Source organism: Mixophyes fleayi, chromosome 11 (assembly GCF_038048845.1).
Source record: "Mixophyes fleayi isolate aMixFle1 chromosome 11, aMixFle1.hap1, whole genome shotgun sequence".
In the NCBI taxonomy this organism is placed as follows: Eukaryota; Metazoa; Chordata; class Amphibia; order Anura; family Limnodynastidae; genus Mixophyes; species Mixophyes fleayi.
In genome coordinates this window covers 17,215,636-17,359,814 of record NC_134412.1, presented here as the reverse complement: position 1 = coordinate 17,359,814, position 144,179 = coordinate 17,215,636, and the positions used below count along the sequence as shown (strand labels likewise).

General features: G+C 43.2%; 5 protein-coding genes across 9 annotated transcripts in view; 2 read left to right on the top strand and 3 right to left on the bottom strand.

The window, feature by feature from the left end:
* Positions 1–8,651, top strand: part of LOC142107862 (cornifelin homolog A-like) — a 10,207-nt gene extending 1,556 nt beyond the window's left edge. The window contains exons 2-4 of the mRNA XM_075191503.1: positions 876–996; positions 4,332–4,468; positions 6,502–8,651. Of these exons, the coding sequence (XP_075047604.1) occupies positions 876–996; positions 4,332–4,468; positions 6,502–6,591 (348 nt within the window). The 3' untranslated portion in view covers positions 6,592–8,651. The remainder of the gene's footprint in view (positions 1–875; positions 997–4,331; positions 4,469–6,501) is intronic.
* A 19,822-nt stretch (positions 8,652–28,473) lies between these two features.
* Positions 28,474–39,250, top strand: LOC142106774 (cornifelin homolog B-like). Of its 3 annotated transcripts, none has more exons than XM_075189784.1 (5): positions 28,474–28,533; positions 34,229–34,385; positions 36,153–36,284; positions 36,933–37,069; positions 39,025–39,250. In XM_075189784.1, the coding sequence occupies exons 2-5, from the start codon at positions 34,253–34,255 to the stop codon at positions 39,175–39,177; spliced, it is 555 nt and encodes a 184-aa protein (XP_075045885.1). In that variant the 5' UTR covers positions 28,474–28,533; positions 34,229–34,252; the 3' UTR covers positions 39,178–39,250. The 3 variants fall into 3 exon arrangements, with proteins under 3 accessions (XP_075045885.1, XP_075045883.1, XP_075045884.1); XM_075189782.1 differs by lacking the exon at positions 28,474–28,533 and adding an exon at positions 31,985–32,109; XM_075189783.1 differs by lacking the exon at positions 28,474–28,533 and adding an exon at positions 32,586–32,957.
* Positions 39,251–44,614: 5,364 nt separating this feature from the next.
* Positions 44,615–91,257, bottom strand: MEGF8 (multiple EGF like domains 8). Of its 3 annotated transcripts, none has more exons than XM_075190681.1 (43): positions 91,158–91,257; positions 84,001–84,216; positions 82,944–83,107; positions 81,995–82,204; positions 81,201–81,381; positions 79,843–79,931; positions 79,353–79,566; positions 78,713–78,893; positions 77,908–78,056; positions 76,950–77,075; positions 75,534–75,688; positions 75,346–75,453; positions 75,007–75,154; positions 74,768–74,931; positions 74,215–74,409; positions 69,970–70,170; positions 69,504–69,731; positions 69,296–69,414; positions 68,241–68,372; positions 67,656–67,769; positions 66,608–66,850; positions 66,095–66,279; positions 65,760–65,970; positions 65,121–65,319; positions 64,905–65,040; positions 64,178–64,392; positions 62,908–63,018; positions 62,706–62,824; positions 62,406–62,610; positions 62,068–62,239; positions 60,358–60,521; positions 60,053–60,197; positions 57,536–57,767; positions 54,936–55,065; positions 53,599–53,809; positions 53,271–53,485; positions 52,044–52,302; positions 51,192–51,357; positions 50,907–51,099; positions 50,566–50,736; positions 49,716–49,846; positions 48,310–48,442; positions 44,615–46,596 (listed from the first exon to the last, which is right to left on the bottom strand). In XM_075190681.1, the coding sequence occupies exons 2-43, from the start codon at positions 84,185–84,187 to the stop codon at positions 45,358–45,360; spliced, it is 8,250 nt and encodes a 2,749-aa protein (XP_075046782.1). In that variant the 5' UTR covers positions 84,188–84,216; positions 91,158–91,257; the 3' UTR covers positions 44,615–45,357. The 3 variants fall into 3 exon arrangements, with proteins under 3 accessions (XP_075046782.1, XP_075046784.1, XP_075046783.1); XM_075190683.1 differs by having other exon boundaries at positions 52,095–52,302; XM_075190682.1 differs by having other exon boundaries at positions 57,536–57,764.
* A 3,396-nt stretch (positions 91,258–94,653) lies between these two features.
* LOC142107415 (uncharacterized) lies at positions 94,654–97,811 on the bottom strand. Its single transcript, XM_075190846.1, has 3 exons — positions 97,806–97,811; positions 96,504–97,469; positions 94,654–96,439 (listed from the first exon to the last, which is right to left on the bottom strand). The coding sequence occupies exons 1-3, from the start codon at positions 97,809–97,811 to the stop codon at positions 96,317–96,319; spliced, it is 1,095 nt and encodes a 364-aa protein (XP_075046947.1). The 3' UTR covers positions 94,654–96,316.
* TMEM145 (transmembrane protein 145) lies at positions 94,654–134,500 on the bottom strand. The gene is made up of 15 exons (XM_075191050.1): positions 134,129–134,500; positions 112,469–112,543; positions 111,313–111,390; positions 111,146–111,232; positions 110,841–110,942; positions 110,524–110,608; positions 109,819–109,890; positions 106,394–106,462; positions 106,228–106,308; positions 104,232–104,310; positions 102,494–102,587; positions 102,219–102,391; positions 100,991–101,111; positions 99,305–99,496; positions 94,654–98,173 (listed from the first exon to the last, which is right to left on the bottom strand). Exons 1-15 carry the CDS (start codon positions 134,225–134,227, stop codon positions 97,937–97,939), a joined length of 1,644 nt encoding a protein of 547 aa, XP_075047151.1. The 5' UTR covers positions 134,228–134,500; the 3' UTR covers positions 94,654–97,936.
* Between the last annotated feature and the right edge of the window lie 9,679 nt (positions 134,501–144,179).

Below are 144,179 nucleotides of genomic sequence, written 5' to 3'. Positions count from 1 at the left end.
GCCCCCACAATATTTGTTGTCAGACTGTAAGTCATATGTGTACCAGGTTTGGTGTAAATTGTTCCAGACATTCCAGAGTTATGGTCGGTTTCGATGATTTTTAGGTGTTACCCCCCTCGCCACCCCCACCCCGTAATGAATTTCAATTTTAAATTTTTTTAGTTGCCTCCGTCATGTTTTAATACACTCGTATGCAAAATTTCATGATCTTCGCTTGAAAAATGTGGATTTGTATAGAAAGACAGACAGAAGGACAGAAGGACAAATTTTCTCTTTTATATATTAGATATATATATATATATATATATATATATATATATATATATATATCTATATATATATATATATATTTATTTAACCTGCAGCTACAGGGGTCATTGATTTTTAATGTTAAATTAAATTATTTTTTTTATTACACAGCGCAGCATCTGTGGTGTGAGTGGAGGTAACTGTCAATCATTTAAATTCCCCACTATCCACTGTGTTCTTTCTGCAAGTGAATGACCGTTACCTCCACTCAGACCACTGATGCCGCCAATACATTGATTTACGATGGAAGGCATACATAGTGATTGTATTCACAAAGCTCAGTATACATGCACTGCATGCTTTACATTCATCTGACTTGTGTAGTACGATTCTGTCAAAAAATTAATTGCAGAAATTCAGTATTAAACTTTAGGAAACACACTGGATGCACAGTGCCGTGCATCCAGTGTGTTTCCTAAAGTTTAATACTGAATTTCAAGAGTCATTAGGAGTTGCTCCAATGATGTGCTATGATAAATGTAACTTTCACGATTGCTACATGTGTATACTGTGGAGTACTTGTAACAGCCTCCGCCTAAGCTGGATGTAAATGTTTGTTTTTGCAGATCCCGTTGGCTTATCCAGTCTCCGCACAGCCTCAAGTGGTACAAATATATACTACTACCACCCCCACTACAGGTCAATGGAGTTCTGAGCTCACAGACTGTTTTGATGATGTAGGCATCTGTAAGTATGAAACAGAACATTCTGACATGGGACATGTTACATATAGAGGTACACATTGTGACACGTGAACCGTTACATAGCAACATTCTTATGCAGACATACAACCATACTCGCCTACTCTCTTGGGATGTCCGGGAGACTCTCTAATTTTGGAGTTTCCCGGACACCCGTAAGAGTAGGTTTCCCTTCCAGTCCCACCCTCTTCCCTATTGAAGTGTCCGTAGGCAGGGCTTGGTGACACAATTCATGTCACCATAGCCCCGTCACGTGATGCAAACGAATCACAGCATTGCACAGCAGGGGGCACTGTACAACTACTGGTAGCTTTACCGCCAATGGCTCAGCTTAAAAGCATCTAGCGTCAGTTAAGAGAAGTCGGATGAGAGCCAGAGTCTATAATAACTCTGGCTTCCCATCCTTAGAGAGGGCTGCCATATTGCTGGGGACCCGGGACAGGTGAGTGGGAGGTCCTGGGCTCCCCCGGTGTTTAGGAAGGGAGAGTGCTCAGCAAATGCCACGAGGCACCAGTTTTAAATAGCCACTGGAGGGGTAAGAACTGGGAAAGAGTCTACTAGAATTAGAAGGGCCCACAAGAGCCAGAAAAAGGGGGGAGCACAGCTGGTGCAGTGGGAGACAGATTTATGACCCCACCATTGAGGCTGTTTATACCCCTAACTACAAGGAGGCACCAGAAGGGTACTCCCCAGAGCCTAGTGTGCCACCGATATATTGGAAGCCGCTGTGCAGTGGCTGCCATGGCTTCCAGTTCTATGATAGACCGGGGTAGAGCCACAGCAGTTGAAGTCACAATAAAGAACCAGCAGGGGGATCCCCACCTTCAGGGCTACCCCAGAAGTAACATCACCACAGCAGACATAGGTTGGCACTATAGGGAGAAAACCAGCTAGCCGGGGGCAAAAGGGATCACATGTAATTGCAGCTTAGGCCACCAGGGGCACCCTTCACACTACCAAACACACACTCAAACACACACACACAGCCTCCCCGGAGCGGAGGTTTTTAATGTTGGCAAGTATGCATACGTTCCTTTTATGTTGTGCTCTGTAACCTCTACCCCACCTCCCCACTGTATCTATACATGGCATCCTCCCCTATCCCTAGCTGCCTCAATAAGTACACTGCCCTTCTATACTGCAGAAATAATTACTTTACCTTCCTATCAGATATTGGTTTAGTGAGGGGAGAATTTAAGAGGGGCATGTAGAAGAAGGGACCGGCAAAGACCACTCATGGCCGCCTGATCTTAGCAAGCTCCCTAAGGATCAGTTGCATCTGGTTTTTACGGTCATACCATATTAAGACACTACACATGTCACATATGTAACCTTGTTTTATTTATTAATTCAATTAGTTGTCATTATTAGGCAGTGTATAGGCTAAAACACAGCTTGTAGGTGAAAAGACAGTGGCCTGGTTCATCAAGACACGTATCTGCGTTTCGAAAGCAAAATCACTTTGCACATGCCCAGAACCGGGAGATACGTCCGTGAACGCAGCCCTGTCCTCTGCGTCTTCGATCGCAAATGACACTTACAGTCTACGATTTCGGGGGAGTGAACGGATCGAGGAAGGGGCGAGTTGACGTAGTGAATTTACAGTAGGTGAGTGCTAAACTCGAGCGCACGCAGCCACGTTCAATTCAAGCTCTGAACATCTCAAAGTTACTTGTTTTCCTGCCGTATCTCTTGCTCCAGCTACAGGGCTAGACTAATCCCTGTTCAGTAGTGATGACAGTCTCGTATGCATGCTATAACGTGTATGCAATCACAAGCAACTGTATAAATATATTTTATGCTCAATAGACATTAACAACATTTTAATAAGTGCAGCGTCTTGTGCACAACTGCCCCCAATTTCAGCTGCACTCGTATCTTGAGATCCCTGCCTTGAGGAATTCGGGAATACGCAAAGCCTACATACGTGTGCTTAATACTAAACACAGGTTGCGCTCAGAAGAGATGCCTCAGAAGGCCAAAAAATGTCTGGTGTTGTTAAATGAAATTGCTCCTCCACCACCACAGTTTTACCCCAATGACAATTTTGTAAATTTCTGAAAACTCTGCCAACAAATAGCAAATGTCTTTATAGACATGATCTTATACCATAAAGGGTGTTTCACCTTCAAATAACTTTAAGTCATACTTGCCTAGTCTTCAGGAACGGTGGAAATCGTTTTCACGATTACCACTAATTTGACATCGACAAGCCCTACAAAGAAAATCCGAATTTCTGAAAAACACAAAGCTGGAGATCTCCGATTGGATCACCATGCTGACAACAAGTTATTCCGATTGGACAAGTGTTCAGCACTGCAGCTTGATGTCATTGCAATGTCGGATTAAGAGTTTAAACACTTGACCTTAGGGGTCCCCACATTGCAGCTTTAAATTTCTATTGACAGATGTCGCGATGATGTCAAGATGCAGTGCCGAACACTTGTCCAATCGGAATAACTTGCTGTCTGCATGGTGATCCAATCAGAGATATCCAGTGTCGGCTTCAAGGTAAGTCTGTTTGTTTTCCAATCGGTTTTGAAAAAATTCGGATTTAATTTGTAGGGCTTGTCGATGTCGGATTTTTCCTCATCGGTCAAGCGTACCCAACCCTCCAGGAATGTCCATCTAACGCCAGAAATTCCAGGACTCCAGGAAGAGTAGGCCATTCTCCATGATCCCGCCCAATCTCCTATCGAACTGGACTGGTGGGGCCGGTGATGATGTGGTTTGCTGTAAATTGTGTCATTATGGCCCCAACCCCCACTGCTCGATGACTAGAATGTGAAGCTTATATAAGATAGATAGATATGTTGCATAAATAAATAGGTAGATTGATTGATTGATCCAGTGATTTAGTATTTTTGCCTTACAACATTGAGCTTCAATTCCTGACCATGGCCTTATCTGTGTAGAGTTTGTATGTTCTCCCTGTGATTCCGTGGGTTTCTTCCCGGTGATCTGGTTTCCTCTCACACTGTAGAAACATACTAGTAGGTTAATTGACTGCAGACAAAATTAAAGTGTGTGTGTTAGCGAACTTAGACTGTAAGCTCCAATGGGGGCAAGGACTGATGTGAATGATAAATATTTTCTGTACAGCACTGCGGAATTGGCGGCGCTATAGAAATGACGATGATGGATCATTTGCTTTGCTCCTAACTTTAAATTATGCCCAAATAGCTTAAAGTAATTCTCCTACCTCCCTATATTAAAAGCATTAATTGAATTTCTCAGTGATTTGCACAAAATAATTTTGAACAACCCCTTCAAAGCAGAATAGCAACTTGCATTTATGTAAGATATTTTTTCCTCCAACAGGTCTATGTGGGACATTCGTGCCCTGCTGTCTGGCTTGTAGAGTGGCCTCAGACTACGGAGAATGCTGCTGTTTGCCGATAATAGGGGGCGGCCTTCTCGCCTTGCGCACAGGCCTCAGAGAGCGACACCGTATCCCGGTAAGAATTTATTATAACATCACAAATAATTATATCACACTGGTCCTACATAACCACATTACATGAGATGAAATCTCTGCCATGCAGAATCCACCATCCGATGCCAGGTTTATGCATTTAATTAGGTCCTACACAAGCTCATACCAACCATTCCTCGATGACCCCAAAATTTGTTTGTTTGGGTAGACAAAATTTAACTCAAATCCAATCCCGAAATTCCAATTTATCACTACAAACCCCATAACTATTAGATAACTGTCTGGACTACTGTCCACTAAGCAACATCAGATACTAAACTCAATCCTGTAGTCTGTCTACACGGGGTTCTCTTAAATATGTTCTGACCACCTCTCTTCCATATTTTTCGGAACCTGGCGTCCCCGGCTGATATAATTTAATTTCCTGTTTTCCACACCTCTGCCTTTTGGGTTTTTAATGCATTTGACAGAATATATATTTTTAGTAATACACAGTGAGTCCTGCGTCCTTGACAAGGTCGTGTTAACTTTGACTATAATGCTCTTAAAATTTTTGAAAACAAATTCCAGCATGTTCAGAAATGATTTTATTTTTTGATGAGCAAGTAAAATTTGTCGTATTTGTCATGCATGTTAGTTATCGATTCGTCACCAACAAGGACTTCACAGTATCGCGTACTAAACACCCACTAAAACAAATATGTTTGTCTATTGTTTTATTAGGTCTAAATAAAAGTGTTATTGCAAATATGCCATTTAAATGACAGGGCAGGACAAGCTTTTTATAAATGAAGGTCAGGAATAAAAATAAGTATTTTACTGATTCTTCTTCGAATGTCTCTAAGCTACTTTTGTGTTGTAATTTACAAGCGTAGGATTCTTTACCAATATGATGAATTTATAGCCTTGTCTATCAATATCTGAAATATTCAGATCAGATGTTGTTTGGGATGTCTGTACTGTGTTTGGCCACATCCTAAAAAACAAAAATCAAATGACTTTTCATTTGACAAAGCTCATCACAAAACAATATAAAAGTGGAGGGTGTTGACAACTGTACCCTGGTAATGTTTGCCAAGGTGTAGCTGAGTTGGCTTTGGGTAACTGGGATGGTAGAATGACATGGGAGAGTTAGAAGGATCTCACCAGGAAACTGTAGCATTCTAAAGTTATTGTATCTCAGTGTATTCCGTCTTTAGAATGCCATTATTCCCAGCTCGGAAAATCACAGCATTCTAAAATGACCATGTGACACCAACCTAAGACATGAAGCTGCCTCAAGCACTTTCTTAGTGAAAGTTTTTCTAATTAGGCCGCAAGGTTTCATGGAGCGCCTCCTAATGGTGCATTTTTTTGTTTAATTAAAAAACACTAGGGGCTAGATTTACTAAGCTGCGGGTTTGAAAAAGTGGGGATGTTGCCTATAGCAACCAATCAGATTCTAGCTGTCATTTTGTAGAAGGTACTAAATAAATGAAAGCTATAATCTGATTGGTTGCTATAGGCAACATCCCCACTTTTTTCAAACCCGCAGCTTAGTAAATCTAGCCCTAGATGTCTGATACATTAAGGAAAAGAAAGCAGAAATCGTTTTTTCCAGGACAAAATCATGTGACAATGCAAGGGGTGCATATTAGTTTATTGTTTTGCACATAATTAAATACTGATTTTTTATCTAGCACACAAATTTTATTTTTACACTGAAATTTAAAGTTGATCTAGGACATGTCCTACCCCAACTATAAATCTGTCCTCACATTTTAAATTTACCTCCCCCTCCAATGCAACATGGTTTTGTCCAGGTGCAAAGTTACTCATTTTTTTTTTGTTTTACTTTCCTTAATGAATCAGGCCCTATATATTTATTTTTTTAATGGCATGTTTTATGTATAATGTTATTTTGTAGTTGAAAATCAATTGGGGGGAGGGGGGGGGGCAGATCACTATGGGGCCACATGATCCTGTATAACCTACCATACATGTACTGATTAGTCTGTTACCTGTCTCCAAGCAGTCTCTCGCACTCTCTGAGCAGTCTCTTATTGCACATTATAGGGAACTATCTGCAATGACTGCGTGTGTCTCACATTCTGCGGACCCTGCGCTCTGTGCCAGTTGGCGCGGGAACTGAAGGAACGGAAATGAAGAGGCCACTGATTGGACTGTACGACAAGAGGCAACAGACAAGATGAACATATAAATATAATTCTGCATGAATACTGCCAGTTTCTCTATACACAATATAGTGGGTGAGGGTAGAAAGTATCCAGTATTTGTAAATATAGATGTAAAGTTATTCCACGAACCAGTAAAACAAGGTTGCTTGACGGTGGAAAACTACTTTAAATAATACTGTTTGCCAGGGAATTAGCAAGCACCAATTTGATCTAGTTTACCAATGTTTTATAAAACCATTTATGCACAAATAATATGACAACGGTTGGCTCGCCTAAGGGGGCCGACAGGGAAGAAACCAGAGGATTTGCTAGAGGCGCTGTGAGGAGAAATCTTAGACCCTAATATATTTCTAAGTCCATTGGACTTAAAGAAAATCTAGCACCATCGGAGCACCAACTAACTGCTTTATTGCTCGGCTACTTCATCATCCTGAACAGAAAGACAGTCTCGCATTGGCACAAATAAAAAGCTGGATCCAGAACCAAAATGCCAGCCTGTCTCCTCCACCCAGACTTTCCCTGTATTGATCCAGAAGCCATGTTGATCCTTTTTTGGATGGTGAAAAGAACACACTAGAACCATCCTTAAGCTTTGCGCTAAACTCCAGCGATTGGTGGAAGTGAAACCGCTTTCTTTTCATCTCTGGAGGACCTGCACTCCTGGCTGGAACAACGTCCACATAAGTGAATGTTCTCAAAGGTTTCTGCTGTGTTCTCTCCTGAGCGGTATAACAAATAACACAAGACAATGCCCCTAGTGGTGGCAGCGATTATGTAGAGTTACCAGCGGAAAGGTAATTTGCCACCTGCTATTGCTGTCTACACATACCCGATATATGTTTCTGGTTCCTAGTAAAGGCATCTACCAGTTGGAGGGCAGAAGAAGGGAGGAATTGGGTATTGTTTACAGTTTAAATACAAGGTTTCCAGTCACTGTATATATTAGTAATCTATATACTATTATTGCTACTCCTTACATATGTTGGGTTCTGGAACCCTTGTAACTAAATAGTTTTTATCTTTCAGACATCAAGGTAGATCCCTGTTCTTGGACTATCTGTGAGTTAAATCATAAGCTCAATAAGCCTCAATTGTTTAACTATGTCAGGAAGTGACCTCTTGCTGCAATTATGGTTTAGGAGACTCATAGGAAAGGAAATGGCTGCATATCGCAGTGATACATAATGAAAGAACCACTGTCAATCACCATGGGGCTACTCTGGGAGCCCCGGCAAAGTCTTCCCTCCAGCGCAAACTGTTTTTACTGGCGCTGCCAATGAATGAAGGAAGTGCTATCCACAGCTTAATAAGTTGGAGAACTTTGCAGCCCCCATATTAATCTATGGGGACTGCGCTAAGAAACGTTAAGCGGGTTATGGCAGGAGAAATCAAAGAGTTCTTTCTTAATTGTGCGATAGCCATTTTAACGAGAAAACTGCTGTTTCCGCCGTTTTAATGTCTGATCACACTATAATACATAGACCCTTAAGAATTATACGTATGCTAGGGGAATATCCATATTAGTATTTAAATCCATTGATTTTATTCCAATTTCCACAAATATTTTAAAGACCAATATATATTATTGAATTTAGGTAAATATTGAATGTTGGTAAATATGTATAACCTTCTGCAATCCGATATTACACTTATAAATAAAGTATTGTTAAAACTAGCAAGATCTACCTAAAATTATGCGGTGTTAATGCCGTTATAAATACTGAATTCTTACATCACTTATAGATCTGATCTGGAATTACGCTCTGATATGACACTGGGTCTTAAAGTCGAACTCTGTCCCATATAGTATTTCAGATCATCCATCCTTGACTGTATAATTTACACATATATATTGCAGTGTGAAATTAATTATTAATAGTTCACCCTCAATGGCTGAAATTTTCACATGTCGCAGAAATATTAGAAGCAGATACTGGGGGTAAATGTATCAAGCTGTGAGTTTCTGGCGGGTTTGGAAAGTGGAGATGTTGCCTATAGCAACCAATCAGATTCTAGCTGTTATTTTGTAGAATGTACTAAATAAATGATGACTAGAATCTGGTTGCTATAGGCAACATCTCCACTTTTCAAATAATTCTTTGGTGACTCACGATTGTTGTTTTTAATAGATGCCTATCTCATTACATGTCATTATTGGCCTTTAAGATACCTAATTTACGATTGTTGGAGCTGAAATTGCTACAAACATAGAGGTGCTATGTTATTGCAAAATGTAATAAAAGCTAAGTTTAAAAAAGCAAGAAATTCAGCAATGTATCAATCTTTTCAGAATGCAGAGTAGTAAGAAATGAGGGGGCTATATCGGGATGAAAAAGGGTAAGACTCCCAAGGACATGATAGGGAAAATCATACCACCTATATTTCATTGTGACATTTACTATCTGCAAGATCCACCCACAGAGTCTAGAGGAAGTCTAAGGGTTATATTTACTAAACTGACGGTTTGAAAAAGTGGAGATGTTCCCTATAGCAACCAATAAGATTCTATTTATCATTTATTTAGTACAAGCTACAAAACAGCGGCTAGAATCTGATTGGTTGCTATAGGCAACATCTCCACTTTTTCAAACCTGCAGTTTAGTAAATATACCCCTAAAGCTCTTACAACTTGGGTCGCAGCTACTATTAGGTGAACCCAGGCGGTTGCATAGGGCATCAATGTTTAGGGGACATCTAAAACAGTGTATGAGTGTCATATGTTACACAACCAGTGACTTTAATGCACCTGTAGCACTACAGCACGGAGCGCTGGGTACTGACTTATGATGCTGTGTCCCCTCCATGACAGTGTTGGGCTGGTAGTGTGGCGCTCGGCTATGATGTCACAACTAAGCACCACAGTTCCAGTCTGAGCAGCTGAGGATACTTCCCCACCTCCAAGGTAAGAAGTAGTGGGGTTGAGAGCACCGGTTCCGAGTGGGGTGGGGTTCTGTTTCCGAGTCGGGGGTGGGGGACAGAACTTACACCAGCCCTGCATACAACACCGTAAACATCCTATCTGTTTTATCATTTGCAGTTTATCCCTGGGAATAACTTATTTCTAACTCTAAGCAAGCAGGTTAATGTCAGTACAGATGAGTACGCTTTTCAGTATCACATTGGGATAAGTACATTTAAGTGCATTATGTGAAAAATGGAGAAAAAAAAATAATTCTTAATTCTAATTCTACCCAGAGTCCCTCTCATGTAATTAGTGCAATTTGATTATCTTACCACAAAATGTCATTAGCTTCTCCTGCAGATATTGTGAAGCAGAACATGTGCCCATTATGTCCGGCTTAATACAGTCACATGGTCCAGAAACAAGTGTACAGATTTGATTTTATTTAAGATTTTGTTTATTTATCTTTGCAATACTGTGTTATGCTATATTATTATTATTATTATTATTATTATTATTATTATTGTATACCATACATTTCTAAAACAACTTCAAATCTGTGCAATTTCCACCCTTTCCAGCTCATTTAAGTATTTCATTCTATAAAATGAAAACTAGTTTTTGCCGGTCTGGGGTGTCTCAATGCCTATCTCATGTGTAACCTGTAGCAGCAAGGAATGCACGCCCCCCACCCAGGTCACTCCTTAGATTTCCACACTCCGTGACAGACACAGTCTTTAGTAAAAGGTGTCGCTGTCTTTCATTTTTGTGGGGGGTCTAATGGACACAGGTCGTGTGGACTCTTTATCCATTATCCAAATTAGTATTCTGTTTCTGTTTTGCACATAAGTTAAATACTGACTGTTTTTTCATGTAGCACACAAATATCAACTTTAAATTTCAGTGTACAAATAAGCTATCAAGTATTTGTGTGCTACATGAAAAAACAGTCAGTATTTAACTTATGTGCAAAACAGAAAACTAATTTGCACCCCTTGCATTGTAACATAGTTTTGTCCAGGAGACTTAAATAAGAAGTTTCTTAAGTTAAGATCCTTAATGAATCAAGCCCATGGTTATCAATATGAAGGGTCCTCACTCACCCTGTTATAGTGATTTATTTATTTTGTTGGGTTTTTTGAAGAGCAGGTCCTGCTGAATGTGCTAAATAGTGAGCTCTGCAAGCAGGGGTAATAGCAACATCACAGAAAGTAGGTAAAGTCCTGCAAGTCTCCATTTATATACATTAATTCCTTCATAATTACATTAGATAAATAGAAAGGGAAGATACAAAGTGTTAGAGTCCCTTTAAGTCCTGTGTCGTGGATACCTAGGAGAAGCGAAAGACGTATAGATGGAACGTTAATTTAGTTAGATCTAAGAATGAGAACTGAAAGTGCTGTAAACTGTTTAATGATCCTGTAATGATAGAATATGCCGGATGTTACTCATTAATAACTCACTATAAAGGAAATATGGAAAGTTTATTGTATTCTTAAAACAGGAAGAAAACTCCACTTATTTAACCCCTTCAGTCAGGGATGAAACTAGGGTTATGCGAGAGGGGTAACTGCCCAGGGCGCCAAGCTAAATGGGGTGTAGAAAAGTTAATATTTTAAGTTAATTTGGTTAAAGTGGTGGGCAAGGGGGGGTATCAGTTTCCTTTCCTGACCAAGGCTCTCAAATTTATATGTATGGCTCCACCTTAAATGCAAAGAATTCATATACAATTGGTCTCTCTTTATAGAGCTGAGGGACCTCAATGTAACGGACCTATTGGAGCGTACGAGGAGATGGCGGAGGGCAGAGTGTATCTGTCGCTCAGGAAGGTCTGGTCATAGGGGAAGCAATGTGATCTTAAAAAAAATAGAATCCCACCTCTCTCCTGAGCATGGACTACAAGGTCCTCACCAAGGTGCTAGCCAACTGGCTAAAGGCTGCCATTGAATGGAAAATTCACCTGGACCAGTCCTGTGGCATACCATGGAACGGGCGTACCCCAATCATGGGCATGTAGCCCCTGGGCAGTACGCTACTTGGGGTTATTCTGTTCATGTATTAAACTAAGACACCTTAACATTTACATTACAATGCTAATGAATGGCTTTAAGATAGACCCCTCTCTGATTATTTCTGAGAGTCACACAAGGCTGCCAAATTTCACCTATTTTTTACCCGTTTGCTATATAGAGAGTCTCCGTTTGTTCTGAAGACGGAATCCAGAGATCAGAAAATGTCACTGTTTCTGCGTTGACCAAAATTTGTCGGCAGCACTTGTCCACACCTGCAAAGAATCTGTCTTGTAAACCAAAGGTCAACTGCAGGAAGTCAAAGGAGATGTTTCTGGGCAGTCATCTGTAGTCCACCGCGTCCTTTACCATAAGACCAGACTTTATCAAGATCCTGGGAGTCTAGTTCGGAGGGTAATTCTGAAGTTTGGTTCTCACCTTGCCTTATCTAACAAACAACCCTGCTGAACATTTGGCAGGCCACCTATATATGAGCAGGTCACCCTCCCTCCCCACATCTTTGAAAATTATGTATTGAATTTTCTGTAGGTATATAGGTTGGAGTACATCTAGCGATTTAAATGCCAGTTTGTGTACTTAATTCTTTGTTTGTTTTTTTTATGCTTTTTTGCTGATTTTGTTTTTTTTCTTTCCTTCCATCGTTTGGAAAAGCTTATCTGGATAGCATAAACCAGACAACTGAAATTAGCTAAAGCAATTACACATAAAACATAACCAGATTAAATGTGGTCCATTACTGAGGTCACGTATGTCCATTGCATAATTTATAATGCATTTGGAAGTGAAGAGTTCTGTACTCCATTAGCAGACAGACCAGAATACTATGTATCGACTCTCTTCAGCACACATCACATCTCTACACTGATATTTCACATTGTGCTTGATTTATTCCACAGACATATGGGATAATGCATTTCTTATGGTGAATTGTAGGGATATTAGGTTAAAAAGGAGTTATGTGGCCTTATTAAAGCACAACACTATAGGCCGAATGCTTTTATCCTTTTCTCCGAAAACCCAGGGGACTTCTAATATACAAGGCAATACTGAGGCAATGAAATCCGCTCACTATATATAAGGATATTCTTTACAATACTTGTGTATTGTAATAGAATAATGGTAAATACAGATTGAAGTGACTGTTACAATGTGATCTCAGGATGATTAAGAGTAGAAAGTAAGTGCTTTCGCGAGGTATAAGTTTGAGCTTCACGTATAATCAGTTGCATTACATGTGCACAACTTGCGCTGTTATTTTGAGCCACACGCGTTTCACACTTGCAGCCCCCTTGGAAAGGCAGATTTGGTGTCAGTGCAGTTTGGTAAAAGCGTGTTGATGCAAGTTAAAAACGCCACTTTGAGATGGGTCTTACTCATACTTGCCAACTCTCTCTGGAACGTGCGGGAGACTCCTGAATTCTACGTAGGTCTCTCGGACTCCTGGGAGAGAAGGCGAAACTCCCGCATCCAGGAGCCTCCATAAGTGATTCATGGTGAATCGCTTCATTTTGGCCCTGCCCCCCATGACAAAATGACATATTTGCATCATTGTGTTGCCAAAATGACACGATTCGCCGTGCCCCACTCCCTCCGTCCTCACACCCCACCTCCCGGGAATAATAGAAAGTTGGTAAGTATGTACTCTCTTTGGGTTACACATATGTATGAAATACGTTCCTAGCCAAAATTGGCGCCTACATAAGACGAGAGCAGTTTTCTGAGTTAATGATGATTGCTGTTAATATGCTCCGGAGACACCTATATGGTAAAATATGACACATACCTTAAGATGCCTATTACTCAATATACAAGCGAGAAAATATAGGGTCACATACGTATATTTGCACGTATCCTAACAGGTATCTTTTTTTGGCCAACTCTAAATAACTCCCAATGTGTTTTATTCACTCCCTGATTATCTCCTCCTCAGACTTACCACTACAAACCGCAGGGGCGCAGCCAGAGGGGGGAGGGGGGGTTCCTAGTGCCTAGAAACCCCCTCCCAGGCTGGGGCACTGTATGCTTGAGGTCGCTGGACCTTGCTCCTGGGTAGGAGAGAGGATGACAGTCTGACAACTGTCCTAATTCTGGTGGGTCAATACTGAGTTTGTCAGTACTCAGTCAGGACTTTGTCCCCACTGTAGGGACAGTTGGGAGGTATGTCCCGCTTCACACGGCTCTGCTCAAAAAAGGGTGAGTTGCGTGCACCTAACAGTAGTGCACGCAGCATTGCCCGTGTATATGATGGGGATAGGAAGAGTTGGAGAGCCAATCGCTGTCTAATATTATAGCCACTCCCCCACGCAAGCTGGTCACGCCCCATTGGCGGTGTTGTGTGGAAACCTCTCTCTACATATCCTGCGTTTGCTGCTGCAATATTTTCCAATACGTGTCAGGCTGCATAATACTGTCTGTAGTGCTTCAGCTTGTGACACAAACACTCTGAGATGCAGATAACTGGATTACAGACACCTAAAGACAGCTAAATGTCTGTAATAGGATTATGGAGTCACATTAATGAGCATACTTACCTATAAATGCTGCTCCAGATCCTGATATTGGATATGGTACAATTGTCATGTGATTTGGTTACGGAGAGAGAATTTCTTTCTCCCATGCTTCTAACGCTGCGTATTCAATGTCTGCAGATATCATCAGTCTCCTGCTGCTAAAGCTGAATCCTTCATTGTAAGATGGTCCTATATATACACATGAAAGACCCAACTCTGGTTACAATTCCACACACCCAAAAAGTTACAACTGTCTCCCACCCTTAAGATAAACCTAACATATAGTAAATAATATGTTTTATGGGTTTTTTTTTTGTTTTACACTTTGCATTTCATTTTATTCCTCACATTTCTTCAAATCTTTAAACCACTTTGGTATAATTAATTACGCCATTAATTTCTGTGTATTTTTACATTGTCTGGCTTCTTTTTTAAAGAAAAAACAATAAAGAATATTTTTATTGTTATTATAATATGTATTTCATTTTAGACATTAATATTGCCTGACAGCCTATAGAGGAGTACTTATATGAGGAATTCTCTTGTGTTCTTGCAGGGAAGTTGGATCTTTTCTTAATAAGTTGACTCTGGTCCTGTGCGCAATTGTCTTTGGACTTATCAGTTCCTCTCTGATCACGTAGCAGGAGCTGATCTCCTAGAAGTACTCATCATCTATTTATATAGCGCCACTGATTCCGCAGCGCTGTACAGAGAACTCACTCACATCAGTCCCTGCCCCATTGGGGCTTACAGTCTAAATTCCCTAATATACTCACATTTAGAGAGACTAGGGTCAATTCTCAGAAGGGAAGTGATGTACGTGGCCTTGGGTAGAAGGGGTTAATGGAGAAGGGTGATCATGGGGATGATGAAGATGATAATGATAGAAGAGAGTTGATGTAGAATAATGATGATGAAATGGTGTTGAAAGATGATGGTTCAATGGCAGCTGATGAAGGGTTAATGATGGAGGATAAAAGGTTATTGATAGATAAATGTTCAACTTTCAAAAAAAAATAAAACAGATTCTTGGGTCAGCGGAGTAACGAAATGTGTTTTTATAAGATGCCTATTCATAGGATGTACCCTGCCCGACATAGATATTTTGAGAGCAAGTTGCGCAACAGGTGAGACGAGTTTGATCTCTTCTCATGCAGGTGAAGCCTCATCCCTGAGAGAGAGCTCTATAATGGCTGCAAATCTTGTCTGACTACCAGTGATATTGTGCTTTATAACTTAGTACATATAAAAACCCTCCAGTGTGTTATTATGGGCCAATAAAAGGCATCACCACCATCGTAATTAGTGACTTGCCCAGTAATGTGCTGACAGTATTTACATGCCAGGAACATGGACAGTAGTGGTAATGTCAGCAATGTTCCAAACCTCCCATGTTGTTTATGAGAATGGAGACACTTGGGGGTAAATGTATCAAGCTGAGAGTTTTCCGGCGGGTTTGAAAAGCCAATCAGATTCTAGCTATCACTTATTTAGTACATTCTACAAAATGACAGCTAGAATCTGATTGGTTGCTATAGGCAACATCTCCACTTTTCAAACCCGCTGGAAAACTCTCAGCTTGATACATTTGCCCCACTTTGTACACGACCCATGCGCGAGAAGGGGACGTGGCCACTTCACATTGGGGCCTGACATGTACCCCATGTTGTTGTGTCCGGCACTTATGAAGCACTGGGCTGCCCCACCAGCCCCCTTCCTTAAAATCACCCATCAATGCTGCTCACACTTGCAGTTGGTCCGGTTGGCATGGAAGGGGCATCTGTTAGGCCAATGTGGAACAACTGGTGGCCCGTTGGTTGCCAGCGGATGCTGATCCTTCACCTGCGGCCCCCCAGTTGGCTGCTCCCGATCTTATCAGAACGGGGGGCAGCCTTCTTCTGTATCACATGACCTCCTTTGCACAGAGCAGGGAGGTCGCATGGCATACCCGAAGCAGGAGGAGGGGGGGCGCACTGTGATCTCGCCCCTATCTCTGAGCAGCCCCTAGTAAGTCTGGAGGGCCGCACCACAGTTTGTACATTGCCCTTCACTGTGTTAAAGGGACATTTCTCCCAACCATCCTGGAATCAGAACAAGAGTCACAATCAATGTGGCGGCAGGACAGTCTCCTCTAATCGGGACTGTTCAGAGTAAATCGTGACAATTGGGAGTATGATATTCCATCAGTAATACCCAGCAATATGCCATTAGCAGAGTTTATCAGCTAATAGGCTGCCCAGTAAGATGCTCCAACACAGCGAATCTCAGCATCCAAAAGTCTCTGCTCCTCCTGCCACTATCACCCCTCCTCGTGTAGCCCCCAATCTGGGGAGATACACTCTGCGGCCAACCACTAAACCGGGAACAAGCTCCTAAATGCACAATCTCCACCCATTGAAGCTCATTTCAATTTCTTGAACAGCAACATGAAATCTATTGTTTGAATTCGGGCACAAAACGAGGTGTATTCCTGCGGCTAACCAGCATTCAGCTCGGAGCTCCATCTGAAAGAACACAATGCCCCCCCCCCTCCCCCTCCGTCTTGATGCGATACGTCATGCACTTTCCCATACAGACCAAGGCAATAGAGTATGAATGCTTTTATCACATCACTTTCTAAGATATGTTACTAAACATTCTAATAAGGAAAAGTGGAGGTGTTGCCCATAGCAACCTATCAGATTCTATCTATCATTTTTTTTAGGATGTACTAGATAGATGATAGCTAGAACTGGTTGCTATGGGCAACATCTCCACTTTTCCTTTTGAGGAGGCTTAGTAAATGTACCTAGTTACATTCTGATTGGGACAACATGTATATATCAGTATTTTTTATGAATTGTTTTTTACTCTTCTATATTTAGTAATGTGGTTAGTTTATTTTTATAACCTGCTACTGCTGCCAACTAGGAAGATTACTCAATGACTATTGCTGGCCACAAACTCTGTGATATCAGTGATACCAGGCTGTTATCAGACATTAAAATGAACTATAGTCAATAGTTTAAAGAAATTCATTCTAATGTTAGATTATATTTAATTTTACACAACAGTTAAAAAATAGGAAAATGTCTGTATTTACTACAAGGGAATAGAGAGATATTACTGGGCCCCACAGCAAATTATTGATGAGTTCCCCACCCCTCTCTCCCTTCTCTCATGATACTGCCACATGCTAATGACATATTTAACAGCCTCAGTAATACAGAGCAGGTCCCAGATTATAATGAGGACATTACAGGGCTGTAAAAAAAAATTAAACTGTTCTTATTACACATTTGGCTGTGAAGTTTTGCACGTTTTATATCACGATCTTCACGGTGTTAGTGGATTGTCAGATTATAGTATACACCAATTCACACCGGCTGTGTAGTGCGGGCTATTGGTGCTGTAAATACCAACACTGTTTACTCCTACATAATTATTCCAATAATGAACAGAGCGACCCAGAAAAAATAACTACTTACCAGTAAAGAGACACAGAGGAAATCCGATGAGAGGACATCGCGACACTTCCAAATGACGTCAGTTGCGTGCACGAACTATGGTAATATTAATTTTGTTCCTAACCCTAACTAGTAACCCCTAACTCCTAACCCTAACTATCAACCCCTAACCCCTAACCCCTAACTCCTAACCCCTAACGTAACGGTAATTCTTACCTGGGTCCGTGCGTTGCCGCCTTAAAAGCCGAAATGTCCAAGTCGCGCACGCAACTGACGTCATTTGGAAGTGTTGCAATTTCCTGTCATCGGATTTCCTCTGTGTCCCTTTACTGGTAAGTAGTTATTTTTCTATGTCGCTCTGTTCATTATCAGAATAATTATGTAGGAGTAAACAGTGTCGGTAACTCGATTTTAACCATTTACACCATACTCTCTCTTCGAGCAGAGCCGTGTGAAGTGGGGGCAGTGTCCAGCCACCTCAATTATACAGTGCCCCAGGATTGGAGAGGGGTTTCCAGGCACTAGGTAATCCCCCCTCGGTTTGCCTATGTGTGTGTCTACATAGTCTCGCACCTCCCTGCGCTCCCTACGCAATGATGTCATCACTTCACCACCACCCCCCCCCCCCCCCCCCCACCCCCATGCCTGCACTTGCGAATTGGACCTCCTCTCTAGCTTCTCCCGGGAAGGAGGTTAAATGTAGACAAGTATGGTTCACACAGGACGCAAAACAAAGTTAAATGGAGTAAAGTAATATTTGATAGGTGAGGCAAACAACAAATCAGTAAACATTTACAACTGAAAATAATGAAACAAAGAACAATAAAGAAAACAGGGAAAGAATAACATGCGGATAGGGAAGTTTGAAATAGGCAAATTCAAATCTAATGACCAGGATCTAATACGGTCACCAGGAATTTTCAGCATACATAGAAAACTCTGAGGACACTAAGCAATGTAGGTGTGAAAATTCATTATGAATGGTGCTTCTCAGCTAGAAGGGAGGGGATATATACACAAGAAACCTTGTGCCAGCAAGCCATCATTACTAATACACAAGACACTGAGCAACAGCAGTCTGTCACCACCTACAGGCCACATAGTAGACTGTACCATCTGAACAACGAAACACTACACCCCACAAGCAGCCACACACTTATTTATTTATGTGTTTACTTGTGTGTGCAACTTGGAATTTGGCCTTAGGTGATTCCAGCCCCACCCCAACCATATACACAGAATCAACTTTTATTTTATTTTTTTTATTTTACTTTTTAAGTTTTCAGCACCCTGTACTTTATTCAGTGTTAAAAACAGTATTGTTTTATTAATGTTTGTTCCCAATTGTAAAGCGCTACAGAATTTGCTGGCTCTATATAAATAAATGATGATGATGATGATGATGATGATGATGATGATGATGATGATGATGATGATGAATGGGAGGAAGATGTAGGTGGTTGGAGGGAAGTGCAAGCTATGCCCTCCATGGTGCTGACCACGCCCACATTCAGCTAACCACGCCTACACACTACTGGCCACACCTCCAGTAGGTTGGCACTTCTCATAATAGGCCCTTTATAATTTTCAGCCCCAGGCCCACGTGGCCCTTAATCTGGCCCTTCCTCTGTTGATGTACGCGGGTCTAGGTCAGCTCTGTTCTAGCAGACAATACACTGCAAGATGGGTTGGGTATTAAATTTTAGATTACTAAAAAACGACAGTACTTACCACGACTCAAGAATCCCGAAACTCTGATGGCAGACGTGCTGACATTGACGGCTGTTTCTTAAAAGTGAAGGGCAACTAGTTTGACGCATGAAGATCCCGGCTCCCAGAATGACGTCAGTTTCCACTGCGACTGCTTGAATGCGGCTGTTAAAGGGGCGATGCAAGGATGCCCATGACTTACTAAAACGCATTGTACAGCACGCGCTGCACAATGTACAAACCCCACCACAGAGCAGAATGATTTGACACCATTGTTTTAAAGCTCTAATGGTACCTATGTAGAAATATAAGATAATCAGACACCAAAGACTTTTGCAGTAAGAGAAATAGAAGACTCCAGTTGTGGCTGGACTCTCTCCACTGATGGTCAAACAGAGGTTTATTGAGTTCGCTGGGACTTGTAGTTCAGAAACATGGCCCATTCCTGATACAAAGATACTGATTGAAGACAGTGAAAAAAGTCAGACACCTTGCTCAAAGAAAGCAATGGCTCAGCAGGTTAGTAGTCAGGTTCTTTGCTTGCAGTGATAGAGGAGTTTTTGGTTTGAATCCCCTGTCTGGTTTCATTTTAGTAAATTGAATGTTGCAGCAGGCTGACTGAAGACATCGAGAAAAGTATAAGTTAGCTTAGTTAACTAGTAGTGAGGTGCCCACGGACAGTCATAGTACAGGCCCTGCTTTGAATTCCAAGTGACTTCATTGTTAGTACATTTCATGTTGCAACAGGCTTGATGAAGTCCATGAGAAAAGTCTAACCGTCTCAGCAACACATGTTCTGACTTGGTGGCACAGAAGATAGTGAATTGGTTTACAGTTTATATGGCTTCCCTTGTTCGAATCCCCACCCAGCATAACATTTATTGCATCTTTAATTTTGGCTCCAGGCCCCTTGATGGCATTGATATAATTCTCACTGCTGCTTACATCATGTACTAGCTCAGTGGTGTAAGAGCTAGGTGGCTGACTGTGATGTTGGAGGTCCAGGTTTGAATCCCCAGACAGGCTTGATGGACTTTCCTCTACCATCAACTTGCTCAGTGGGTTCTCTCCTTGTAGCAATGATATGTTAATGTAATTGTCTAGCATTATTTAAAGAAATTGGCTGCGCGGTACAAAGTACTAACAGCCAATTTATGAAAAATCAACTCTTTCTTACATTAACTTGCCACAAAGCTACTCTTTTTCTCAGTCAGTTTAGAACCTCACACCTCACACCTCACACCTCACACCTCACACCTCACACCTCACACCTCGATAGACTCTTCTCAATGTCACAAACCAGTCAGGTGCACCAACCAATGTACAAAGGGGATTTGAACCAGGACTTCAGCCAAGTGAGGTGAGCACCTAGCTACTAGTCATCTGAGCCATCACACAATGTGAGGAAGTGGAGAATCTTTTCTCAATGTCTTCAACAAGTTAGGCGTAATATCCAAGGTGCAAAAGCTACAGCTGCAGCTGCAGCTGCTTGTGGGGTTTGAACTAAGACCTCAATCACGTCTGCAAGCAGAGAACCATGTACAAGCCCTCTGAGCCAGCTTAAACTTATATAAGAGATTTCCCTCAGTGTCATAATTCATCCTGGTGCATCAGTCAAGGTAGTTAAAAGAAGTCTGACTCAGGGTTCAAACCAGAGACTCCACCATTAGCCATGAACAAATGAGCTGTACACAAGTCTACAGAGCCACCTTGGTGGTTAGATTTAGGCGGGGAGATTATGATCAATGTCATCAACCAGTCTGGAGCAACATCCAATATACTAACAGAATGCTGTCTGGGTAAACATAAACCAGGACTCTGCTAGTAGAGCACATGGGTACTAGTCCAGTGACCCAGCACAGTATCTTTAGGAGGTAAGACTTTTCTAAATGTCACTAAGCATGTGCAATATCCTAAGTACTAAAATGATATCAACCATCCTGGTGCAACATTCAAATGCCTAAAATGAAACACACCTTGGGACTCAAACCAAGAACTCTTCTATTCTTGTCTGTAGAGCACTGAGCTACTAGTCCTCCAAACCTGCTTGTTTGCTATGCTAGTGCAGAGACTTTTCTTAATTACAACAATGAGCCCAGCTTCTCAATGTCATCAATGAGCCCAGCTTCTCAATGTCATCAATGAGCCCAGCTTCTCAGTGTCATCAATGAGCCCAGCTTCTCAATGTCATCAATGAGCCCAGCTTCTCAATGTCATCAATGAGCCCAGCTTCTCAATGTCATCAATGAGCCTAGCTTCTCAATGTCATCAATGAGCCCAGCTTCTCAGTGTCATCAATGAGCCCAGCTTCTCAATGTCATCAATGAGCCCAGCTTCTCAGTGTCATCAATGAGCCCAGCTTCTCAATGTCATCAATGAGCCCAGCTTCTCAATGTCATCAATGAGCCTAGCTTCTCAGTGTCATCAATGAGCCCAGCTTCTCAATGTCATCAATGAGCCCAGCTTCTCAATGTCATCAATGAGCCTAGCTTCTCAATGTCATCAGAGACTAGTGCAACATCCAAGATACTAAGAGGAAGTTTATCTGCAAAATCAAACCAGAGTATCTACTACTGCCTGCGCTGAGTTGTATATGGAAAACAAGGGTGCCCCAATTATACGGGACCAGCCTGTACAACAAGAGACAAATTCCACACCTTGAACTCTTTTTCATGTTCCTCAAACAATTAATGAACAATTTTTGCAGTGTGACAGGGAGCATTATCCTGCTATAAGAGGCCACTGGCATCAGTGAATACCGTTGCCATGAAGGGGTGTACTTGGTCTGCAACAATGTCTAGGTAGGTGGTACGTGTCAAAGTAATATCCACATGAATGTCATGACCCAAGGTTTCCCAGCAGGACATTGCCCAGAGCATCACACTGCCTCCGCCGGCTTGTCTTCTTCCCATAGTGCATCCTGGTGCCGTCTCTTCCCCAGGTAAATGACACCTTCTTCTTTTGCTCCATGGTTCAGTTCTGGTGCTCACGTGTCAGTTGTAGGCACTATCAGTGATGGACAAGGGTCAACATGGGCACTCTGACTGGTCTACTCCTATGTAGCCCCATAGCTGCAAGCTGCGATGCACTGTGTGTTCTGACACCTTTCTATCATCCCCGGCATTAATGCTTTCAGCACTAAGTTAGTGTTTCACCTTTGTTTGTTTTTTAGTTTAAAACTGGATGAGGGAAGAAGGGGAAGGATTGGGGGGAGTGGGTTTAGATACAGTATGAGACAATATTTCAAAATCTATTTTAACAAAAAATATTGTGTAAGTGTATAATGACATGGCCTGAAATAGCTATAAAACATCTAAGTAAAATGAGGTAGTTTATGTGTCATGAAGGATCCAGTCTTATTGTCTTATTCGATCATGAGGAGGACCAGGAAGCGGCTTCAGGCATGGTCAAAGACATATTTGCAAGACATATACTCATATATAAAAAACTCTGATGAGTTACGGTTTTGTCATTGTATGAGTGGAAGATAACTTATGTCGCACAGTCATTTAAGGGTGAGTGCTCACTGCTGCTACTAATAGCCACAGTGTGGCTAGGAGTAGGTATGAGTGTGGGCTTCTGACAGTATTAAAAACAGATTTACACAACTTCAAGTAAAAAGGAAGATGTATAAAGCTGTCTTCATATTACACTGTATTTTGTAAGGATTATATCTTTATAAATATTGTAAAGCAGTTTTTTATTTTTAAAAGGGCGGGAGACCCCAGCTGCATTGAGATTGGCCACGTGATTTGGCAACAGTGTGACCTACCTGGTTGAAGAGTTCATCTCACTATTAGATGTCACGATCGGCTCAAATGTAACCTTGGGATGACTGCGCTAAATATTATCAACCAACTCCTAATATTGCTATGCTTATGCCCATATGCAGATTTTTATCTATCGTTAACATTCGTCTCCCTCCATACACCAGGGGAGGGAAGGGGGGCAAGCGTACAGTAAGGGTGTGTTTGCATAAATGTGACTTAATTAGTCGTGGACACATACACAGATATGTCTAACAAAAGGAGTATATTTTGCATTAGAGCTGGCAACAAGATAAACAATGGCGATGATTAGCTAACTATGTATTAACCCCTCCAGTTTATAACACTTAAAACATTAGCAGTTACTTGAACGTGTCCTTACTGTGCCTGCCCTACGCTCGCACTCTCCTTGCCTCCCTCTATTCGTCTCTTTAAGTGTAAGGAGTCGTATACACAGAATGTGATTTACACGGCGTACAGAGCCTTTGTTGTGCGCACGCGAGTGAAATTCATATTGTACTCTACACAAATAGACTCTCACCTGACTCTACGCAAGACCCTACATTTGTTGAAACACTTCGCTTATCTTTATTATGATTGGTCTATTCAAAATTAACCGTTGGCTCAATAGGTCAAACTGGCAGTCGTCCTATGAATACGGAACACATCAGAACCAGTCCGTTCTCAAGCAATCCTAATTAACAGTGTGTTCTAAAACAATAACGCCGTTCATCAATAAAAAGGTTCCTGAAAAAAAACCTGACAAAGTTAATCAAGACACAATAGTACATGAAAGCATTTCACAAAACAAGTTAACTGCAGGTCATAAACAGGGCCGTATTAACAATGGGCCTGATGGGGCTGCAGCTCCAGGTCTCTCAACAGAAATAGGCCCATTGGAACTTGAAGTGGCACGGTTATTTGGTCTATTGTGGGACAATTGGTGCGCATGTAAGGGAATCACTACACACGTGGTGATGTCATAATCCAGTGGAACACACTACACTATAAACTTTTTCCTTTATCTTTTTTTCTTTTACTTTTTGTTGAGAGACCTCTGGATCCAACTTCCTTTTTGCATTTTGAAAATACTGAGTAGGTTTATTAAAATGAACATTTGTCAAGTGACTTATGCCCAATCCGATATTACTGGGGGATCCCCAATAATATCAGATTCGGCATAAGTCGCTTGACAAATGAGGGCCTCACAGTGCCCCTAGCCCAGGGGCCTACAATGTCTTAATCCGGCCCTGCCGGGGGGCAAGGCTCAACTCACAGCCTATGAGGAACATTATAGAGAATAAAAAATGCAGGTGGCCCAGTCACCCAGCCCAAGGTAGCCCACTATGGGACCGGCCTGGGGGGCAGATGCTCCCCCTGCCCCCCGGTCCAGCCTGCCCCTGGTACTGCTTCGTACAGAGTTCCGGCACAAGATGATATAGTCATCTGTTAACAAAAATGGTCAATAGCCATTCAGTCAATCACAGGATGATAAACATATTCCTGACCCAGCGGGCTACGGGTGCCAGGTAAATTAACAAATTTGGGATCCCTATATTGGCAACATTGCCACCCAAATGTTCCAAGTATAAGGGACAAGGCTCCCTAAAACCTCCACTATACCAAACTAATAACAAAAATAATAACACACATACACACATATTTAAAATAAACTTAATACTCCACCAAACACTTATTCACTTATTTATTAAATAAAAAAATATATGTTAAAAAAAAAATCTTGAACAAACATGAAGTTTTAAAAAAACAATCCCCATAAAAAAGAGCCGTCCACACTCTACTGTCGACCAATGCAAAATTATTAGAACTCGGAACCCCTGGAACTTCCAGGATTTTCCCACGCTTGTGATTGGCTGCTGGTGGAGGCGAGTCCATCTGATTCAGTGGTGACTAAATGGTGGTGTAAATCATTAAGCTGCTGTGCACCTTTACAGCAGAGTGGGACATTGTGGATATTGTTACACTCCAGTGTCACTATTAAAACTATTACTTATAAACTGTCAGCTCTGCGATCTCTCCATATGCAGTTATATCAGACTGTGAGCCAACGATGTAAATAAAAAGCCGCACTCCAGTCCACTTAGTGGAATGTTTAAGGAAATTCAAGTGCTAATAAGTGTTATTATCTCACACCCCAGAACAAATCACTTATCCTGCTTTATAATAATCTGTGCCGATAAGGCAACAATTATCACATTTTATGGAACGCCTAAGAGCGCGTACGATTGCAAAACAAATATATTTCACACTGTAATAGCCAGATAAGGTCAATTACGAAATATAAAGTGTGTGACTCTCTGTAAAATGATTCAGCGAGCACATTGGTTATAGCTCATAATGGCTGTATGTGGACACAGCTGCTGCAGCACCTCTCTGATATCACAGCTTTTAAAAAACATTATGCATATGCATTTTCAATCTCCCTTATAAAATACACCTCACGTGAATATGAAAGTGACAGAGATCTCTATTGTCAGGTGTATCAGGTGTAGTAAATGTGATTATAATCTACTACTTTGTCTTCAATACACCCTCCTGATATGTTATTTAGCCGAGATCATGGGCATATATTGTAAGAATTGCACGTAACATGCTCTACATGTTTAACATGTCGAAAAACGAGTCCTCTTAGGCAGTTGGTCAACGTTGAAAAATAGAGAAATTTCCAGTGACAAATCATTAAAACCTGACAGTGTACCTGGAAATAGGGGATAATTAGTAGGAGAGGATGTTCTCTGTGATGTCACTTTTTAATGAACTTATTGGCTACCTTCTTAGTGATGTCACCTTTTTTTTAAGGAACTGATTGGCTACCTTCTCTGTGATGTCACCTTTTTTAATGAACTGATTGGCAAAATAAAGAGATTGCAGGACCTAATATGAGGTCTGATTCAATGTCCTTTCAGCCACTAACTTGTCAATAGCAAATTACTATAGTGGAGGGGATGCTTCAGTGATTACAGGCTCTGTAATAAGATCCACTATAGCGAATTATATATGAGTTGTCCCGAGGATTAAAACAGAGGTACTACCCTACTTGTGTAATGCACCATTTAAAAGTTAAACTTGGAAAATACTTTTTTTATGCTATGTCCTGTGTCATAGCTTCCTGTGCTGGTTATGGAGAGATCGGTGCAGCACGGTGGCTAAGTGGTTAACACGTCTGCCTCACAGTGCTAGGGTCATGGGTTCAATTTCCCGACCATGGCCTTATCTGTGTGGAGTTTGTATGTTCTCCCTGTGTTTGCGTGGGTTTCCTCCGGGTGCTCCGGTTTCCTCCCACACTCCAAAAACATACTGGTAGGTTAATTGGCTGCTATCAAAATTGACCCTAGTCTCTCTCTCTCTGTCTCTCTCTGTCTGTGTGTGTGTGTATGTTAGGGAATTTAGACTGTAAGCTCCAATGGGGCAGGGACTGATGTGAATGAGTTCTCTGTACAGCGCTGCGGAATCAGTGGCGCTATATAAATAAATGGTGATGATGATGTCCTGTGTCATAGCTTCCTGTGCTGGTTATGGAGAGATCTAGCCATGGGCCAAATGCTTTTGATGGATAGCAAAAGCAGCAGTGACATCTACAAGTTAAAATGAGATACTGCACACTATCAAATATTACAGTCCCCTGCACACCCTGTTTCAATGGGCCTGACTTGAAAATATATAGGGCACATCTTAATACTATTCCCTCCTCTTAAGCGTAAAGCGGCGCAACTGGGAGATATGTCTTAGTCTGAGAACAGACTGAGACATAAATGTTCCTACGGTGCATGACCTCCACTGTGTGGAACCCTGTCAGTTAATATAATAAAGGTAAAGAATGCCATATGCACAGACAGGATAACTAAGTGCTTCCTCCTACAATGGCTATGAAAAGCTCTACTAATTGATTGATGAAATATTCATTTTACTATAAGCAAAGTACAGATGAACTCATCATAGAGCTATCTCACATACAGACCCCATGCTGATGACATAGTTCTAAGCCAACAGTAAGATGGTTTACAAATATTGACATGCGTAATAAGTTCTTACCCAACATTGTGAGATAAAGACATGCGTAGTACATGGTTTGCTTACACAACAAATAATAAGCATAATTAAATCTGAAGAAAACTATATATAACTATAAGAATGTTAAGGAGCACAAAACAGATTAAGATAAAAAAAAAAGGACTGGTCTGGTATCTAATTCCCACACATAGATAACACTGGGCAGAACATACATTTTGAAAACACACGTGTTCTAGTGGAATTGAGGCCAAACTAAATGTGCGCATTTTAATAAAATAGATAAGAATTATGTATTGAATGTATTTCTAACCAGTTAATTAACCTGCACACTTTATATTACCAAATACTTAACACCATCACCCCCCAAACAACAGAAAGAAAAAAAAATCTGTGAGTGAATAAAATATTTCATTTCAGTTACATGGATTACAAATTCTAAAAACTTCCCAGGTCATGGAATTGCAAAACGTGTGTGGTCACAGGTTACTCCCATATGTTCCGGTTTTCCTTGAGCAGTCGAGATTTTTACTGGAAATCCTTAACTTAGAATGTTCATTGTCAGAGGATGAATCATTCTGTTCCACCCGGACTAGCAGGTTTTATGTAAATTAGTTGCTGGAAATCTTTCGGTGTATTTGCCTTTTAACAGGAAGCTTGGAGTGTTTTTTTTTAATGGGCTGTGTTGATGTTTAAATTACTTCTGGGTTTTTATAATAACAAGCAGAAACATTAGTGTCACGGAATTGCAGAGATGGCCGCTAACCGGTATTGGCGCAACTGAACAGGGAGGCGCGGAGTCTAACGTACCGCCGGTATTCACCAGGGACCCCCCCGCAAGGGAGTTTGGGCTTAGCTGCAGAGGGTATGCAGGTCGCGGTTCTCCAAGACAGTCACCGGTGTAGCGACAGTAGCAGACAGGCGTAGTCAGAGGTCAGAGCCAACCGAGCGGTGCGGTACACAGGGAGGATCCAGAGAGAAGTCAGGTCAAGCCAAATAGTCAAACCAGCAGTGAGGTACCAAAACGAAACACAGGAGAATAGTAACAGGAAGCCGAGTCAGAACCGAAGGACACTGGATCAGAAGTTCAGGAAGCGCTGGAGCAGGAGTGAACTAATACTCTGGCACCAGACATGTGTCAGAGGCTGCTCTATATACCATAAGGTGCATCCTGATTGGGTTAGGGAGACATTGGCGGTCAGACACGCTGACCACCGACAGGTGAGCGGAGATAGCGCCCCGCTGCTAGGCAACAGGACGCGGCTGCCGAGAAGGTGCAGGCGTCTGTCTCCTGCACCAAGTGTCAGTGCAGAGACGGCGCCTGACAATTAGCCTGTGACAGATATGTAACATATGATATGTTTTCAGTATCATAACCATCCTGCAGTGACCCGAGCAACATCACAAGGTACCAAGGGCCCAATTCATGTCCGAACGCAACTTGCACATCTGTGTTTACAAAGAGCATGCAACGTGAGCACAGGTCGGGCTGTATTAAATCCAAGCCTACCTCAAGGTATGTTTCAATTTGAATCTGGGCGTAAGTACGAACTGCCTACATGGTACTTGCCGTACCTAGACACACAGAACTGACTGCAGGATACACACATATGTATGTATAATAATAGTTTCTATGACAAATGCAAAACATTTTTATTTGCTCCCAAAATAAAATAACAATTATTAACAGTATAATCATTTCTGTAAATATTTCTTTTCAAATATTTTTTTAAGATGGATTTATTTTTATATTATTAAATAAAGAAACAATGTATTTTTACAGTACATCATATAGTCGCCTACTGTCGTTCCGTGATAGCTATTGGCGCGCATACGTGTACTTTTTAAATCAATGCCGTGTCAGTCATCACTATCAGTCGCCATTTCCACCTGTCCTGTCCAGGGTGTAAAAGATACGGCTAAAAAAAATATGAGTTGCCACATCTGGGTCGGAAGACTCGGAACGCCCTGATTATACCTTAGTATCCTCCTCCCACCACTGTTCTGCCCCTCAAGACATCTGCAGTTGTAAGTGTCATTTGCGTACATGAATCAGGCCCATACTCTATGAACAAGAAGGAATCTGAAACCGTTTTTAAAATGTCTACAATGGAACAATTTACACTTTAACACCACTTTCTATGGGCTACATTTACTGAACTGCAGGGTTTGAAAAAGTGGAGATGTTGCCTATAGCAACCAATCAGACTCTAGCTGCCATTTATTTAGTGCACTCTACAAAATGACAACTAGAATCTGATTGGTTGCTATAGGCAACATCTCCACTTTTTCAAACCCGCAGTTTAGTAAATATACCCCTATGAGCCTTAGGGAGGAATTGAATACACTCAATTACCGCTCCAAGCAAAAACCAGCGTTGATATTACCGTAGTAACGGTAATTGTGCGTAGCCCTCGTTGTTCTAATGAACAACGCAGGGAATTGAATCCCCCCCTTAGTTTGCTATTTGAACTCACCCTTTTTATCCATTAAAAATGCAGACAGGATCATTTCTTTAAGTTCTTATGTGAAATAAAGATTCAGGTGGTAAAAAATTAATATATAAAGTGCATTCTAAACTAAACCACACGCACTGAAGAGGTAAGAGAAAATGTCCATTTATTCTGTTGTACAGACTTTCCCCTATAGTGTGGAGACAAGACTACATGAGTACATCATATTAATAGAATAATTATTAATGTTGGTCACCGGTGACAGACAGTGACAAATTATTAGTTGAACTACTGGCTGAATGAATAGATTGTAAACTCACACAAGCAAGGCCCTCGGGACCCTCTATCTCACGCTCACAACTTCATCAGCCTCCTATGTACTATTTTTGTGTATACTTTGTTTCACGCATGACTTGTTATACGTACTGTCCAGCACTGGGACACATCCATGATGACGATGGTCAATGTCCATCCATACAGAGCTCAGGCCATGTGAGCGGATATTGATATGGTCATTATCGGGCATCAGTGTCATTTTGTGGCCACACGCACTGTGATATTGTGTGGTCAGCATTATTGTGGTGATTGAATAATTAAAGCACCATTAAACCGAAAGAAATAATTATTGGTAACATTCTTGAGTACACATGTAAATCAAATCTATATACATATATGGGCATTATGGTGAATATACTTTACATTAGTAATTTTGCCCCTATAATCAACAGCCCTTTCTCCATTGTTTTTTACTTGGGGAAAAAAAAGGGGACTGAGTATTACTCAAAAATAAAATAAACTCTGGAACACCCCAAGGCTGGGTCACCTCTATTTACTTGGTGTTCCAGTGGGGGTCAGAAGGGGTCTTGTAGGGAGGGATTGTCATAATTCCACTCTCAAATCTGGGAAACGGGGTTTGACTGTTCCGGAGGTCTCGCAGACGTGAGGCAGGGTTCTGCAGGAGAATTATGTTGTGTTGTCACTCCTCTGGCCCCTGAGTCTAGAGACTGGAGATGTTGCCTATAGCAACCAATCAGATTCTAGCTGTCATTTTATAGAATTTACTAAATAAATGATAACTAGAATCTGATTGGTTGCTATAGGCAACATCTCCACTTTTTCAAGCCCGCAGTTTAGTAACTATACCCCATTGACTCTTTCCAGTAGGCAAAGCACCCAGCGAAGCTCAGTGAGCTCCAGCTGCCAGGACTCTGAATTCAGCTCAAGGTGGAGCTAGACCCCAGGGAAAAAGGCCTGGAAATCAGTCTAGGAGATCCAAAGATAACGTTTACCAAATGGCAATATGGCCGAGAGTGGGCTGAACTCTTCCTGACTCTGGCTGTACATAGGCAGGGTAGCGATCTGCCCCCCTTACCACTACAGTAAATAGAAAGTAAACATAGTATAGTTAAAAGATCAGGCTCATTCTTATGCACAGTAAAGAGATTCAGCCTCGATTGGTGAATGAGGCTGAGGGCTGGTTGACTCCCCCACCAGCCCTGTGTAAAAACGTATAAAAGAAGAGGGGATAGTGGGTAATAATGAGGGTTTTACTTACTGAAGAGTGAGGAAGGGGTGTATTTTGGCAACGTTGCGGTGGAGGCGGCAACATGACTGCAAGAGGATGTGGATGTGAGGAGTGAAGCTGAGGGTGGAGTCAAGAATGACAACATAGCAGCTGGCGTGGGGAACGGAGGAATGATGTTGTTGACCATGAGGAAGATGTGGGGAGGGGGAGTAACATTAGCAGGCGAAAGATAATGAACTTAGATTTGGACATGTTAATTTTGGGAATTGTTGGGTCATCCAAGTGGAGAGGCAGTTGGACACATGGGATAGGAAGACTTTCCTCTAGTGTCCAAACCTTCAAGCGTTCTCTTCAGACAAGCTTATAATATTCCTCAACCACCATCTTAATCTCCCCTATTACCACCCTCTACACAGCTAACAGAAGACAACAACCCTCTGACCAACATTGCCACACACACAGCCCACTCAATACTTTTACCTTTGCATTCTAGCTGGTCCAGTGTGCAAAATGATGTAGCACATGTCCTTGTGTTTTAAACTCCCATTGTCCCATAGATTGTAAGCTTGCAAGCAGGGTTCTCTTACCTCTCTGTCTGCTTGTATTACCCAGTATTGTCTTATTAATGTTTGTTCCCAATTGTAAAGTGCTACGGAATTTGCTGGTGCTATATAAATAAATGTTGATGACGATGGTAGAAAGGAGGGTGAGAGGACAGGGTAGGAAAGATAAATGATCCCAATTCTGAGGGTCTGTCCTGCTGTCCCGACAGCCAGCAGTGTTCTGTGCTATGTATTGCTGAATAAGTGCTGGCAGCAATGGAGAGGTGTCTTCAGGTAGAGGGAGTTGAGAGAGGTCGGATGCTTCAGGACACGCCCTTGGGTGATGCAAGGCCATGTCCTGATGCAGAAAAGTCGAAGATATAGAGGTACTCATGGAAATCTACGATGGCTACTGAAAGGAAGAGGCCATGCCAGCATCCAAGATGGCGACTGAAACCAGTATCCCAGAACAAAGATGGCCACACAAAGGAAGTAGATAAATAGCAGCCACGTGGATGCGGCAACTTACAGAGTAGCATTAGTGTCTGGACCACAGGAACGTACAGAGACATGTGAGTACATGGTATGCAGGCATCTTTGGGGAAGGCAAAACCTACATACAACAATAACAAAAAAAACTTGTTTAAAGTACTATTTCTTTCAAGTGCGGAAATTGATGCCAGCTTTATCTTCCACACTCACATATACAACCGTATTAGTAAAAAATATAAAAAAAAGTGCATAAATGCAAAAACAAAATAAAAACACTTTTTTTTTGTGGTACAATATTAACCCTACCAAACACAAGTATTAAAAATAATCAGTGTGGACATTTTTTAAGGTAATCTGGAGGTCTCCTGTGTGCTACTAAATTGATAAATGCAAGTAAAAGAATATTTCCCACCTCCCAAAAAAATTCTGTGTAGATGTAGCCTTGAGGTACATTCACGGACACTTTCTTAAAGTACTTTGTATAAAAACATGGAGTGCTATGTGCTGAGCAAAGGGTCATTGCTTTATTTAATTAGCACTTGAAACGATGGCAAAGAACAGCACTGAGGTGTGTTGGAAACAGCTGATCGTGTGCAAACATTAGTCCACTTATTTGTATAATTGGCAATAGGAATTACTTACTACATGAAATCCTATAGTAACCCGGTAATAGTTAATCCACAGTTCTCTTAGATGGAGTTCAAGCTACACAGTGATGGTTAATGAATGGTTGCTATGGGTTACTGCACATTAGTAAATCATTCTAAACATCTTTTGTTCAGGGATGAAGGGTGGGAAGCTAATGCCTGTTGCTAATTATCTCTAATTAGTAAAGGAGAACATAGCTTTATATGAGGGACGAGGGCAGCAGCTGCAGGTCAGGCTCTGCTTATGGAAGTGGGTTAGGGATTACAAACCACTAATGCGTGTAAGTATCACACAGGTTAAATCCAGACCGCTTATTACTGAATGCTAGACTCAGGTTTTCAGGCCCTGGGGTCTTATTATAATTGCTCTGTATAGTCACTAGCAAAACACGAAGAAGATAACCTTGTAAAGACTAAAATACAATAGATTGTAAGCTTGCGAGCAGGGCCTTCTCACCTCTTTGTCTGTTTTACCCAGTTTGTTTATTAGTTTACTATGTTTGTCCCCAATTGTAAAGCGCTACGGAATATGTTGGCGGTATATAAATAAATGATGATGATGTTAGTTGTCTACAATGATGGTTTTTTTTTGGGTGTGCACCAGTTAAGAAAAGAGATGTTTGCAAAGTATTTAATCCTCCAGTTCTCTCTGCATGCCCGAAAACAGAGGTGGTATGGATGATATAGAGTCATTGATTGGTGCATGCAAAGGGGAGTTAATAGTACTGGTTAAACAGAGACCTCCCATTCGGAATAATTTATAACACACATTTATACAGTTCTATAGAAAACAAAGTTTTCTAATTTTTAATGCCATAGAAATTATATTGCACAACAAACACTGAGCTTTGCAGGCATATGTGAAGTGTGTGTGTGTGTGTGTGTGTGTATATATATATATGTATGTATATATGTGTGTGTGTGTATATATATATATATATATATATATATATATATATATATATATATATATATATATATAGTATTTTAAGTGACATGTGAATGCAAAATACCTTCTATGCCTTGTAAAATAATGGAGTAGGAGAGAGAGAAAAATAATAAGTCATAGCTACTTCAGTGGTTTGTTCATTTTGACTTTGTTGATGTAACGTGTGGTAAATCACGATGTTCTATTTAACAAAGAAATATTAAAAGAAAATACCTCCTAAGACTACCATTTTTCCAGGGCAGTCCTCTTTCTTCCCACCTGAAATCTTTAATCACAATGTTCAGTTTGATTATCTCCATCCTCTCAATGCAACCATATGAACTGTTGTACCTTATTTTAAAACCAAAATGATATAGGGGTAGATAGATTTTATGTTACGTTAAGTCAAATGAGTGTCCTGGATTTAAATTTTAAAATGATGGGATCCCTGTTTTAGTGGGGGTAACCTGTAAATCCTGGCCTGGTGGCAGAGGGGTTGTTTGATAAGTCGGTTTAGTGCTTTTCATGCTGAGCCACCAAAGACACTCTGATATATCTAATATAGTTATGCATAGGTTTAAAGGGTGCTAGAAGAAGGGTTCTGTAATGTCATTATCTCTACAGATGGGCGCTGATGACTAGATACAAATGCAGGTTCCAGTACTGCATGCTCCACCCGCTGTGCTAGCAGAGATGCCAGCTGCTTTTCCCATGCAGGTTCCAGCAGCTGTGCCAACAGCTGTTCCTGCGCAAGTGCCAACACTGGCACCTACTGTTCCTGGTAAGTTGTCAAATAAAAGAAAATCATTTTCTTTTACTGCTCCCTTATGGATGAAAGAAATAAAGGATAACTCCATTTAAAAGAACCCCCCCCCACCCCTACTTAACCTAGGTGACACTGTAATTAGTGCATGTTCATCAGTGTCTATCTCCTCTCTTCATGCTGTCCACAGTTGCCAAGGCCACCGTACACCCCCCAAAATGTAATATTTGAATTTATATTTGTCCCCTCTTCCATGTGATCAGGGCCGGATTAACCATAGGGCTAACTGGGCTACAGCCCAGGGGCCTATGGCATCCAGGGGGCCCTTGAAAGTGCTCAGCAGCAGTATTGATCGGTCGGGGGAGGGATCGCCCCCGCGCGATCAGTGCTGCTGAGCACTTTTACTGCGGTCCTTCCCCGGCACGCTGTAGACTCCTTACTGAGGAGATCTCGTGAGTCTCGCTCTCACAAGATCTCCTCAGTAAAGAGTGTACAGTGCGCCGGAGGTGGAGGTAAGTGCCGGGGGGGGCACGGGCAGCTCGGATCACGGGGGGGGGGGGGGGGGGGGGAATGGTGTGGGCAGCTCAGATCACGGGGGCGGGGGGGCCCTCACAGGGGAATGGAGGCCCCCTTAGCCCAGGGGCCTCCATTCCCTTAATCCGGCCCTGCATGTGATTGGTCTTCCCTTTGGAGTAATACTAAAGGAAAAGCTTTGTGTTTTGTCACCTCTTCTTGCTGGGTGTGAGATACTGACAGGTCGTATCCTAAGTTCAAATGTCATTAGTAATTAAACATAGAATGTGATGGCAAAAGCAAAGCTACAGACCCATCTCCTCTGCCGTTTTTGTGTTTTGCTGGTAAACATTATGCTTTTCATGCTTTTGGTCAGTAGGGGCACTGTTCTGCTTATCTTAAGTTTCTCTTCAACGGACAGAACCCTTTGGCGAGTGCTTCCCTTCGTGTTATTAAGTGCAATTATGCAGAGAAAGAAGTCTGTGTTTACTCATGCAACGACCACCGGGGCAGTCCATTTGGCTATTATTGGGCCCTCTGTCCTGCAGTGCTGGTGCAACTGTGACCGACACTCCTGCTAGGCTCTTCTGAGTCGGCATATGGCCTTTTTAGAAGGCTTTGATAAGTCTACCCTTAAGTCTTCTCAAAACCCCATTATTGTGACAATTACACCACTGGGGAGGTGCTTTTAATCTCTTGGGACAGCAATCACACCTACGTGTTTAAAGAGGTGTTACACATTGCTGCAAAGGGAGCTTTCAAATCATATATGTAAAACAGGCTTGTTGCACGGTCTGCAAATCTGTCTATCCATCATTAAAAGCTAACAGATAGGCAAGTGTTCTTTGAAGTGGCAGATCCAAGGAGGAGGGACAATCAACCCCCCCAGCAGGACAAGTATATCTTTTAAATTACCAAGAGGCCAATCAAAGGGGATGGGGCCAATTGGGACCAGCCAATCAGAATGAAGGGGGGCATGACTTTGCTAAATCCTCCCCTAAAATTAAAGTCCCCTGGTTCTTTGCCAAACTCTAAAGATCAATAGCGCCCTCTAGCTAGAAAAGCAATGTTCACACGCTAATTCAATTCTGTGTTATCATACCCTGAAGCAGCAGATAAAGTAACATACTTGAATTGTATAAATTGTTCCGCCAGGGTATAAAAATAGAGAAATGTAAATTTGTGTGACAGTTTCGGGGGGGGGGGGGAAGGGGTTTAAATTGCCGTTTGGTTTTCCACCAGGTAATACATAACATTTTTATTTGTGAGCAGTAATTATTGCGCAACCACAACCCCTGCCACAAGTTGTCGTGAATGTACAACCGAGTAACTCTATGCCGATGTCGTTTAGACCCATCACGTGGAGCACCGGACTCTTTCAGTGTTTTGAAGACATCCCAATTTGTAAGTACGCGCCACAGGATGCAGACTCTTCCTATAGGAATTGGTTTCTGTAGACTAAAATATACTGAACCTTTTTAAATGAGGCATATGCAATGAAACCACACTTGTACGTGCCCTGTTTGTCCATCAGTATGGAGGAACTCAATAGTATATGGAAATCTTTATTTTACAGATACCCCTATCTGTTAAAATGGTATATTCAAGTATATAACCCTTATGTATAATAAATGAGTGATGTAAATGAGATTCAACGGAATTTACCTTTGTGGAGAGGATATAACGAGGTATTTACAGAAGTTCCTTTTATTTTTTAGCACAGCCAACACCAGTAAAACTGTGAGGAATTGGTCTCCTCCCCCTTATTTGCATACAGGTGCCACTAGCACTTTGTAGAGTCAACTGACGGAGGAGTAGACTTAAAGATAAGGCTCTCAAAATACATACTCCTAGAACAAATAGTTAGCATAACCCATAGATCATTGTGTCTATACTATGACATTAGGCCATTAATCCCATTAGTGAACATATGTTTGCAATCCTGAATTTTCTGGAGAATAAAAAAAAACCCACTTGTAATGCAATGTACATATATTGTAATGGCTCTTATATGCTTTCTGTAATTCTTCTACCTCCTTCTCTCCACTCCAGGTTTGCTGGGGTGCCTTTGCCCCTTCCTTTTACCCTGCTACTTGTCGTCCCTGTTTGGCGAGGTGTGCTGCCTTGGTATGTTACCCGGCGCTATGTTTGCACTGCGTACCGGTGTGCGAGAACGTTACAGGATCCCGGTGAGTCGCCTTACACAGCGCCATTCAGGCTCCTTATGTTTCAGCTCCTACTAATAGAATTCTGTCTATCATTGGTTTATATCATAAGATGCTTCCGACAGTTAAGTTTCTGTGTGTTGGGCTCTGTATGCTGAGTAAGTTGGTGGTATCCCCCCCGAGAGGCCATGACATTAGCTGAATGTTTCTTGAAAGTAGTGGCTCCATGTGTTTGGTATTATGTAGGGTGGTAGTCAGATACCCCAGTGTCCCGGGGGTATCTGACTTCAGATTATAGGCTAAACAGTAAACTAGGGCATTCCAGTTGCTGCATCTGGTGGGGGGGACTGAAAACAGTATAAAATTATTTTGCAAAATAAGTCGCTACAGAAAGACTAATGGCAAAAACGAAATGGGAAGTTGGGCAGAAAAATGGCGGGTGAGGTTCAATATGGATAAATGGAAAGGTAATGTTTCTAGCTCATGGTAATGCACTATATACTACTACATTGGATAGCTGATGAGCTACGGAAATGGGTTTAGGAATACTAGTAGTAAGATGAGTAGGAGCACTCAGTGCCAGGCAGCTGCTGCAAAGCCCAACATAATTCCGGTACAGAAGTTCAACAAACAAATATGTGGGTTGTAATTTGAGGTGTCTATTTTATTTTTGGGGAAAAAAAGAAGAGATGGAATCTGAGTATTGAGAGAGATGCCATCTTATTAATGTTTCTCTAGACAAATTTAAAAACCCCCATCCCCCAACCCTCCCTTATCGTTGCTGTCAATTGCAGTGCTGGTGGAGCAGTTTTCAGATTCTGCTTCCAGTTTAGCCTCTGCTCATAGCCTGTATAGTAATGGATTTCATAGGTCTACAGACCTGTTTCCATGTAGTTATCCTGCCTCTCTAATGCACTATACATGATGCCTAGCACTAATCTAGTGTATTAGAGAGGAAAGATAACTATATGGGACTCCCCCCATCTGTAAACTAATTAATTAAATCCTTTCCATGCAAGCTGGAAGCAATGTATCCACCCAACACTAATGGAATCGATGCCCAAGTAATTGTAAATGGGGGGAAAGGGGGGACTATTGGATGGTTGGTAGTATGGGAGAAATTTTAATTGGTGAGGTGGACACCTCTCAAAAGAGAATTATCATCTCTAGTAAGTTGTTATAGAAAAACTACTGGTATTGGGGGGAGTGGGATGTTGGAGATTCAGCGTTGGTCCAGTATATGCTCTATGCTTGGTGTACTCTGAGCCTGGAGACTGCAAAGTATGCAGAGTGACTGTTTTAGAACTCAGCAGACTGCAGCTTTTCTGATTGGCTGAGGCCTGGCACATGACTTCCAACAATCACCAAGTCTGATGGTCAGAGGGGATGCTTTCACAGCATTAAAGGGCTATAGTCTCTCTACAAACAAGACATAGTATGGGCAAGCTAGGGGTGTTCTGGTCTAATTTTTGCAATTGGGACTGTTGAGGTATGATGAAAAAACATGCCAGGTCACTGGATATGCAAGCTGCTTCTAGCTGAGATCCTAGAGCCAGGTCTATTTTCCTTGAATGTTAAATTATGGAGCAGGTAGGCAAAATAAGCTTACTTTGGAGGATGGTGCCCTATGGGTACTGGTGTATTGCAAATCAACAGAGGCCTTAGTGTGGTGTATAAGTGGCCATAACAGCTACAAGTCCATCTAGACCAGGCCTGGCCAACCTGAGGCTCTCCAGGTGTTGTGAAACTACAAGCCCCATCATGCTTTGTAAGTAGTCAGCTGATAGCTGGCAAAGCATGCTGGAACTTGTAGTTTAACACCTGGAGAGCCACAGGTTGACCAGGCCTCAACTAGACTTTCAAATAATCTATCCCTTAAAAGCTGCTGTCTCCCCCCTCCACATTAATTTAGCTGCTCTCCAACCAGAAGGGGGCGACACCTGCTTTTATTGCCTGTCTTACACCCTCTGTCCTTGCAGGGTGACCTTCTGAACGATTACTGCTCCATTTGTTGTTGCTTAGCATGTGCCCTCTGCCAGATGGCGCGGGAAGTGAAAGGACGGGAGTGGCAGCACTGCAGATTTCCTATACCACCGCCAAACCTACACCTCCATTTAAGACGCCAGCACTGAGGCCGAAGACTCAGCTTTAATGTAATTTATATATTAATACTATATTAACTTAATAAATGTCTATTTATATCTATATGTGTTGCTCTCTTTACTATAGCTACAACCGTATGGGTATTGACACCTATTTATGTATATAGTTACTGTATGTGGTTGTCAAGATTTTTTTGGTTTCAAATGTGCAATGCTATATATAATGCAGCCACCAGGTGGCACTATTCAATGGTTGCCTATGGTGATTACATGCAAACAGATAAACCAATACAAACATTTATACTCTAATTGAAAGTATAAAGGAGGGTTCAAAATACTTTTTCCCCTATATGTACTGAACATTTATAGAATCAAGAACATTGTCGTTAAAAAATCCTCTATAAAGTACTTTAGCTTATCTTCTATTTGTATCCGAGATTTATCTGATATAAATATGAAAGTGCTAGTTAATGGGCCAAGAGGACATATCTGAAATATTTGGCTCCCCGTTAATTTTAACATATTCCCTTATCTCATTTCAGAGATCTGACTATAGGTTATTATAATACATCCATGGGACCAAAGAACACATTGGTGGCCCCATAGCTTATATTTATTTTTAAATACAATGGCCAATTATCCCAAAAGACAGTCTAATTTTAAGAGGGTAATCTTCTCTTTCAAGATTCTTATACAAAGTGATCCTTATCTCATGGATCAAATTGAAACATTAGCCCAAGCCCTAAATCCTATGCCAAGCTCTTCACCCATTATCCCAAGCCCTAACCCTAACCCTAAACCTAACTCAAGCTTAAATAACGATCCCATCCCAGAACCATGACCGTGCCTCCTCGAGATGTAATATGAATGAGTCCACTCTTTCATACTGAGATGTGTTCAACAAGTATTCCTGAGCAGTTTAGCATGAGCCTCCCATCACTCACCTGTGCTTGAGAACATCGGATTGGTTGCATGTTGGCCTAACTCCTCCCACTTTGAGATTGCCTGCACATGGACACACAGCAATTGGCTGACCTTAAAAGCAGTGCTGTGTTCTAAAGCTCTGATTGGCTGCTCTTGCCGATTGCTTCATTTATTTGTCCAGATTTCCCCAGAAGAATGAATACAATAGATGCTCTGATCCTAGTTAAATACACCAAAAAATGTAAGAATCCCTCACAAACAAATATATATATTTTATATGTAAAACCTGCTTTGTCTGGGTGGCAGGTTAGTAAATGTTGGTCTTTATTTTTCAGGCCTTGTCTTGACTGGCACAAGTACCTGTCAGGGTCTGACCTGGAAAAAGCCACCCTACCCAATGAACTCTCATATGAAACTTAAGAGTGTTGGTGTGTTCATTATGGCAATAACATGAGTATGGCAACAGGGATTACACTTTTAAATATAGTCTGTACAATTAAACTAGGGTAACAGTGGTCAACAATATAAGATCTGGGCCAGTGGAGGTTCTACCACCATAGCATGGGGTGCTGTGGGCATGGAGCCTGGAGATGAACGGGGCTTGTTCTGCCACTGCCTACAAACACTGTCATGACAGCGCAGTGAGGCTGTAACATTGCATCACTGTGAATGCTCAGAAGAGTAGAGGACAACCGGCTTTGCAAGGCTCTGGCTCCAAATTCTGCTATGGGATGAAGTGATACAGTAGTCCACCCTTAATTTGGACCATGGTCTCGCACATGCTGGAGCTCTTACTATTCGATAGGGTTTGACCAAGTCAACAAATAAATGGCCCACAATATTGTCCTCCTGGCAGTCATTTGTACTTGCACGCTCTGTATGTGCCCAGTGAAGCTGCCCTGTATGGTCTGTAGAGTACACACGTTGGAGCCTGACACGGCTGGTGATGCTCAGGTGTGGGCCACTCCCAATTCTGTCTATGGGGCTGATTTTAGAGTAGTAAAGCAAATTTGCGCCTGGACAAACCATGTTGCATTGCAAGCGGTGCAAATTATTTTCTTTCTTCTCCACACAGGAAAAATACCTGCATGTACCGCATAAATAACTGACAGCTTTATTTTTACGCTCCAAATTTCAGAGTTGGGACAGAACACACCCCCCCCCCTTCCTGACTCTAAATCCCTTGCAGCAGAACATGGTTTTTTCACGGTAAAGAATTGCACCATCTAGCTGGATTTATGTCAAACTCTGAGGTGCTATAAGATACAAAACACGTTCATCATCATCATCACTTATTTATACAGCGGCAGCAGATTCCGTAGCGCTTTACAATTGTTCCTTGAGTAAGTTCTCACACATGGTTTTGGAAAGGTACCTGGCTGCTGAGGCAGGGAGACGGCACCTGTCCACTTGCCCAACATCACTGCAGAGTTGGTGTCGGACATCCCAGGGAGCCAAAGAGTAGCTTAGCCAGTGCTGCTGCAATTGTAAGACAGCTGTTGGCAACCTTAGCTGTGCTTAAACATTTATCTTCTCCAAACCTTCATCCTCTTCTGGTTCTGGAGTAGTGGGTGAAGGCTGACTAAGTATTAGGCCAGGTGTTCGTCGTGTTGCTGGCTATACGTTGTAGTTTATAAAAAAAAATTAAAAAAAAAATCCTCAAACACAATGTACAGGGGTATTAAACAGGCCGCGGCTGTGTCTGGAACTGGCTCAGCCTACATGAAGTCCCCTGAGGCTGTTACCGAGGAGAATGGGGCAACTGTCAATGACGGAGAGGAAAGGTGGCCCCCTCGGTTTTGGGGCAGAGCCTAGCCCCAAATCGCCCCTCTAGCAGGGGCAGGCTGTCTGCAGCCGCACACTATGTACCTATGTTCCTGACATATGGCAGAAAAATTCCTGCCTGGCCGCTCTGATTGTGTTTCAAACACAAATGAAGTGGCCAGGCAGCACTCTGACGCCAAGCACATGTACGGCCACAGGCAGCTGCCCCTCCTTTGAGTGACGGAGGAGGCAGGGCTCTACTAAATCACCCCTTCCTAGGAAAAAGTCTACTTACACCACTGTGAGCAGGTAGGTAGGCTGCTGGCTGGTTAAGTTGCTCCTAAGATTAGCGGAAGAGCATATGGAGGGTGTAGCAGGATTAGATGCCTAATGCCAAACCGTTCAGCACCTGATTACAAAAATAAACATATTCACACCCACGCCATGTCCCCCGCACTATATTTATTGTGATACCGTGAACGATCTATCTAGTTTCTGACACTTATTCTACAGGAAGTTCATTGCATCAACAAGCTGTTCCAGTAGGACTTCAGTAATACTCTCAAGATACTTAAACATCCCCAATCTTTCTGCCAAAGCCTTCTGTTAAGGATGTATTTTCCATAAAGCATCCCTGGGAATGAATCTAAGCTTCTCTGTGTGACATCCAGCCACTGTGCTCTGAGAGATTTGGGGTTAGTTTCACAATTGTAGTTATAGATTTCCAGCTTGGCAATGCTGTTGAAACAAACGTGAAGATCAGATTGCAGAGGTTTCCTACTGGAAGCCACAAAGCAGATCCAGGTAAGACTTCCACCCAATATTCTTCTGTGGAAGCCTATGGTCTGCATGTAGTTCATTGGTTATCCTCTCACAAGCAAAACTTGCAGCTCCCAAGTGTCTCCATGCTGAAACTTTTCACAGATGACATGGGAGAGCAGTATCAACCAATCATCTGTGGAAGAACTGAAGTTCTGGATGGAGTTCTACAAAGATCTGACGGTCTGCACCTTCTTTGATCTCCATGACTCTCTCAGTAATGCTGATGTGGAACGAGTGGTCTTTTTAAGTGAAGTTTGTCAAGGACAAGCTCAAGCATCTGAAGTGGCTGTAGGCTGTGTACTACTCTACATGTCTATCTATGAAGACACATGGGCCTTTGCTCCAGGGACTTTAAACCAATCAACGTTTCAGATGGAGGCACCATTGGAGGATGAAGAGACCATGGAGCAACTTATTTAAAGCCCCAATCTATGCCTAATGTTTGTTTCTTAACCAAGCCCTTCCTATTACAGTCAAATATGAAATAAGTAGTAGGCTTTTTCTATTTGCTCCATGTTTACCTGCTCTGCTATTATATATTCATATTTTGTTCCATGACATAATTCCAGCTGTTGCCTTGTTAAATTTGGTTCTGTATTGTAAGTTCAAAATTTCATATTTAGAATTTAGCTATTGCATTTTTGCCTCAGATTTTCATTGGCAGGAAATATAGTTTTAAATGACTTTTTCCTTCAATGTGTTGGGCTTATTGTAGAAGTCACAGTTGCTTTTTATTTATTTTATTTCCAATTTTAGAGTTGTCAACACTGCTTTCATGCTGCATAAAAATGATTTCCTTCTCAAACATTAAGAGGGGATCCCTCATTGTTACCTCGTGTGTGTAATCAAACAGTCTCCCCACCGCAATATATTCATCCAAAGATAGAACATAAAAACGTTCAGTAACTTCCCATTTACTTCCCTGCACACAACCCAATGAAAGAACAATTTTGAGGATAGTGTCCCTTTCAACCACTCACACTGTTAGTGAGGATGAAGCTGACACAAGGTAGGAATCTAAAGAGACTTCCCTCCCACTAACCAGACGTTCACATACAAACTATTCTACATGCAGAAGCTAGCTCAGGCCTGGCCAACCTGTGGTTCTCCTGGTGTTGTGAAACTACAAGCCCCAGCATGCTTTGCCAGTAGATAACTGGGAAGGTATGCTGGGACTTGTAGTATTGCAACATCTGGAGAGCCATAGGTTGGCCAGGCCTGAGCTAGACTAGTTTACCTTGCAAAACATTCTTCTACTACTGTCAGTCGCTCTATTGGTAACCTGTATTGTTCCAAATCCAACGTAAAATGATTCTAAAAATATCTTCCCTTGTCTGTTTTTCCCAACTTGACCCCTCTTCTCTACGCAAGATCTGCATCTCATCCACACTCATTGGCTGCGTTTCCAGTTACAGGACTTATCCTGGCCTGTCCTCCCTCATACAGCAAGACCTTCACCCCAGTCTCCAACATCCACCTCTTTTGACAAGCTTATTAAATTTCCAAACCATCTTCTTAACTGCCCTAGGCCGGTACCTAGAACACCACAGTTCTGGGGTTTAGAAGGAGGAAATGGCTACTAGGAACCTCCTCCAGCAGTCTAAGGCCCATTTTTGGGGGGATCTGACCATATTTTGGCTTTAACAAAATGACCACTGTAATTGTTCTCACTCTTGTCTCCAGGGGTTTCTGTGACTTTATAGAAAATAGTTCAGGATTATCTGCCCACCCTTGGTGATGAACACAGTACCTACAGCTAAGCACCCTTTAATAAACCGGTAAAGGATTTTTTTTTTGTTGTCACTGAATAAACTTTTTCATGGAATCCTTTTTGAAAGTTTCTCCGCAGGACTTCAGATATCCCTATTAATACTAAGAGCGTAGGATGTCCCCATGATAACAACAGACATGATTTTTTTTCTATATATAAAAATGAACAGTTTCAGATACAACGCCATTAAGGAGACTGTGGATATATTTATTATCCAGTAATCTCTGTAACAGTCAATTCTCACTGATATTAATTCTCTTCCATGCACAGCTGCGTACATACAAGACATTTGTGCTCTTGCAAGACAACACTGAGCTGAGTACATGGACACCAATTTGGGCAACCTTTGGCTCACTAGCAAATGTTAATCCAGGGCTGGACAAAACCCATGAACCAGGCAGCCAATGTGTTTACAACTATGACCTCTGGTGCCTCACTTTTGGGGGCTATTTCTATTAGAGGTCAAAGGATACAGCTTTCCTGCTAACTCCTCGACTTGACTGACAGGTTCTTAATTTCTTCATTATTTTGTCCACCCCTGTGTTAATCTACAGCTCCTATCCGTCCCAAATCATTGTTGTCATAGCATGAGCAGCAGCCAGGAAGCTGATTATTACAGACCTCTGACGTAGTGTTTTCTTAGGACCCAAAAAAATAATAATTTAAAAAACAAAACAAAAAACTTTGCATTGCACTAAACCATCATAAAGAAAATCCATATACATAAAAAAATGTAACTAAAATGCAACTTAAAAGTTCCCCAAGGTAATTCTTTGGGGTTTTGCCCCCCTAGTCATGAAGTCAATAATGTTCTTCAGAGTCTTTACTCTTTCCCTACATAGAGAGGTGAAAGAGATGCCATTACTGGCCCCTCAGAAAGGCATATATATCTTTTATCGTTAGTCCTATTCGGTCATCTGAGACCCCATTCAAATGGACATGCTTGTCAGGTTCTCATGGCTAAGGAGTCCCTTTCTTGAACTGCTGACAACATGGCTGGGGCCACAGTATTCTTGAAGGTTATGGCGCAAAGTTACAAGTGCAGAACCCAAACATGCTCTATTAGGGGCTTGGGACCCTCCAGGTAGCTGCAAGAGTAGAGTGACCACCCCAGCCATGCCATCGTCTGTGGGTTCTAGTGTGATAGGTCCGACTCGGAAGCTGGAGTACGTGTACCCCAGTAGCTGAGACAAGAAAGGGTCCGAATGCCTTATCGAGGGAGGCTGTGGAGCAGACGGGTCATAGGACTTGACCCTGGGTTTGGAGCGGTGATGGTGGTGATGATGGTGGTGGTGGTGATGTGGAAGTGATGGTAAAACTGGTCCTCCAGGGAAACATCCAACCATCTCCACATCTGGGTGAAAGTAGACCGTCAGTTTAGCGAACGGCCTACTAGCCATTTTACTCATCTCCTGGAGGTGGCGTCTCTGTTCCCGACGTACATCAAGCCATTGTTTCACTTTCCAGAGCAGGACGCACGCGGATAGGAATAGGAAAAAGCAGCTGAAGAAAACTGAAAAGAAGACGAAGAGATCTATGTGAGCTTGGTCTTGGCGGAAGAATAGTAGGCCTTGGGACTCCCCGAAACCGCTGGCTGAATTGCCCAATAGCAGTAGGTAGAAACGACTGTTTTTCAGAGTATGTAGCTCATGTGGGTACGTAATGACTACCCGGTCTCTGACTCCACGAACAATCAGCACCGTCTGTTGATTGCGAACTGTAATATAAGTAATTAACCCCTTTGGATGTTCCTCACGAAGCCAAGAGGATTTACTGAAAAAATTCCACAGGCTACTGTTGACTGATGCAGCGGTGAGAGGTTCGGGCCATCCAGGACCTTCGCTGTCCGCTAACCAGTACACTCTGACAGAGTGAACCCCCGTTAACGGGTCAACATCAACGGCAAAGCTCTCCGGGGATGTGGAGACAAAAACATCCACGCAACCGAACGTCACGTCAACAGTGACTCTGATGTCCACATTGGTGAACTTGGGCTGAACTCCAAAGAAGACGCTACGCCCGAATGGCAGGTTCTGGATGTTGGGCTCGTGAAAGCAGTTGCTCTGTGAAGTTGGGTCAAAACAGTACTCTTGCTCTACAGTCATCAGGCGATAACATTGCCGACCATTCACTGGATTACCATGGAAAGAGTCCTTGCATTTTGCACACTGCGAGACAAATGAGAAATGAAAAGGAAATGTATTATATATATATTAATCAAAGTACTAAAAACAATTGACATCATTAACTTTATTAAACACTGAACTGAAAGACCATATAGGGGTACACGTGAAATACTATATTACATTCTGTGTGTTGCCAACCCAACTCCCATACTGTACACACAGGAAGATAGGGAATTGTTGAAAATGTTTCTCAGTCGTTGCTGATGAGTAGAGACAATTGAATTGCTGTTAACTTGTCTTAATCTCTAATAGTTTCTGTGGAAATATATCGGTACTATTTGCTTTTTAATGTCTTAACATCTTTATATTCACAATTATTCTGTCATCTGAACTTAATTTGACACTGAACTATTCTACTAACTATCGATTACTTATGAGACTACTATGTCCTATCATAAAACTGTATACAATTTAGATTGCTCAGGAAATCGATGGCTCTTCAGCTGCAGTGGAACTACAAGTCCCAACATGCCCAGCCAGTCCCAAGAGCTGGATAAACACACAAGTGTTTTGTTTTTTAATACCAAAGATGTGTGAGCTGCAGGATCGAACTCGCAGATCACAGTGACCGCAAGCTCCCGATTATAGGAGCTATCATCCAATCAGGACCTGGCTGGCATTGGTCATGTGGGCCATCCGTCACTGCATCACATCTTTCAGCTCTCCTAAAGGTTTGCGGACACTGTCAAGTATCACTCACATGTAAGTATTGGGACCTCGATGTGATGATCAAACAGTTTCTTGGGGGAGGGGGGGGGGGGGGGTGGGTGTTCGGGATGTGTAAAGCTCTATAAAAAGTTCTAAGACTGTTTTGCAATCAACAAGCTGCCACTTGACTATCAACATCACTAGGAATTAGGCCTGATTGGAAAAATAATTACTAGCAAGATTAGAATTCTTACGCCTCCTGGTATACAACAAATGCTTTGCCACAAGAATACATCACCAATCCTTATACCTCCTTACTGTTACATTACTTAAAGTGCTCCCTTAATCCGTCCCTAAATTGAATTTATTCTGCTTCCTTACAGAATTTGAGATCGTTCTTATAAGGCAGTGTTGGCTAACCTGTGACACTCCAGGTGCTGTGAAACTACAAGTCCCAGCATACCCTTCCAGCAATAAGCTGTTATATATTGGCAAAGCATGCTGGGACTTGTAGTTTCACAACACCGGGAGTGTCACAGGTTAGCCAACACTGTTCTAAGGGTTGCTTGAATTAAGTCTGCGCATCTTAATAGATTCAATCTTTAGCTCCTACTTGTCCACTATATATCCACTTTATTAGCCAATCAGATCAGAGTGGTAACAGCAGCAGGAGAGGAGTATTCTCGTCCGGTGTCCAGGCAGTGAACAGTCCACATGTGTGACTATGTTCGTGAGGACAGGGCTGCATGTGACAGGGGCAGTGTCATGATGTGAGTGCACGTGAGCAGGATACTAACAGAGTTGAATAGTGGAGTGAGTAATGCCCCAAACAGAGTAATGATGAGACCTTGTTTTCTTTCACAATGAGATTGTCTGTGGCAGTTTCTGAAATGTTTTATATGTTTATTTTTCTGCATACGGAGCTTTGTATTGTACTGATCTAACAGATTTTATTAATAAAATGTTTAAAAACAATGGCAAACAAAGGAAACGTAGGTTAGCTCTCTGTCGAGTTCGTACGGGAAGCATTGATATCGTAGACTGTACCTGGTATTTGTAGCACTCTTTCTTGTCAGACTGGGGACTGTTTTGACAGTTCTGGGTCTCCGTGTTGTTGCTACAAGGGCAGTTTGTGCCATCGAGCTCATTGCAGGTATCTGCATGTCCGTTACATTGACATCTGTGAAGGACACAGGGGAGCGTTACACATGACAGCAGCGTTGAGAGAGATAGGAGTCACGCGGCAACGCAGGGGCAATGGAAAAATCGGAGAAAATTAATGTGCATTTCAAAAAGAAAGCAAAATTATTATAGAAATAAAATAATGCAAAAACTGAAGGTAAATGCAAAAGGTTAGCTGAAATGGAGTCTATATTAATATAGACTAAAAGGTAACAAGTTTCAATATGCAAATTTCTTGTCGAAGGCAATCACTTGGGCCATGCACTTCTAGGTTTGCACTGGGGCGGGTGTAACTGATGGACAGTAGTGATGACCAAACACGGCCTTGCCCATCATCATCTAATGGGATGATTTGACTATTCACCCACTCACCTCTGCAAACACTGTACAAGACCAATATATATATACACATACACACAATCGAGCTCTAGAGCGAGAGCTATAGAGAAAGGGGGCTCTAGAGCGAGAGCTATAGAGAGAGAGAGAGGGCGCTCTAGAGCGAGCTAGAGAGCGAGCTCTAGAGAGAGCAAGAGCGAGAGATTTTATTAAAATATTATCTTAATATTATTACAATAAAGTGTAATGCTTTTCAAAACAGAATTCTGCCATCAACAAGATGCCAGGGTGGAGGAGCCCCAGGAGGAACTCCTGCAGGGCCATGAGGAGCCAAGTGAGCCAATCCCAGGCCCGTGAAGATGAATGTAAGTGATTTACTACCATATTTACATCAGTGTGCCATAGGCAACATCTGGATTTGAAAATTGGTGCACAAACATGTAAGTTTCAGACTCTTTTTTAAAACCGCAACTTACATTAGGATTTGAATTAGGACTGGTATGTGCAACTAGGTTAAGATCAGCTTGTGTGGGATGAGGGCAATGTGCATGTACAGTTGAAGATGTGCATGTTTATCTGCAATTTGGTGGTAATGGCACATCATGCGTTTATAGTGATCCTTTTTGGCATATGCATGATGTGTGATTGGGGATGGTCTGTCCAGCATAAATTAAGAACTTTGCCCCCTAGCCCCCATAAACTGGAAGTGCACCTCAGTGTGCGAAGAGGTGAAAGCATCTTTTGGGGTTGTACTACAAGTATCATAACCACCTACTCCCTAAGTACCACTGTTTTCAAGTAAAGTTTTTTCTATTTTGCTCCTAAAACACTGCTCGGTTAAGACTTATTTATGGTTTAAATACATCATCAGACCGCAGAAGGTCTATACTCTTCATAAGATCAGATTGGCGGAGAAGACAACATGCAAAACTTACTTGGTGCAGCGTTTGTCAAGCAGAAAGTATCCTGGCAGACAGCCCTCGCACTTGTCCCCCAGGCTGTTATTCTGGCAATGGACACAGAGAGCTGTATCCTCAGTGGGACCCTGAGACACCCAGTTTGGGATCTGCAGACACATAAACGGAAAACGCATCAAACACACTAGCAGATAAAATAGTCTTACTTGTCTAAGAGTAGGAAGTAGAACCACCACCACCAGGTAGCGTCTCCACCCCAAATACCAACAGCTCGTTGCTCTGTTAATAACAGCATAGCTGACCTGCGGGCTATCATGGTTTGGCATTTACACCATACCAGGTAGACAGCTCACAGTGTAGACTGGAACTCAACGGTTTGGTGTGTGCCAAACACTGGAAATCGCCTACATTGACCATTGGCACTCTGTGGTCTTGGTTCGAGAGGCATGGAGAACAAGTCAACTCTAAGTGCTTGCCTTACAAACAGAGTAAAGACTCGGGTGCTATTAAGGCTACTGCACCAGCACACGGAAGGTATCTCCAATACTAAGAAGTATCCCAAGGACTGAGTAGTTGGTGTAAGAAAAACCAGATGTCATTCCTCTACCACTCTGCAAAGCTGATTGGTGACCTGACTTATACAGAGTAATTAAAGAAACAAAATCCAATGGAAAAAGAAGCAAAACCCAGACTCACAACCTCCAATATAGGACATTTCTTGGAGCTAAACCCCAGTGTCTTCCCCAGATGGCTTTAGGAGAACTACGGTACATGCAGAAGGTATATATTTATGGATAAACATAAACGATACACCAAGTTCCAATGCTTCCATCCCTTTGTGTCTCATAGGACTACATTTTGTACAAACCTTATCAGGATCCAGTGAATACTTCTCAGGCTCCCTCAGGGCCTTCTCGTGTTCCTCCATGGTCATACATGCTTCACTGTTTCCACGGCAGAAATCCAAACAGGGGCGGCATGTCCCACCATTTATAGCGGACCCCACAAAGAGGGGCTTACACTTCTCACAGTGTTCTCCCTGGGAAGGAAGGAAGGAGACCATCAAGAGAGGGTGGAAAGAAATACAAGGCTCTCAAGTCTTGTATGCTGGAACTTCTAGTTCAGTTGGAGAGAACAGATTCCCTTAGCTTGTACCAAAGTGTGACTATATAGCCCACTAATTTCTTACAAGGATTATAACCCACTAACCATGGTATTATTGTGACACTGGAGACACACATCTTCTGCCCCAAGTCCAGCACAGTTGCTGTGCTTATTACACCGGCAGGCCACCGAGCAGTTCTCCCCCACGTAGCCAAAGTCACAACGGCACCGGTTGGGCTCCACACAGGTTCCGTTTACACAGCCGTGTTCACACACGGGGTGACAGAGACCGGTCACACTGAATGGAAGAGAGAACATGGACTTAATACAGCGAAATATAAATTAGGGAGCAGGCACGTACGCCTTTGTGCACGATCCTCCCACGCTTACTTGTGAAGGGTGTATCCTTTCTTGCATGTGCACTTGAATCCATGGGGCAGGTCGCTGCAGTTCTGAGTCTCGTTGCAGTCGTGGTGCTGGTTGAGACATTCATTCTCAGGAGGGCAGGACATGAAAGCCCAGTGAGCCTCTGCAGAACTGCACAGCTCTCCCAAATCTGTGACCAACAAGCACACGTAGCGTCAGCCTCCCCACGCCTCCGTTCCATTACCTACACCATCATGCATATGATCAAACCAAGCATTTAAAGTAACATCAGGATTCTGGAGAGAAGCACTTTCCTATAACTCTCCAGGCTTGGAAGACTGGGGCGGCTGTTTTACCATTAAACAAACTGCTGACAGCACTCTGAACATTATCTGTGCGACATTAAATGCTAATTCCAGAACTTCTAAATGATCAAAGAAAAATACTTGGCTTAGGCACAGTCTTCCAACCAATCAGGCACGTCCTCCAATGTTGTTTAACCTTCTGGTCGGATCAGCTTTTTGTGCAGACAACATACCGCTAGCAGAAGCGAAAAAAAAAAAAAAAAAAAGCATAGCTGGACTCGGAGGGGACCCGCCTGATTGGGAGGGATGCTGGACCCAGTGAAAATAGTGTTCTGTGATAATGTATAAGTTACGGAATGCCACCGCGGAATTATCCTTAAACATCACGTTACACTTACAGCCAGTGAATACGTAATACAACACTAAGCAGTATGCTATGCTCTGTTTAACAGACATAAAAACAGTAAATCATTTTTAATCTGAATTTACTTAACACAAGTCTGTTTTTTAGTTCTTTCATAGTGGTAGTTTGGGCTGCACCAGAAAACACGATTCACATTTCAATCACTACCTCCGATCCTAGGACCATATTGCCAGCGCTCTTTCGAATATTTTGCCTGACCTTGGGTGGGTCCACTGATTCCTCCTTCCAGGCACCTCCCATCCCCGTTGCCTCCTCTACGGGCACACCAGCCGCAGCGAGGGTGTTGGATGCAGGCAGCGCAATGATTGTGATGGGAGCAGGATGGGGAGCAGCTCTCCGCCCCGCTCAGGACTCTGCCGCAGGCGCCCGCAGCGCACTGCATCGGCAGGAAGGTGGGGCTCATGCACTGTATGAAGAGATGAAAGAAGAAGAGTCCTAAAGTAACTCATTAAAGCCAAACACACAAAAAGACCAACTCAAACACATTACTTTTTACTCATTTCCACTGCAGAATACTATGTACACAATACAGGTTATTATTGTGCACCTGTGGCAGGCACACACACACACACACACACACACACACACACACACACTTTTATTTTCAGCCGAGAATTTAGCTTATCCATTCACTTTATACCTTGTGCACCTCAATACTTCCTAGTGGAGTAATAGGTTGAACAATGGTTCACTCCACAAAAAAACGCTATAATTTAAAACAAATAAACTGAACACTTTGCTAAGAAACCGGATTCTATAACGGTTAGAAATGGTGTAAGCTTCACATTGACGAACACTTATCTCAATTCTTTGAAGGGCAAAAACACACTGCTTTAGATAGAATTCAGATACAGTGCTATATAAAATGTATCCTTTACGGATACTGTATGTAATTTTCATATTAAATGATCCCAGGGACATGTGCACTGAATCGATCTCAGCAAATGACGTAATTTACTATGGACACACTGAAAATGCTGTTTTTTAAAGCGGCAATACCCGGATCCCACACCTGTGCAATAGAACACAGGCGTGGGGTCCAGGTATTGCCGCTTTAAAAAACAGCATTTTCAGTGTGTCCATAGCAAATTACATCATTTGCTACTGTAGGTGTTTAAGGCATCCGGATTGGACGGTGCTCTGTGCTTTCAACCTTCGGACAAACTGCATGTTTCACATATGGCAAGTAGTCATTTTATTAATGTAGGGCGTATACCCATCATTATTCCCCTGTCATTTAAAACGATGTCGGGGTTCACATTGCCGTTTTACCGTACCCCAACTGTTTGAGTGACTTTTTTAACGAAACGCAATCAATCAGTGCTGTGTCTGACGAAAGGATGAAAAGACAATAGAACTGCGGAACACGATTACCTGCTTCAGCGCTACACTCCACACGCACTGCTGCCAGCCCCCGTCGGCTCCCTTGGAGCTGAGACACTCATGGCACGTGCTGTGGTTATAACAAGGCGTCGGACATAGTAGAGGTGGCGAAGACTCCACCGGCATTGGGGAGACATTGAGCAAAGAGTGGCTGAAACAGGTCCAGTCGTAGGTGGGCTGCACACTGAGGATGCGACGGGTCTCTCCTAGGAGTAAGAGAGAGAGAGAGAGATTATGCGAAGAGCGAAGGAATGGTGTGGTTTATGGACAGACAGCAATACAGACGATGGGTAAAGGAAGCGGGATCTGGGTTTTTCACCTGTGCGTTTAAACTGGCGGGTCCACATGCACTTCCCCGAGGCGATGCATTTGTGGCAATCGGAGGCTTCACATGAGATCTCGGAGCAGTTGCTGGCTAGGAATATCTCTCTCTGGTTAATACGACAGTCGTTTTCAGAAGTGCAGCTTCCAGCGCTCCCGATGCAGGCGCCCTCTGGGCAGTTTGTACACCACTTGCAACGGGGGGCTCCCTGGACAGAAGGTAGAACATGTGGAAATGTCTTTTTTTAGTTTTTAATGACATAACTAAGGTACGCACAGAACAAGTGGATAGGCATACACATTATTAAAGTAATTTCATCGTTTTCCAATAAGCATTGTCTATGCGATTTGTGTGGTTCCAAAGCACAAGCAATTTATTTAGCAAAGCAAAAGTATAACAGTTCAAATAAATAAAGTACAGTACAGTCAATACATGATACATACATACATACGCTGCGGTCTGCTGGATCCAGCTACAGTCCTTCAGTCCTGAAGACTGTGGTCAGAGTGACTGACTACCTAGCTGATTTCAGGGAGCAGTATATATACATTTGGTGTTACAGTAAATACAATACAGGTGACTTGACATGTTTCCATAGGTTCAGGCTTCAGGAAGGTCCAGTGTCATGCAGTCCATAGGTAAATTCAAACAACCCCCTCCAAGGGTGGGGGTCAGCTCTCCAGAGGATGAATACTAATGTTCCCACCAAGAACTAGTTTAAACTGGTCTATTAGCATTACACAGACAATATCATTCTAATAATTTATTCCCTATAATCCGTAACTAACGCACGCAATATGCAATCCTTTCGGAGAATGAACTGGACAACTGCTGATAAATAGGGGATTAGGATGATACCAAAAATGACATGCTTCCCATGATCTGAACTTAAAATATCACTTAAAATAAAGTGTACATATATCCTTATAATATATAACTATAATTCAAATAACATCTGCTCATAAACGACTGTGAAGTGGAACCATTATAAATAAATAAATATATATATATATATATATATATATATATATATATATATATATATATATATATATATATATATATATATATGTAAGTGCGAGTGTATGGGTGCGTGCTTTATTGTGCGATTGCGCCATGAAACATGGCTTACAGATCGCAATCGCACGATAAAACAATATTAATCAGTATACTTTCTTTCATCCACTTATACGACTTTGACAACATGTACGTCTTTCATTCGTAGATCTCAAAAATAAAGCTATACGCAACATCGATAGCCGTGTAAATAATTTGATCATGCATACACTCGATATGGACACTGGTCAACAGTAAATACAGCACAGTGTTCTCACCGTGGTGAGCTGAGAACTCATGGAACGCGGGTGCTGTGCCAGGCACTCGCTGCAAGTCTTCAGTCTCCGACATTCATCTGCCGATCTTGGCAATGGGAAACACGAAGGGAAGGCCTGAGGACAACTGCGTCTGAAGGACAAAGAATGACCGTTATGGTATCACTATGGAAGAACATATACATGTATACTGGTATAGAGAGATATGGATTTATGTAGTTATCGTTAAATCCCTTTCTCAGAGAATTTAGGACAAGGTTGTGTTTCACCCAAAGGAAAAAAGAACCAACTCTTCCTCTTCTCTATAACCTGGTCCTCGGTTTACAACCAGCCCAACAAAGTAACAGTGAAAGGACAGGATATAGCAGTAGAGTGGGAAAGTCCCAAGGCCTAAGAATGAACAATCACAATGACCACCCTATCAAGGGTGTCCTCTGCGAGGATGGCGAGAAGGCCACTCTACAAACCTGGTCTGCAAATGCTCCATGACGTACAGATCAAGACAGACCAACCTTCATGGTCAAGTAAGCCATCAGGCCAGAGGGAACCAGTACCCCTACCATAGAATGGGCCCAACAGATTGCCATTCTGATCCAGAGGGAGATCACCTGGGAGGCGATACTGCATCCTTACCTACGGCTCTCATAAATGGAAAAAAAGAGCATCTGAATGTCTGAACTTGTGTTCTAAACAGGTAGATCAACAGATAATACACAATGTCCAGAGACTGCTAGGGTGAGGGCACAAACTCTTGGCTGATGGAGAAAACTAGGGGCAGCTTTAGGTTGGGAGGGATGGAATCGTACGAAGAACTGCCTTGCTTTCATGAAAGAGCACAGGTACGGATATATAGATAGATATATATATATATATATATGGGAAAGAGATGCCAGCTGAGACACCTAGTCAAAACAATACAAAATACAAAATGCTGTCACAGGTGAGTAAACCCAAGGTGACAGAACACTGAGTTCTTATGGAGCCCTCTGCAGGACCTTCATAACCAGTTTCCGCTGGCAGAACAGAAGAGTTGCTGGACGCCCAATCCTTGTAAAAACAACATCTGAAAGGAACACCAGTTAGCTGTGAAAAGAAACAGGCGGCATCTAACATTCATGAAATGGTCAAACGGAAAGAATTCCTACACTCCAGGTTTCTTGGAACCTGCAGGAGGCGGAAATGTTTTGGAAGGAGCTTGGAAGGATATTCGGTATCCTGGATTGACGATACCAAGTACTCAAGGGTCAGACAGGGAGTGGGCAAAGAGGTGCCAAGGAAGAGGAAGAAGACCACTTCCATGACCTCCTGTCCTAGCTGGCAATCAGGTGGACCTACTACAATCACCAGTCGGAATTCATATGTCTAGGAGCCCAGAAGTGCTTCATTTTTTAAGCTAGCCCAAGAAGACTGCCTTTGGTCCCCTAGGATTGGTTCCATCACTGTTCTGCGTCCGAGGAAAGGTAACTCTTGCAGAGAAAGTTGTTTGATGAAGAAAGGAAGTCTTCCTACTTCTAGTTATCTTGATTATCTTTTCCAGTTCAAGCCTGAAGAGGGCTTTCCCCTGGAAAATATAAAAAAAACTTGGGCAGATAGGGAGTTTAGGAATTATTGTCTGTTGACCAAAATTTCAGCTAGAAGGACTCAGCACTTCACCACTGAATTGGACGAGGATCTGGGTGCAATAAACTGGTAGAACCCAGGGATGCATACTCCGTGTAGAGCTATGATTCCAAGATAGCTCCACTCTGGGTATAACAACTTCAAGAGTTAAAGTGCTTTGGCTACTCAGGCAACTGTAAAGAATGTCCTGAGAGTCGAACCAGAGGCAGAAAAAAGCACTTTGGAAGACCAACTAAACTTTAGTGCAAGTCCAGAAGTAGTATTGTGGTTCTCCTAGATAGCACTAAAACTGAGGGTTCCAAAAAGGGCTCCAAATGAGAAAATGAAAACTTTTGGATGAGTCCATTCCCCCAACACCATCTCATTAAAAGAGCTGGTCTGCAGGAAAAATCAGTTGAGCTGGTCTTTCAAGCCCTAAAAATGACTCAACTGTTTAACCACCCAGAATTAGTCACAGTGTGAGACAAGCCAGATTGCCAAATTGTTTAGGGCTCCGACCTTGAGTGCTCTAGTTTCACCATCTTCCCTTGAGAAAAGGTCTACCACCCAATCACCCAACACACTCCCCAGCTGCACAAGTGTTGGGGAAGGACAAAGGTGGCAATTTGGGGAGCAAGGAGACTGTCAACATTCCTCTAATGGATGGAGGTCGGACATAATCAGGCACGTTCTGGGACTGAAGCGCCCAAGAATTTTGAGTCACCCCCCCCCACTTCCATGTAAGTGGCTGGATACACTCTAAGCTCAGGCAAATATACCAAAAATAAAAATATATAAAATAAATGATACTAGAGTCCACCACTTATGTAGGGCACTTGAAAAAGAACTGAAGAGGAGCAAGAAAATATAGGAAGGAGGAATTATTTTTCTAGGTCCCTGTCTCCTAGGGGTCAAACATAAGCCACCCGCTACCAATCAGTTATAGAACAGTACATAACTATATATACACATACATACAAGTAACCGTTGTTCTGCTTTCTTACCTCTCAGCGATGTCTGCAGATATACAGCTGTTCTGGCACCAGACACAACTGCCTGAGCTCTGATTGCAGGAAGATGGAGTGCTGAACAGCAAACAGGGGTCAGAGGGTACAGAGAGAGTCACCATACGCCCCAGGGCGACGCCATTAAACCCGCCTGAGATGTAGAGCCGGCCGTCCACCACAGCCATGGCATGACCTATGGATTCGTTCATTGGGACACCCAAAACTGCTTCTGAGGAATTGGACCACATAGTACAAAGATAGATATTAAGAACAAGGACATATGAGAGTTTTAAGCTTAGCTAAAAATACAAACCCTCCCTGAGATACTAATATGAATACCGAGCCATTTACAAGCCCTCTCACTCATAACACATGGCACAAAGGAAGTACAAGATTGTTGGTGGTTTATCAGCTGTGATCCCATATCCCTGCGAAGGGTCTGTTTTGCTAAGGTATGGTCCACAACCAGGATATTCTGACCATCTGTGATAAAGAAAAGCCCAGCCCAATCCTATCACCATCTGAAAGTGCTCTTTGATGGACTGTAGACCAGCCAGTGAAGATGAAGCTAGATATAACAATCGCCTTATACAAGCAAACTGGGCAGCACGGTGGCTTAGTACTTTCGCCTCACAGCACTGGTGTCATGAGTTTGATGTCTGGCACTACAAGTGCTCATGTGCATGCTGACATTTGTAGTGCCGAATACGTCTGTACTTTTAATGGTGTCCCCCATCAGGAAATTTGAAGTGTTGACATATCATAAAAATATACATATTGCCCCACTGCTGATGAAATAGTAAGCCACTGTTGTATAAATTTAATCTATAATTACATTTGGCTCACTAATTTATTATTAAAATAAATTGTCCTCTAAACAAATTTCATAATCATTCTTGCCCCTCTACAGCTAAAAAGATGGTTTATTTAAACTCCCACTTTGCTTCCTGTACATTAACATTGCCCTGCAGTGTAACAGTGATGTGTTTGCTAATTTTGCCTATAGAAAGCAGCGAATTGTATCTGGCGATTTTGAATTCAAACTTGGGCGAGTTTGCAAAATCGCAGCTTCGTACATTTGGCGATTTGTATAGCTAGAGTGGAGTTTGTATAGCTATAGCTAGAGTGGAGAAAAAAATCATGCCCACGATTTGTAGCGATTTTGAAAACGGCGATTTTGAAAGAAACACATCTCCCGCGATTTCACATTGAATCGCCGGTTAATAAATCGGCGGTTTTAAACTCGCACCAAAAAAATCTCTGCAAATTTAAAAGCGCAGCTTGATACATTTACCCCCTGATGTGCTATGTCGAAGTCAGCAAATTGGATAAAGTCATTTCAATTAAAGTCTAGCAAACTTGGTTGTCTTTGTCTGAAAAGATGCGTACGGTACGCTACGACGTACAAGGGCACGCTACGGCGTGAAAGGGCGTACGCATCCACTACACGTGGCAGCAACAGTAATCGGTCTTTTACCATACATTCGCACAAACACGCATACTTATAAAATAGTACACATTAATGGTAGTTGCAACACATAGTCAGTTATGTCGAAATATAGTAGTATTTATATGTTATATCAGAGTTACATGCATATTAGTGAAATACACAGAACGGGTTAAAGGAATAACATCATGAGTGGTATCATAATGAACCTTGTTACATATCCTACTGTTTGGTTCACTCTGCGATGGAATCGCAGAGTGCATACGCAAGTTATGAATAATAGGGAATTATGAACTACTTAAGACTAAGGAATCCTGGCGGGAAGAGCAGAGCATACCCCCTGCAGAGATGACCCCTCCTTTGGATTCCTTAGGATGAACCAGCCAATGATTGACGACCCCTTGGACATTGCTGAGACCCGGACCAATAGATGCAAGCTATACCATCTTCATTGTATTACTGTATTTGATTGTGTATATAAGCAGCAGCTTGTGATCCAGAGTGCAGACATCTTGTCCCCAGACTTCAGGATTGAATGACTGCACTGGATCCAGAGCGCCTGCGATAAGTAACGGCTGTATTTACTATTACTTCGCTTGAGCATATATATATTCTATTATTTGCGAATAAATCTCTGTGCTTTGGAAACACAACTCGAGGTTCGACAATCGTTATTGGTTAGCGACAATACGCACATAACAGCTAAGGCACAGTGCAGCAAGGCATATTTTCATCATGGTGGAAAGGGATTAAAACAGATGGCTTTATGTCACTTCACATAGAAAAGTTCTCTGCCTCTGAATCTCGTCCTATAAGTGTGAGCCGACATTAGATAGGATCCAGTGGATTAGTCCCCACCATGGTTACATCATGAAATAAATTGTGCAATGTTCTACTATTCAAAGAATGTTGATCCAACCATCTTACATAAAGGAATAACTATATTATATGAAGCAACCGCAATATTTTGCAAACAACTAATCTTCCAGTATAAACGTCCCTTTAAGTTTTAATGATAATGGCGGTTAATGCTGGACAATGGCGATACGCGTGTGCCGTATCCTCACCAGTTTTATTAGGCCTAATCCAGGCGTTGCAGTGAATCTGGTAGAAGAGAACCTCATTACTGTACTCCTTCTGCTCAGTGCGACCTCCCACTACAATCATGGTGTCCTTTAGCACAGCCGTGACGTGGAAGAAGTGAGACAGAGGCTAATAACAAAATAAACAAACAGAAAGAGAGTTAGGGCAAACAAATAAATTAAAAAGTTGTGACATCAGGGTATAACTGGTGTTCTATAACTCGGTGTCGTTATGGTTTAGGTTATGAAAAGGAAGTACGGTAAGTTAGGTTAGGGAGAAGATGCAATACCTTTCTTCCCTGAGAGGGGGCGAGCAAGCTCCAAGTCAGATTAGGGTAATACAAACTGTACAGCTCAGGAGAGGGAGTCACAGACTCCACGTGGAACCGGTGCCCACCGAACACATAGAAGGCGTCGGTAGCCTCGTGGTACACTGTGGAATGACCGTACAGACCTAGGACAAACAGACAAATTTATAGCATGTATGAAAAGATTTTTTTCTAAAAAATAAAGTACATGAACTACAGAGGCTACGACGACTCTTACTTAACCTAAACAATACGCCTCTCGTAATATTTTTTTTTTAACCGTGCTGGTTATATAGGTACATTTGGTTCTTTGCAGATAATTGTGATCCCAAACTGGCAATAGAGGTTTCGTTTACCTTCTTCTGGATCAACACATTTATCATTTGTAAGCGGCAGTATTACGCAGACACAGATCATGACGGGAGCTTTCTTATCTGCATATACAACTTGGCTAACTAGTGATATCTGCCTTCTGTCAGTGCATACGTAATATGAACTGTGTCATGTAAGCTCATGTGATCTACGAGAGCCAATCAAAAGCATGCACTATAATACAATGGATTTCTCAGATTCCTTTTGTGCTAGAAAGAGAACAAACAAAATAAACGTTGTGTGATTTTACACAACGAGCTCATTAAAAGAAACATAAAGACACTGTATAAAAGGGGCCTCTTAAACAATGAAGAGTGTTAGGGAGAACTTCCTCAATGGCAATCAGCAGAAAAAAAGCAATTACTCTAAGGACTAGTCATTTCTGATAAACACAATCTACATTCCAGTCTCTTTGGTTGATGCTTTACCCAGAGGGTATTCAAAGCGTGGGTGGTCCACGGCAGAGGGAGAATCTCACCAACAGATGGACTGTTTTTCTACTGGCGCCATGTAAATGGCGTTTCCTATAAAGCGTAAGCTGGGAAAGTCTCATATTCCTGCTGGTATGGGTTGGGTATGAAAAGTAGACAGTGAAAACGTCGACGGTCATAATGGGTACACGTTCAGAAGGTTGACAGTTTAAATGTCAACATGTAAACTGTTTACAGGGTTTTAAAGTCGACAGTCAAAATGTTAACATAAATCACTAGATCTAAACCAGCAATAAACAGAAAAACGGCATGTCCTCCTTCCTTCCCCTCGCCATGATGCCAAACCAGCCCACACTGGTTAGCACGGAGCTGGATTCCCTAGGGAGGTCGGGGAACTCAAGCTCTGGGTTCAAGCCGTAGGAAATCAAGCTCATTTTGCAGCAGAGCTCTTAGGAGCTAGTCTTGCGTCGTGTATCAGTGTTTTGTTTTTCTCTGTCAAGGGTTTTCACTGTAGACATTTCCACGGTCGACTTTTCAACTACACCTCGCTGTTATACTACTCACGTGGAGCTGACAGGTAACAATAGTTCATACATACTTTAACGGAACAGACATTGCCAGTTCTGTGAGATTAGTTATATGGATTCCAATGTAACAAATTAGATTTAGACCTCGCAAGCGGTGTAACTATCGCCAATGATTAAACACCCAACATGGCCCTGCCACTGAATCGCCACAAAGAGTAAAGCGTAAAACAAACTATGCCTTTCTGTGACCGCAATATGAAAAAAAAAAATACTTGCATACTGTATTTTGATAGATCTGTCTTGTGTAGCGTCGAGAGGCTCAAACCAAATGTTAGTCAATGGGATTAGGCAACAAGACTCACCAGTAGGTGGCGTGCCCGTATGATGCCCCACTTTCCAGCTCTCTAACTCGATGTTGTATTCCAGTACATGGTTGTTGAACCCGTTCTCTGGGGAATATCCACCGATCAGGATTAGCGATGATCCGCGGCGAGGAGTGAGCGTGTGACCAGCCACCGAGGGCAGAAGAAAATCCTGGGAAGACAAAGTTGAGACATGAGGACTGTAGACTACAAACATTGTACATTGAGAGCAAGATAACAAATGTGTTGTTTTTTGTTTTTTAAATGGTCAAATTATTTTAATCGAATCTATTCAAATAAACGTATCGTTCTTCATCAAGAGGCACGTATGCACTCACCGATTCACTTCTCCATTGGAGAGTAGTAAGGTTCAACACCCAAAAGTCATTGTAGGCTCCGTAACTTGTGAGACCACCCAGAATATACATGGCATTCCGCATGGCATTATACGCCGCTGCATGGAAGTAACGAGGACTTGGACCAGGACCTCCACCCTCCGTGCCTGCCAACATTTGCGTCCAGCGACGCTCAAATATTGAGTACCTAGTTTGAGATGGGATTGAATAAGATAACGAAAATATTGTAAAGAACAAACAATAGCTTTTGAAACATTCCGATACAAGAGGTTGGGGAGTTACCTGTAAACGCTTCCAAGTACGCCATCTCTTAAAGACAGCCCCCCGAACATCCACAGAGTGTTATCTGGGCCTTCCACCATGGTATGACCCAATCGGTGCAGGAAACGACTGGCTGTGTCCTGAAGAAAGAAGATATTAACGATGATTGCGGGGACCTTCTGGAACTCACTGTTTTCAGGAGAATACACTGCTGATGACTTACTGCTGTGAGCTGAGGATCCATAAGATTTTCCCAGACAATCTTCCCAGAGTCCAAATAAACTGAGCAGTCATCTCCAGCATACCCAGGAGAACAGAAGCACAGTCCAAGAGTCTATAAAGACAGGAAATATCTAACATTAACACGGTTAGGAAGTGGTGTTCTCCCCAGCACCTATTGCCTCAGTGCGCCACCCGGCTGTTTTTACTTGCCACCCGGCTCTTGGAGCCCAACAGAGTCCTATTATAATAGAATAAACCTTTGTTTCTCCTATGAGAACAGGCACTATGTGAGCACTACAGCCAGCAGTGTGTGTTAGACCACTGACCACCAGTCTGACCAGTCCTGACAGGTGTGGGCAATAAGGGAACGAGTGGTTTCCTCGCCTGGTGGACCACAGACCTAGAGCTAGGAAGTTAATGTAAGGGACCAAGTGGTTTCCTCACCTGGTGGACCACAGACTAGAGCTGGGAAGTTACTGTAAGGGAACGAGTGGTTTCCTCGCCTGGTGGACCACAGACTAGAGCTAGGAAGTTACTGTAAGGGAACGAGTGGTTTCTTCACCTGGTGGACCACAGAATAGAGCTGGGAAGTTACTGTAAGGGAACGAGTGGTTTCCTCGCCTGGTGGACCACAGACTAGAGCTAGGGAGATGCTGTAAGGGAACGAGTAGTTTCCTCGCCTGGTGGACCACAGACTAGAGCTAGGGAGATGCTGTAAGGGAACGAGTGGTTTCCTCGCCTGGTGGACCACAGACTAGAGCTAGGAAGTTACTGTAAGGGAACGAGTGGTTTCCTCGCCTGGTGGACCACAGACTAGAGCTAGGAAGTTACTGTAAGGGAACGAGAGGTTACCTCGCCTGGTGGACCACAGACTAGAGCTAGGGAGATGCTGTAAGGGAACGAGTAGTTTCCTCGCCTGGTGGACCTCAGACTAGAGCTAGGAAGTTACTGTAAGGGAACGAGTGGTTTCCTCGCCTGGTGGATCACAGACTAGAGCTGGGAAGTTACTATAAGGGAACGAGTGGTCTCCTCGCCTGGTGGACCACAGACTAGAGCTAGGAAGTTACTATAAGGGAACGAGTAGTTTCCTCGCCTGGTGGACCACAGACTAGAGCGAAGAAGTTACTGTAAGGGAACGAGAGGTTCCCTCGCCTGGTGGACCACAGACTAGAGCGAAGAAGTTACTGTAAAGGAACGAGTGGTCTCCTCACCTGGTGGACCACAGACTAGAGCGAAGAAGTTACTGTAAAGGAACAAGTGGAGCTCCTCACCTGGTTGCAGACTCCTTTCCCATCTCCAGCAGAGCAGTTTCCAGGGCACACATCTCGCAGACAGTATGGACCAGACAGGGGGCTCCTGCAGACACAGCTCTGACCCCGGCACACCTTGTTGAGCCCACAGGGCGGGTAACATTCGTGCACAGTGTAGGTGGCATTAAAGCCAGAGGGCTCAGTGTTGTTCGCCTCATAATATACAACAAGGACACCTAGTAAAAAGGTTTAGATTTTACTTCCAGATTACATCTCCGTGTCTGTTTTTTCAATATCTTTTAAAAAGATGAACCGAAACTGCTCTACCAGCCTAAATCTCCCCCCTCTCTAATACACCCCCTCTCCCACCCCATATTCTGCCTCCTGCTCTCCACAGCCACCTCCGGAGAAAGAATCAACTTTGTGAAGCTCTATAAAAAAATAATCATAAAATAGGAAATACAATATATTTGGTTTCTAAAACTGGATCATGAGTTTCATAAACCTATAGACTTTATATGTAGTCGTGTCAATGGTTATAGACGTCCAAAATCTAAATATATCATAAAGAATAATAACCATGACCAAATTCACAAATAACACATAGTAAAAAGGAGAAATTGAGCAGCCTCATATTAAAATACACATAAGTTAATGGACAGTTACATATAGCTTGGCAACAGATATCGAAGCATTAGTGGACATAACAAGGCTTTGCTGTTAGCAGGTAAATGATGAGCATTATTACCCGTTGTGGCCTCTACTGTAAGCGGTATTTCGCCCTGTCCCCGCCCACAGAAAGCCCCCAACAGGCTGCGGTCTGACTGCAAGAGCCCCGTGTCAAGGAAAGCTGGAATCCCATCGAAGACATAGACATAGCTGTGCTATAATAAAGAATATGAGAGCGAGATGAACATATGAAGAAGCGTAGACCAGTCTTCAGTCAGAGGAAGTCAGGGCTCACCGTGCAGGGTATGCTGAAGTCAGGCTGCAGGGTGAGACTAAGCTTGGGGCAACTGTCCTCTGGGTGGCAGGGCTCAGCGTTGGAAGACACGCTCAGAACCCACAGACAGTACGAGCCTCCGGGGGAGCCGAGAGCAGAGGAGGAGAGGCGGGAAAGCAGCTGACGGCCCTGGCACTCCAAGTAACACGTCCCTCCGTTCCTGGGCGGAAATTGATCATTAATAAATTGTTACCAGATTGATCCGAGCAGAGCTCTGTTCTGTAGTGCTGCGGCTATAAAACGTACTGCTCTAGCCAACAGCTAAACAAAGCAATCCCTTAACGAGAGCAATATACAACGGAGGCAGCCGTTTCGTGGCTGAACCAATATTCAGAATGCAGCCAATCAAGTCACTAGGAATCAATGACATCATCAAAGCACTTTATGAGTTGTAGTCATGAAGCACGACTAAGGCATTGGCTGCTAGTGAGTGGATTATCTGCAGCCTTATGATCTTGGTTCAGTCCACATACTGATTCCACTGTACATGGGTGAGAGGTTTGGAAAAGACAACTACAAGAAGAGCAGACACAATACAGTTCAATACATAAAAGACAATTCTGATCACCTACTTCCCTTCTATAGAGATACACAACGTACCTGGGATCTCCGTAATATCCGGGCGCGCACTTCTCACAGTGCTCTCCTTGCGTGTTGTCCGTGCAGTAACACACGCCTGTTTCTCGATCACAGTAGCCGTGTTCGGGCGTCCCGTGTTTGTTACAGGAGCATTCCTGGCACCCCGGCTTCTGCATGGCACTTCCGAAGCTGCCGGGTTGGCACTCTTGGCAATATGCTCCTTGTGTCCAATCTGGAATACAGAAATAAAGACAATCAGTGAGCCACAGAAACTTTGGGAATGTATTATGTTACATCCCTGACCACAAGACCACCAATGCCCCCACTCAGCATTCAGATCCACCTGCAGCTCTTACCCTGACATGTGTCACAGGTGCCTGGTCCTTGCGTGCAGGAGCTATGAAAGTGACACCCGCAGTCCACACTACACTCCACTCCGCTCTCTATCACGGTGGTGCGGTTGGATGTCCACCCAAGGTCACACAGACAGGAGTAGGATGGCGGCCCGCTGCACGTGCCATGGGAGCACTCATTGTAACATCTAAAATAAAACAAACATAAAACAATTGCAACAAGCAGCAGCTCAATGGCGCTTACTAAACAGAACAACAAATAATAACAAACAAGTACAAGACCACCTATGGACTACAAAAAAGAAGCAAAGGGTGGATTTTAAAGGAGGACAAAAGTTAACATAAGTGGTCTGGTCTTGTCATCGCACAAGAATGGGAGCCCCAAAATGGTTATCCTGCGAGTGAGAGCGACTCGACAAGGAAGAGTCGGACATCATTTGGAAGCTGCCCGGTAACATTGGAAGCTCCCGTTAACGAGAGGAGCGGCATGCGCAAGACACTACTTTATGCGCTCACGTTTGGTTGCAATGGGTGACTCCATCTCCCGTATATCCGCGGTTACAGTGACACTCGTAGGAGTCCGGCGTGTTCCTGCAGGTGGCGTGCATGTGGCAGGTGGCCATACCCAGCCTGCACTCGTCAACATCTGGACAGAAGGCGTAGGACCACTGAGCCGGCTCGGCTGCCAGCCCAGCCAGGGATAGAGCAGCGGAGCAGTTGGAGTTGCCTCGAGCACCAGAGTAATCACCCGAGAAGCATCTAGAGGAAAGGGGGGGAATACACAGCATGTCAAGTATGGCTTTAATATAGTGCGACCACATGAATACCTGCAAATATAGCTCAACACCCAATGACAACATCCTTATAGATCAGGACTGCACAGTCCATATGAGGCCTCCAAGCTGTTTTCTCTGCCCCCAAATTCCCTGATAAACACCAGACTCTTCAGAGAGAGATTAAATTTGGCTCGAGGGGTCTCTGGGACGTCCACGGCGGGTGCAAGGGCCAGAATTGTAAAAGTCTGCATAGGCCCATATGCCTGCACCCAATTTCTGGCCCCAAGATACACTGCACAAACTGGTGTACACCCCACCCTGCATCGGTGACCCATGATTGGTGCCAGCCTAACTCTGTGCATCAATCCAAGAATCCATGGAGGCAGGAGCATAATGCTCTCTCTCTATTATATATTTGCTTATTTAATTCCTTGTGCTTTGTTGCAAATAAAGCACAGAGACGTTGTTACACATTATCTTCTACCACCCTTTAATACAAGTACCTTATGTGTCTGCGAGGCAATTACACTAATGATCTCCCCTAACTAGTTTTATGTACATCTATGGACACCAGGGGGTAAATGTATCAAGATGAGAGTTTTCTGGCGGGTTTTAAAAGTGGAGATGTTGCCTATAGCAACCAATCAGATTCTAACTGTCACTTTGTAGAATGTTCTAAATAAATGATAGCTAGAATCTGATTGGTTTTTCAAACCTGCCGGAAAACTCTCAGCTGGATACATTTACCCCCATATATCCAGTAACTAAATAACTATGGTTGAACTCACCTTCCCACTGTGGGGTTATCAGTGTTCCCGCACCAACCGCATTCAAAGTTCTGCAGACACTCCCTGCAAGTGTTAAACCTGGAGCAGTCCATGCACTGCGGCACGGAGTGGACGCTGGGGGAGAAGGGAGGGAGGAAGCGAGATTCAGGGGAACATCAAAGGGACAAAATAATAATATAGACTCATTTCTAATGTTATTCTGTAAATTGAGACTATTTGTCTAGTAATAACACAGTGCAAGAGAGAATAAAACAAATCCATTTTTTAACGTTGCCTTTAGTTAATATAATAAATAATATATAATAAATAACGACCTGGATGTATAATTACTAAACTGCGGGTTTGGAAAAAGTGGAGATGTTGCCTATAGCAACCAATCAGATTCTAGTTATTTATTTAGTGCATTCTACAAAATGACAGCTAGAATCTGATTGGTTGCTATAGGCAACATCTCCACTTTTTCCAAACCCGCAGTTTAGTAAATATACCCCCTGGAGTCAAGACTCTACTAGACCGTGAAAGAGTTAAAAAAAAAGAAAAAAAAAAAAAAAGAAAAGAGAGATTATACAATACCGTGGCACCCACCTGTCATACCAGTCCCTGCAGTCACCGTAAGGATACTTGGCGAGGTAAGCTGCGAAATAGAAGCAGCTCTTGGTGGACTGGCACCAGGCGCAGTGACTGGAGTTCGAGAGGCATTCGGAGCAGGTTCTGCGCCTGGAGAGAGGACACACATCTCAAACTGTTACATAGCCCCCCCTCGTACAACTCTTCTCACAAGACAAAGTATGAAAGCTGGACATCGCTAAATAGAACTAGAGGGCGCAAGCAATCCACGGCTTAGATAAAGAGGGTGATGGAGGAGGAGGAAGAGATGGAATGGTGGCTTAGTGGTTAGCACTTCTGCCTTACAGCACCTGGGTCATGAGTTCGATTCCCGACCATGGCCTTATCTGTGTGGAGTTTGTATGTTCCCCCTGTGTTTGTGTGGGTTTCCTCAGGGTGCTCCGGTTTCCTCCCACACTCCAAAATAACATACTGGTAGGTTAATTGGCTGCTAACAAATTGACCCTAGTCTGTGTTTGTGTGCGTTTGTGTGTGTTAGGGAATTTAGACTGTAAGCCCCAGTGGGGCAGGGACTGATGTGAGTGAGTTCTCTGTACAGCGCTGCGGAAGTAGTGGAGCTATATAAATAAATGGTGATAATAATAGTATTCACAGATATGAACGGCAAACAGACACATAACAGAGGTTGTGGAGACCCAGGACGAGACACACAATCATATATATTAAGATTTGGAACTGGATAACCCCAAAAAAACATACTGGGTGACACTGCAAACTGGTGCAAATGCAAAAATAGAGGTGCTGTAACCCATAGTAACCAGACATGGAATTTCCAAACTGTACTAGGACAATGGCAGGATCTGCTCGGGTTCTGTGGGTTAAAGGGCCCTTTTGTACTTGACCCTTTGTAAAAAGTGTCCCACATTCTGTCTTAGATTTTTATAGGAAGTTCTATGAATATAACGAAAACAGATCTGGAACTTCCTACTGGTGTTCTATGTTTATTACATTATATAGGAGACTAAGTAACGTGAAAGAAGTATTTCATCTTAACGCATACAAGTAACACTCACTGATTGCAGGCTCGAGGACAGTCCTCTGGTCTCCGTATAGAGCCGCTCACTCGTCCTCTACGGCTGCACAGAGAGTCCCCCTTCTTACTGCTGTGAATCTGCCACTCACAGTACTGGTCCTAGGAGCACACAAAGCAACGACATCAACGTCCTCCTCCAAACACAACGGACACATTAACCACAGGTGCCGAGCTCGGCCAGCACTCACTTTACTGCAGGCACCACAGTCACGGTATTCCTCGCACAACTGGCAATTGCTCGGAGACAGGATTAGGGGGGTGTCCTGACAAAACTTTGCCCAGTCGCCTCCCAGTCTGAGGTGACAAGACTGGGAATTGGAGCACCAGCCGCAACTCTGATCAGCCAAGCAGGCCAGGCAGGAGTGGTAGACGCAGTCATCGGATCGATGGGGCTCCAGAAAGAGGAAAGAGATCTCCTGCACCCAGGGAGAAGGCAAAAGGGGAGATTAATAAAAGTAAAATGGATATTGCTTGGGTTTCGGCATGTTTGACCTTTTCTAGTTTGGTAACAAACATAACCACCAATGAATCACTTTAGGAGGTGGAAGTTATTGGACTATTTGTAGTGTCCGTTGATCGGTAGGAAGAAGACGAGTTAGAAATCTGGACCGACAGCAGTAAAGGAGAGAAGAGAACAGAAACCAGAAGACTTACACTTCCACCCTGAACGCCAGTGCGGTCCCACGTCAGGCTGAGCTCGCTCATGTGTCCATTCCCTGTATTATTCAGATAACCCTCGATCTGCACCGCATAACGGCTTCCCCGTTCTGCGTTTGGGAACAACTGCTCGCCACTGTTCCGCTGCAGGGATCGCCTCTCCTTATCCTGGTGCACAGACCAACGGCCAACCTCCTCCTGATACACACAGAGAGGAAAGCGTTACATGGGGAGATCTTATAGATGGAACATCTAGGGAAATGCGGGGGATATGTACAGAGATACAGGACACACACTGCGGGGGAACATGTAGGAAGATGCAGGACACACGCTGCGGGGGATATGTACAGAGATACAGGACACACACTGCGGGGGATATGTACAGAGATACAGGACACACACTGCGGGGGATATGTACAGAGATACAGGACACACGCTGCGGGGGAACATGTAGGGAGATACAGGACACACACTGCGGGGGATATGTACAGAGATACAGGACACACGCTGCGGGGATATGTACAGAGATACAGGACACACACTGCGGGGGATATGTATAGAGATACAGGACACACACTGCGGGGGAACATGTAGAGATACAGGACACGCTGCGGGGGATATGTATAGAGATACAGGACACACTGCGGGGGATATGTATAGAGATACAGGACACACGCTGCGGGGGATATGTAGAGACACAGGACACGCTGCGGGGGATATGTATAGAGATACAGGACACGCTCTGCGGGGGAACATGTAGGGAGACACAGGAAACACGCTGCGGGGGAACATGTAGGGAGACACAGGAAACACGCTGCGGGGGAACATGTAGGGAGACACAGGAAACACGCTGCGGGGGATATGTAGAGAGATACAGGACACACTCTGCGGGGGAACATGTAGGGAGACGCAGGACACGCTGCGGGGGATATGTAGAGATACAGGACACACGCTGCGGGGGAACATGTACAGAGATACAGGACACACGCTGCGGGGGATATGTAGAGATACAGGACACACGCTGCGGGGGATATGTATAGAGATACAGGACACGCTCTGCGGGGGAACATGTAGGGAGACACAGGAAACACGCTGCGGGGGAACATGTAGGGAGACACAGGAAACACGCTGCGGGGTAACATGTAGGGAGACACAGGAAACACGCTGCGGGGGATATGTAGAGAGATATAGGACACACTCTGCGGGGGAACATGTAGGGAGACGCAGGACACGCTGCGGGGGATATGTAGAGATACAGGACACACGCTGCGGGGGAACATGTACAGAGATACAGGACACACGCTGCGAGGGAACATGTACAGAGATACAGGACACACGCTGCGGGGGAACATGTACAGAGATACAGGACACACGCTGAGAGGGAACATGTACAGAGATACAGGACACACGCTGCGGGGGATATGTATAGATACAGGACACACGCTGCGGGGGATATGTACAGAGATACAGAACACACGCTGCGGGGCTTATGTACAGAGATACAGGACACACGCTGCGGGGGATATGTACAGAGATACAGGACACACGCTGCGGGGGATATGTACAGAGATACAGGACACACGCTGCGGGGGATATGTACAGAGATACAGGACACACGCTGCGGGGGATATGTACAGAGATACAGGACACGCTCTGCGGGAGAACATGTAGGGAGACACAGGTAACATGCTGCGGGGGATATGTAGAGATACAGGACACACGCTGCGAGGGAACATGTACAGAGATACAGGACACACGCTGCGAGGGATATGTACAGAGATACAGGACACACGCTGCGGGGGATATGTACAGAGATACAGGACACGCTGCGGGGGATATGTACAGAGATACAGGACACACACTGCGGGGGATATGTACAGAGATACAGGACACACGCTGCGGGGGAACATGTAGGGAGACACAGGTAACATGCTGCGGGGGATATGTAGAGATACAGGACACACGCTGCGAGGGAACATGTACAGAGATACAGGACACACTCTGCGGGGGAACATGTAGGGAGACGCAGGACACGCTGCGGGGGATATGTAGAGATACAGGACACACGCTGCGGGGGAACATGTACAGAGATACAGGACACACGCTGCGGGGGATATGTAGAGATACAGGACACACGCTGCGGGGGATATGTATAGAGATACAGGACACGCTCTGCGGGGGAACATGTAGGGAGACACAGGAAACACGCTGCGGGGGAACATGTAGGGAGACACAGGAAACACGCTGCGGGGTAACATGTAGGGAGACACAGGAAACACGCTGCGGGGGATATGTAGAGAGATATAGGACACACTCTGCGGGGGAACATGTAGGGAGACGCAGGACACGCTGCGGGGGATATGTAGAGATACAGGACACACGCTGCGGGGGAACATGTACAGAGATACAGGACACACGCTGCGAGGGAACATGTACAGAGATACAGGACACACGCTGCGGGGGAACATGTACAGAGATACAGGACACACGCTGAGAGGGAACATGTACAGAGATACAGGACACACGCTGCGGGGGATATGTATAGATACAGGACACACGCTGCGGGGGAACATGTACAGAGATACAGGACACACGCTGAGAGGGAACATGTACAGAGATACAGGACACGCTGCGGGGGATATGTATAGATACAGGACACACGCTGCGGGGGATATGTACAGAGATACAGAACACACGCTGCGGGGCTTATGTACAGAGATACAGGACACACGCTGCGGGGGATATGTACAGAGATACAGGACACACGCTGCGGGGGATATGTACAGAGATACAGGACACACGCTGCGGGGGATATGTACAGAGATACAGGACACACGCTGCGGGGGATATGTACAGAGATACAGGACACGCTCTGCGGGAGAACATGTAGGGAGACACAGGTAACATGCTGCGGGGGATATGTAGAGATACAGGACACACGCTGCGAGGGAACATGTACAGAGATACAGGACACACGCTGCGAGGGATATGTACAGAGATACAGGACACACGCTGCGGGGGATATGTACAGAGATACAGGACACGCTGCGGGGGATATGTACAGAGATACAGGACACACACTGCGGGGGATATGTACAGAGATACAGGACACACGCTGCGGGGGAACATGTAGGGAGACACAGGTAACATGCTGCGGGGGATATGTAGAGATACAGGACACACGCTGCGAGGGAACATGTACAGAGATACAGGACACACGCTGCGGGAGAACATGTACAGAGATACAGGACACACGCTGCGGGGGATATGTATAGAGATACAGGACATACGCTGCGAGGGAACATGTACAGAGATACATGACACACGCTGTGAGGGAACATGTACAGAGATACAGGACACACGCTGCGGGGGAACATATACAGAGATACAGGACACATGCTGCGAGGGAACATGTACAGAGATACAGGACACACGCTGTGAGGGAACATGTACAGAGATACAGGACACACGCTGTGAGGGAACATGTACAGAGATACAGGACACACGCTGCGGGGGGGGGGGGAACATGTACAGAGATACAGGACACAGGCTGTGGGGGATATGTACAGAGATACAGGACACACGCTGCGGGGGATATGTACAGAGATACAGGACACACGCTGCGGGAGAACATGTACAGAGATACAGGACACACGCTGCGGGGGATATGTATAGAGATACAGGACACACGCTGCGAGGGAACATGTACAGAGATACAGGACACACGCTGCGGGGGGTGGGAACATGTACAGAGATACAGGACACACGCTGCGGGGGGTGGGAACATGTACAGAGATACAGGACACACGCGGCGGGGGAACATGTACAGAGATACAGGACACACGCTGCGGGGGATATGTAGAGAGATACAGGACACACGCTGCGGGGGGTGGGAACATGTACAGAGATACAGGACACACGCGGCGGGGGGTGGGAACATGTACAGAGATACAGGACACACGCTGCGGGGGATATGTAGAGAGATACAGGACACACGCTGCGGGGGAACATGTACAGAGATACAGGACACACGCTGCGGGGGAACATGTAGGGAGATGCAGGACACACGCGGTGGGGGAACATGTAGGGAGATGCAGGATACATTGTAGTATAATAAATCACAGAAGAAACAAAATAGGAGTAAGAACCCATCATTAAGCCTCCCTGTGATATTATATGACACAGAAGCTATAAAACTGAGTGAATGACGCAGATGAGTTATATATGGAGATCATTGCTCACCAGGTTGTATGTGCTCCCCGGGGACCGGCCCAGACGAGCCACAACGTAGAAGCGCTGGATGCGAGCCCAGATAGAGACCCGGTCAGAGGAGGGGCTGGGGCTCAGCATGGGGTATATGAACCCTTTATACACCAGTGACACGTCCATCTCTGTGCTGGGACTGAGCGTGATGGTCGTACTGCGCACAATGGACACCTGAGAAGTAAGAACAGGCCTGTTAAATACCTTCTGTAGTAAAGGGATGTTGTATTATTTCAGCCCATGGGAGCCCCCATAGAGCAGTGGGAAGTAAAATTCTTCAGTCTTTTATACGTTCAAATCTATTGAAATACTGGAACAAAATCTAAGTCAGTAGAGGATGTCTGGAGAATACGAGGGGGTATATTTACTAAACTGCGGGTTTGAAAAAGTGGAGATGTTGCCTATAGCAACAAATCATATTTGAGCTTTCATTTATTTAGTGAATTCTACACAATGACAGCTAGAATCTGATTGGTTGCTATAGGCAACATCATGCAGTGAAGAGAGTGAGTATAGATTTAAAGATGGTTACCCGGTCCGGCTGCGATTCATTGCGGGGCTGCTGATAGGTGATTAGGTGAAGACCAGGGAGGAAGTTGTTGGTCCGGCAGCCGTCCAGAGAGGTGATAAAGGTGTTTTGGCTCCCCCACCAGCCATGCATCCCGGAAATCTGTCCTACCCGGCAGGTGGAACGCTCTAGAGAGACACGAGGTCCATCAATAAACAAGCTAAAAAAAACACAAAAAACTGAAGTATAAGAGGAAAAGACACCTGAAATCGGCATGCAAGTCTCATTCTGGACACACCACCCAAAGGAGCGTGGGATGTGAGAGGAGGTCGTCACGTTGGTGCTGAATGTCAGACAGGACTGACAGTCAGAGAGGAGTCGTGCCAGTCCTAGGCAGCTCTTGTCTGGGCACTGCCAGGGAAACAGACATGAATCATGGGCACAGAAGATAACAAGCAATTCATAGACACGTAGAAGGCTGATTATACACGGATAAGAGGAGAGAAGCCACGGATTTCTTGGAAGACAGAAGGAAATAGTGAAGTGAGTTGGCCAAGTCACAGCAAGATGAAAAATTCATTAAGACAAATTAAGAGTCATACAATTTTATTGGGTTGGGGAGTCTGGCAGCTTGAATGACACCAGGTGCATTCGGGATCCTTGGAGCAAATCGTCTCATCAGCGTACATGGAGCAGTAGTCCAAGTGGTACTGCGAAGACAACACATACATGTCATAAACATAGACTCCAACACATACCTCTGCCGAACTTACTCTCTTTATGTACTCACATCCTGCACAGGGGGCTGGTACACCGATACGGGCACTTTGTAGGCGAGAAGGTCTCCCCGCGGAGTACCACTGTACCCTCCAGCCACCAGTAAGACGCCGCCTTTAATTACAGCTGCCACGTGGGAATACCGGCCACCGCTCAAAGTCTGAGGACCTAAGGAAAAAAAAAAAATTTAAATTGGATTTTTGTACTTTCAGTTCAATCCTTTTCTCTTGAAGCTCAATGGGAGACATAGAAATATTGGGTATAGGCCCTGCTTCAAAGAGATTGGACAATAAGGTGTTCATTTAGAGGTGGATATACACCAATATTTTTGCACACCAGCAAAATTCACCAACGGCTGCAGACAATGGTCCTTCTTCTGAAAAAGGATGACCCTGGCCTTGGCAGTATCGAACTTCAGACCAAGAAAGGTCATTCACTGTGCAGGAATCAGAGAATACTTCTGACGGCGGACTAAACAGCCAATGGACACAAAATTGAACAAGGTCCACCTTTGGTGGGTCAAAAGCTGCTTTGGCGCTGTGGACCAGCAAGCTTTAGGTGATGGTAGAACCCTAAAGTTGAGCCCTTCTCACAAAATAAAGACACTATCAGCGACCTTTTTGCCCAAACGGATATCTTGTAGTCAGGAACCAAAACAGGCCCAGAGGACAGGGTCTAGGTCCACCTCCTAAGGTAGACTAGATAGTTAGTGTCATGGACTGGGGTTATGGCCTCCAGGAAGAGTCAACTTTTCCAACTTGTGCCCAAGCTCCAGGGGGTAAATGTATCAACCAGAATGTACCTTGAAAGTCATTGATGTTTTATATTTCCCCTGCAAGTTGCTGTAAAACGGCGACTTGAAGAATCCACTGGTTGATACATTTACCACCAGGAGGCAATATTTACGTCCACCAACACAACAGAAAAAAATGTATATGCCCAACACTATGATATTACAATACTCAACCAGTCTGGAAGCCTTATCTAGGGTAACATTTTTTTAAAAAAAATGATTATAGCAGTATCACCTTTGTTGTATAATGCTCTGGGTCAGAATATTAGGTCGAGGAAAGATATATGAGCGATGACGTAACCAATAAACCGATATAGATGACCCGGGACAGGAATTTGGTAGCGGAACGACATACATTGAGTGATGACCCAAGGCTATGTATCATAGTAAGCAGCCTTATTAAGTGAAAAAATGAATCAGGTTATCACATACAGGTGAACCAGGCTCACGTTCACTTTATCAGCCTGGATATTATAATGTAAAAAAATAAAAAAAATAATAAAAATAAAAAAAAGGATGAAAGTTGGAAGGACGACCCCGGCAGTCTTACAGTAATAGATTTGCACAGTATGATTGAGCTTGGTATTATTAAGGAGACTGAAGAACCATAGTGAAGGATGTCCAGGGCAAACTTACCCTGGTAGGGTGGCATGATCTGGCTCAGAATATCGCAGGGAACCCACTTGTGGCAGCCGAGGTGGTAGAAGAAGATTTCTTCATCGTAACACTTCTCCTCCTGGTAGTGGATGTGCAGGTTCCCCCCTACAAACACCCATAACACACAGTGAGAAGGGGACATATCCCACAGAGACAAGACACAACACCATGTGGTGAATCTTTATGAATTTTACTGTCTTCAATAATGTTCTACAGCATAATACTAAATTATTATTAAAGAGAAATAACCGATTCTCTGCTGTCGCTTGGATGCAGCAACTTTAACAACCTGTAGGTGGCGCTATATAAGATCTATATATGAAAAGCATTTTTCCCAGAGAACAAAATATCTTCAACCACAGCTGAACCATGTAGTCCCCAACGCAGCTTCCTGCAACGCTCTGCTATATCACAATACCAATGTAACGCAAGATTTTCTGATAAAACGTACAAGGTTTCCAAAGGGTCAACTGAAAAACTGGGATGGCCAACACCTCAGTAACCTTATAATATAATAAAATAATAATAATCTATACTACAGGTATAGGAAACCGTATCCTGGTCGTAGGAGACTTTCCAGAGACCAAATTGTTTGGGTGTTTATTTAAGATTTGGAGCACAAAAGTTAAGATCTTCTAAAACACTATTATAGTAAAACAAGTTTATTTCCCGATTAAGCCCAGGACCAACGTACGTACTCCCTATTCCCCCATGCCAATGTCAAGCACCAGCTTATGTATCTAATCACTACATCATTACGTCTCCGTATATTCCAGATCATACATATTGTTATTTTACATGGGGTCATAGAGTAGACCACAGTTCGTAAACTCCCTCCTGCTTGTTGAACCCAACTACAGTCTTTGCCATATATCGCACCTAACATGGTATATATCTAAAGGGTTATGTAAGTTATAATCACTGCAGAAGTCCTCACCATATATCACCATATAGTTTCCTATGACTGTGGCACTGTGAAAGGCTCTTTCGCGAGGACCGCCGCGGGGACCATCTCTAGGCTTAAGTGTGGTCCAGTAATTTAAATCCACATGAAACAGATCTGTAGTGTTCACTCGTATACTGAACCTAGGTAGAAGAACAACAACCTGAATATAATAAATAGCACTCAAATAAAAAACTATAAAAACTAAAAACAAACTAGGTTCACAATACCAGTGAACCTAAGTATTTTTAAGGAAAACAGTATAAAACCATTCTCAATACAAAAAAAGGAAAATGTTATCTTAATGGGAAATTTTCTACCTGGAGGTAGGGGTTTGCACAACGCACTGCTATTACCCCCCACATGCACCATTTGATGAATACAGCAGGGTACTGTAGTTACTGTGACAAGAGCCCTCTGCTGCTGAACTGCAGTAGGACATCTCCCCAACGTAGAAATGACAGCCACCTCCTGGTTTGATGGCTGCAGAACCATTCCAATGTGGAGCCAGCTATCATTTAGGTCTGGGCATCAAATTATTCCCTCCCACACTTTGAGCCTCTCACACTATTACAGGAAAGGTGCAGCAGAGGTCGCCAGTGACAGTGAGTACACGGTCCCTGGTGTATTCAGTAAACACCAACGAAGATTATGCATTAAAGGGGATAGTGTAAAACGTTCTGCAACTAAAAGGTCAGAAAAGTTCTAATATATGCTATAGAAATGTTTCTTATCATGAGGACATTAACAGCATTAGTAGGCATGACACTAAAAAGCATCATGACTTCCCCGCTATTACCGTGCAGTAGAGGGTCTGTGACCACCGTACACCAGCAGCGATCGGGACGCTGCGTGAAACACCATAGAGTGGCCCGCTGCAGCTGGGGGCTTCCCGCCAGCCGGGAAAACCTGCTCCCACTCCCAGGAGTGGAGGTTGAAACGGTACATCTTAGAGGAAAAGACATCCCGAGATGTGCGACCTACACAGGGGTGAGGAGAGAAGAATGAGGGTTGCAGGGAGGAAAGAAACATGTAGACTGCTGCAACAGAGTAGAGAATGGTTATAGGGTATTCCCACCAAAAATAAATCATATAAAGGGGCCACACTACCCCCAACCGGCAGAACGGAAGGGGTCCCAATCCTGGAGAATTGAGGATTACTTGCTAAGACACCCAGCAGTTCTACAAATATTAACCTCTTGCAGCTCTAAACAACTGTCCCAAGAGATTTAATTAGGACCAAGTAAAACATGATCAAAGCCATGAAATGTGACATTACTGAAACTCAAAGAATTTCAGAAAACGAAGACGGCTATACCAGAGACCAGGCTGCGAGATGCGGCAAACCCCTCTTAATGACAGCCATAGAGATCCTAGACATCTGTGCAGGAAGCAATACGAAATCTGTGTATGAATTGCTGTGGGTTCCCGCCTCTTACCTCCGAACACGTACAACCAGTTGTCAACAGTGGCCGCCGCGTGGTTAGCTAGAGGCGGGGGCCGCAGGAAGCTGTACCGCGTCAGATCAATCCATCGTTCCTCCAGGGGCAGGAACACCCAGGTATCATCGATCAGTCTCCCATTAGATAACTCTCCACCAAATAAAACCAGGGTCCCGTTCCACTCCACCACCACGTGGGAGTGCCGAGCGACCTGAGGATGATAGATAGCAACGAAGAATAGAAACAGCAACTAAAGTCCTGGATGGTGATGGACACAAAAGTCTTCCTTACATGTTATCACTTAGGACCTACACTGAACTTCACTAAGGCTAATAATTATAGGCAACATCAGCAAGCAACGATCATTATAATGAAGTAGTCCAGGCACGACTACATACTTCTTACAAAAAGGACAAAAGCCGCCCGTCCACCCCATTAAATAGATATCATATATAGTATAAAGAGCGAAGGTGTTGGTAAAACATACCGGGCTAGGAGTGTATCTTCTGCTCTCCCAGGTATTGGATGTGAAGTTATAAACAGACAGATCTGGAAGAGGCGAATTCAGATCCAAACCTGAGGAAAAACAGATAAAATGCATGAAATCCCCTAATATCAAATTCAATGATTACATTCAATGCTAATATCTGCACCATCGTCCTTGTCACAGACTGCCCCATGATCCATCAGCCAACACCACCCGTCACAGACGACCCCGTACAGCATCAGCCAACACCACGTGCACACACACCACCCACCACAGACTACCCTATGATCCATCAGCCAACACCACCTGCCACAGACTACCCCATGATCCATCAGCCAACACCACATGCCCATAGACCACCCGCCACAGACTAGCCCATGATGCATCAGCCAACACAGCGCGCATAAACCACCCGCCACAGACTACCCCCATGATCCATCAGCCAACACCATGTGCCCACACACCACCCGCCACAGACTACCCCATGATCCATCAGCCAACACCATGTGCCCATAGACCACCCGCCACAGACTACCCCATGATCCATTAGCCAACACCATGTGCCCATAGACCACCCACCACAGAATACCCCATGATCCATCAGCCAACACCACGTGCCCATAGACCACCCGCCACAGACTACCCCATGATCTATCAACCAACACTATGTGCCCACACACACCACCCACCACAGACTACCCCATGATCTATCAACCAACACTATGTGCCCACACACACCACCCGCCACAGACTACCCCGTGATCCATCAGCAAACACCACATGTCACAGACTACCCCATGATCCGTCAGCCAACACCACCCGTCACAGACTACCCCATGATCCATCAGCCAACACCACCCGTCACAGACTACCCCATGATCCGTAGGCCAACACCACCCGTCACAGACTACCCCATGATCCGTCAGCCAACACCACCCGTCACAGACTACCCCATGATCCATCAGCCAACACCACGTCCTCCCACACCACCCGCCACAGACTACCCCATGATCCGTCAGCCAACACCACCCGCCACAGACTACCCCATGATCCATCAGCCAACACCAGGTCCCCCCACACCACCCGCCACAGACTACCCCATGATCCATTAGCCAACACCATGTGCCCATAGACCACCCACCACAGACTACCCCATGATCCATTAGCCAACACCACGTGCCCATAGACCACCCGCCACAGACTACCCCGTGATCTATCAGCCAACACTATGTGCCCACACACACCACCCGCCACAGACTACCCCATGATTCATCAGCCACATCACCATCTTGCTTTTTTCCATCATTTTAGAGAACCCCTGGGAGGCACAAAATCTCTCTCATTTGCCATTTCCTCACCTCCAAATATATAAAGTGCATTGGTGGGGGGCAAAAAAGCTCCAGCAGCTGCAGTGCGGGGTGAGGAGGACGGATCCTGGCTGCTCACGTTGTACCAATTCCCAGACCCCTGATTATCAGTCAGCGACAAATCACATCGTTCCCCCATGTACCCAGGAAAACAGACACAGCGATGAGTCTCCTGAAAAACAGACATTTCCAGTTGATCAGAGAGAGGTAGATATATAAAAACAAAGGAAATTGGGTTTGTTGAAGGAAAAAAACCCAAAGCTTGAGATACTCGCTAGTGAACTTCTGAATGTACTAACTGGACACAATGAACATTCATATGCGAGTGGCCAAATTTGAAGTGATCACGACACACGTTTCACACAGCAGGACAGGCCCATAGGGTAGTACAGGGTCGAACGATTCTCCTGTGGGCCCGAACCTCCAAGGTCTCTTGGGAGAGGACAGGCACCAATCAATTCCTAGATGCTATAAACCCTCTGTTCTATGCCCCATACTGAATGAAGATGAAGCAGACAAACGCGTAGCTTCCGTTATGTTACAGATGCAACCTACGCGTTTTACTTTTTGCTGAGCAAGTGCATGAACTGCACATGTTTTGTCTATGGAACGCTCTACTTGCTTCTCAAAACTGTTATCCGGGCTGCTGGGAGCCCGTCCCTCCCTCATCAATGAGGATACAAGACACAAAGAACGCAGCACATGAGTATTTGCAGAAAAAAAACTTCCCCTATACTTACAAACAGATATTTAGCACAACACACGATCATCATCATAAATCATACCTGGTTACATGTCCCGTGGTGGAAATGGCAGTAGGAGCTGCAGTCAGCGATCTGACAACCTTCGCCTATCCAGCCAGAGTCACACAAACACTGGGCATTCTCCTGGCATGTCCCGTGCCCAGAGCAACCTTGAGGGCAAAGGGAAAAGCTGTATGTGGCGTTAAATCCTAATAGGTTATAGTTGGCATCACTGAAGAGGTGAAGGAGCATCTGCAAAGAGAGAAACAGGTCAGTGGAGGAGGCACGTAGACACAGAAATAAAAGACATCAGGATAAACCAACATGTGACAGTTAAATACATCAGAACCTAAGTAACTGAGGAGTCTATACTTTAATTGTAGCTGTAGTTACACTTTAATTGTCCAATCAGGACCAGCGTTAGAAATGAGCACAGCACTGCAGGGTACCTGGGGTGAAACTTGTGTAGTTCTGCATGTGGGGGGGGGGGGGGGCAGAGACATTAAGTAAATATTCTATTTTTTTAATGGCGTTACCCCTTTGTTACACTAATCCAACATACTGTCTCTCCAAACCTTTAGCTAAGAGAGACGGCGGTGAGGAGGGCAGTGTCCACCTCACTTTGAATGACAAGTTTGATGTCAGAAATGCTATTTGCAGATTTGCGTATTCATACAAGGGCACAGCCAGTGATGTCACGGCAAGCTAACTGACATGCCGTTTCAGCTTTTTGTCCTGTACCAGATAAATTCAGCAGAGTGTCTTAAAGATGTAGAGTGTGCAATCAACCTTATTAATAGCCAAGTACCACTTAATTGTTCTCAACATAGTGGCTAAGACCACGGAGAATCTCCATGTAGGTTTCCTTTGTCCTGATCAGAAGCAGCCGCCAGGGCTCCAGTTAGGGGGAGGAGCCGCCGTAGTAGAACAGTTTCCTAGGCGGTAGTACGGCTTGAACCTACTGGCTGGTAATGCAGAACGTCACTATTACCTTTCCAGACGTGGCCTCCAGGGTGGGTGGCAGGCTGCTCCCGCTTAGACTGGCCAACAGACGGTCGCTGTACGAGTCTCCGTCATACACAAAGAGGTAGTCATAAGTACACTCTGTGTCCATAAACAGGAACCGGAGCAGCACACGGTAATTGCTGTTAGGGGCTGCAAGTAATTAAAGCATTAATAAGAGATGGTACATTAATCCAAATTAAGCATTGACCAAAATGTCTATGGTTCTTTTTGACAATTTAAATAAGGAACCCCCATTACATGGCATAACATTTATTTTTTTAAGAAGTTCTTTTGCAGAAGTAGAAGCCTGGCAGCTCGTTGGGTGGGAGAGGATTTAACAGATTATAGTAATACAACCTGTGAGCAGGTCAGGTGGTGATCTGGGGTCATCTAAATGGTGGGTATCACATATATACTACATAGCTAGGGGTAGATCCTGGGGAGACAGACTATATAAAAGCCCTTTAACCACCAACCTTGGCAAACTGCTTCATAGAAAAAACACTTTGCCCAGGTGATTAGATGCCTTCACGTGTGCAAAGCTACAAACGTGCTCTGTGGAATCTATAAACATCTTAGCAGCGCGTATGGGCTGAAGACTACCGCAAGGCCCGATCAATAGCATCACTGACGGGCATGGCAGATAGAGTGGTCGAGATGACCAGTTTCAGCCTCGGCGTGCTTCTAACTGCCCCAATGCAAACTTTAGTGCTACGAATGCTTGGTCCAAAATGCTAATCCCCTGGATGTCATGTGATTCGGCCACCTGCACTGAGCGTTCCAGGTGTAGGGCTTGGGGCTCTGCGTCTGGCAAATCATATCTTTCCGGGCACTTTAAAAATTATATTGTATTAATTAATTAAGTCGCAGGGAATTAAAAAAAATAAACACATTCGACCGCAGACGACCTTGTCAGACTACTCTGAAGAACGTCTTTATATCAACAGACGCATATTCATCAGGAAAGATCCAAAATGACATAAATTTTTAACAGTGATCGTGTGTGAAGTCAGCATATCTATCGTCAACCGTATCTAACATACCTTCAATTAACCATTCGCAGTTGCCATTGACTGAATAGTTTCCTGGGCCGTCGCTTACATATCCCGGCAAACTGTGGAGTACAGTGCGTTGTCCTTTACAGTCCCCCGCTGTTGCTGTACGGACCTGAGACAGCAGGAGTACGAAGAGGTGCCAGCCCCCTGTCCAGAAGCCAGAATGGGCTCCCATTCCTGCTCAGCATCCCCCTGGGAGGGGACCTGGAAGTAAAGGGCGAGATTAACCAAAGCTAAAGACAACTAGCATAAAACGTTCATTAAAAATACTGAAGAGGCAGCGGCCCCCAACAACTCAAAAGTTCTATACCAGTGTTCTATCAACACAGTCTACTGACCCAAGTCCAGAACACAGTAATCATTTACAGGATCATGAGGCACAGATAACTCACAGACCATCTCCAAAACAAAAAACACAGATCAGTGATGCATTAATTCACAGGAGATTCAAAATAAGTTACATGGATAATTTAAATTAAAATAACAGAAGGAAAACCGAGCGTGTATAGAATACAGTCAATGTGCTGTAATAACCACGTACAAACAGAAGCGCACTCAGGAATTCCTGATGAAAGAAATATGACGCGATCCCGAAATGCTTTACATGCTTCTTGCGCTTTAATGCTCAGCAATGTCTAAAATAAAGAGGGACCTTGACTGCGCCAGGTTGTGCGTATATTTTCTATTGTTTGCATTAATAAAGTTGTGAGGATTCAGCGCTGTTCCGCTCTGCACCTTTCACATAAGAGATACATACAGTTTTCCTTCTTGCCCTAGGCGCTAAAATTTTAAGTTACGGCTCTGACTGGCTCCCTCAGATTCAAGGGTTAATAGTATAAAACAGAACTCCAATAGGAACACGGGAATGGCTGCCACTAACTACGCAATTCCGGTAAACTGGATCGATAAACCTAGTAGCTGTGGTCATATCCCAGAGATGTACATTCCATTTACAGGCACAGGAGAGAAGAAAGCAGCATGCTAAGCTTTAATTTCCTCGCAGCGCACATACACTTTAAGGCATATCTACAGAGTACAGGAGAATTTCAGCTATAAACAAGATGCAGGTTACAATACATACAGTGCAAAAGGCCAGCAGAGACATAGGGATAGATTTACTAAGCTGCGGGTTTGAAAAAGTGGGGATGTTGCCTATAGCAACCAATCAGATTCTAGCTGTCATTTTGTAGAAGGTACTAAATAAATGAAAGCTAGAATCTGATTGGTTGCTATAGGCAACATCCCCACTTTTTCAAACCCGCAGCTTAGTAAATCTAGCCCATAGTCCTAAGGACAGTCTGTCTATATATTGAATCACCTTATCCCAGCATCTCTATTCTCCTTCTAGACTCTCTCACAGTTGACATCACGCTCCCCAGTTCCCCCAGGTCCGCTTCAAAGACTTCTCTTATGCTGCTCCCTACTTATGGGACTCTCACCCCGGGCTGACCACACTCTCCCAACCTTCAGTCTATAAAGTGCACTCTCAAAGAATACACTATCGCATGCCCTTCCTGAAGCGTCTGTGTACTCTGTATTTTACCAGTTCACCCCCTCGCTGTAGAGTGTAAGCTCTCAGAACCAGGGTCCTCGATGTTGTTTCATATCTATGTCTCCTTTGTCAATTACGTGTACACTTCTTCTGTTTTTATGTATGGCTTGCCATCCTGACTGTCCACCACTGTGGGGTTTTGTGGCGCCTTACGAATAGATGATGATGATGATGATGAATGGAATAAAAAGATGAAATAAGATGCATATGTACTACCCATGTTATCACATTAAGTAAAGTTTCTAATGAAAATAACACACATACCCTCACTAGGCCCTGGGGTACAGGAGCGGTCAGCTTCCACCGCTATCCAATCAGGTGCCTTCTACACTACACTTTTCCCATCCCCCTAGACTTTTGTATAACCCAAAGGAAATATTTGTGGCACTTTAAACAGCGTATGCAAGTGAGGAGATGAGGGACAGAAACTCCATCTGAGCACTACACAGGGGGAGGGCACAGAAAGGAGAGTATCAAATGCTTGAAGTATTTTCAATATATCTCCATGAAAAAAATATGTATTCCCAGCTCATAAAACATGACACCCCAGACCCTAAATTGTCTGTTATAATGTTGACAAATGTAGGTTGAAACACTAGATCAATTGAAAGCCAAGTCAAAATTAATTTATTGCGCAAATGCTTTTATTTATATCAAATAAAATAAATAAAATCCAATATGCAAAACACAGAGGTGAATAAACTACTTGTTTCTATGTTACACAAATGCTTGTGTGTACTCATTCTACATTTATTTTGAAAACAGTTTTTTATTTTATTAAATTTTGAATCCCGTATTTCTTATTGGAAGATTTTTATTACATAAACAAAAAAAAAAGACAAACCCGAATTTAATATAAACAAAAAATGTTTAGCAGGAGATCCATCAACACTCAGTAGGTCTGATCTGTTGTACATTTGGCAAAGGAACACTTCTGAATAATCTGACATTAATGGTGAGTATTAGAAACACAATCTTTGCCCCTCTCCCTGTGCTATAAATGCCTTAGGAGGTATTTAAATTAGCTGTTGGTGATGTCCACAGGATGGTTCTCTGCCGCACACCAGGGCCCTCTTAAGACCACCTTGGGCCCCCGGGCACAGGAGTGCACCGGGGCCCCTATATATACTAAAAAAAATGATATATATATATATATATGGACCCGTCGGAGGAAGCCCAAAAAAAAAAAACCTGGAAAAAGAAAAGAAGAGAATACTTACCATGCTCTCAGCTGGCGATCCGACTCCCTCCCTGGTCTCCTCCTCCGGCACGCTCCGCAATGGATGTCGGGCGGGCGTGAAGACGTCACGTCAGACATGCACTGCGAGCGCGACGGAGGAGGAGACCAGGGTGGGAGCCGGATCGCCAGCTGACAGCACGGTAGGTATTTTCTTCTTTTCTTTTTCCAGGTTTTTTTTTTTTTTGCTTCCTCCGACGGGCCCCCCTGGGCTGCAGGGGCCCCGGGCACCTGCCCATTGTGCCCTATGGGAAAGACGGCCCTGCCGCACACTGACCATGTGCCACCACTACCTCATACAGACTCATAGCTGCCCAGACAATAGCTAACTTCATGTTGGAATGTAAAATGATGAATACAGAAGAAACTATACAGCTGTAATACAGTAAATGTAACATATGTTCAAATTCCAACTGTAAAGCGCTACGGAATTTGCTGGCACTATATAAATAAATGTTGATATCTGTGTGATGAGCAGTTGTATGAAGTGCGAGACGTCCACTTTAAGGTGGTGAATTAATACCACCGACGTGCATGTTTCTGCTAAGGATCAGGTTACCTTATAAAGCATTTCTGCCTTCAGCAAAAAAAATAGAAACCGTGTAACGTGCTGTTATGTAGTAATGTCCACATCTGTATGAATTCAGCAGATAATAGGATTCCAAACATATCAGTAAACAAGTAAATTGCAAGCTGCATTATAGAAGATAGCTATGCGTGATATATATATATATATATATATATATATATTCTAGTTATTTGTACGAGCAGTATTATAGCCTCAATCACCAGCAGATTGGCTTGCTCCATTTATTATCCAATTATTAGTTGTGACCAGCCTGGAAACTTTGTTGTCAGCCATACATGATATTCTAGAATTATAATTCTACACAGAAGCAGGATTCCATCCTACCTGGGAATACAGAACCCACCTTCCACTGAAGATATCTTCGAGACTAACCTTACAACTAATTTAACCAACAACTGGATTAACCACAAGGTCTACCTGTTGGGAAATACAGCAGTTTACAAGGTGTTGCTACCAAAATTAATGTACATTTTCAGCACCATTCCACATATTCTAGTGTGTCCGTAAATTTCTTGGGAATACAATTATGATTACATATGTCTGGAAAGAACCCCCCACGTTTAGCTTATAGTCGTAAGACTACCCAAAAAAAAAAAAACGAAAAAAAAAAAGCTATTATGGCCCAGAATTGGAAAACACAGTTCCCCACCAACAAAGGCGTTGAAACGGGAACGATAAGCACGTCTTAGTTCTCCTCTGCTTCTTCCCCTCTTATGAAATGGTATGAGTATCCCACAGATGGGGAAGGTTCGAACAACGCGCCTTTGAGTCCTACGGCAGAACCTCCTACGTCAAGTTTAAATGAATCCCCCCATCCGTAAGCTGTACTGGGTGTTTGTTACATAGATTGTAAGCTTGCGAGCAGGGCCTTCTCACCTTTGTCTGTTTTACCAAGTTTGTTTATTAGTTTACTGTGTTTGTCCCCAATTGTAAAGCTCTACGGGATATGTTGGCGCTATATAAATAAATTATCATGATGATTAAAGTGCCTGCTTGAAATGTGGCGTTAAAAGGCTTAAGGTTAGTCTTCAAATGTGTTGTCCCCTTTCCTTGATGTACTCTCTCCCCCCCCCTTTCTTTTTCTGTACCCCCCTAACTAACTTTTGGAAAAAATTCCAATAAAGTAACATTGACAATAAAACGGGACAATGATTTTCTTTCTATTATATAAGCTTTGCTGGTTTGTGTTGTATCTTGTGTATATTGTGCTTCTATCAAGTGTACATGGATTGCTTCGTTTGCAGGTGGTGTGTTACATCCTTCTATCACTCATTTACAATCATGCACTACACATGTTTCCTGGTCACTGACTGTATGACTGACATTAGGCACATTGTATGAAGAGTGTGACTGCACTCACACTGTTTGAAAAACACTACTATAAATACTATAGAAATAAAAAGGACTTTACTAAGGAGACAAATTAAATAAAAGTTGTTAAAAATGTACCATTGAATACACTTTGCTTCCAAACTTTAGAACACATATGTTCGCTATTTTAATTGGCAGAGTTTTATTAATTATTTTATGAAAATAAAGGTTACATTTCATTGTGAACCATAAAATTGTGGAAAGTGGAGTCTGTCTCTCGGGTAGTACTGAATGATACCAGAAGAGCTTACACTCAGTTATACTGGTAATGCAAACTCAATAAAACTTATTTGCCAATTCTGCACTTAAGTACAAAATTTGCACTAACCTACAGCAACTAATCAGCTCTGAACTGACTAGTGCAAATCTCATATTTATAAGTCACACCTGGCTGTTTTACATAGGATAACTTCTATTTTAGTGGCCCTATAAGATCACAATTCCTAGACAGCAGTAGTTCTGGTCTCAATACAGACAGGCCCCTAGTTCTAGAAGAAGGAGGTTACGCGAGTAATGACACAAAGGTTGGGTACACACTACAGGATTTTCACCAGATTATCGGCCCGATATCACATTAGTGTGTACGCTCCAACGACAAACGATTATCGTTCTAAAGCTCATCGTTCATCGCTGGAACAATGTCGTTCCAATTCTGCAGTTTGCCTGCACGACCGGCAGTGTCCATACATCTCTATGGACTGTGAAGAGTCACAATCTTTTCAGCCGATAATTAGGACAGATGAAGAGCACAGATCTGAAGGTAAACCTCATAATCGTGTACACGGATCGGCTGCTGATTGGGACTTTCAGTCATTGATAAAGTCATTAACGATATTGCATCAGGAGAAACTGAGTGTAGTGTGTACCCAGTCTAACCCCATGGTTCCTAACTAATGAGTGGGAGCCCCATTCCACTAATGAGCCCCATTCCATTAATTTGAGTAAATAATAAAGTACATTTGAGCACATAAATCCAGTCAGGCACTGAAACACACAACCGTCAAAATGAGGTTGACTGAATTATCAATCACGACTGACCAACATCTTTTCAATTCCAAAAGAGATGTTAGTTGTGAATGCTGGTTGTTTGGGACCCAAAGGTGCAATTTTCTGTCAATTTAAAGCAAAACACCAGAACGGATAATCATATTGCAAACGTATGGGCAGTTTTACACTATAAATCTAATTTTGGTTAATGAGCAACCAGAATAAAACTTGTGATGGCAACGCATCATGATGTGAACTGTAGAAGATTTCTGGTGTGAATAAAGATACTTGCTCAGCAATATTTGTGTCTCAACAGAGCCTATAATAAGGTTACACCTTTACTGCTTTGAAGTGGGCATTAGTGTACATTAACACTACATATCCGGCTTAATTCAATATGTGAGAGATAGGAGGGCAGTATCAGCTGAAGCTTGACCATTTCCAATCACAATCAGCCACCTAGAGGGTATTATTCAACAACTGTACAAATATGTAGTGACTGATAGCAAACATTCAACAATTAACTTCCATTGTCTTACGCGTCAAGTCAATAAAAGTTAGTGTCTGGTATGGGCAGGTTTACTGCACAATTTTAATTTGTAATTAACACCTATTGACAACCCGTTTTATGGGAACTGCCCATTTTTTTTCCAATGGGATATTCCAAGTGACTATCCTCTAACAAACCAGTCTGCATTCAATCTCAGAGTTCAAACACTTTCTGCCACCGATCGCAACTGGTACATGCACATATATCCACTAATTCCACCCAAAACTGAACAGCTAGCTCTCTTCACCCCTGTACACTGCAGACACCTCTCTATCCATCAGAGTAATACTGTGCACAATACAATGTTACCTGCAGACACCTCTCTATCCATCAGAGTAATACCGTGCACAATACAATGTTACCTGCAGACACCTCTCTATCCATCCAGTAATACTGTGCACAATACAATGTTACCTGCAGACACCTCTCTATCCATCAGAGTAATACTGTGCACAATACAATGTTACCTGCAGACACCTCTCTATCCATCAGAGTAATACCGTGCATAATACAATGTTACCTGCAGACACCTCTCTATCCATCAGAGTAATACCGTGCACAATACAATGTTACCTGCTGACACCTCTCTATCCATCCAGTAATACTGTGCATAATACAATGTTACCTGCAGACACCTCTCTATCCATCCAGTAATACTGTGCACAATACAATGTTACCTGCAGACACCTCTCTATCCATCAGTGTAATACTGTGCACAATACAATGTTACCTGCAGACACCTCTCTATCCATCAGTGTAATACTGTGCACAATACAATGTTACCTGCAGACACCTCTCAGGTGCACCACCCCAGGCCCCCCTCCCTACACCCAGGCACCCTCCAGCCTCTCTCACTAACCTCCTGCAGATAAATCCGCTATCTTCTGTAGTCTCACATGAACCGGAAACAAAACTCTCACGGTTCAACCGGATGCATGCGCTGACCCCGCCCCCTGTACGGATGGTGTACGGACACTGTGTGTGACGTCACGACCAGCTGGGTATAACCTGGGTGTCTGGGCTTATAGTGGTTTAATTCCCATTTTCTGTATCGTGCCTTGGTCTGGCTCTGTGCATTATATAGTATGTAATAATAATGATGCTTTATAGCTGTCTGTAATGGGGAATATAATTCTACAGAGGTTGTCTCTATAATATAATCACAGTCTAGTGGAGGAGAATTGAATTATAAGTAATTATGGTCAAGTTGACATTTTGAAGATAAGTAGATTAGTACAATCAGTGACAGAACCAGGGGGGGGTGAGGGTGTCTCCTATCCTAGGACTACTTTTAAAGCAATAACAATGAAAATAGACCCATAACATCTACAATAAACATTTTACTTCTTTATTTTATTCAAATGTACCTGGATCACCAATGCTGCTGATGTTTACAAAGTATCAGCCCCAGTGAGACCACAGCAAGAGGTTTTTCAGAAATATTGTCCTTTTAATCATGGGCGCCACCTTTTCTGGAGAAATATACCAGCCTATCATGGTTATATTTCTACCCTCTTAATAACATTGGCAACAAGCTTGGAATTAAAAAAATATAAAGGTAAAATTGCTTTATGTAAGTTAAGGATATGACAATAGATGGGTCTGGTTTTTTACTTTACAAAATGGTAGCTATGATGCGTTCTCATTACAATTCATTACTAGGATTCAGATGTCTGACAAAGGGATCATGAACTGTTTTTTGGAGAATTTTTGTTTATTCCAATTAGATGACCAAAATAATTAAAAAAAAATAAATAATAATAATTGTGCACAGATATCGTGTTTCCAATAGGGATCTACTGTCCCTTTTTCACCAAATGTTTGAAGGAGGCCGTGTGTTCCTCAGTACAGGTCCATCATGGCCGATGTCTTGCAGCTCAGAACGAGAGGTCGATGGAAGGTGCGAGTCCTTGTCAACTTGAGATCAGATTTTTAAATGACATTTAAGGATCGGAGGGGGGATTTATGGTGGCATATCTTTGTAACAAGCCATTTTCTCTGGTGGTCAGGAGGTACCAGTGATCGTAGGTCATCCTATAGCTTTATACTATCCAGGCACGTTTGATGTGGATATGTGCATTTATATGACAAGACATGTAATGAAAACATTCAAACACACAAAAGTAACATAATTTAGATATAAAAGGACCATGGAGCAAGCAGCATTGTAGAAGGAAACACGGGATGGTCCTAAAATGATAGTAGGCAGGACTTTAAATGATGGTTTTACTAAAAAAAAGAAGATGGCTTTACTCGTACCCACAGTCCTATGAAAGTAGAATCATTGTCACCTTCCAGCGCCAGCTCAAAAATGTGGTTGTGTGATCTAAACAACCGCTAAATTAAAACCACTTACATGTGAAGTGAATACCATTGATTATCTCGTTACCATGGCACTTATCAAGGGTGAGATATATTAGGCAGCAAGTGATCAGTCAGTTCTTAAAGATGATGTGTTGGAAGCAGGAAAAATGGGCAGAAAGATCTGAGTGACTTTGACGGGACCAATTTGTGATGGCTAGACAACTGGGTCAGAGCATCTCCAAAACGACAGGTCTTGTGGGGTGTTCCCTGTATACAGTGGTTAGTACCTACCAAAAATGGTCCAAGGAAGGACAACCAGAAAGCACCTACAATGGGCATGTAAGCGCCAGAACTGGATCATGGAGCAATGGAATAAGGTGGTCTGGTCTGATGAATAACGTTTTCTTTCACATCATCTGGACTGCCAGGTGCATGTCTGTCGTTTACCTGGGGAATAGATGGCCCCAGGATGCACTATGGGAAGAAGGCAAGATGGCGGAGGCAGTGTGATGCTCTGGGCAATGTTCTGCTGGGAAACCTTGGTTCCTGTCATTCATGTGGATGTTACTTTGACACGTATCACCTACCTAAACATTGTTGTAGGCCAAGAACACCCCTTCATGGCAACAGTATTTCCTGATGGCAGTGGCCTCTTTCAGCAGGATAATGCGCCCTGCCACACTGCAAACATTGTTCAGGAATGGTTTGAGTAACATGACAGAGTTCAAGGTGTTGACTTGGCCTAAAATTCCCCAGATCTTGATCTGACCGAGCATCTGTGGGTTGTGTTGGAGAAACAAGTCAGAGCCATTGAGGCCCCACCTCACAACTTACAGGACTTTAAGGATCTGCTGCTAACGTCTTGGTGCCAGATACCACAGGACACCTTCAGAGGTCTTGAGGAGTCCATGCCGCGTGGGGTCAGAGCTGTTTTGGCGGCACAAGGGGGACCTACACAATATTAGGCTGGTTAGTGGTTTGAATGTTGTGGCTGATCGATGTATATGTGTGTTGTAAAGAAATAGGAATATTTGCACTTTTTTTTAAAAAAGCTATTGTGTGCCAGTATTTTTGCACCTTTTCTGAATAGCCTTTTATTACAGATATCTCACATTAGCACTGAAGAGGACAAAATATGGCACCTTCTGTTCGTGTAAACTCAGCTTTCATTAGTTCTCCTTTTAGGAAATACCTCATCCCTTTGACTACATTATCACAGACTGCAGTATTATTGCTTTCCAGTGGTTGAAGTCTAGCAGTGGCGGTAAGTGTAATGGGAATGAAAGTGACTGAAATGTGATAATTTTACAATTAAAGGAGAAGTAGTGGTAAGGAATACCACCGTATACCAGCCCATTTCGACCACTGCTGCTTTCCATACACAGCCTTTAGGAGCTAATGCACACGCAAAAAAAACAAACTCCAAGTAAATAGCACGACATAAACATCCATTGATCTCTGATCCTTTCTCAGTGAGGAAATTAGGACTGCATCACATTATAAATGTCCATGTGTGTAGTATATGCCACAAAAGCATAAATATCAATGTATCTCTATAATGCACTATATCCTGACGACTTCAGCAAGTGAACAAGCCCTAATACAAGTAAAATAGTTACAGTATACAGATGCAGCTATTATTCTCTGAAAATAAATTTGGGTTATCATGAAGCATCTTATCTGTACTGAGTGACAGGTTCGCTATCTAGTTTGAAGAACTGCTCTCTGTATGGACTGGTGGATGTATTGAAAAGGCTTGGCTATTGAAGTCGCTACAAGGCAACTGACATGCTGTGCTCTGCCGTTTGAGTTTTTTGTCATCTATTAGATACCTCCTAGAACAATGTCTTAAAGATGTGCGATGTCGTTTTTTTAGCTGCCTGTAATGAAAAGGGAAAGAATGGCTCAAATTCACTTTGCCACTTAGCAGAACCTATGTGAAAACTGATCAGTGCATTTTTCCCTTACATTTATGCTTCTTGGTTTTCCTTCGACAACTTAAGCCCTCTGTATGAGTATGAGGCTATCCCTGAAAATGAATTACACACACCTTTTAAATATAAAAATGAGATTTATTATGCAAGTCATTTAACACCCTTGTCTTTCTTTGTGCAGTATGTTGCGCTAGGTTCTGCCAGAGCAGGGTATAAGAGGCCTCCTAAAGTTATTTGCGATACACTTGTAAAGACCGTGATGGCAAGCTGCCATTCTAACAGCACCTCAAGGGTTAAAGTAGACCCTGTACCCACAGAGGGTGGAGCCAGCCATTGTTACAGAGACTCAGGTACCTTGTGGGCGGAACCTCAGGTCTCAGTGATGTCACTGAGGTTCCCGCCCACGAAGTTCCTAGCTTCAGCCAACAAAATATCCGCCTCTACTATGTGTAGGTGACAGGCCCACCTTAAAGGTTAAAAGCGACAGCGGACAATGATCTTTGAATGGTGACGATGCAGGGTCGTGTTTCTTTACCCATGCACTGGCTAGCATGCCATCTATAGAATTATCCCAAGCAGACCACTTGGTTTTTCCTATATAAACAGAGGGTACATGTACAACTAGACACCATCTGTAACATTGCAGGGAGTAGTTTAAAGGAGCCACTGGCAACTGTATTGCACCTAGGTGCTTTCATTTCACTATAAAAAAAAAAATCACTATAAAAATAAGCAAAACTCAATCAGACGTTACATATGGAAACACAGTAGATGGTTAGAAAACATGCCTCAGATCATTTCATATGTAATACAGTATCTTACAGTATCCCATAGCTATGTCAATGTCCAACTCCTATGTGCTCTATAGACTGCTTCTCGTACCCATAATACCCCCCTCTTTCACCCATCCCATTTGTGCCACTGTTTTTCCTTGGAGAAGCGAACGCGCCAGTTTGGGAAAATTATTCAGCATTAGAATCTATAATGAAACTACAATGAACAGAGAAAATTATGTTGGAAGAAAGAAGAGAAAACAGCAAACATCAGGTGCACAAAATTACCTAGAGTGAGAGCGGAGAGATGCAGGAAACAAAAGGCAGACGGAAAGGGAAATACAGCAAACTAGAGAATGAAATGAAGAGATACAGGTACTACAGACAGAATAAATGGAGTGATAAAGATGTATTACAGACAGAGGGAATGGTGATAAAACGAACTACAGACAGATGGAATGCAGAGATACAGGGAGCTACAGACAGATGGAATGGTGGAGATACAGGGAACTACAGACAGATGGAATGGAGAGATAGAGGAAGCTACAGACAGATGGAATGGAGAGATACAGGGAACTACAGACAGATGGAATGCAGAGATACAGGGAGCTACAGACAGATGGAATGGTGGAGATACAGGGAACTACAGACAGATGGAATGGAGAGATAGAGGGAACTACAGACAGATGGAATGGAGAGATAGAGGGAGCTACAGACAGATGGAATGGTGGAGATACAAGGAACTACAGACAGGTGGAATGGAGAGATAAAAGGAACTACAGACAGATGCAATGGAGAGATACAGGGAGCTACAGACAGATAGAATGGAGAGATACAGGGAGCTACAGACAGATGGAATGGAGAGATAGAGGGAACTACAGACAGATGGAATGGAGAGATAGAGGGAACTACAGACAGATGGAATGGAGAGATAGAGGGAACTACAGACAGATGGAATGGAGAGATAAAAGGAACTACAGACAGATGGAATGGAGAGATAGAGGGAACTACAGACAGATGGAATGGTGGAGATACAGGGAACTACAGACAGATGGAATGGAGAGATAAAAGGAACTACAGACAGATGGAATGGAGAGATACAGGGAGCTACAGACAGATAGAATGGAGAGGTACAGGGAGCTACAGACAGAGGGAATGGTGATAAAACGAACTACAGACAGATGGAATGGAGAGATACAGGGAGCTACAGACAGATAGAATGGAGAGGTACAGGGAGCTACAGACAGATGGAATGGAGAGATACAGGGAGCTACAGACAGATGGAATGGAGAGATACAGGGAGCTACAGACAGATGGAATGGAGAGATACAGGGAGCTACAGACAGATGGAATGGAGAGATAGAGGGAGTTACAGACAGATGGAATGGAGAGATACAGGGAGCTACAGACAGATGGAATGGAGAGATACAGGGAGCTACAGACAGATGGAATGGAGAGATAGAGGGAGCTACAGACAGATAGAATGGAGAGATACAGGGAGCTACAGACAGATGGAATGGAGAGATACAGGGAACTACAGACTGATTGAATGGAGAGGTACAGGGAGCTACAGACATATGGAATGCAGAGGTACAGGGAACTACAGACAGATGGAATGGAGAAATACAGGGAGCTACAGACAAATGGAATGGAGAGATACAGGGAGCTACAGACAGATGGAATGGAGAGATACAGGGAACTACAGACTGATTGAATGGAGAGGTACAGGGAGCTACAGACAGATGGAATGCAGAGGTACAGGGAACTACAGACAGATGGAATGGAGAGATACAGGGAGCTACAGACAGATAGAATGGAGAGATACAGGGAACTACAGACAGATGGAATAGAGAGATACAGGGAACTACAGACAGATGGAATGGAGAGATATGAGAAACTACAGACAGATGGAATGGAGAGATATAGGGAACTACAGACAGATAGAATGGAGAGATAAAAGTAACTACAGACAGATGGAATGGAGAGATAAAAGGAACAACAGACAGATGGAATGGAGAGAAACAGGAAACTACAGACAGATGGAATGGAGAGATAAAAGGAACTACAGACAGATGGAATGGAGAGATAAAAGGAACTACAGACAGATGGAATGGAGAGATAAAAGGAACTACAGACAGATTGAATGGAGAGATCCAGGAACTACAGACAGATGGATGGGAGTGATCTAGGAAACTACACGACAGGAGTTGGATACTACCACAAGAGAGATATAAAAAGTGATATTTAAGCAACTAATAAAAAATAGAATTAGTACAGAAAGAAAACTAAAATCAATAGAAATGAATAAGGGACATTACTGACAGAATCTGGGAAGACGGAAACATTGCTTATGTGAAAAACAAGACCCCAGGCAGAGGCACATACTGACAGATGTAGGCACATAACTATTTGACGTCCTGCTCATGCACACACAAACATACGTAAGTAGTATGAAAATATATACACATGGAAATGTCATTATAAAGAAACACCCACTTCCATTACCTCTTACATATTGTATACACACACACACACACACACACACACACACACACACATCCAGCCCACGTCTGGGCTTCCCAGGGTCCATCTCATCTCAGTAAGGACTGTCGTCTTCTCGTTCCAGTCTACATTGGCTGAGGGCCCGATGAGCGTATACTAAAATATTCAGGGAATCCATTCTGATGATGGATTTGGGGGGCGTGCAGTTGCTGGAGCCCCCCGAGCTGGGTCTCCCCCACTGGCACTTTCTGGTTTCCAGCAGCTCCGTTCAGTGATGGAGGACTGATCAGATGATGCGAGTCAGAGGTCAGCTGGGAATAGCACTGGCCCAGGGTCACGGGATACTGCACTGGCTTATTGATCTGAGTGGAGGAAGGAAGGAATAGTGAGAGTAAAACGGGGACATACAGAGGACCAGCTGGTAAAAGGGAGACGGTAAAGTGGAACATTAAATGAAGGTGCAGGAGTACACACTGTTTTATACAGTGTATTTTGTTTAAAGGGCATTCTTGGACTTGTAGTTCCACAACTGCTAGACTGCAAGAGTCTGCCTACCTCTACATTATACTGGCAGACACCAGCCCATAGGTAAACACACAGATGTAAATTTCAGTATAGACTGATAAGTGACCCTCATAAATTGTCCTTCCTAGCTCTATAAGACTTCATGCGTTGTACCTCAATAGACGTACTTGATAGGAACTCTGGTGCACAGGAAACTATCCCTCAATGATCTCACCCATCACTTTGCAAATCCCTACACTGGCTCCGTGTCCTCCAGAATCCAAGTCAAATTACTCACCCTTACCTACAAAGCCCTCAACAACACCACCCCTTCATACATCTCAAATCTCATATCAAAATGCTCTCCCTCCGGCCATCTTAGACTCTTAGACCTACCTCTGACCTCCGCCTTGTCTCGTCTCTGGTAACCACCTGTCACTTGCACCTACAAGACTTCTCCAGTGCTGCCCCCCACTTATGGAATTCCCTACCACGCCCAATTAGGCTTTCCCAGAGCCTTCAAATCTTCAAAAAATAGACGTTCTCTGAAATCCCATCTCTTTATTAGAGCCCACCTATATTACCCACATTAATGCAGCCTCAAAACTGTCCCAATCTCCACTCTGAGCCACACTCGCTCCTCTTGTTTCAGCTGTGCCCTCTTCCCCTTAGAATGTAAGCTCTCTAATGAGCAGGGTCCTCCATACCCTTTGTTTTCATGTTTGCATTTATTTTGGCTACGTTGTATGTCCCTGTTTTATGTATGTCCTGTTTTCCCTACTGTACAGCGCTTTACAAATCTACGATAATAATAATAACTTAAATATCCTGAATTTTTCTAACGTCAGTAGAAGCTTCTTGTACAAAGCAATCAGCATTTTAGACTTAGCGGTCCTTTAATACCTACGCCGTGTGCGGGGTTAGTCACCCGCGCCAGTAAACATGATGCATGATAAAAATTAATGAAACTTATCATTGTGACTCCTCACCACTCCGGAGTTCCCGTTGCTGCTGGGAATAGAGAACAGCTCAGTGACGTTGGGAACGGAGTCGCTGATGAATGTGACATTTCCATACACGTGATGGGGAAACTTCTCTGTGCTCTGCTCCATGATTCCAATCTGAGACGTGCGCACGTGGTAGGGGAAATTCTTATTGGCTGCAGAGGGCCTAGTGATTATCTGAGAGGCGACAGAAGAAAGGAATAGGACAAGTAGTATAACCAATGGGAGATGGAAAAACTGCATATGGAGAATTGGCACAAAGGAAAACGGAGTAATGTGCAGGTTCGGTGTGTCATCTGGTGATATCACTTGTCTTGTTCCCTGCCACATGCCGTGAGCCATGGCGAACGCTCTCTCAGCTAATTATATACAAAGCAGCCACTATTGTTTGCAGCAAAATTACAATGATCAATAACCACTCTTCATCCAGGGCTCCTTGTACCCACTTGTATACATCCGTTCCCCTCTCTCTCCCACTGTGCAGTGATTCACTGAGTACATTGTTACCCCACACAATAAGGGGGAACTAAACTTTGCCTGTTTGCTGGGCTGATCAGTTTGGAAAGCTCCCCCCCTTTTGCAGTCTTTAGAGGAGAAGTGGAGTTTGCACAAATGCTCTCACTACATATTTCGATTTTAATAACACCCGCACACCAAACAAGCATGCGGCTCTCATTAATTCTGTACAAATAAAAATATGGTGGTGATGGTGTCATGAAGAATTAATATTTTGACAAAGCCCTCATCAACAGCAGCAGCAGCAGCTATTTATATAGCGCCACTAATTTTGCTGTGCTGTACAGAGAACTCACTCACATCAGTCCCTGCCCCATTGGAGCTTACAGTCTAAATTCCCTAACACACACAGAGAGAGAGAGAGAGAGAGAGAGACTAGGGTCAATTTGATAGCAGCCAATTAACCTACTAGTATGTTTTTGGAGTGTGGGAGGAAACCGGAGCACCCGGAGGAAACCCACGCAAACACGGGGAGAACATACAAACTCTACACAGATAAGGCCATAGTCGGGAATCGAACTTATGCAGTGCTGTGAGGCAGTAGTGATAACCACTGAACCACCTGGCTACCCCTAACAGTGTTTTTACAATTAAATAGATTGGGGACACGGCCTAGTGGCAAGTGATATGTGTGATGTCATCGGAGGCAGGGCATGACATCATCAGGGGTGTGGTCAGGTCTAGACTGGCAAACAAATATATGACACAGAGCAGAAAGAGATTGCTCTTAGTAACCCCAACAGCTCATTTCATTAATCATACTCAAGTGAGTTATATCTCTTTCGCTTGATCAGTAATTATCCCATCTAATTGACCCTAGTCTGTGTCTGTCTGTCTGTGTGTGTTTGTTAGGGAATTTAGACTGTAAGCTCCAATGGGGCAGGGACTGATGTGAATGAGTTCTCTGTACAGCACTGCGGAATCAGTGGCGCTATATAAATAAATGGTGATGATGATGATCTGTTCCCACAGGTAGATATAATAAAACCACGAGCTGATGGGGGTACTCAGGGACTTAAGATACAATAATGAGGAACACATGTATTCTAAGCAGCAAAATACACCTTAATGTACCAAAAACTACTTGGTCTCCACAATTCCTTGTCCCGGTTACAGGGACACATCTGCTTTCTATGGGAAAAGTGTCCTACTCACCAGGAAAACCGCGTGTGCATAGAAGTGGATTCCCAGCTGGATCCCGTTCACGATCTTCTCACGCGCCCATTTAGGGATTCCAAAGTTAGCAATCAGAGCCATGACAGGCACTGCAAAGAACCTGCCGTTAAACATACAGGGACATTTATGAAAATCGGCGCACAGGAAAAAAGCTGCTGTAAGTCAAGGAAGCCAATTAGATTCTATCATTCCTATGTACTAGTCTTCAGAAATGTTCCTGTAGTGGTTTTAATCAAGATACCTAATCTTATGCAATTTGTTTCATAGTTCTGTCATATGCGATAACTAACGCTGTAAGGTGTTCAGTCCTCTGACATCCATGTCCTGTCACATCCCTGTCCTGTCACATCCATGTCCTGTCACATCCCTGTCCTGTCACATCCATGTCCTGTCACATCCCTGTCCTGTCACATCCATGTCCCGTCACATCCATGTCCCGTCACATCTATGTCCCGTCACATCCATGTCCCGTCACATCCATGTCCCGTCACATCCCTGTCCCGTCACATCCATGTCCCGTCACATCCATGTCCAGTCCTCACACATCCATGTCCTCACACATCCATGTCCAGTTCTGTCTCATCAATATCCCGTCACATCAATGTTCAGTTCTGTCAGATTTTGTGTCTTCTTATACGAAATAGGACTCTAGACCCCATAAACTAACGTACCTTGTCCTACTATAAATGATAATTAGACAAATCAAATGCAATAACAATTAATAACAGAGGCACGTGAGACAGACAGATCAAAATTATAATTCTATAACACACGAGGGTTGTACATATATTTATAAACAGCTGTGAAAAATATCTTTGTCAACCTCTGGCATCACTAACAATAATATCTTTCACTGTGATTGCCAGGTAAGGACACTTCTCACCTATACCAGAGAGTGACAAAGATAAAATTCTTATCTGTTCATGCACTTAGGTTTGAACAATACACACAGCTTCTCTACTTCATGTCACACTTCCTTCACCAAATCTACATCAACCAGACTTTACACTGGCCCCAAAAGACCAGAACAACCCCTGGACCCAGCCTCACCCCTCCACCTGTGCAGCAGCCAGTAAATTAACTTAATAATAAAAAAATAAAAAAAAAATCAGACGTTTAATTACTTCATTGTACTATATTCAATTAGGAATCCTTCACGTAACTCAGCCAGTGCTGCTACTGTCCTCCGACTCACACTCATACTCACCAGAGTGTATATGCTGCAAAGAAGGGCACGTAAAAGGCCTGTTTCTCAGGAAAGTGCTTGAGAGTCACTAGGACAGCATAACAGAACCATATATAGGCAAGAAACTGCAGCGCAATATTCCCATATCCTGCGGGGGATTCGTACGTGTACAGGACCTGGGCTGGATCAAAGAACTGTGAAGAAACAAGCAGTAAATGACTGGATTGTAGGTGTTCATAGAAAGCCGAGAACTGTACAATAATGTATATGACTTATTACTGTGTTGTGAATCTTACCTGTGCTTCGTGTATGAATAGCACCGTGTGGGTCACTGTATATAGTGTCATGTAGACTGATAACTTGATGGAGCCCAGGTGGCTAATACGACCTCTGAAACAAGAATAAAATATATTGGAGGTGCCCTGGGGGAAGACAGAGCAGGCTGGTGGGGTAGTGAGAATGGACTTGAGGTCACATAGTTCTGAAGAGCAATATAAGGAATTAAAGCTGTGCTGAGCTGTCTTAACTTGTAGTTAATTAGATTTGTGGAATACTGTGCATGAGATGTATATAGTTTCATTTTAAAATAATTTGCAGGTACAGTTAGGTATTCAGAGTAAGAGAAATTGTACTGAACAATTGGATAAGTTTGAAAACAAGAACAACTCAGTTTTGAGTGATAATCACAAGCAAACACCATCATAAACGGTTACTTATATGGAGTCCACGTGACCTTGCGGATACCCCCCCCCCCTCCGTGTTTTACCACGCCCAGCGCTGCTCAGTCCACTTCTGCTGGCAATGTTTCATTAATGTCAGTCTGAAAAAAGTCAGGCGTAGGGACAGTCCTCCCCCATCCTTTTATTTTTTCTTCTTACACTCAAAGGCCCTGATTCATTAAGGCACGCAAAATTAACGTATTGTGTTGTGCGTTCTTGTATTTTTAATTGCACGTAAATCGACCATATGCTTGTTCGTATTCAAAAAGGAGCGGATCTAAAGAAACAGACAATACACTGCAGGATAAGTCCAATACATATGTAGAATATGAAGTCCCCCCAAAAATTTAAATTAATGCCACCTGTTAATAAAAATATTAAACATATTTTTTTAATGTTTCCCATAAAACTCAGTCAATGGGATGTAATTAATGTCTACTGTGCATAAAATACACAGTGGTTAGCATTGCTGCTCCCACAGTGCTGGGGTCATGAATTCAATTCCCGAGCATGGCCTTATCTGTGTGGAGCTTGTATGTTCTCCTTGTGTTTGTGTGGTTTTCATCCGGGTGCTCCGGTTTCCTCCCACACTTCAAAGACATACTGGTAGGTTAACTGGCTTCTGACAAAAATGGGCACTAGTCTGTGTGGGTGTGTTAGGGAATTCAGATTGTTAGTCCAACGGGGCAGAGACTTATGTGAATTACAGAATCCTCTATACAGCTCTGTGTAATATGGCTGATGTTATATAAATGATAATAAATACTAAAAAACACTTGGCGAGTTCTGAGCGCAACTAACAAGTTTGTCAAGCACTCAGAAAAGTGTCAGCGTTACAATGATCAAGTCACCACCAGCGTCCGTAAGTATCTGGCCTTTGGGGTTGGACCTTACATTATATGTCCGTTAGCCGGGATAACATCTCATGTCCCACCCCTCCCCTTAGATTGTACGCTCCTCTGAGCAGGGCCATCTCTCCTCCTGTTTCCACCACTTCTAACTCTGCTCTCCAGCTACTTAGCCCTCCTCCTGAAAGGTCCTCCACCCCACGTCCACTTTCGCTCCCTCCTCCCCCCTGGGGGTCTCCCTGTCTTCCGCGCCCCCCTTCTTGGGCCCCGTCGTTTTCGGATCCTCCCTCCCCTTTCCCCGCCCTCTCTAGCTGTGCATTGAGCGTACTGAGTTGCTGTGTTTACTGTACTGTGCTGTCTCCCATTGTATTGTGATTTTGTTTGTCTCTGTACGGCGCTGCAGATGCCTTGTAGCGCCTTATAAATAAATATTAATAATAATAATAATAATAATGTCGTCTCCTTACCTGGTCACGGTAAATCCTTTCCCAAGCAAGATCAACATCAGCAAAAAGATGAGGAAACTGGCAGAGAAGAGCAGCTTTGCTGTAAGAGAGACACAGAATTGAGAATACCCACATGGATCTTATATCACATATACGTCTATGTATCATTACGCTAACAATACATCAGCGCTCTGTGAACGTCTAATCGACTGATCGCTGCATTACTGTCAATGACAAATGACGGAAAGCTAATTAGAAGTCATTAAATTTGCTGAACGAAACAACACTTTTTTTTTGTAACATTAAAGGGCTATTTTGAGCAATGAAACAAACACAAAGTACACCATTTTGCAAGTTTTCTTAGATTTTATAGAACAAATCACAAAAATCTAATAGAAAGATAAAATATCATTGTTTCACTTTCTGTATTAAAGTATGACATATTGACAGTCGTTGCTGGTTCCTGCTCACACTGCCATAAAAACATGGTTGCGCAGTTCTGGAAGGAGACTAACCCTGATTGTGTCTCAGGCTGATACAAATGTCAGAATAGTATTAACTTACTTACAAAACATTGGGGCCCATTCCTGAACCTGGTGCACAGGCAACGGCAGAAACTGTGCTGTAACCCATAGCAACCAATCAGAGGTCTGCTTTCACTTCCTTAACATAAACCTCAGCCTAGTCCAATACTAAAATGCAGTGTACACATAGAGCTGACCAGAATGTGTGCAGAATACAGTACAACATAGGCAAACCGAGGGGGGTTTACTAGTGCCTGGAAACCCCCTCCAAGCCTGGGGCACTGCATAATTGAGGTGGCTAGACCCTGCCCCCGCTTCACACGGCTCTGCTTGAAAAGGGAGAGCTGCATGCACCTAACAGTAGTGCACGCAACATTGCCCATGTATATTATAGGGATAGGAAGAGTTGGAGAGCAGCCAAGCACTGTCTAAAATTATAGCCACGCCCCCATGCATGCTGGTCACGCCCACTGATAGCATGGTGTGGAAACCCCCCTCTGCAAATCCTGCGTTTGCCCCTGTACAATGTTTACGTACGCACCCCTTGTGCAACATGGTTTGTTCAGCTGCAAATTCTACACCTGGGCAAAATTTGCACCTAAATCAGCCCCAGGAGCTGGGTGGTAAATTTTAGCCTGGGAGAGGGGGGGCGAGACTCTGCCCAGCCGCTTATTAGGAACAGAACTCAGGAGGCCCACTGACTTGGTCCAAGGCAGACCAATATAGAACTGACCCGGGGGGGGATTGTCCCCCCCTGCCAAACCAGCCCCTGCCCCTCCGCCCAGCCAGCCCCTGATCAGCCCCTATATGTTAACATATTTAAGCAGCAGGGCTTAAGATAAAGTTGAAAAGGTGTGTGAAATTCTGATGATCTGTAAGTGTTTATATAGGTATATGACAACCTGAATGTACTTGGTTGATCCTGTACCTAGGTGAGGAGATGCCATTCTATCATGAATGGGTGTATTGTGTTCTGAGATGCTTTTTCATTCTATTTCGTAGTTTTACATTGAACATGAATACCTTTTAATAAAAAAGAAATGACTTCCAGCATCTAGCTGGATCTTACAGATCTTTTATTATACAGCTAACTGTGCACCCGATTTTATAACTGTCCCCCAATGCGTTCAGAAATAAATGAATACAATTCAAGCACAAAACTATTATTCATAACTGGACTCTGTAGCGGTCACATGAGGTGATCCTGGTATCCACGTGTCTTCTCCATTGTACAAATATCAAGAGTTCACTTCAACATTCTATCATAGAACACTCTGAACAAGGTAAAGTGGGTGGAGCCATATATTCTGCATATATAGAAGCAGAAAGATGGGGGATGACAGTAATGTGACTGTCCCCTCTAAAAATACATACAATAATAAACATACTATGCAGTGTGGCACCCAATACATGCATTTGGTCATACAATGAGTCCCAGCACATACAATCCATGTACATGTCACAAACTATAAATATATATAAATTATACCAACCCAGTACTTTGATGCTGGGGCTGCCCACCCCATCCTGTGCATACTGACCCCAGTATATGCAGAAGAAGACCAGGCTGAGTACTAGGGGAAACACAAGCTGTTAGATACTTTGAGACAGGCAATAGGACGTTGATGACTCTCCCATTTTTGGGGGCATCTAACTCACCCTCCACTCCAGCTGCTGCCATGAACATCTTATAAGTAGTGTGGAGAAGTTGGCGTCCTCGCAGTATATCTGAAAGTGGAGTGTTGCAAGATGTCACTCAACTAACCCACTTGAATGTAGCACATTAATCATACGGCCGTACAATACAGCTATAGATTGCACATATTGTGACACACTCAGAGTGTAGAATCCACAATCGGTGACACTCACAGTGAAGAGACGACATTACTCTTACAAGAAACCTGGATATTTTGCATATGACTTGATATCAAGGCATAACTACAGCACTACACTTTTTGGCCAGCAGGAGGCAGAGCACTTCCATTATTTCTTACTTACCTTTCATAGCTAACTGTATAGGAAGTCATCGAAAGCTTTTAAGGGACTAAGGCAGCCTCTTCTGGCAGATTACTACCAGAATTGCACAAGTCTGATTGTCATTTAGCAAATCCTATCTCTCAACAGTCCCTATTTTGGAAGAACAGTTCCTTTGTTGTTCCCTAATCTCCCTGCCTTGCTTGCAAACTGTTCCTCCTTTGCAGCACACACTAAATGTAAGAGAAACAATAAGACCAGTATTGACGTTTAAAATAAAACTTTATGTTGTGACGCTTACAAAACCACAGGGATCACATTGATAGTTTGGATGTCTATTTCCTAATGGAGGCCCTGTGCCAAGTCTCCGACTTTCTTATCTACCCTGTGCCAAGTCTCCAACCTTCTTATCTACCCTGTGCCAAGTCTCCAACCTTCTTATCTACCCTGTGCCAAGTCACCAACCTTCTTAGCTACTCTGTACCAAGTCTCCAACCTTCTTATCTACCCTGTGCCAAGTCTCCAACCTTCTGATCTACCCTGTGCCAAGTCACCAACCTTCTTAGCTACTCTGTGCCAAGTCTCCAACCTTCTTATCTACCCTGTACCAAGTCACCAACCTTCTTAGCTACTCTGTGCCAAGTCTCCAACCTTCTTATCTACCCTGTACCAAGTCTCTAACCTTCTGATCTACCCTATACCAAGTCTCCAACCTTCTGATCTACCCTGTACCAAGTCTCCAACTTTCTGATCTACCCTGTACCAACTCTCCAACCTTCTGATCTACCCTGTACTAAGTCTCCAACCTTCTGATCTACCCTGTACCAAGTCACCAACCTTCTGATCTACATGATTAATTGGGCTATTTTAGCACCTTCCTTATGGGTCTCACTACTTTCTGAGAAGGGTTTACATGTGACTTATGGAAGTACTTTCAGGTGGAGTATTATGGACCTGATTTAGAGTTGCACATAAGTACATTTGTGTCCATAAAGAAGGACCTTGTTAGAAAATATCTGCCAAAGTGGAGATGTTGCCCATAGCAACCAATCAGACTCTAGCGAGCATTCTTTAGAATGTACAAGATAAAGGATAGCTAGAATCTGATTGGTTGCTATGGGCAACATCTCCACTTTTGGTTTTTAGAAGCTTTAGTAAATCTACCCCCCATGGTATTTATGAGGCTCTGTGATTGGAAATGGTACAAAAAGAGTGTTAGTGTGTGCACTGAATATCTGACGAAGGGAAGGTGATCCTATAACAATATATATTATTCCTGCACTTGGTGCCTTCAACACAAATGAAGACTTTTAAGTGTGCTGGCACTACAGCAACCACACAGATGAAAATAGATCTAGATGATCCACGCAGACAGATGATGACATGTTATCTTTCCTCACAAAATTTCATTATTCTGGCATGTTTTTTTAATTTTAATTAATTTTTCTTCTTCTCGTGTTTGTTCCTTTTTTGCTTTTCCACATTTGTTAGATCCTCTTTTCACACAGAGATTTTATCAGTGACAGAAACACAATAGGATTAAAGCGCATCATTTACCTCAGCACAATGTTAACAAAAGAAAAGGGAAGAAAGCATGGAATGTAAATAGGGGCATTCTTAGAGTGATAGAGTAATATTTTAAAATAAATACTTTATTAGATATATATTAATATATATTTTATTTTAAAATATTACACTATCACTCTAAGGGTGCCCCTATTTACAACTCGGCACAATGTTGACAGACATTTTTGGGGTACTAGGATGCGGCCTATCTCGGGCTTCAGTGATGTCACTGGTGAATATTGGTCCAACCCACAAAATGGCTGCTTCCTCTGTGAGTAGGTCACAGGTACACTGTAATCGTTACAGCTTAGCAGAACGATGCTACATACGGGATGTTACTCAAACACCAAATCTCAAGCGTACAAGAGGCTGTACCCACTACCAAAATGTATATCACGCATAGGATGTAACCAAATTATATACCAAAATGTATACCTTCCTCTGCTGAGCCACTCTGTCAGTCTCTACATTGGCTGCCTGTTTTTCAACGAATCCAATATAAAATTCTTCTACTAACATACAAGGCCGTCAACAAATTTGCATCAACATACATCTCCTCACTTGTCTCAAAATATCTCCCAACTCGACACCTTGGTTCTGCACAAGATCTGTCGCTCTCTTCCTCTCTCATTACATCCTCCCATTCTCGGTTACAGGACTTTTTTTGGGCTGCACCCATTTTGTGGTATTCCCTCCCTCGCACAGTAAGACTTTCCTCTAGTCTTCAAACCTTCTCTGAAAACCCACCTCTTTAGACAAGTTTATAATATTCCTCAACCACCATCTTACTCTCACTAGATTACCCTATTACCACCCTCTACACAGCTAACACAAAACAACAACCCTCTGACCAACCTTGCCACACACATAGCCCACTCAATACTTTTACTTTTGCATTCTAGCTGGTCCAGTGTGCAATATGATGTAGCACATGCCCTTGTGTTTCAAACTCCCATTGTTCGCCTGCCTTTGCCATTTACCTTTGATCTGTTTTTATGATGCTATTTTAGTTTGTTTGTCTGGTTCCCTGACTGCCTTATTAGGAGCGCCTAGGACTTCGTGATTAAGACCTGGCGGCAATCAAGTAGCAGTAAGCATGCTTGCTTTATGGGAAAAGCCACTGCTATTGGAGAAGACTGAGATCATCTGGTCCAAGATGCTCAAAAACAGGTGGGTCCAAACAGTATAGCATGTTTTATCTATGTTTTATAGGTACTTCACTCTAAAGTTCCTTTCTACGCTGAATGTTAATTTAACACTGGGGGGGGCAGTCTAATCCCCTCCCATTGTGATCAGAGATCTTGCATGTCTCAGAGTAGAATTGGACTGACTCTTGTTCACTCTTATTTTCTATCCGTGAGCTTGTGTGAGGACAGATACCTAAAGAATATTTATACACCTGGTGCTGGTATCATCCATGACCACCAGGACCACCAGGGAGTGGCAATGGTATACAATTATACAGGTTACACCACACAAATGAGGTAACAAGACTCTATATCACACACAGGAAGTAACTCACACTATGCACAATGTATACTCACAGCCAAAGTAACATGACAGGAGGAGGATGAGGATGAAGATCAGAAGAAAGGTGATATCGGTCTCCAGGATTCCTGAACGGCAGAAAGAAAGACAAAGTGTTCACATTACACACTGGACCTGGAGCTTTGGGAATTTAGGACAATACTCAACAATTCCCTGACAGCCAGAGTAAGGGGATTGTGGTAACACAAAGTTGGCACCACGGATCACGTACATTTTGGAAATATACACTAGTGCTAAAACAAAAAAACAACCTTCTAACCAGCTAATTGTAATTTATCTTTCCTGTATCATAAGATGCATTTTTCCTTATAGCAGTGATGTCCCGTTGTTTGCGTAAGAAGGGTCACAAGTATACTGCAAACTGGATTTCATTCTAAGAACAGGATATCGTACAATAAATTCTACGGTGGTTTTCAGGGAATCTCGCAAGGCCACATACGGAACTGTAGGCCACCAGTTTGAGAGCCTGTGCTTAACATAGCTAATTTTCTGAAATCCAGCAATAATTATCCTTGGGTTTTTTTGCCTCCTAAGTAGATTACTACTTTATTACTGGTAGTGCGTTAGTGGCTCGGTTTTTTTTTTTTGCTACCACATTTTGTGTTAATTCCAGAGTCTCCTGCAACACTGTGGATCCAACTCCTACTGTAAAATCAGCACCACGGACAGCTCAAGAAACCCATAGGTGACGAGATACTGACCAAACTCATCTGCGGAGAAGTGCCTTGTCCAGAAGGATTTGCCGTTTGTAAGGGTCATCTCGTATTCTAACTGTAGCCCGTCCCCCTACAGAGATTGACAGAGTTAGAGACAAAACTCTGCTGGGACAGAGTAGAAGGCAATTCGTCAAGAAGAAACAAAATAAGGACAAGTCATCTTGTACGATACAGAATAACGTCATTAGGGCCCTACAGAAACCCCATGACTCATACCTAGCAATGAGTCTACTGTAGACAATAACCCGTCACTTTGCCCAAGAGCCCAGAATGCGCCCGTCACTTGGTCTACTCATTCTTACCCCACACTTGCTGAGCGCTATGTACCACCATCGCTCGCGGACAGATCGGAAGCTTCTCCCACTGTTGCAGCTCAAATAGCTCTGCCCAGCTTCTTTTATTACCTGTGGGTAGAGGGCCAGAAGACGTGAAGCAAAGAGTTAATAACACCGAATATATAAAATAAAGAGCCTATAAGTTGGTTGAGGCTTTAAAGGAACTAGAAAAGGTTAGATGAAACAAGGTCACGTTGAAGGCTTACAGTGTAGGCTAGAAAGGGTTGGCGTTAGTAGGGGAGAAGAGGCATAGTGACCTCGGAGGACCTCACCTGACAGCCCGACCAGACATACTGCGTGGTCAGATTGATGACCTGGTTGTTCTCCGGTCGGATAACAGACTCCTTCATCAGGCAGTCCTGAGAGGGAGAGGCCCGTGTCATCACTACAGCTTTCACTTAACAGAAATACCCAGAGACACATCCCAGGTCCAACTGACCTTGTTCCCTTTCTTGTATACAGCCGGCCACTGAGATGGGTCGTCGAAATACAGCAGTATGTTCTGGCAGCATTTGGCCTGAATAGAGAAAGAATCACAGTGAGGCCGATATGTAAAGGTGCGTACGCATGCGCACACACACACAATGTTGTCTCTATGCCACCATATTCCATGAGCCACCCAAAAGATCTCAGTCCAGTAGATTGTTAATAAGTTGATCGCTCTGGATTTGAACACCATCATATCGCTACGTCTGTGGGCGGATGGAGCGTTCACAATGACAGGATCTTTTTTGCTGTGCCCGCTCAATAGATAGGGTTCATCAGCTATAGATTTTTCTTTTTGTGTGTACAAACCCTTCAATGAAAAGATGCTTAAGAGAAACCGCCCGAGTCACAAGCTCAGAAGGACAGTCAAGGGATTGAAATGACTTGTGTATGCTGGGACTTTTAGTTCCACAACGGCTGGAGAGCCACATATAGATGCACCGAGTTAACCCCCTCATTATACAACATTGCAGAAAAGTGGACGACCAGTGTAAAAATGAAGATGTCCAGTGTTTATTTGTTACAAAAGCATGTTAGTATTTTCCCTGCATGCAGAAGAAAATATAAATAAATGCATTTGCATCCCTTGCATTGCAATATGGTTTGTCCAGGAGCAAATTTGCACCTTTTCTGTTTTGCTTAACACCCTATGTGCCAAATGTTAAAGGGCCTGGGCAAACCTTTTTTGTGCACTATTCCCCCTCGTTCACCAAGTTTGGACACTTATTAGAAAATAAAAGCCAGAGAGTAATTCTTTATTATGAAGAGAATACTAGAAGAGTGTTAGCTCCTATGGCCAGTGAACAAGACCCAATAAGACAACAACTTTGAACTTTATACCCGGCTTACTATGAAATGTCAGTCTGATATAACGAACTGCTTTCAATTATTCAGTAGACATGTAGGCAAGTTAGTAACACTATATATGTAGAATATACAGTTGCTATATTTAGATGTGTGCTAATATCTGTACTGATTACATTCCAGCCTTGTTGGGCACATTAGCTGTGCAGCGTGTCTTAATGATGTGCTGATCTACATTATACATAGAGACGGATTCACACAGGAATAATCGCATACAACAGGGGCAGGATTTGCAGCTCACTCACCTCCGGGTATTTAAATCGGAATTCGAGACGTCCAAAATCTGACAGGAAGCAGAATCGTGTCAGGAAAACCCAGTCCTGAGATTGAAAAGAGAAAATATTGATTTAAAATAAATGATACTGTTAGCAGCAGATAATTCAGCACTTTGCTGCAGTCAAAGAAAGATTTTATTATTGACCAAACATCACACCAAGAACTCATGTTCATCGAAAACACAAATTCAGCCTAAAATCCAGTGTTAGAAATACGTGTGATACAAGTGTTTGTGGCAAAATACGTATTATTACACATGTGCACTTAGAGGGGGGTTTCCAGTTGACCGGAAACCCCCTTCCCTTGCCTGGAAATGTAGTGCTTCAGGGGTGTTTTGGGGGCTATTAATTGAACATGGGTCTGATGTTTGCGAGAAGGAGGGCCATCTATTAAATGTGAATCCTAATTATTTAAATGCTGGGCTATTTGGGAGGAAACAGCTTTATTTATTAAATGCGGATACTATTAATTTAATGTTGGGCAGGTATGGGTAGAAATATGTTTATTTATTAAATATGAAAACTAATAAATTAATGTTGGGGCTAGTTGGGGGAATATAGGCCTATTTATTAAATGTGAATTCTATTAATGTTGGGCTGCTTGCCTACTTACTAAACATAGGTATTTTTTTTTAAATACGGGGGCTGGATAGGAAGAGGGAGGCTTAAAGTGTTCGCTCATTACTTGGCTTTCCATAGTTCATGCACCTATACTTTATTCAAACAAGGACCCCAACAATCCAGTATCCAGACAAACAACTGAGCTTAAGACACAAACAACAGCTGCAGGTAGTAAAAACTGCAAGAAGAGTTAGGAGAGAGTCTGCAAACTGTCCTGATTCAGGCGGGGTTTTTGGGCGACTGTCCCGCTCAGTTAGGACTATGTCAACACTGAAAGAACAGTTGGGAGGTCTGGCATGTTTCATACTGCTCTGCTCATTCTTATTACTGAGGCACATTATGCAGGAAGACAGATCATGCTGTATATTCACCGTATAAAAGTTTTTCTCCCTCTACCATCGATCTACTCTCCTCCATTCCAAATTCCTATATCTAATGCTTCCCCGTGGTTATCACAGATTCATTTTTAGCCAAGGTCTGTTGTGTAAACTAGAGAAAGTATACTAGGGGGGTGATTGGACCCCCAATTTGATGCTTGGGAGACCACCACCAAACAACAGTTGCTAGGAAACTAGCTCAGTGGTTTCCATGACAACAATGCTGCAAGACTGGGAAGAAACCCAAAAATTATAGATCTAATAGAGAACGAGGGAATAAGAGAAGCAGAACATTCCGTGCATGTTCGAATAGGCAACCTGAGGCTCCCCAACTTCGTTGCCTTCGAGCATACCCCTTGGCTGGCAAGGCATGCTGGGAAATGTAGTTTCACAACACAGCACTAAAAACCCACCTGTTCCTCAAAGCCTACCATCCTTCCTCCTAACCTGTTCTCCCCTCCCTCCTCCCGTCCCCTTTGTACCTGAGTCTTGTTCACCCTCCCTTAGGATGTAAGCTCATTTGAGCAGGGCCCTCTTCCCTCCTGTCTCCTTACCTACTCTTCTGCTCCGTCTTTTCTGCATCAGCCTGCTTGGAGCTTCCGAAGTTTTGGTATTTTTGTTTACTGCTCAGTAATATTTTACCCTGTACTGTCTATTGTTTGTGCATTGTATGGCGCTGCGGAACTCTTGTGGCGCCTAACAAATAAAGGATAATAATAATAACACAGCTGGAGAGTTTTCATATTAGACACTACAGACTGAAGTAGAGGCAAAAAGCATCATGGGAAATACTTTATTTATGTACACCACAGGGGCGAGGGCAGAGGTCACATGCCTGCAGTGCAGTGGTTATACCATGAAAACTTTTATTACTTACTAAAAGTGAATTTTTTATCTTGTCAGGATTATACAGTGGAAAGGGGGCTATAACTAGGAAGAATATACGTTTTTCCCATCTTCATAGCCACACACACAACGCAACCCCTGCATTTTCTTCTGCCTATAGGAATATAATATATTGGTAGTATTTTTTTATTATTATTTATTAAACTTTAATTGGGACACTTTATTTTCATTTTTGATTGGATTTCCTAGTCAGTGTTTAACACCTCAGCATTGTGAAAATGTTAGTGTCTTTAAAGGACTATTTGTAAATATTTATAAAAATGTTTCTTGTACATAAACATCATATTAAAGAGGACATATGAGCAATATATATATATATATATATATATATATATATATATATAACTTTTTTAAATAATCCACCATTTACAAGGTGCTCTTGCCAATAGGATGGCCCTAATTCTAATCAATAACAATATCATTTTTTTTGTTTATTATTATTAATATCACTCATTTATAGAACGTCACTTATTTATATATAGTGTAATCACAGCGTTGTACAGAGGATATGTAAGCATTCCCATCAGTCACAGCGCCATTGGAGCTTGCAATCTAAATTCCCTACAACACACACAGACAAGGATCACTTTCATACTTACCTACATTCGTAGGTTGAAAGGATAAATGCGTGGGCCGACATGCTTCGCTTCATCGTGGCCCACAACCCGTTGCCAAATAATCATTGTCAACGCCCCACCATCTTTACAGAGGCGGACCCTGGAGGGCGGTCTACCCCAAGTATGGTTAATTTTGGCAGTGTGGGAGGAAACCTGCGCAAACACGGAGAGACCATACAAACTCCACACGGATAGGGACTGTGAGGCAGCAGTGCTAACTACTGTGCCACCACGTTGCACCACGCTTAATAAATAAATGCAAGATAAAAAATAATATTTTTTATTTGCTTGATTCTCTGTTTGGAGCTGCAGGATTTTACAGTTCCACCACTAAAATGACAAGTGCTCTCACAATGATAATCAGTAGGTTTCCAGATCTATAATGGGACATTTAATCTGCAGCCTAAGGTCTCATACCCATAATTAGATGCGTTGTAATATGCCTGTACACTGGGTGACACACTAGTAACAATGCTCACCCACTGCCGCTGTTACCGGCATTACTAGAGTTACGATAGAATTCCATTTGCATCGGGTAACCACATTGTGAAAGCCTGGAGGGAGCACCGAATGCTAGTAACAAATACTATCACACCTTCATCTGTCCTAACCATCGGCTGAAAAGATGGTGACTCTGTAAACTCTATGGAGATCTATGGACACTGCCGGTGCTGAGTGCGTACACACTGCAGGATCGGAACAACATCGTTCCAGCGTTGACCGAGATTTTTAGTCCAGATTAAAAATCAAATGAAACTATACGATGAGCTTTGGAACAATAATCGTTCATTGTTGCAGCGTACACGATGATGCGATATCGGGCTGAACGGTCGTTTAACGTGCGATTGGCCAGATACAACCTGTAGTGTGTACCCGGCCTTGGGGCTAGATTTACTAAACTGCGCATTTGAAAAAGTGGAGATGTTGTCTATAGCAACCAATCAGATTCTAGTTATCATTTATTTAGTGCATTCTACAAAATGACAGCTAGAATCTGATTGGTTGCTATAGGCAACATCTCCACTTTTTCAAACCCGCAGTTTAGTAAATATATCCCGTAAAATGCTCTTGGGTCCTCATTTTCACAGCTTTCCTTCAGATCCGCTGTATGACCAGTGTTATTTGAAGTTATCCATTAAAGATTACTTTTTTTTTTAATGATTCACAGGTAGAGGCTAATTGAAAGCCCATTGTTAGGACTATATCTTTCATCTGTGTAAACTTAGAGCTTCCACCGCACTGAGGTTGAATAGTTACGCAAGTAGCATTTGCGTTTCTTTTTTTAAATTTGCCGACAAATAATGAACTATGAGTTTGAAAATGTCCTTTTAAAGCCTATTAGGGCAGTACGGTGGCTCATTGGTTAGCACTTCTGCCTTACAGAACTCGGGTCATGAGTTCAATTCCCGACTTGCCTTATCTGTGTGGAGTTTGTATGTTCTCCCCGTGTTTGCGTGGGTTTCCTCCGGGTGCTCCGGTTTCCTCCTACACTCCAAAAACACACTGGTAGGTTAATTGGCTGCTAACAAATTGACCCTAATCTGTCTGTATGTATGTGTGTGTGTGTGTGTGTGTGTGTGTGTATGGGTGTGTTGGGGAATTCAGACTGTAAGCCCCAATGGGGCAGGGACTGATGTGAGTGAGTTCTCTGTACAGCGCTGCGGAATTAGTGGCGCTATATAAATAAATGGTGATGATGATGATCATGGTTGGTAAGAAAAATACTGTCTGGAACAATCTGTGTAAGTTGTAATACAGACAAATCTGTTGACTTTCTAGGGGTGTTGAATACGTTTGCAAACCACTGTACTTATCCGATTATTCTCTTATAACCAAACAGGGATCAATTACACACAGCTTTCTATTTAAATTGTCGGTTGTTCTTGTTATCTCCGATGGCAACGTCTCTTTAAGGTTGCTATAATACTTCACAGTCTGATAATGTTGTTTTATTTTCACACATATCTGAAATTTGGTTGCTGTCACAACGCCTCGTTCTGTGGGAAATTTTGCAGAAGTGATAGCCCACATCTCGGTCTATTTTTGGTGGCGTCACGTTCTCAGACTAAGGAGAAGACACTTTACATAAGGTACATTCCAGTAGCCTATAGAACGGTGATGGGTAACGTGACAAAGCTGGAGAGCCGCAGGAGCGGCCTTCTCACCCTCAAAGGGGCCACACAGAGGAAGAAGGGGGGCCACAGTGCACTCCCTCCACCTTCATTGTAAGCTAGATCTGCGGGGGGGGAGGGGGGGTTCATATGATAGTTATGATATTTTTAATTGTTTAAAATCAGTCATGTGACACATAGTCCTTAAATTAAGTACATAAAAAAGAGAAAACTCATCCGGTGGATTGCCTTTAACAAAAAACACACTTAAAATCAATGAACTGGACACAGAGCCAGCAACACATGGGGGTATATTTACTAAACTGAGGGTTTGAAAAAGTGGAGATGTTGCCTATAGCAACCAATCAGATTCTAGCTGTCATTTTGTAGAATGTCCTAAACAAATGACAACTAGAATCCGATTGGTTGCTATAGGCAACATCTCCACTTTTTCAAACCCGCAGTTTAGAAAATACAGTATACCCCATGGAGTTATCTAATTCATCAGCTTTCATTATCTAATATATCCGGGCATCTATACTTTTGACCGGATTTATCTTTGAAACGCAATGTGAACGTAACTTGCGTTTAAAAAAAAAATATGCACGTAACTTGTATGCACGCAAAAAAGAATAGAATACAAATGAACAACTCTTAATACTAAAATCATTCATAAAAATATTTATAAAAAAAAGTATTTTTTAAACTTTATAACAGTAAATATGTCACATGATGTTCTTAATGTGTACTGTATATAGAATGCTGTTTTTATAACCTATCTTACACGCACACATATGTTCTGTGCTAATGGCATACATACGTGTAGTTTTTAATACAAAAACTATGTCGTGTTCGTCATCACTATCAGTCAGCACATTAAAAAACACGTACTTAAAAGAAACCCAGGACTTTAATGGTCCGCATGTGCGCTAGCAATATATATAATATGAGAATATATAATATTAATAAAGTACCAGACATATTATTCTACCCTTGGTAGAGAGTTTCACAGCTTCGCCTCTCTCCCCTTCCAGTGACAAATTACTTTCATTGTTAATAGTGAAACGGTCTTTCCTTCAGTTGCCGCAGAATGAAAAGTTAATTAGACAATCTTTGTATTGACCTCAGACATATCCTTATACACCAATTAGGGCACCTCATTAGAATTTGTCTAGCCTTTCTTATTGCAATAACCCCTCTATTCTCTTTACTAATAAGGTCGCCCATCTCTGAGCCTCTCAAGTCAACAAAGTCCTTCTTACACAGGTACCAGTGTCACGGCAATCCCAAATTTACGGAAGTGCTGACAAAGCAAAGACCGTGATAGCGTGTAATTATTTCCCAGAAGCCTCTATTTTATGCTTCATTTTTGGTTTCATTTCCACCGTGACATTTGGTCCCTGGGAAATTGTGACTAACAGACTGTATGAACGTGGAAAGAAAGAATGAGTCTAATGAAGAGAGGTTATCCAATTTCAAAGACGGAGTGTAGCCGTTTCAATTACTTTATAAACTCTGCCCCATTTCTGCTAGCTCTACATGTGTAAATTACTGCATTTATCACAAGTGACATTCAATCGCTGTACGCCGGTGTTTGTGAAATGCTGCACTGCGTAGCTTAGCCGCACCAGATATACAAATATTCAGGAGGCTTATACACAGCCGAGTGACGGACAACCGAATACACACCAAAGGTCGCGTGTGCCGCCCTGTAACCTTCAAATGGGGCCGCGCATTACCCTTAATTTCAGTAATAAAGAAAACAGACCCAAAATGACCTCCCTGCCCCCCATATCACTCATCCCAAAATCCCCCACATCCCCTTCATACTTTCTACAGTACACTGACACCCCATTTGATCCAAAATAACACCACTTCATCATCATCATTTATTTATATAGCGCTACTAATTCCGCAGCGCTGCACACTCACATCAGTCCCTGCCCCATTGGGGCTTACAGTCTAAATTCCCTAACATACACACACACACATACACACACACAGACTAGGGTCAATTTTAATAGCAGCCAATTAACCTACTAGTATGTTTTTGGATTGTGGGAGGAAACTGGAGCACCCGGAGGAAACCCACGCAAACACGGGGAGAACATACAAACTCCACACAGATAACACCATGGTCTGGAATTGAACTCATGACCCCAGAGCTGTGAGGCAGAAGTGCTAACCAATAGGCCACCATGCTTGCCACAAAATGCACCCACCTGCCCTCAGAATCTCAGACTGGGCACAGAAAGCTGCGGGCCGCAGGTGAGGGGTCTCCGGCCCGCTGCCAGACAAGTATTGCACATCATGGCGATAGGTAGCCAGACAGACCAACAGATTAATAATAGGTACTTGTCAAAAAAGGGATTTGCCACAAAAAAAGGGACAAAAAAGAACACTAAAGTTCATCATCTATTTATTTATATAGCGCCACTAATTCCGAAGCGCTGTACTCTCTGTACATTCTCATTCACATCAGTCCCTGCCCCATTGGAGCTTACAATCTAAATCCCCTAACACACACACAGAGCGAGAGAGACTAAGGGCAATTTAATAGCAGCCAATTAACCTACTAGTATGTTTTTGGAGTGTGGGAGGAAACCGGATCACCTGGAGAAAACCCACGCAAACACGGGGAGAACATACAAACTCCACACAGATAAGACCATGGTCGGGAATCGAACTCATGACCCCAGTGCTGTGAGGCAGAAGTGCTAACCACTGAGCCACCAAGCGGTTAGCACGTTAAGCTATATGTAAAGATAACTGATAATAACTCTCCAAATTTCCCCCTTCTACACGTCCAAATTATTTTCCTATCACAGGTGCCTGTGCTGAATGTATTCATTGTTGTTTAAGCAAAACACCCTTCTTATCAAATAATTAATTTAGCGCAGGTAATTGCAATAAAGAATTAAGTTGGGGAGCACAGCATTTTGCACACTGTGGATCAGGATATGTTGGAGTGTTAGAGTTATAAAGCAGACATCTACTTGGCTGTACATATATACATATATACATGTATGTACAGCCGATCCTGTTATATAAGTAGTCTTCACTAACCATCTCACATTACATACTATCTACTAAGCAGATGGTGTGACCTAATTAACTGTTGATAACCAACAAGCCCGCCACCACATAAATAAATAAACGGTCTCCGAAGAGCGTCTGTAATCCGTCAGGCACAGCGCAGTGTAATTCGCCTTGGACAGCTTACTCTCGATGTTTAGAGAGTGGAGGAAATATATTTCATGACCTGCAAACAACTAAAACACAGCATTAAAGTCTGAGGCCAATAAACCCTTCCCGTACAGAACAATGACTATGTCCCATATGACAAACACTTTCCACACTGACAGCGAAACAGCAATTTGCATTTACTATCATGGATAACTGTCACTGTGGGATCGGTGCTAGAACGCCAGTTTTTTCTGGTTGGAAATACACAGTGTTAAATGAGCTGGATGTGTGATTGCTTTATATAGAGGTGCGCAATCTTCCAGCTACAATTTGAATGGAGACTCACATCACTACTCTGTGCTGTTGTAAATATTTAAATGATTAGACTGGCTGCATTATGCAGCAAATGTACCTATATGGTGCCTACTTGGTGGCCAACTAGACGCTCTTTGAACTTCTAAAACACAGCTCCTGGATTGGCCACCCGCAGCTGACTTCTGTGTCATGTGACCTCCTCTGCACAACGCTGCGGAGCATAACCAATCAGAGGAGGAGGAGGAGGGAGTGCAGGGTGTTCCCCCTCCTTCCTCTGCGCCGCAGTGTCTAGAGGCTCCTGTGGTAGAGGTAAGTGGGAGGGTGAGAAGGAATATGGGGGAGGTGTGAGAGGCATGTGGTGAGGGAGTGGGGTGGGGGGGGGGTCGATGGGCATGTGGGCTGGTCTGAAGGCATGTGGGAAGGTCTGATGGGCATCTATAGGGCATAGGGAGGTCTGATGGGCACGTAAGAGACATGTGGGGTGGTCTGGTGGGCATGTGGGGATGTCTGTTGGCATGTAAGGGGCATGTGGGAAGGTCTGAGGGGCATGTGGAGAGGTCTGATGGCATATAGGGAGGTCTGATGGACAGCTATACGGCATGTAGGGAGGTCTGATGGTCATCTATATGGCATGTAGGGAAGTCTGATGTGCACGTAAGGGGCATGTGGAGAGGTCTGATGGCATGTTTGGATGTCTGATCGGCATGTAATGGGCCTGTGGGGAGGACTGGGGAGCATGTGAGGAGGTCTGGGGTATATAGAAAAGTCTGATTTGATGTAGGGAAGTCTGATGGCATGTGGGGAAGTCTGATATACACGTAAATGGCATGTGGGGAGATCTAATGCCATGTGAAGAGGTCTGAGGGGCATGGCTCTTTGCGATATTTTAAGATATATTTTGGCCCTGAGTCTGTGACTGGTTGGTGGCCAAATTTGAATCTGTCCTAGATTCAAATTTGCGTACACATGTCCGGGTCCCTCATAAGAATTATATGCTCTCTTCCAAAACTTGAAGTGAAGGTACAATGGTATGTACCCTCTGGTATGTGCCCTCTGGTATGTGCCCTCTGGTATGTGCCCTGTGGTATGTGCCCTGTGGTATGTGCCCTCTGGTATGTACCCTCTGGTTTGTACCCTCTGGTTTGTACCCTGTGGTATGTGCCCTGTGGTATGTGCCCTATGGTATGTGCCCTGTGGTATGTACCCTATGGTATGTGCTCTATGGTATGTGCCCTGTGGTATGTACCCTATGGTATGTGCTCTATGGTATGTGCTCTATGGTATGTGCCCTCTGGTATGTACCCTATGGTAGATGCCCTCTGGTATGTGCTCTATGGTATGTGCCCTCTGGTATGTACCCTATGGTAGATGCCCTCTGGTATGTGCCCTATGGTATGTGCTCTATGGTATGTGTTCTAGGACTATGAGCCGCATGCAGATTTGGATGAGAGTTATGGTGATTAATATGAAAGATTCAGACTTCCCTCTGTCCACCAGACTCTCAGCTTATACATGAAATCTGCTCCCAGGGTATTTTCCCTCCCACTCACTTTAAAAATGACTGTGGGCAGAGGTAGAACTTTTATTGTAAACCACAGCAGCTGTCTTACTGTGGTGGGTGTGAGCACTGTGCTGGGTATCCCCAGTTACTGCAGGTCAGGAGATCAGCTGTAGGCGAAGACAGTGCTGTAACTTTTCCCTTGTGAAAAGACAACTCTGCACGACAAGTGGACAGCCACATGGCCCGTATATCACATGACAACGTGGCCATGACACATGCGGCGTCGGGTGCTGCGCGACTGAACAACGGCAGCGGTTTTTAAATTTTTCCGGGCCCCAAAAAATTACAACTATAATTATATCAAAACCCCAGCCATGTGTCCTCTTGGGCTCCCGCCCTCCCCTGTCCCCATTGGTGGCCCTGCACATGACAGGGCTGAAATACTTGGTACTGCTGTTAACTTTCTAATGCTCTGATTGGTTTGTAGTCCCACCCCTTTTAAACTCCTGCATGTTTGTGTGTTCCCAAAATCCACCTAACAACACCCTTATTACACAGCGGAGACACAGGGTATGGCTGGATCCTTGGTCTTATTGCATAAAGTGGAAACTATTTTTTATTTTATTTTTTATTTTATTTTTTTAAATGATGGGCCTGTAGATGAACTAGGAAGGAACAGAATGAAAGTGTAGTGGGTGATGAAAGGGGTCATACTGAATAATAATCGTGTCATAAAATTAAAAGGCCTTAAATCGTCAAAAAGGAAATAATACAAAAATTAAAGATAGATATTATAGTCATTAACACAGACCTGCTACTCTCCGGCAATATACTTTTGGCACAATATTGTTTTGTTATTTGACAACAGGTAAGAATTGATCGTGTAACAGGTTGTTAAGGATAATGGATGTAATACACATGACTGAGTGTGGTTGGATATAGTCTGGTTATTACTATTGATTTCATAGAGATCAATCTTGCTATAGCCCATGATAAACACTATGGGATTACCTTCATGGTGTGTTTAGTATTTCCTTTCACTAGTTAGATTGTTTTATCGCTATATGTCATTACAGAATTTTTATTTTTATTAACAAATATTAAATTACTACCTATACAACATTCAGACAAATAAAAGCTTGCTACCACTGAAATTTCCCACCAGACTCATACACATTCATTACATGCAGCCTCTTCATCAACCTTTCACACTATTATTCACTTCAAAGGCAAAACGAGGGGGGGGGGGTTCTAGTGCCTGGAAACCCCCCTCCAAACCTGGGACACTGTATAATTGAGGTGGCTGAACCCTGCCCCCACTTCACACGGCTCTGCTCGAAAAGAAAGAGCTGCGTGCACCTAACAGTAGTGCACGCAGCATTACCCATGTATATTATGGGGATAAGGAGAGTTGGAGAGCAGCCAAGCACTGTCTAAAATTATAGCCACGCCCCCATGCATGCTGGTCACGCCCACTGGTGTCGTGGTGTGGAAACCCCCATCTACAAATCCTGCGTTTGCCCCTGCACTTTACTTTTGCAATGTTTCTTTTCATCACTATTTCAGTCCATAATTTCTTGTTCTACTAACTAGTAAGTTATTTTCATTTATAGTTTTATTTATTTGTTATTATGTATATCTACTAATCTATATTATATTTTAGTGTTAATTCTATTTTCATCACAGCAATAGTGGACCCAAAATGATCTTTGGGATAAGTTTTTTTTCGCTCGCTCTGGATAGGTAGATCTAGAAAATACAAAGTCACATGACTCCACACACACAGCGACCAGTCAGCGCTCCACGGCAAAAATGGGCAATGTGCCTATTTGTTTGGAACAATACATAGCATTGCTTGACGAAACAGGGACGAGTAAATTTGGAAGAGCCTTACTGCTACCAGACTATGCGTAAGACCCGCAAACGGGAAATAAAGACGTGGGGGTAGATTTATCAAACTTTCTAAAAAGGAAAATGGTAGATGTTGCTCACAGCAACCAATCAGATTGTAGCTATCATGTTCTAGAATGTACTGGATAAGTGATAGCTAGAATCTGAATGGTTGCTATGGGCAACATCTCCACTTTGCCGTTTTAGAAGGTTTGATAAATCTACCCAGCGGTCTTTAGATTAAAGCCTTTCACTGCACCGTGAAAAATCGCAGCAAAATCACGCAATTTAGAGAAATTCACCGTATCTATACCCCTTAAAGCTAATGTTAAGTAACACCCCAAACTGCTGAGTATCCAAAACAAAAAAAATCCTCTTTGCAAAAGACACCATCTTAAAAACACAAACCAGTGCACCCAGGGGTAAAACCCAGAACAACATAGCATACATCCCTACTGTCCCGATTTAGGCAGGACAGTCCCAATCTGAGGACTCTCTCCAATAATGATTGGGACAGCTTTGTCCCTATCTGTGGGAAAGTTGGGAGGTATTCTGTTCACTGCTGCTCTCATGGCAGATGTATGGTGGACGGGCGCCGTGAGCACTGGTGCGCATGGCAATGAAGGGGTTTGGAAGTGGGAGAGAGAACGAAGCAGGGTGGAGCATCAAAAGAGCTAGACACGCCCCCCAAGTGTATAGATACGCCCCCGGGTGTGGCCACGCCCCCATGATGCAGTGTCCACCCCCCCTTCCCAATCCCGATGCTGCCTACCCAAATGTTGGGAGGTATGATATACTCCATATCTGCTTACTCTCCCGGTTCTTGCCCATTTCCTTTGTGAAGTGGGTGGAAGCGGGGCTTAGCGACGCAAAATACAATGAATCGTGTCATCCTGGCCCCATCCTCCTGTTGTAATAGGCTGACAATGGTGTTGTGTCGCAGGGGGCGGGGCCTAATGGCGCAGTTCCCGTGGTCACGCCCCCAGGACACAGCAGCCAGATCTCAGATGTCGGCAAGTATGATATAGTCCCATCAAAACAGAGTATAAAATGGCCTTTGCCCTAAAAGGCGCTGACCATCCAATTATAAATGACCTCCTCTGTGTTCAACATACAGGGACATTTCGGTCGGTGGGGGAAAAGTCTCACAAGCCTGCACCTATTATCACGCGTGTTCACCTTTTATTTTGTAGGCTGAAAAAGAAACGAAAATAACACGTCCTTAACTAGACTGAAACGAGTCACTGAGACAGGCGTATCTGAACATCAGCAAAGAGCTAATTAAGAGAATGTTATCTAGAAGAAATGGACGACAAACTGGCAGCAAGATGTGCAATGTTTATCAAAGTCTTTATATAATGAAAAATATATTAATTGTACATCGCCTACTTTCTGCGCGTCATCGAGGGACCGGGTGCTGAGCGATGATAAGAAGCAACGAGGATGTGAAGTACAGAAGATGCTGTACATAATGATGTAACGATGGAGAGGGCTTTAAATAAATCCTGGAATTTCGCATCACAACTATTTATGGCTATGGGCACCAGGGCATCATCTTAATTTGTCTCTCTTCTGTTGTGAGTTATGACAAGTGAACAGAGAAAAGCTTGGTCTCACCACTCGTAATGCAGAGACGTCGGCATTGGAGTATTGGAGAGCTAGTACAACAATATGCATTGCTAATGCCTATGTAGCCGCTCCCGATTGGCTGATAGTACTTAGTGGTGCAGCTCCTGCCTAATTGTATTACCTACTTGATTGATGTTTAAAAGGAAAAAACAGCAGGGGGTAAATGTATCAAGCTGAGAGTTTTCCGGTGGGTTTAAAAAACCAATCAGATTCTAGCTATCATTTATGTAGTACATTCTAGAAAATTATAACTAGAATCTGATTGGTTGCTATAGGCAACATCTCCACTTTTCAAACCCGCCGGAAAACTCTCAGCTTGATACATTTACCCCCAGATGTTTGAACATTTTTTTTAATAACTACCAAGACACTATTTCATACCTCCAAATATTTGGAATCCCAAAAGTGGGACAAAATAAGCCCCACCCCCAGTTCTGCCCAAAACCCACCCACAAATCTGCAAACTTATATTAAACCCCACCCACTTTCCTGTTAGGCCCCCGCCCCTTTTGCAGCCCTCTAAATTGGGATGTGATGTACATCCAAAATTGGGACCATTGGGAGGTATGCAACACTGAGACATGGAGAATTAGGACACAAGAAGCCCACCCACTTTAGGTAAAACCCCGCCCTTGTTACAGAAGCCCCACCCCTTTTGAGGCCCACGATTCAGGAATGGCTCGCCAAGATCAGGACAGTTGGGAGGTATGCTATTTACTCTTGTATATTGTGCACAAATAGGTTAATGTGACCTATTTACTACTAACACTGTCATGTTACAGTTCTATGCTATCATGGGGTATAAGTAAGCCTGGCATACGTTGGGCACAAGTGTTTCTGTTCTTAAACTGGATGCATGTGACGATACATCTGTTTAAACATGTAGACAGAAATTTTACATTCGCCTTTTCTACCTTTGTTCAAATCTCAAATTCCTCCACCTCTAAATGTGCCCATATTTTTGTAACCGGGATATACCGGAGGACAGGTCATGTGACAGGGGGTAGAAAGGGGTGTGGTGATGTTGTTGCGTCACCTTAGCCACGCCCCTACTATACAATGGCAAAATTTGTGGCATTGCATAGCGGGGGTGGGGCATAATGATGCAATAGCGTCATTTCATACCAGGGGGCGGAGCTATGAGGCAACAACATCACCACGCCCCCCCCCCCCCCCCCTCCACTCGGATCAGGGAGATTGCCTGCTCTTCTGGGAATCCGGGAGGGCTCCTCGAAATTCGGGAGCCTCCTTTAAATTCCAGGAGAGTAGGCAAGTATGTGCGCCCTAAAGCGTTTACCAGACCAAACGACTGGGCACGGATTGAAGAAATAGAAAATCTTATATTTTATTCCATTCTGTTGTCCACTGTGGCGCTTCTGAATACCGTCGCTGCACTTCTCCATAAAAATCAATGGTCTCTACGAGAACATCTGTCTCTGGTCCATGAAGTGACGCAACGGAGGAGAGACGCTTATAAAGATGTCCGTGCTCACAAGCTCAAAAGCATATTTCACCTGTTCACGTCCAACGTACTCGGTGTAATGGAGAGAACGGAGCTCAAGTTGTTTAATACTAGTTCTCAAACAATGTCTATTATTCCGATGGGACCATGAACACACTGGAGCTGCTGAACCCACGGTTTCCAAAAAATATTTTACGTACCAGGAATCCTAAGCTAACATTAAGCTTCCCAGTGGAGGCCATCACTGAAATGCCATTAGGTTTGTTTTTATAGTGCAAGAGATCAATATGACATTTAGTTATTTGACTTCGCTATTTTTTTACTGAATTGTGATTATTGAGCCTGTGTTCAGGAATAGAACATAACTCCCAAGGATTGAAACAACCGGCATTGGCTGCTTAAATACACACGTTGTTTTCTTGCAAAATGTCAATTAAAACATTGTTATTTACCTAATTGATGAGGCATTTATCTGAATGGCTGTGTCGTAAAGCTGTAATCTATGTTCATCACTTAAACTAGTTGGAGGTAAGACCCTGGTTTCACATAGAAGGAGATTTCCTGTGTACATTTTAGTGTTGTTGCCGTTCGCTCCATTAACTTTTAGATTGGAAACGTTCTCATGTTCGAATTGTTTACGTATTGGTTTCAAGTTCCTTTCATAAAGACCTGGGGGTATATTTACTAAATAGCAGGTTTGAAAAAGTGGAAATGTTGCCTATAGCAACCAATCAGATTCTATTTATCATTTATTTAGTGCATTCTACAAAATGACAGATAGAATCTGATTGGTTGCTATAGGCAGGGCCGGATTTACCACTAGGCAATTGCCTAGGGCCCAGTGGTCCCCAGAGGGCCCTCCCAGGGCCGGCGGTGAGACCACCCTTTAAAAATGGGCCGCTACTTATAGGCCAGTGCTATATGCTTGCCCCCCGGGCTAAAGTCTGCCAGTCAGCCCCTGAAGGGGTATATGTTATGCTAAAAAACTATAGTGCTATGGATTTTTTCAGGGAGGGGGCCCCAAACCAGTATCTTGCCTAGGGCCCCATGAGGTCTAAATCCGGCTCTGGCTATAGGCAACATCTCCTATTTTTCAAACCCGCAGTTTAGTAAATATACCCCTAGGTTTCTTTACTGTTTAGAAAAGGCAGATGACCACTTTTATATGAATAAATATAGTATATTACTGATCAATGCAAAGATTTGTCTAACAAACTTTTTGTTCCAAGGTCCAGAAAGAGAAGGGTTTGAAAAATGTTATATCTCTACATCTAATTAGTAAAAATAAGCTTATAGCAATCATTTTTATTGGGTTTTGGGGCGAGTAAAGCCTTCTTCATCAAAAGTTCCTTCATAATATAAGTTTTTGCAAAAATAGACACAGGATCCTTGAGACCATGGGTCCACCAACATGAGACCCCCTTATCTCACCCTGAGGACGGCTCCAATCCATACATGCCAACTCTCCCGGAATGTCTGGGATACTCCCGAATTCCGGTAGGTCTCCCGGAATAGCTGGCGATTCTCCCGCATCTGTCCACTTTACTAAATTAGAGCGGGCATATATAGGGAGAGGGCGGTACTTCGCGATTTGCGTCATTTTGGCCCCGGCCCCAGTGACGTAATGCTTGTTTGGGGTCTTTTTACCACAAACAGGCATCACGTCACTGGGGCGGGGCAAAAATGATGCGATTCGCGAAGCCCCGCCCCCTCCGTCCATACACCCCTCGTGTCCTCCAGGAACTCCTGGACCCGGCCAACATAAGGTTGGCAAGTATGCTTCTATCCAGCCCAAAAGCCAAGGTTCATGGATAAAATGACTCTACGTCTTTATGTGGCTAAAATTACAACTTGAAAAATGTGTGAAAAAGTCCATCTTTAACTTTAAAATTGCTTTATTTTAAATTTGGAAGATTCCCCTGAAAAAAAAACCAAAATATATCTTATTCAATATCTCCCTTCCATGTGTCTTATGGGTACCCCTGAAAATAAATGTAATATTGGAAGACTGAGCCGAACCTTAACTAAACCGATGGTGGTATATATAATATTATAATGTAACGTAAGTTTCTGTGGAGAATCAATAAAATATTCTATTTTGAGTATATCTACTACGCATATCAAAATTGCTCGCACACTGGCGGTTTTCATGCAGACTTGCTGTGGTTTGCAAATTGCAAACATAAAAAGAGACGATAAAGAACAGATGAAAAATGAAATCAATGAGAGTTGGTATGTTGAGATCACACGAGGGTGAAATCATAGCCTGCTGCATTTTTGCTGCAGACACATTATAGGTTTGGATGGATAGCAATAGAAACCAGCATTAAACCACCCTAAACACTATATAAAAATGTAAACATAAGATAAGTGTACTAGATATTAGTACATTTCCTGTGCATGCAAAAAACACATTACAAACAGGTGTAAAAATAATTTCTACTGCAATGTTTTCAAGAGTCAGAATTTTAAGAGCATGTAAGATTGCTAGATGCCTATACTCTTTAATTCCCAAAAGCCAGACTATTGGGACTCACTCCAATTGGCTGTAGATGACAACCCGTCAGCCAGCATTCCCACCAATCACAGCATTGCAAATCATTAATATTGGATGACAATGTCTGTAGAAGCAGCACCAGTAACATATGTATTAGGGTCTCTGTTTACTGGTAACGAGGGTGCTGTGTGCTGTTGACCGGTCATGTGGGATCTGCACTGGTCAAATGTAGTACGTTTGTAAGTTATTGGTGTGCAAAAAAGGGGTTGATGCATAGTATATAATTTTGGAGCCACGCTTTGTGTGAACCATTTTACAATTACCAAAATGTAGGCACCATAAAGTGCAGATGATAATGCGCATAGTCTGGCGTCTCACGCAGTGGCCTAGTAGTTAGCACTTCTGAATCACAGCACTGGGGTCATGAGTTCAATTCCCGACCATGGCCTTATCTGTGTGGAGTTTGTATGTTCTCCCTGTGATGGCGTGGGTTTCCTCCGGGTGCTCCAGTTTCCTCCCACACTCCAAAAACATAATAGTAGGTTAATTGGCTGCTATCAAAATTGACCCTAGAGGCTCTCTCTCTGTCTCTCTGTCTGTGTGTTTATGTTAGGAAATTTAGACTGTAAGCTCCAATGGGGCAGGGACTGATGTGAATGAGTTCTCTGTACAGCACTGTGGAATTAGTGGCGCTATATAAATAACTGATGGTGATGATATATTTTCCCCCAAAAAATATTTTCTAAGTGATAATTATGTAATAGAAACTCTACTACAAAAATGATTCAGAGGATGATTACAATTCCTGGACACCGTGGAATGTCACAAAATGCAAAAAATTGACATCTGGAAGGAAACAAGAGACTGGAAAGACCCAAATGAGGGACAGTTGTAAGGTACGGATAAAGAACGGAAAGTCCCACCATCATCCTCAGGCTTGATCATACAAATTACGCAGCCTCTGAAGAACAGACCGTTTACTAGGGGAAAATGCAGCGCCCCTTTAAATTTACAATTCATCCACTGTCCATATACCTGGTATGCCCTTTGTCATATCTCTTGCTGTGCTATGCTGTTTGTTTACTCACACGCACCGTATTCGTGCCTGTATCTGTATTGTTCACACCTGACTCATTCTTGACTTGTACATGACATTGCTATCATGTGTAATTGTGTTCATATCGGTATTATGCTTATCTGTTCTCATGCTTACTGTTCATGCTTATAACATTCATGTATGTCATTGCTGTAAAGATTGGCTGTCACTACAGAATCTCTGGCACCCTATAAATAAATAATGATGATGATGACCAAAGTATTTATGCCAACAGTAAAGTGAAACTAAATCCCCCAAAAGGTAGGAGAAAAATACAGGAAACTGTGGGTCACTTCCGAAACTTCAAACACAAACGTCATCCATTACAATTTACATCCACAATGTGCACTGTGGTCCGAGCTGAAGTGGCTTTATGGAAATGAACAGATGAGAAAGAGGGGTATATTTACTAAACTGTCAATTAGATTCTAACTGTCATTCTGTAGAATGTACTAAATAAATGACAGCTAGAATCTGATTGGTTGCTATAGGCAACACCTTCACTTTTTCAAACCCGCAGTTTAGTAAATCTAGCCCAGGAAGTGAGGGGGACTCAATACAATGAAGACTGACACTAGTAGTTTCATATTAAGGCCTAATAAACCTGCACACATAATCCAATGTAACACATTGTGGGAGGACTACATTTAATTAACACTTATAAACAAATGCAGTATAAAAAAGAGAATACAAAAGAGATACATAAAAACACAAAAGATTAAACTTGTGTCACAATACCACGAAAGAGGTAACTGTCTCGGACTTTAACCGGGACAAATGATTAATAAATACCAATCTGTTCTATATTCTCAATCTTTACTGGCTGGACAAGATGATTTTTCCATATAGAGGAAGATACTGCGCTGTATGTACTGATGCTGGTTATTCTTGCAGGAAAGACTTGAGCTACAGGTAACCTACAGCATAAATATCTGCTGTTAGTCAGTATATTTATTCATTAATAGGCTCTGAAGGCATGCTGGGACTTGTAGTCCAAAAACACCTGGAGAGCCACAGAGAGCCAAATTCTGCTATATAGTGCTGGGACACAAATGTGTGTGTGTGTTAGGGAATTTAAACTGTAAGCTCCAATGGGGCAGGGACTGATGTGAATGAGTTCTCTGTACAGCGCTGTGGAATTAGTGGCGCTATATAAATGATGATGATAATAATGGCCGTAAGGTTCCGTCTCCCTTTTTTTTTAACTTTTCTTTTCATGCATTTTTAGGAAACACCTTTCACTCCAGCTCAGCTTTCACCTGTCAATAGTCAATGTCTTTATTGTCTATGGCTGAAGTATGCAAATTAGATGCTTGACAAGACCCGTGAACTGTCCTGTAAACTGTAAGCTGACCGGATCAATTGATTAATCAGGGACATAGGTAAAAAAACACGTTAGCACACAGACAGACCAAGAACCAATGCTGTTTTAATGCAACCATGTGGCAGAGGTATTTTTAAACCCATCCATGATTTATATGTTGATCTTGTCAGCTTACAAACCCCAGGTAGATCCCTCTCCATGAAATATTTGGTACCTATCCAGGTACCCAGGATCACAGGCGGTTTGTGCAACAAGGAAGTTTAAGGGTAACGTCACACAAGCAATTAACACCAGATTTTAACTGTGTTGCTTAATCACATCAGCACTGACTGATACATAGCAATAAACTGAGACTTGGCGTTAGCACTTGCAGAGTGTATTAAAACAAGTTCCCAGCCTCTATTCCTTATCATGTATCAGTGCTTCAACAAGTAAGACGTGCATTTAAAAGTCAGTATTTTAATGGCTCACATGACATTACCCCATAGCATGACAGATGGCCTTTAACAGAGAAATGCCAAAACTAAAACACTGTCTTAGGTCCGAGCTGTGGTACTGATAATAATGTCATACAACTTTACTTGCTTGGTATAATCACACAAATGATATTATAGAGACACGGTGGAGAGATTATGTGTTTAGCTAATAAACCAAATTATGTCAACATGTGTTAAACCAAAGGTCAGGGAACTTTTTTTACCTTTTATCCCAAAATATATTTAGATACGCTTATTGGAATTCAAAATTTTATTGAATTTATTTAAAATTTCTTTGAAAGCTTCAACTTCAAAACTTCAGGTTTTGGAGAAATGATGTTGCTTCTTTTTTATATATGAGAGAATCAATATTGGGGCATTTTGATGTCAGAGCAATTTGGATACAATCTTCAGCGTCCAATCAATTTCTCTGCTTTGTTTTTATGTTCGTTAGAGTGGAAAATCCTTGTTCCAAAGGTAGGTTGTTGCAAAAGGCAGCAACTTTTTGACTGCCTCCTCATATGCAATTTTGAATGACTTTGCAGCTGTTGACATCCAAAAATATGACAGATCTGCTTTGTTTTTAAATGCAATACGTGCTTCATTATTGCATCGAAAATCAAGCAGTGCCTCTGCCAACCCTTGAGGCTCTTCTGGTACAACAGCAATTTCACATTTAAAGGGGTCTACAATCCAACTGGCAGCATGTGAATCGGCAGCATTACCCCCAGGAATTTCATTTTTACCCCATTTGGGGTAATTTACCCCTGTTCCCTGACCACTGTGTTAAACAAACAAAAAAATTGGAGGCAGTCATTTTGTAAGCTGGATAGAATATATTCTCATCAAGACCTCCGTTTGATGTAGGTGATGGTACACTTTAACATTGCTAAGTATAAATACTGTATGGTGTCTTCAAACAAAATACAAAACAGAAATGTAATGTATGCACAGAGCACATTTTAGGCCCATTAGCTGCAGTTTAGCTGTCAAAAATAGGATCCATTGTGTTATATGAGCATCACACATGAACTGTGCTATAGCTGCACAGACCTCAATGATACAATTTATAGGTCTTGGCCCGTAAAGCTGTTTTCTACCATCAGATAACTTTTATTTATCTGCTTTTATATGAATCCTGCAACCTTTACACAATACATGGCTTTATCTGACTTTGTCTTTCACCAAAACCTTTTCTATCATCCAGGCAAAGTTATTTATTTGTGGATCACTGGACATAACTTGGAGCCACACTGACTTAGACCAGGGTTCACTATTCACTATTCTCCAGATTTGTACCCAAAGCATTGTATTAAAGGGGCCTGTAATGTCAATGTTATCTTCACAGGCACTGTGGTGTGTCTAAGGCAGACTTGTTACTTAAAATAAATAATTGATGTTTTTGTACAGTATTTGTAAATAATAATAGACAACAATGTTACTAATGTATCCATGGACACACACACACAGTTATATACATTATATAGGTATATCACACACTAATACACATTATATATATATATATATATATATATATATATATATATATATATATATATATATATATATATATACACACACACACATATACACACACACACATATATATAGTTCCCTCTTACCTCCTTGGTGCTCAGGTTACCTCGCACATATTTGGCTGCACAGATCCGCAGGGAGCCGAGGAGGAGCAGGAACAGCCCGGGGCCCGCTGGGGGCCCCATCACCGGCACCTGCGGTCGGTAAGGACCGGCCAGGGGGGGCTGGGACACCGCAGCACCGAGCTGGGTCCGGACGGACGGAGGATGCAGCAGTGCCGGGATGAGCAGTGCGGGGACCGGTCACCGATGCAGACCCGGCGGGGAGATCCGGACAACAGCAACTCCGGGACGCATCACCGGGGAGGGTTAGCGGGGAGGCGGTACCGGGAGAACCGAGCAGAGCGCAGGCACAGGACACGGGGGCGAGCACTGCGGAGACATCGGATACAGGAGGGGGCTGTGTGTATACAGGAGGGGGAAGGGGGGTCTGTGTGTATACAGAGGGGGGGCTGTGTATATACTGGGGGGGGGGCTGTGTATATACTGTTGGGGATCTGTGTATATACTGGGGGGGGATCTGTGTATATACAGGGGGGGGGATCTGTGTATATACTGGGGGGGGGGATCTGTGTATATACTGGGGGGGATCTGTGTATATACAGGAGGGGGAAGGGGGGTCTGTGTGTATACAGAGGGGGGGCTGTGTATATACTGGGGGGGATCTGTGTATATACTGGGGGGGGGGATCTGTGTATATACAAGGGGGATCTGTGTATATACTGGGGGGGGATCTGTGTATATACTGGGGGGGGGGGTCTGTGTATATACAGGAGGGGGAAGGGGGGTCTGTGTGTATACAGAGGGGGGGCTGTGTATATACTGGGGAGGATCTGTGTATATACAGGAGGGGGGATCTGTGTATATACTGGGGGGGGGATCTGTGTATATACTGGGGGGGGGATCTGTGTATATACTGGGGGGGATCTGTGTATATACAGGAGGGGGAAGGGGGGTCTGTGTGTATACAGAGGGGGGGCTGTGTATATACTGGGGGGGATCTGTGTATATACTGGGGGGGGGATCTGTGTATATACAAGGGGGATCTGTGTATATACTGGGGGGGATCTGTGTATATACTGGGGGGGGGTCTGTGTATATACAGGAGGGGGAAGGGGGGTCTGTGTGTATACAGAGGGGGGGCTGTGTATATACTGGGGAGGATCTGTGTATATACAGGAGGGGGGATCTGTGTATATACTGGGGGGGGGATCTGTGTATATACTGGGGGGGGATCTGTGTATATACAGGAGGGGGAAGGGGAGTCTGTGTGTATACAGAGGGGGGGCTGTGTATATACTGGGGGGGGATCTGTGTGTATACAGAGGGGGGGCTGTGTATATACTGGGGGGGATCTGTGTATATACTGGGGGGGGGGATCTGTGTATATACTGGGGGGGGGGGTCTGTGTATATACAGGAGGGGGAAGGGGGGTCTGTGTGTATACAGAGGGGGGGCTGTGTATATACTGGGGAGGATCTGTGTATATACAGGAGGGGGGATCTGTGTATATACTGGGGGGGGGATCTGTGTATATACTGGGGGGGGGGATCTGTGTATATACAGGAGGGGGAAGGGGAGTCTGTGTGTATACAGAGGGGGGGCTGTGTATATACTGGGGGGGGATCTGTGTGTATACAGAGGGGGGGCTGTGTATATACTGGGGGGGATCTGTGTATATACTGGGGGGGGGATCTGTGTATATACAGGGGGGGATCTGTGTATATACTGGGGGGGGATCTGTGTGTATACAGAGGGGGGACTGTGTATATACTGGGGGGGATCTGTGTATATACTGGGGGGGGGATCTGTGTATATACTGGGGGGGATCTGTGTATATACAGGAGGGGGAAGGGGGGTCTGTGTGTATACAGAGGGGGGGCTGTGTATATACTGGGGGGGATCTGTGTATATACAGGAGGGGGGATCTGTGTATATACTGGGGGTGATCTGTGTATATACTGGGGGGGGGGGGATCTGTGTATATACAGGGGGGGATCTGTGTATATACTGGGGGGGGATCTGTGTATATACTGGGGGGGATCTGTGTGTATACAGGGGGGATCTGTGTGTATACAAGAGGGGGGGCGTCTGTGTGTATACAGAGGGGGGTCTGTGTATATACTGGGGGGATCTGTGTATATACTGGGGGGGGATCTGTGTATATACTGGGGGGGATCTGTGTGTATACAGGGGGGAATCTGTGTGTATACAGGAGGGGGGGGGGTCTGTGTGTATACAGAGGGGGAATCTGTGTATATACTGGGGGGGGGGATCTGTGTATATACAGGAGGGGGGATCTGTGTATATACTGGGGGGGGGGGTCTGTGTGTATACAGGGGGGGATCTGTGTGTGTATACAGGAGGGGGGGTCTGTATACAGGAGGGGAATCTGTGTACAGCAGTGGTGGTGGGGGGGGGGGGGTTGTGTATATACAGGAGGGAGATCTGTATATATACAGGAGGGGGGATCTGTGTACAGTGGTATGGGGATCTGTATATACAGGGGGGGATCTGTGTACAGCAGTGGTGGGGGATCTGTGTATATACAGGGGGGAGTGTTTATATACAGTGTATATAACAGATCTGTGTATATACAGGGGGGGATCTGTGTACATACAGGAAGGGGATCTGTGTATATACAGGGGGATCTGTGTACAGCACTGGTGGGGGGATCTGTGTACAGAAGTGGTGGGATCTGTGTATATATAAGGGTGGATCTGTGTATATACAGGAGAGGGTCTGTGTATATACAGGAGGGGGATCTGTGTATATACTGGGGGGGGGGGGATCTGTGTATATACTGGGGGTGGGGATCTGTGTATATACAGGAGGGGGGATCTGTGTATATACTGGGGGGATCTGTGTATATACTGGGGGGGATCTGTGTGTATACAGGGGGGGATCTGTGTGTATACAGGAGGGGGGGTCTGTGTGTATACAGAGGGGGGTCTGTGTATATACTGGGGGGATCTGTGTATATACTGGGGGGGGATCTGTGTATATACAGGAGGGGGGATCTGTGTATATACTGGGGGGGATCTGTGTATATACAAGGGGATCTGTGTACGGCACTAGTGGGGGGATCTGTGTACAGAAGTGGTGGGATCTGTGTATATATAAGGGTGGATCTGTGTATATACAGGAGAGGGTCTGTGTGTATACAGGAGGGGGATCTGTGTATATACAGGGGGGAATCTATATATACAGAAGGGGGATCTGTGTATATACAGGGGGTATCTATATATACAGATGGGGATCTGTGTATATACAGGGGGGATCTGTATATACAGGAGGGAGATCTGTGTATGGGGGGCGCTGTGTATACATGTAGGGGAGATCTGTGTATGGGGGGCTCTGTATACATGTAGGGGAGATCTGTGTATGGGGGCGCTCTGTGTACATGTAAGGGAGATCTGTGTATGGGGGGCTCTATATGCATGGGGGAGATATATGTATGGGGGGCTCTGTATACATGTAGGGGAGATCTGTGTATGGCGGCTCTGTATACATGTAGGGAGATCTGTGTGTGGGGGGCTGTGTATACATGTAGGGAGATCTGTGTATGGGGGGGTTATGTATACATGTAGGGGAGATCTCTGTATGGGGGGCTCTGTATACATGTAGGGGAGATCTGTGTATGGGGGGCTCTGTATACATGTAGGGGAGATCTGTGTATGGGGGGCTCTGTATGCATGTAGGGGAGATCTCTGTATGGGGGGCTCTGTATACATGTAGGGGAGATCTGTGTATGGGGGGGTGGTATAATGTAGGGGAGATCTGTGTATGGGGAGCTCTGTATACATGTAGGGGAGATCTGTGTATGGGGGGCTCTGTATACATGTAGGGGAGATCTGTGTATGGGGGGCTCTGTATACATGTAGGAGAGATCTGTGTATGGGGGGCTCTGTATACATGTAGGGGAGATCTGTGTATGGGGGGCTCTGTGTACATGTAGCAGAGATCTGTGTATGGGGGGCTCTGTATACATGTAGGGGAGATCTGTGTATGGGGGGGCTCTGTGTACATGTAGGGAGATCTGTGTATGGGGGGCTCTGTATACATGTAGGGGAGATCTGTGTATGGGGGGGCTCTGTGTACATGTAGGGGAGATCTGTGTATGGGGGGCTGTGTATACATGTAGGGGAGATCTGTGTATGGGGGGCTCTGTATACATGTAGGGGAGATCTGTGTATGGGGGGCTCTGTATACATGTAGGGGAGATCTGTGTATGGGGGGGCTCTGTGTACATGTAGGGGAGATCTGTGTATGGGGCGCTGTGTATACATGTAGGGGAGATCTGTGTATGGGGGGCTCTGTATACATGTAGGGGAGATCTGTGTATGGGGGGGCTCTGTGTACATGTAGGGGATATCTGTGTATGGGGGGCTCTGTATACATGTAGGGGAGATCTGTGTATGGGGGGCTCTGTATACATGAAGGGGATATCTGTGTATGGCGGGTCTGTATACATGTAGGGAGATCTGTGTATGGGGGGCTCTGTATACATGAACGGGGTATCTATTTATAGGGGTGATTAGAATACACGAGAGGTTTCTGTTTATAGACAATGGGGATTTACATGCGGTGAGGGTTTGTTGGAGGAACTAGAGAGACTGGAGGGGATCCTGTATACCAAGGGATTGGGGGGGGGGGGGGGATAGGAAATCTTCAGGGAGATCTGTGTATGGGGGGCTCTGTGTACATGAAGTGGAGATCTGTGTATTGGAGAGATTTTGTGATTTGATGACTTTTGGTTATATAGTATATGTCTATATGGGAAGGGGGCAGTTGCTGTATAGATAGGGAAATTGTACTGTGTGTGTGTGTGTGTGTGGGCAGGTATAGGTTCACCTGTAACGAGAGTAGCAGGGGTATTATATGTCACTCAGGCTCATAGTCCCTCACCAGTGAATGTAGTGACTGACAAAGGATACAAGCTCCTTTCAGGTAATATCAGAGTACAGTGCACGAACCTCCTTCACTCTGACAGAAATCATCTTTCACTGCAATCTAATGAAATGACCCTGGACTTGTCTCCCACCGTACAGCATTGAGAAGATGGACCGTTGTATGAATCACGTTATATAGTCCTCTGACCCGACAGCACTTCAACCACATACCGAAATCGGGCAGCACGGTGACTCAGTGGTTAGCACTTCAGCTTTTCTCTGTGACACGGGTCTAATTTCTATACATTAATACAATATTGTAATATATAGCAAAGTCCCAACGCTGCTGGTTTGTACAGTCATCGGTTGGGGGTTAACGGCAATATATTTGTAGATGCATGTGACATTGAATTCAAAATGCCAGAATGTAAACTATTTTCTCTCCCTTCTTCAGTATGAGGATATACAATGACCTTTAACAGCGCTAAGAAATTCCTTGAGTGACGTCAGGATGATGATTGGCTAGAAAAAAAAGTACCCAAAGATCTCTGTGTAGGACCCCCCTCAGGCCTTATATTGGGATTTGTTTTACATTTAAAAAAAAGCAAACAAAAACAGTTTTTGTAGACTGGAACTTGGCTGCAAACATTAAATGAGTCTGTCTTCACCCTATATCCAGTGGTGTGAACTGAATTGAAAGCAAGTGACATCATTTGAATAACTATCAGCCTTATGCATGACAATACAAATACAAGCTCTCTGCTACGTACAGCAGTTCTCTCATGACGCTGCAGCGCACACAGTAGAGGCTTCTGGGTAACTCAGACAAGTGTTTGATCAGTAGAACTGCAGGAGCTCCATATTTCTTCCTGTCCAGTTGTATCTGTCTTCTGTCCCCTGCTACAGGCATGGTCACCAGACAGATAGTGATTTACTAACAAGTGCAGATTGCAAAGCCAGTGCAGTCACCCAAGTTCTGATTGGTTGCTAAGGATCACTGCGGTGTGCTTAAAAAGGGAGTGTGGTCATAAGGCATGGGGGCGTGTCATGCCTGACTCATGCTAATGAGCACAGAGGGTTTAACAAGATCAGCAACAAATTCAAATCGAGAGGCAAAGGTACAGATAGAGAACCCTGTGTCCTCCACATGGGCACTTCTCTTGTCAAATGCTGGCAACAGCCAATTAAAAAATTATATTGGTATATTGACTATGTGGTTGAATATGAGGCTATATGGAGGTATATTGGCTATGTGTTGACATATGATCATCATCATCACCATTTATTTATATAGCGTCAATAATTCTGCAGCGCTGTACAGAGAACTCATTCACATCAGTCCCTGCCCCATTGGAGCTTACAGTCTAAATTTCCTAACACACACACACACAGACCGAGAGAGACTAGGTTCAATTTGATAGCAGCCAATTTACCTACCAGTATGTTTTTGGAGTGTGGGAGGAAACTGGAGCACCCTCACACAAACACTGGGAGAACATACATATCCTCACAGATAAGGCCATGGTCAGGAATTGAACTCATGAAGCCAGTGCTGGGAGGCAGAAGTGCTAACCACTTAGTCAACCGGGCTGTTTAGGGTATGGAGATAGATTTCCATATGATGTTCACGGTATTACATGCACATGATGGGGCCGACTCATTAAGGAATGCAATTTGAAGGCAATTTGCAGTTTTTTTAAATGGACGGAAAATGCAAGTAGGTGCGCCCGTATTCAACAAGAAGAGGATCTAAAGCAAGTTAAATACGAGTCTATGTACAGTCTGCCTATACGGACCTTTGCATATGCAGACAGACACATCACACTGCAGGATACGCGGTGTATATAAAAAGTCTCATCAGGAAGCACAAATAAAAAAAAGTTGATAAAAGCATTAACACCTATTAATAGTCTAATCATTCATTAAACATACTTTTTGTAAATAAGGGTTTTTCTCCATGAAATACATAGATCACAAATTTATTAATGCCTACTATACATAAAATGCATTTTTGCAGTTGAAAGCGTGACCCCAGTGCTGTGAGTCAGAGATGCTAATCACTGTACCACCATACCGCCCTACTTAGCTTTGTATGCACAGTGTATCCTTACTACCTTTATGATAAGTCATCACGTTTACAGCACAATAAATCCTTTTTTTATGCCATACCACACAATTCAGACTGTCAGTCATGGAGAGGTGTCCATTATGATGCCAGTGGGAGTGAGCGTCTCCTGGATCACCGCTGGGATAATTGACTGCGGCCAAGCAATTAAATGACAGCTTGTCATTAAACCAAAGCCGGCAAGATGAACCTGTTTCCAGAATCACGTGGAAGCTGAGCAGCCAATCGGCGCACAGCGTTCCCTGACAAGTTTCTCAATCACAGCAGCAGATGTTTGCCCTGCAGAAGAACATGAATAGGTTTCTAGATCAGCCAAGTAAATCCGGACGTATAAGAATTGCAAATGACGCATAGCTGCACTGCAATTATTTCATGTGTGTGCTGTGTGGCTGCATAGTAAAAATGTATCTAGATTTGTATTACTGATCTGGAAAATCTAGATATAAACATTGTTTTTTCTGATAAACATTTTTTTTTTAAGAAAAAATCTTCAATATTTGTTTTATAAAATATATTTTTCGTCTATAAGGGGATGTCTGTTGCACCATCTGGACACGTTAAACACAGTTATAGGCTGGTACTGATGGCATCTTCTGGAAATACCGATCCATAAATGACAATACAAGGCTAGCTCCGCTAAGATATTTTGTCACGCATGAGCTCTTAACGGTTATGCACTTATATTTATAACCAGGGGATTTCCCATGATCTGAACTCTTTTCTCTGCTATAGTGCCAGTGCTAGCACTGGTAATTTTTTTGGGGGGAGGCTCTTTTTGTCCTTCTCATTTTGCTAGTACCAGCCTAAACTGGCAGATTAGTGCTGGTTATACTTTTTTAGAGGGACCCACTAATTTTTTTTACCTTTATTTTTTGGTCTTGCTCTCCTGTCATATACAAGCTATAAAGCTGCAAATATGTGTTTGTGAATTCATAATATTAGCTTGGTGTGGCTCAGATGAACTCTGTATCCAGCCACGAGTTAAAACCTGAAAAGGGGAGACTAAATTACTATATCTATTTTATTGTTTCTAAACTCTTCTGCTCTTCAAACGAGATATTTAAGGATATGGCGTTCCTGATACGTAGTTACTGATGAGTGCCCAATACCAATTTATGGCCCAGGTCGTAAAAGCCAAATCTCTTGGAATCTCTCTTTAAGATCATATCGATATCATCAGTGATATCCAACAAACACACCCCTCACTTTCCTGGTGATTCTGTGATATCACAGCACATCTCAACTGGATGAGAGAGCAGCTGCGATAAGTTTGAATGAAGAGAATTAAGGACACAGGAAAATATGATATTTTTCCAAATGTCATACACACAGTAGTCATGTCTGGTATGTAAATTAAGGGAAAATTATAATCTGTTGTGGCATTAATATAATCTTTGTAGGACATTTTGGTAAGAAGTTAAGCGAGTGTAAATAAACCGTAACTTGAAAGGTGTTTGAAAAGAGGTTATAAACAACTAATTTGCATTTAAACAGACATTTTGGTCCTGACATCACAGTGGAAGGAGGGCTGTGAGTATCTGCAGCATGTTTAATATGTCCTAACAGATTTGTTCACTTTTGGCATTCAATTTCATATGGAGATGTGTCCACTTATTTATGCCCTCCCAGCAGACAGTTTGCTAATTGTTTTATATCTTAAGCATTGTGGATTTTCCATATTAAATTATACTTAATAAATTCATGTCTCTGTGTTCTTACAAATTCACATGTCAAATTAGGCTTGGCTTTAGAACACTTCATAGTTGAGCAGAGGAGATCATTTGGTTTATGATAACTCTGGGTCAGGGGAGATCATTTGGTTTATGATAACTCTGATGAAAGTAAATTGTGATAGATTAGTTTAAAGGGTAAACCAAAGGCTTCCTGACCAGGTGGTTGTTTTTGACTTAACCCTTTGTCACACAAATGTCACATATGAAAACAAAAGGATACCAGGTAATTGCTACTCCGAATTAGTAACTATTCAGAAGAACAATTATTTCTGTGATAATATCAGTTTTGGATGGTGCACCCACACATCGAAATACAAATGTATACACTCAAAAGGAAGAAAAATGTGTTTAATTGGGGCACTCCTAATTAGAGTGCCCCATTTAAACACATTTTTCTTTCTTTTGAGTGTATACACACAAATGTCACACATGCTCAGATGAGTGTTGATTCTTGACATCTCCCAAATCCATTAATAGCTAAATGACTGTCAAATAAGCAGTACATTTAAATAAAACAGTAAGCGAACTGTCACAAACCACTCACCTGAGCCTGTGTGACGTGAATGTGGCGAGGGATTAATCACTACAAGACCACCAGGTCTGTCTAAAAATAATTTTTAAAAAAACCACTCAAAATTATACTTCACGCTCTACTAAAACAAAAATGTCACCTCCAAGATTTGGTTTCAAAGCTCACACTTTAAGGAAGTCTTGGGTTACTCCCCTAATTGCAAAATACAATCACAACTCTTATCCCACTACAACTCAACTTCGTTTAACCAGAAGTATTGTTAACAGAACAATAATTGTATTTCAGTAGCATTTTAATAACCAAACTATCTAGCACATGAATATAAGATCACAAAGGCAGAATGTTATTAAAAGGAATTAATTAGGGCAAAATAGCCACAATGCTTAAGGTATAAAAAAAATAACGTAACACAATGACACACAGTAATACAAAATTATAGGAACAGGTTTGTTTAAAATAAAAATATGTAGAACAAGTCCTGCAATTTCTTGATTTCTGTACCGGGGAAAGTGGAAAGTTGGACAGAACTTCACTAACCAATTGATCTGCTTAGTCTGACAAGGTTTAACCCTTTTTCATGGATTTTAAAATCAAGTCCTTTCCCCCCTCAGCCCCCCCCCCTCCCCGTGAGGTCACTGAGAGACAAGACTTTGCATATGTTAATGACAACCTTGATTTTTTTCAGTTTGCCACGAAATTCTGCTTCAAGAAGTTGACAGCACAAAGGGTGCTGATGGCTAACAAGTCACAATTAAATCATCATCACCATTTATTTATATAGCGCCACTAATTCCGC

Coding starts and splice junctions, on each gene's coding strand:
- MEGF8 (XM_075190681.1), bottom strand. CDS start 84,187: ATGGGAGCCCATTCTGGCTTCTGGACAGGGGGCTGGCACCTCTTCGTA. Junction 69,732..69,969: donor CTGGCGTTCAGGGTGGAAGT/GTAAGTCTTCTG, acceptor CCCTGGGTGCAG/GAGATCTCTTTCCTCTTTCT. Junction 65,971..66,094: donor CACCTGTGACACATGTCAGG/GTAAGAGCTGCA, acceptor TCTGTATTCCAG/ATTGGACACAAGGAGCATAT.
- LOC142106774 (XM_075189784.1), top strand. CDS start 34,253: ATGCAGGTTCCAGTACTGCATGCTCCACCCGCTGTGCTAGCAGAGATG. Junction 34,386..36,152: donor ACTGGCACCTACTGTTCCTG/GTAAGTTGTCAA, acceptor ATTTGTGAGCAG/TAATTATTGCGCAACCACAA. Junction 37,070..39,024: donor GAGAACGTTACAGGATCCCG/GTGAGTCGCCTT, acceptor CTGTCCTTGCAG/GGTGACCTTCTGAACGATTA.
- LOC142107415 (XM_075190846.1), bottom strand. Junction 96,440..96,503: donor CTGTCTGTAGCTCCCTGTAT/CTCTCCATTCCA, acceptor AGCTCCCTGTAC/CTCTCCATTCTATCTGTCTG.
- TMEM145 (XM_075191050.1), bottom strand. CDS start 134,227: ATGGGGCCCCCAGCGGGCCCCGGGCTGTTCCTGCTCCTCCTCGGCTCC. Junction 111,391..112,468: donor TCCGATTTAAATACCCGGAG/GTGAGTGAGCTG, acceptor TTCTCTATTCAG/GCCAAATGCTGCCAGAACAT. Junction 110,943..111,145: donor ATGTCTGGTCGGGCTGTCAG/GTGAGGTCCTCC, acceptor CTCTACCCACAG/GTAATAAAAGAAGCTGGGCA.